This window comes from Antedon mediterranea, chromosome 3 (assembly GCF_964355755.1).
Source record: "Antedon mediterranea chromosome 3, ecAntMedi1.1, whole genome shotgun sequence".
NCBI lineage: Eukaryota > Metazoa > Echinodermata > Crinoidea > Comatulida > Antedonidae > Antedon > Antedon mediterranea.
The window spans coordinates 8,357,381-8,501,559 of NC_092672.1; the positions used below are offsets into that span (position 1 = coordinate 8,357,381).

General features: G+C 31.9%; 7 protein-coding genes and 1 long non-coding RNA gene across 12 annotated transcripts in view; 6 read left to right on the plus strand and 2 right to left on the minus strand.

Moving 5' to 3' along the window:
- Nucleotides 1–3,822: 3,822 nt before the first annotated feature.
- LOC140044762 (TNF receptor-associated factor 4-like) lies at nt 3,823–31,944 on the plus strand. 3 transcript variants are annotated; one of them, XM_072089409.1, is made up of 6 exons: nt 3,823–3,863; nt 11,937–11,991; nt 22,072–22,176; nt 23,765–23,926; nt 27,046–27,366; nt 27,707–31,944. In XM_072089409.1, exons 3-6 carry the CDS (start codon nt 22,090–22,092, stop codon nt 28,319–28,321), a joined length of 1,185 nt encoding a protein of 394 aa, XP_071945510.1. In that variant the 5' UTR covers nt 3,823–3,863; nt 11,937–11,991; nt 22,072–22,089; the 3' UTR covers nt 28,322–31,944. The 3 variants fall into 3 exon arrangements, with proteins under 3 accessions (XP_071945510.1, XP_071945511.1, XP_071945512.1); XM_072089410.1 differs by lacking the exon at nt 3,823–3,863 and adding an exon at nt 6,669–6,905; XM_072089411.1 differs by lacking the exons at nt 3,823–3,863; nt 11,937–11,991 and adding an exon at nt 17,357–17,441.
- LOC140044764 (small ribosomal subunit protein mS23-like) lies at nt 31,545–34,662 on the minus strand. 2 transcript variants are annotated; one of them, XR_011844491.1, is made up of 6 exons: nt 34,549–34,662; nt 33,989–34,150; nt 33,764–33,844; nt 32,897–33,032; nt 32,452–32,578; nt 31,545–31,721 (listed from the first exon to the last, which is right to left on the minus strand). XR_011844491.1 is itself a non-coding variant. In XM_072089412.1 (5 exons), exons 1-5 carry the CDS (start codon nt 34,593–34,595, stop codon nt 32,525–32,527), a joined length of 480 nt encoding a protein of 159 aa, XP_071945513.1. In that variant the 5' UTR covers nt 34,596–34,662; the 3' UTR covers nt 31,766–32,524. The 2 variants fall into 2 exon arrangements, 1 of the variants encoding a protein (XP_071945513.1); XM_072089412.1 differs by lacking the exon at nt 31,545–31,721 and having other exon boundaries at nt 31,766–32,578.
- A 160-nt stretch (nt 34,663–34,822) lies between these two features.
- LOC140044765 (CUE domain-containing protein 1-like) lies at nt 34,823–80,765 on the plus strand. 2 transcript variants are annotated; one of them, XM_072089415.1, is made up of 11 exons: nt 34,823–35,079; nt 37,098–37,424; nt 50,376–50,522; nt 63,884–63,958; nt 67,223–67,396; nt 69,786–69,972; nt 72,997–73,209; nt 73,509–73,581; nt 74,135–74,252; nt 75,051–75,167; nt 76,561–80,765. In XM_072089415.1, exons 2-10 carry the CDS (start codon nt 37,230–37,232, stop codon nt 75,138–75,140), a joined length of 1,272 nt encoding a protein of 423 aa, XP_071945516.1. In that variant the 5' UTR covers nt 34,823–35,079; nt 37,098–37,229; the 3' UTR covers nt 75,141–75,167; nt 76,561–80,765. The 2 variants fall into 2 exon arrangements, with proteins under 2 accessions (XP_071945516.1, XP_071945517.1); XM_072089416.1 differs by lacking the exon at nt 75,051–75,167.
- Nucleotides 80,766–81,432: 667 nt separating this feature from the next.
- Nucleotides 81,433–86,792, plus strand: LOC140044766 (uncharacterized). Its single transcript, XM_072089417.1, has 7 exons — nt 81,433–82,184; nt 83,161–83,395; nt 83,636–84,187; nt 84,395–84,474; nt 85,102–85,337; nt 85,876–85,995; nt 86,531–86,792. Exons 1-7 carry the CDS (start codon nt 81,628–81,630, stop codon nt 86,584–86,586), a joined length of 1,836 nt encoding a protein of 611 aa, XP_071945518.1. The 5' UTR covers nt 81,433–81,627; the 3' UTR covers nt 86,587–86,792.
- A 974-nt stretch (nt 86,793–87,766) lies between these two features.
- On the minus strand, nt 87,767–110,107 carry LOC140044767 (deoxynucleotidyltransferase terminal-interacting protein 1-like). The gene is made up of 13 exons (XM_072089418.1): nt 110,088–110,107; nt 109,479–109,613; nt 101,370–101,417; nt 99,684–99,786; nt 98,032–98,120; nt 97,319–97,424; nt 95,955–96,053; nt 94,874–95,014; nt 93,666–93,731; nt 92,960–93,138; nt 92,753–92,813; nt 92,214–92,338; nt 87,767–91,486 (listed from the first exon to the last, which is right to left on the minus strand). The coding sequence occupies exons 2-13, from the start codon at nt 109,517–109,519 to the stop codon at nt 91,372–91,374; spliced, it is 1,173 nt and encodes a 390-aa protein (XP_071945519.1). The 5' UTR covers nt 109,520–109,613; nt 110,088–110,107; the 3' UTR covers nt 87,767–91,371.
- A 1,997-nt stretch (nt 110,108–112,104) lies between these two features.
- LOC140043953 (uncharacterized) lies at nt 112,105–113,357 on the plus strand. The gene is made up of 3 exons (XR_011844445.1): nt 112,105–112,255; nt 112,619–112,684; nt 113,318–113,357. It is a non-coding gene; the product is annotated as an uncharacterized lncRNA (long non-coding RNA).
- A 3,244-nt stretch (nt 113,358–116,601) lies between these two features.
- LOC140044768 (group 3 secretory phospholipase A2-like) lies at nt 116,602–125,360 on the plus strand. Its single transcript, XM_072089419.1, has 2 exons — nt 116,602–117,666; nt 123,017–125,360. Exons 1-2 carry the CDS (start codon nt 116,852–116,854, stop codon nt 123,213–123,215), a joined length of 1,014 nt encoding a protein of 337 aa, XP_071945520.1. The 5' UTR covers nt 116,602–116,851; the 3' UTR covers nt 123,216–125,360.
- A 17,134-nt stretch (nt 125,361–142,494) lies between these two features.
- The window catches only part of LOC140043520 (uncharacterized), a 17,789-nt gene continuing 16,104 nt past the window's right edge, over nt 142,495–144,179 (plus strand). Inside the window, exon 1 of the mRNA XM_072088045.1 lies at nt 142,495–142,551. Coding sequence (XP_071944146.1) covers nt 142,530–142,551 — 22 coding nt within the window. The 5' untranslated portion in view covers nt 142,495–142,529. The remainder of the gene's footprint in view (nt 142,552–144,179) is intronic.

Sequence of the window (144,179 nt, forward strand, 5' to 3'; positions counted from 1 at the left end):
AAATACACGTATGTATCCAGAGGCGTTATTAAATAAACGCATGTATCCAGAAGCATTAAATAAACGCATGTTTCCAGAGGCGTTATCGGACAAACGCATGTTTCCAGAGGCTTTCTTGGATAAACGCATGTATCCAGAGGCGTTATTGGACAAACGAATGTTTCCAGAGGCGTTATTGGAATTGGATAAACGCATGTTTCCAGAGGCGTTTTTGGATAAACTCATGTATCCAGAGGCATTAACTAAACGCATGTATCCAGAGGCATTATTGGATAAACGCATGTTTCCAGAGGCTTTATTGGATAAACGCATGTATCCAGAGGCGTTATCGGATAAACGCATGTTTCCAGAGGCGTTATCGGACAAACGCATGTTTCCAGAGGCGTTATTAAATAAACGCATGTTTCCAGAGGCGTTATTAGATAAACGCATGTTTCCAGAGGCGTTATTGGACAAACGCATGTTTCCAGAGGCGTTATTAAATAAACGCATGTTTCCAGAGGCGTTATTAGATAAACGCATGTTTCCAGAGGCGTTATTGGACAAACGCATGTTTCCAGAGGCGTTATTGGACAAACGCATGTTTCCAGAGGCGTTATTAAATAAACGCATGTTTCCAGAGGCGTTATTAGATAAACGCATGTTTCCAGAGGCGTTATTGGACAAACGCATGTTTCCAGAGGCGTTATTGGACAAACGCATGTTTCCAGAGGCGTTATTGGACAAACACATATTATTTCCAGAAGCGTCATTGGACAAACGAATGTTTCCAGAGGCCTTAAATAATGAACAATCGTGAATTTTTGTACAATTGTGTTGACTGAACATTCTCATTAGAAGTATTCTTTAATCGTACTTAATTTATTATCTTACCATTTGCTCACTATCGCGTGCCTCTATAATGAAGGTGTAATGTTCAACTAATGAAATGAATAAAAATAAAATCAATAGTTAAGTAACATTTTTATTTCATTTACCGTAATTTTTTATAATTATTTACTTTTATTTTTTGCCCGTGACGACATGCATGACCAATCAAGACACGCGCTAACTATCTGCAATAATACACTACCACCACCACCACTGTAAAAAAATAACTATATAGCGCCACCTATCACACACAAACTTTTTTAAGCAGACGACTTTGTGAAACATGTGTTCATTGTTGGCATTTTGTCTGAGATTCATTCATTTATGTATTAAAACAGGTAATAATCTGACTAGGAAGATTCAGTATTAGTTAAGAAAGTATGTATTCTACAGTAGAATTAAGATCTACAGTACTAGGCTAGGCCTAGGCCTACTAGGCACATGCGTAAATAGGACTAGCCTAGCTAGTAGTAGGCCTACTACTAGAGGCTAGGCCTAGCTAGGCCTACTAGGCTAGGCCTCTAGCTAGCTTGGTCCAGCAGGAGCAGCCTCTAGCTAGGCCTAGTTTATTTTAGGCCTAGCTAGGCCTACGCCTGTGAGTGTCTAACTAACTACTAAGACTAAAAGGCCTAACTAGGCCTAGGCCTACCTCTCTCTAGTAGGCCTCTAACTAGAGAAGAGAGGCCCACCCAGCAGGCCTAGGCCTAGCCGAATACAGCACAGAACTCAGTGGTGGGCCATCATTACGATGACGCCTACCCCGGGCCCTGCTATAGTATAGACCTAACCTACTACTACTACTAGCTAGCTAGGGCCTACCTAGCCTATACAGGCATCTCTTTCTAGGTCTCTACTAGCCTAGCTGCGCCAGGCAGGTTATTAAGGCCAAATATGGTACGAAAAATAGCCTGGATGCAACTGTGTTGTGTTTATCAATCGATTATCATACTAAATTGACTTGTGTCTGAACTTTGAACATTTTTGTTAAAATCATTGCAGAAATACATAGGCCTAGGCCTAGATCAAAATTCATTATTTTTGTAATGTGTGAAAATATCATGAGCATGATGTTAGGCTGGTAGACAAGCCTAAAATATGTGAGTCTCTTGATGCAACTTTAATTCATCATTATTCATGTGATCATGGTAGCTGCTGCAGAGTAAGGATCGTCTCCCAATAATGTGATCATGGTAGTGGGGTGTCACGAAACCTAAGACCACGAAAGCTAAGACCCCCTAAGACCTAAAAGATCACAAAAGCTAAGACCCAACACTAAGATTACAAATATTTATCTTTCGCACCTGCCTTGTATTTTAACTCCAAACATTTATTCTGAATAACACACCTTAGAATTGGCACTTTCATGAAAAAGAATCACATAAAAAGTAACAAATACATTTTTAAATTGATGATTTTACAGACGTTTTTCTCGCACACAAACTGACTAGCCTACAGTACAGGGTGGACCCAGTACAGTAGGCCTACCCCATGTTCAATGTTTTTGTTTCTATGGAACGTCAAAAGAGCAAACATTATATAGAGGGCTGGAAACTCTGTGGAGTCCATCTACAGTGTGGATGGAACAATGTAAAATTAAAATTGTAATGATAATAGTATAATCATGCAAGTACGAAGAAATAAATACTGGCAAATAAATTTTAATTTAAAAATCATAAGTTTTTTTGTTTCGTTTTCTTTCTGTTTTTATACTTGTACTATTATTGTTGCTCTTTTGGCGCTCTATAGAAACAAAAACATTGAGCATGGAGCTCGAGGAGTTACATTACAGTATACAAAGAAACACATCTGTAAAATCATCAATTTAAAGGATTTATTTATTTGTTATTAATAAATTATGTGTTTCTCCTTCTGAAAGTACTTATAAGTCCTAATTTTAAAGTGTGGTGTTCAGGATAAAGTTAGTCAATAAATTTGGAGTCAAAATACAAGAAAGGCAGGTGCGTAAGAAAAACATCCTCTGAACCAACACAATGGAGTAAATATATACCAACAAACAACCCGTCAAGTTTGTTTGTTGTAAAGAAAAAATATACATTTACTCAACGGGCGAAAATAATGTGAGTTTATCTATGTTTTGCGGTAGTATTAAATTATATTTATGGTAATAAATTAAACCTACTGTGTTTAAAATTATGTATGGATAAACAAGTATTCTTTTTAAGCTGTAGCATATCTTAGTATTTGTAATCTTAGGTGTTGGGTCTTAGCTTTCGTGATCTTAGGTCTTAGGGGGTCTTAGCTTTCGTGGTCTTAGGTTTCGTGACACCCCATGGTAGTGGTGCTGCAGAGTAAGGGATTGGGTCTTGGTATAGTGTCCTTCACTACCAAGACGGTTTTTCCACTATAAAGCATTGATGAAGACGCGAACATAATAATATTTTTCCAGCTGTATTTTTAATTTTGAATATGTGCAGAAAATGTCAACATTTTTGTGTGAATGGCAGATGCTTTATCAATTCCAACCAATCGTTTGCTTTGTTTTTCATGATTACAATTTTCCGGTCTTTCTCTGCATATTTTCTCAGCAGATGTGGACAAATTGAACTCGCGTGCCCCTACCCCTCAGGCTCATCAAATTCCAATGATTGTTATTGATTTGTTTCTGAAGCAATGAACCAAAAAATTGGGGGGGATTAAAAAATGCTTGCTTGATAATTCTACTTGTAAAAGCCTGGAGCATTATTTAACCTATAGAGATATCAATGTAATCAGTAGATCACCTTACCTGTAATTGTAGTACAAAGGAGCTTAGTATTATTGAAATGTCACTGCAAGAGCAGCTGCAAGTGGCACAAAACAATTAGTTTATTTCTGGAGGAGGGTTAGTCTACACCTCTGATCTCCATCGTTAAAATTGTTTGTATGGTATAAAACTCTTAATTCATTTAGTTTATTGGGACAAGTGTTGTCACTATCACTATGGATGAATATTTTGAAGCAAGTGAAAGACCGTATATCCATTCATATAGCAGGTAATAATTATTTTGACAGATTACTTTATTTTTTATGGTCCTGTTTCTGCTACGAAAAAATAACTGGTTCTTAACCCGATATGTGAATTAACCATGAATAAGTTAACCCCAATTTCTTTGGGCAGCAGAAACAGGAGAAATTTTCAATAACTGGTTAAATGGTAGCGGTTAAAAACAGTCAATCGATTCGGTGTTAGAACGCCATTTAACCCAGTTGTTTCTATGCAACTTTTAGCTGAATACACAAAATAAATGTTATTTGATTGACAGCTGCTGACCTTGGTTTGAATTGACTGCCAAAACCCATTGCATCTAGCCAAATGCATAGTATTTTGTGAAGTTCCTTGATTAATGTTTACATCTTGACTTGATACATTTTAGTACTTGTGTGTTTTTTTTTATAAATAAAACATTTATAAAGTTTTTACTTTAACAATTTGTATTGATGTAACATTTTAAGTACAATTACTGTATACACAGACAATTGTACTTAATTAATGAAAAAAGAAATAATTGTTGTGAAGAAACGCAATGAAGGTAACACATGTTTCGTTATTGATTTGATTGTAAAACACCTTTGACTGCATGGATCACTGACTTTACCATGAATATACCAAGTCGTTATAGCAGTATCTAATAGTCATTTGTTATGAGTGAGCGAAGCCTGTTGTAACGGATTCGTTGTACACTGTATTGTTGTTAAGTCGGCAGGTTGCCTTATTGTTTATAAACTGATTTATTAATACAGGTATGTTGCTGGATTGTAGTATATCATTTTCAAATTTATTTGTCACAACTGTTCTTTCATTATAATATATTAAATACTAGTAATAGTATATTATTTAATAGTATTACTGTACTGTATTTAATTAATGAAATGAGTTTGGAAATACCAATAATCATCTTGGAAATACCAGGCTATTATGTACTTTGTATACTGATTTTCGTTATTCATTAAATTTAATAATGGATTGCTTGCTTCCCCATTTGAGTAATTTTTATATAGTACAGTAGGTAGGTGCCAAATGTATAGTACGTCTTTAGCAGAAAGTTATCATACAGCCTTCAGTAAATAATGTCCACACTGTACCCGTTTATGTTCATGATTTTATTATTGATTTAAATGAATAATGTGAAACTGCAAAGTACTGTACTGTTATCTTAGATCTTGAATAGAACTTTTACATATCATTATCAAGCAGAAGGTTCCCAGTTGGAATGGCTCTTTCTCATTCTTATAGACTTCCTCATCTTTATGAGTGAGTGAGTGTGGCCGAGCGGTTAAGACAGTTGAACCTTAATCCATAGCCATAACATCGGCAAGGGTTCGAGGCTCACTCGCTCCATGGTTCTGGTGGTAGAACAAGTCTTCTAGGATGAGGACTATAAACCGTAGGTCCAGTGTACATCTGGCTCATGTGCACTTTAAAGAACCTAGTACATCTTTCGAGACGAGTAGGGAGTTACCCCGGTGTACTAGTTCATACATACACACTGTCGTGGACAGACGTAATGGCGCCGTAGTTGGCTGCCGATGACACGATGTGACTCTTAGGGGAGAAGAATGTTGTTGAAAAGAAGTAACAGTCCACAACGCCTTTGATCACTAATTGTTGCTTGAATTGGCGCTTTACAAATTCGTATATATATGTATTATTGTTATTATTTATCACTTCTTTATATTAATTAATTTTCAGTAGTATTGTAGGCCTACAGTATATGAACTAGTGGTTAATAATTTGTTCTGTGCCTGTTATGTTAATTTGGATAGAACTTCTAATAGATTAACTACCTGTATGACTACTCTGTAAAAAGATAGCCAAGTTGGTTTATATTTTATTATAATAATAGCCAATAAGATTAATTGATGTGAATTTGTTCTAATGCTTATTGTGATCAAGCTACGCATGGGTGTATTTGTTCCCTTTGGTCCTTTGTTGTCACATGCCTTTTTAACCTACTGTAATTCCTGTTTTCGAAACCTTAGTTGTGAATGACTTTATAACATTGTCAACTGGCAATGCCATAGTTTATTTTGGTAACTGTCTACTTGACTCCATCTTAAGTTATTGTCATGTAAATAACTCAATATAAAGAAATGTTTGTGAACTTTATAATAAATCATATAATTTTGAAATTTTCCAAATTATTAGATTTAAAAACAAACACAACCACCCCTACCCCAACAAAGTGTGCAAAACCGGGGAAAATTTTCTTTTAAAGAAATTAGCCATAACTAATGCTCAATCTGAATTTGGATTACGTTAGAAAACATACTAGTTTTATAATTGAAATGTTTTTTTCTATATCACCATTCTACATCACAATGAGGTGCAATAAGGTAATATTGTGTAGCATTTGGCTATGCTACACAGGCTAAAACGTTCTTTGTACATTCTTTTCAAAGCATGTTTTCCACTAGACGTGAACATATTCGCGCGAAACAAACATTCCTGAGTTTTTTTTGCGCATTTTTTCACGTCACAAAAATTAGATGAAAAAATATGCATGTACTAAAGTAAGTCAAATTACACTTTTTGATTCGCCTTGTGGACAAAAACTAGTCTTTAGTGAGTTGTGTTGGACTTTCCAGAATGAGTTTTTTTGTTTACCATTCTGATATTATTATTATCCAAATTATTTTGAAAGTACAGTTTTGTCTAACGGTATGTGTTTTAATTTTCTGAAACTAGAAAAACAGCTGATTGTAAATGGTGAATGAATTTGGCATGTGTTTATTGTGTGGGCAACACACAGCTTGACATCTCAACCCCCAGTGGCAACAACCTACCTAGTTCAACTGTTTACATCTGTTTATTGTACAGAGCTTGTTTGTTGAGTGTAAACATGACTCTGTGTTAAAGTCATCATATGCAACAAAGACAAGTTCGTACCTTTTGTTCAACAATGCTTTGATCCTGGTCTCAAATATATTGTAACTTTTTATCAAGTAGGCTTTGTTTGTATGTAACTACAGAAGGAATAAAGGGAATTGCAATAGTGGAACTTTGAGGTTTTAGAGGGGATTTGATCAAGTCAAAGGTAAATGTACTAGGGTATTAGTAATCAGTCAGTATACCTTGCATGGTTATAGTTTGAACTGGATTCCGTTATCGGTATAACTGCATTGGTACTGTTGAGATCAAGATAAGATGTATGTACATTTAATTGAGTTTCATAAGTTGTAAGAAAATATATAGTAAGTCTGTTACAATACTAATTCGAACTTCTCCGTCATCCAGCTAAGTTTCGGGAGACTGTAATTGAGAGCTCTCCCCCATTCATTTACCCACCAAAAAGTTTGAACGTTTAGCAGGTAATCAAATCTTTTTGATATAGCCTAATTTCTGGCTTTTAATTATCTATTTTTCTCTATTTAAATTAGTAGACCTACTGTTAGTTTTTTTTTCTTCTTAATGGAGTTGAGTTTTCTTGTATAAAGTTTTTATTTTTGTTATTTTTTCCTTTGGATGGTGGGGTGAGGGGGAGGGGGAAGATTCGGATGAAAAGAAAGTATGTTTTAATTAAGTATTAAGTATGATCATCTTTCTCAAATCTGTATTATTACTTGGGTATCTTTTTATGATACATAAAAATGTACAATGATAACAAAAATATGCAATAAGGTTTATTGCAGGTAAATGAAAAGAGAGATGCATGATGGGAAGGAAATGGGGAAACATTATTGATTTGTTGATTTCTTCCCATCATGCATTGTGCAACGATGCTTTCTCACGATCGCAAGCTACAGTATCTGTTGTGATAAACCTTATGCTTCTGCTTCTAGACTTTTTGAAATTATGATAACCATTTCTACATTCAATGATGATTTTAAATCTGCAATTATCATCTCAATTTTCATATTTGATATCTGATTACGCGTATCATGAGAGATATTCTGCTTAGACGCTTAGATGCCAATAATAAACAAAAAAATGATCGATAACGACTGAACATGATCCATTGGCCAATCGTATTTGATAGAGCGTATTTATTACAAGCTGCGTAATTGATCTAGCCGCTATTAAATGACTCTTTCAAAGAAATATATTTACTTATGTATGTTGGCTCCATGGCCTAATTTCAGATGCCATATGTTATAGATATGAATTGTATTGTTATTGGAACAAGCTAATTTAATTTATGATATTTCATGCTCTTGGTAAATATTTATAATTCTGCATAATTAATTAACTTTTCTTGGTTAATTGAACATAAACAATTCTCCATGAAATATTTATTATCAAAATATAATTTAATTTCAAATTGTTAATGTTGTTACGGTAAGTAATTATTGGAAACTTCACTTTCATAAACAGTGGCACACTTGCACATTACTTTTGTGCGTACATTGTATTCAAAACAAAATATCAAAAAATATATAGTACTGTTATATTATCCCCATAAACATCAGAAATGAAGATTTATAAAATCATGAGACTTCAATTTTGCAGTTTAATCACTCAAAAATAATGATTTCACTTATAAAAGGACAAAATAAATGGTTAAACAGAACATTTACTTTTTTCGAATTACAGTTTTTTAGGTAAATAATTTTAGTGGATACAGTAACTATTAAACAATGATATCTTTAAGTTTAACAACTTTGTATTTAGTGTAATACCGGTATTCAAAATGACGTAAAATTTCCCAATTCCAATATATTGTACAGTATGTGGGAAATTTTACAGTGACGATTTTTATTGCATAGTACATCAAGCATTGTGTGTAGCTTTTAAAATAAACAATGATTCTAAATTTTTGTAAAATGTACCTTTTTTTCTGAAAGATTCTTCGTGGGCATTCTTTTGAATCAATCCTATTAATATTTTTGTCAATTTTCTGGTCTATTAAGCTAGTATCACTTAGTGACTCAGATCATAATCACCATCATACCAATGATTTGAGAAATACAGAAGGCCATTAGAATTACAATATTAAAACTACTCAATCAGAAGAAAAATTAGTAACTTCACATGAAACTAGTTTATTCAATTTAAAAATTCTTTTACATGTGTTTTCTTTTCAAAGAAAATTTGTTTTCATAAATAATAACCAATTTATTGATGTATCGAACTTAAGTTAAAAACAAGATGCAGTTTAATTAGTAAGGTTTTAAGTATATAATTTTAGTTCAGTATAATTGATTTATAATTTTTATTGCATTAGAAGGAATTTAAAAAAATCATTTTAAGTTGATAAAAATGAATTTATTGAAGCATAGATTTTGTTCTTCTTTGTGGCATATTTTATTTTATATATTTTAGGAGGAAGTTGAATGATAAAACACAATTCATTGAAGATTTTGTAGGATTGTTATATTTTTTTTATATAATGAAAAATGTTTAGGATAGCAAAAATTGTCTTTAAATACAAGTCTATTTAAATACATACAAATGTACACTATTTGTAAAGTGTAGAAGAATAATAGTATTAGAGTGTTGCAATATGGCTTGGCATTTTGAAAATATTGACAGAAATACATTTTTTTTGGCTTGCTTGATATGAAATTTACAAATTAACATAATTACATTCATCCATCTGTTGTTTTTATTAATGTTGTTTCTTTATGTAAAGATCTGTGATTGGCTAGCTGAAAACCTTATTACCATACATTATATGCGCTGTGTTTTAGTTAGACACACTTAAACATACATTGCACGATTTGATAGATACTCGATTGTTATACAATGGAGCTATGAGTAATACTTTAAAGTTAAGTTCTTCGCTGAGTAAATAAAATACACGGTGTGAACAAACATTACACATTTAGAGGAGGTCATTGCACTATTGAACTAATCATTTTAATCATTTATTAATTTAATATAATAATATTAAAATTGAATTGATAGTATTGAAAAATTAATTAATTCAGATAATAACATTTTGCCTAAGTGTGACACTGAACATTGAGGAACACTGAAATACTGTAGGCCCTCTTATTACAAAAGATATATAGCAAATAACGAAAAGAGATTATTAGAGGTGCAAATTCAGTTTATTTAGGAGTTGGTATGTTTGGCTGTGCATTTATTTATTCAGTTCCAACAAATTAAGGTTCCATCCAAAAGATGATATCAATGCGGAAATAAAGCATCTTATCTTACCCAAAGAAATATAACATTGTATGGCAGTCAGGTCTGAATTGAACTCATATGGAGTTTTGACACCATTGCGCCATCTCACTCTCGCACATGTCCAAAAGAACAGTATAGATTAATTTAGCTTCTGTGTATAATCACCACATGTAAAATAATGTTAATTGTTAGTATTGCCTTTGGCGTACATATGTTTAATGAAGATTGAACATTTGATTTTCAGTTTTTTTTTCGATATTTTTTAGCCTGTTTTGTTTATGTTCAATTTGTAGATGTGTCATTCATCTTTCCACACATAGAAAACAGAAAATCAGTTGTTTTGTCAACAGGATTGAGAATAGAGTCAACAATCCCAATACGGACACCCTCGGGCTGGCCTGGTTTTCCAACGTTTTGGATCAAGAAAAGTCTGGTTTTGGGAGAATTTCCGTTTATGAGAGTCTGATATTGAGAGATTCAACTGTATTTGGTTCTCAAAGAAATTTTATAACAGGAAATATTTTAGCGACATTTTGTATTAGATAGAATGTAAAATCATGTATTTTTAGTCAAAAGTGTTCAATACGAGTTATCATAACTTATGTCTTTCATAATACATTAACGTCACTGTACTTTTCTTTCATTATTATCTATATGATATATTTTCTGAGTGCACTTTCACTTCTGTTTGTTTTTTAATTGCCGACATAAACTGATATGCTTGTTTTAAACTCTCACTTCCTCAAGATTTTGTTTGTGTCTAGTACACCTATCAAATTAGTAGAAAAACCTTGTTTTATTTGAATTCACAGGATAGGTTAAGCTACAGAAAATTCCAGAAAAAAAACTATAGTATAATCAAGGCAATCTAACAACAGGATTCTGAGCTCCGGAGATCAAAGGATTGATCTGTGGCTGCAACAAGATGTTCCACACCCCTTAACAGACACCACACTGTGGAAAATATGTTGATAGTATAGTACAGTATTGTTGGTATTTGTCGCAGCCAGACATAAGATCAAAGTGACTGTTAGTTACAAGTTCCTATCTTAGCAAGGCAAGCTCAGTGTCCTGTTGTTAGATTTGCCTTGGTATAATCATCTGTATCAAAATAATAAGTTTTGCATGTGAAACCTTTGCTAAATGAAAAGCAAGATTTTCACGAAAGGTTACTCAGTTAGAGGAAAAATGGCAAAAATCAGCAATGTAGTCATGTTACAAGTATTGTCAAAACAATATAGATTATCTGATAAAAATCCTAGAAAGTAGGAAATCGTTTGCCATTTTTCCCCTGACTGTACTGGAGAATATTAACCCATTTTGAAAATATAAAATACATGCAAGATATCGATGTGTGTGATACAGTTGTGTCTTTGAGTGTTTGTGAATAGCTATTAAATTACTCATTTTGATTATCAAGCTAGTTGCGGTATGCATTGTTGACACTTTTCTATTGCTAGTAGGCCTACTATCTTCTTATCATTTCATATCTTCTTATCATATCATATGGTTCTGAGATATGTATTTGAAAAAGTTGGTTGTTAATTGTTTATCAAGTTCAAGAGGTTTAAAAGTGAAATTTCAATGATGATAACTGATATTCAAAGTGTGTTCTTTATATTCAAAATGTGTTGTTTATAATCAAAATGTTAATTTTTAACCCATGATGTAAATTTGAATTTATCTAAAATAATAAAAATAGTAAGTTAAGGAAATCTGTTAATCAGATTATGATCTCTGATTCTGAATTATGTAAATTTATTTAAATTTGTGTCCATATGAAGTGAACCAATGATATGCCTGCAAGTCAAAGATGAGTCATGCATCACTGGTTTGTGGCTACAGCATGGTAAATAATGATAATAAAAACAAAACATTGCTGCAAGCTACTGTACGTGTATGCATCTCAGAATTGCTTTGGTATTACAGCTATCAGTTGTGATTATTGTTACTCTGTCATTGCTTAATATTTATTCAATATTATCGTCTTTTTCAGTAGTTTGGCGATACATTCTTGTCCCCAAGATCAAGAACTGTTGGATTATGATAAGGTAAGTTATAATATTTTTTTTACAAATTATGTTATTAGTGACATGGGATGGGGGAAAGGAGGAGTGGCCATGATTATTCATTAACTATACTTATATACCCTTAGCCAGACATTTTACTCTTAACGTTATATGGTTCTGCTGCTATGCTGAATATAAGGCAATTTAAGGTTTGCCACTTTACGCTATATTCATAAATTCAACATTTTTTGACAGGAATATTTATCAAATGTATGTAGTTAAAGTGTGCACTTTCTTTACAAACACAGGTTCTGAGAAAAAAAAATGTTCATATACACACGTACGCAACAGCTTGTTTGAATTCATGTCATGTTCAAACATTATTGATTGTGAATGTTTATTGTTTGTATCAAAGTTTTTAAATGCTTGTCCTCTTTACATAAACACAAATTAAATACATTAAAACAGTATTTCATTGCATGCCTTCTCTCTGATAAATTGTCCCCCTACATCTGTAATCAGGGGGAAATGTTTTTCACTTTGTGGATTCCAAATAGACATCCAATTTTACTCTACAGTCAGTGTTTTATCAATAGAAATCAAGTCGGGAAAATTAAGCAAAGTACCAAATTATTGGTATACTATAAGATGTAACTACAGTAATTCTACTTACTATAGTAATAGTATCCAAAAAAGTAAAATAATATTGTACATTTGTTTATTTAATTAACAAAATATAAGCTTTGATTGCTCCTGGTCTATTTAATCAAATAGCTAGGCCTAAAAACCTACCACTCCTGATAAGTGTTTATATTTGATGTATAATATAAATATAATAATATTACACCATTTTTTAATACCGATTGCAGCCAATTTATTCCGACAAATCTTGCTGGTAAAACCTGCTTCGAGAGAACAAAGTATAATTTTATTTTATGCACTTAGTACAGTAGTATAATCCCATGACCGGTAAATGTATTCTACCATACAGAGTTGCTATTAATTAATGCGATTGTGACCGAGCCGTAAGATTCACTTGATATGCCAATACGGTAAGGAGCGGAAAATTAGCGATTAAACCTCAAGGGATAGACGTATTGTAAGCTTTCAAAATTAGCTCTTGGAATCGTGGTCGCCATAGCATGGTGATTGAAATTAGACACATTCTCGAACTTGTAAATTAATGTTAAAGTTAGAGTGAAAGCTGAATAATAAATGAGGAATTTCATGATAATTATACTATCACTCTGCCTAATGTAACCGAGCCATTAACATAATGTTTTAGTTTTCATACTATATGAATAATGAATCCTTGTCGATAGAATTTAAAGTTCTTATTGATGTTCTTGTTTGCAGCCATAATGATCATTTCCTGACGATAACGCAGATTTAAAGTTTTAATGCTACAGGGCTTGTGTTAAGAAATAAAATTGACAATAAGTCTCATTTGTACAATAGAGGGATTTCTGTTAAACGACTTTAATCATTATTGGGTAAAGTTTCTTGTCTCATGCAAGTTGCCAAAGAAAAAGATAACATTATATTAGCAGACTGTAAAGAAGTTCCAATGAGTGTATTTTATTACCACTCTCCTAGCTTAATAATATTTATCATGTGACCCACAATCGTCAAACAATCAATGTTTCTAAGTGCTTTACAAACAAAAGTGATAAAATATCCTAAAATAACCAAAAAATGAAAAAAAGCAAAGGAACCATTTACACAGCTCTGTTCTCCAGCACTTTGAAGCTCATGTATGAGAGAAACACCGAAACAGAAGTGAAAAAGGCATCTCTCTATCCTATCCTACCAAAATATACCACAGCACTACTACTACTACTGTACTACTACTACTGTACTACTACTACTGTACTACTACTACTGTACTACTACTACTGTAGGATAATTTAGAATGCTTTATAGTACACTGTGTACCAAACCATACCATTTTGATACTGAAATCAAAAAGTAGTATTTAAACAAAAGAATGTTTTTTAACATGGGATATTCCTATTTCACAAAGATACAATTAGCATATTTTACGAATAAATTAACTTGACTGTGAATTTGTAGATGTTGTAAACAAGTCAAGGATAGGAAGATTACAGTTAATTGCGATGATGCATTAGTGATGTACACTGTATAGAATTTATCTAATCTCTGCCACTGTTTGATGCTACCTTTCAAATTATGGTAAAACCAGAGTTAATATTATGATTATCGAATGCAGTATAATTTAAATTAACAGAAAGAAAAATGAAATGAATTAATTAAGTCATATTGCTGATTTCAACTAACAATATTCTACATTACAGTACATTTGTATTCATAATGTACATATTTTTTCAAATATGGAATATTCTATTTTGCATTATAATTTATTCAACCTTTTTAATGTTAATTGGTTAATGACTTTAATAAAATAATCAATTTTGAAACGGAAATTGACAAGATTTTCCTTCGATAATGAAGGTAGATGGTTTCTGTCACAATCAAACAGTGTAAATGGAATGTTTATAATTAGGAGGAGTGTTACTGTATTTTCTTCAGGGATGTTACACATCCTGTGTGCTGACTTCTTCATAAGTCAATCATGTTGAAATAATGAGATCTAGCGGTAAGTCTAGAGGAATCCAAACAAACATAGTCACCTTAGCAAATACAGTATTCCTACCTTGTGCATACTAATTGTACACATTGCTAATAAATAGCCGCAAAGGTGAATCACAAACATGATTGACTGAACATTTGGATCATTGACTCTCTCTTGAACTATTATTTACATTTTGTTGGTGGTGAAAGTCATGTACAGAGTTAAATGTGTATTTATGTTGGGTACATGTGAGAGCAATCACTGCATTGTGGTCCTCGTTGATGTGATAGAGATGTTTCTCCGAAGGAGGGATGAAACAAATTACTACCTGCTCCGATCCTCTCTAAATATGCCGGAGGATGCCCCACGGATGTACCCATACCATAGGTCTACTAAAGTTTGTGCTTTCCTATTGAATGGACACAAGATTCTTATAATTGATGTACAGCATGGATACTATCTTTTTATGTTTACAATTAAAACCATGAAAGTATACAATTTAAAAAAACTCTAATTTCATACCTCCATGATTTAAACCATATGGTACGAAATAATACAAAATTGTGAATAGACCTACAGTACAGTACTGTACTGTACAATTTAAATAGATTTGGAGATATAGTATTGTATGTAGAATATAAGAAGAACTGGGCCTAGTGTGAACTCTGCCTATTGTTAAACTAGGTATATTGCGAATTACACATACTGTATTGTGACAGTGACACCAATAACAATGTCCTTTTGGGCATTGCCCTATTTTTTTTCTTAGATGTTAGTCACTTTACATTCACTAGTCGCATACCTTTTATAAATAGTTTGTTGTTGTTTTCTGATTCCCATGTTCCATCTTCATAATAAGAAAAAATAAATTGTTGTAAAATGAAACATGACATGCTCACTATGCAAAAGATAAAAGCCCAGAGGGTGACATTTAAAACATCAAACTTTACCTAACCTCGAATTGACATTCTTTTAAGATCACTTGCAACAATTTGTAGGAAGAAATCTTGATATTATATTGTTTAATATTAAAATCGGAGAAACCAGATGATATCACAAGGTTTATAAATGAATAAATAGAAAATGAATATTATAATAGGTTGTCACAGCAATACTTGTATGTTTTGTACATTATTATTCCTTATGTGACAACTACAGTATAACAATTCAATACAACATTGCAAAATAACATTTAGGTTCTGTAGGTGGTAGAAACACACTAAATTAATATATGTATCTGATATTGTATTTATTGGGTGAAGGTAATATTTTATACATGGTAATTGTAAGCAATATGAAAAGCATAATATTTAAATAAAGCTTTTATAAATAAATTTGCTTTTATATAAAACAAAGTTTGTAAAAATACTGGTATAGATTATAAATCAACAAAAAAAGGAACCCAATTTGTGGTTAAATTACTTTTAATAAATTAAGATAGTTTAGAATAGATTGTATACTATAAAAGCACAAGAAGACTACAATAACATTATGAGAATAATAAATATATTATATAATTAATAAATGTATTTAATAATATTAAAATTAACTAGGATAGGAGTTTAAATCACTTTCTTTTAAGTAATGGATATTCATTTTCTCCCTAGGATATCCATCCACAAAATAATAAATAACTGTAAATCATCCCTAGGAAAGTGTGTCATAATAGCACCTATGAACTTGAACCCCTGGAGGCTTTCTACCAGTTAGCAACAGGATATATTTAATTAGGCTCCTGTGTTTACAGTTGAAGTTACTAATTGATTGGACATGCCTTGGGATGTTGGTTACCACCACACTTGGTGATATGTACTTTAATGTAGAACAAAACATATTGCAAAGAGCTAATAATACTTAATGGTGTGGATGGCTCAATATTCACCCTATATACACTGCAGTATAACAAACTAACATTTTCTATTAGATTTTTCATAATAATTAATATATCCTACAACAAATATAGCTAATTAATGTTTGCTGGTTGTAAATTATAGTTATGGGGTCAATTATATTTTAATAGTTCAACTTTTTGTAAATAGAATTGATTAAATTAAACTGCCATCATTTGCTTGCTTGGGAGTTCTTTTGCTCATTTTGCTAGTTAGACCTTTACAAACTACTTTAAGTTACCAAAGGGTTGATAGTAGATTTTAAAAAGATTATAGCCCAGTAGCTCTTTACGGCAGAGAAGAATTATGTATTATTTCATCTACAATAAAAGCCCATTAAGGACCAACCAAATTCTCCCCTTATGGGATATATCCCCTGAATAATATTATTATAATGTATTGTTTGTATTCCTCTTAAATAGGGATCCCTTTAATAGGGGTGTCCCAAAGGAGGAGTTAAATATTGTATGGGATAGAATCATTAAAGAAGACAAAAAAAGACCAAAAAAATGGTGACTAAGCACAGTGAAATTTAGGCCTTACATGCACAGTAATTTATAAATACTTATCAAATTACATGTGGTTATTAATCAAACAATATTTATAGAAATTGAAATAGTAATTTTAAGAGCCAACAATTATGATTTATTGTAGGATTTGGGAAGGAAACAGTTCAGGTGTTCAAAACGAACGTGATATCTTGAACTACTGTAGACTATAGTGTACAGTATCCTACAGTATGTTATAGGTGAAGGAATCAGAAAAACTGTATTCAACCAATCACAGCACTGATAGTCCATTAGACAATTAAACCAATCATTTCATCTCATTAGAATAGTCTAACATATAACAAGGCTCATGAACTTGTTCTGGACACTAATGTACATAAGATCAGAGATTCAATAGATTTATTTGGTTTTTAGTGTGGAGATCAGTAACTTTAAATCTGCAAAAAAATAGGACTTAAGAACGCAGTCAAGTTTTATTTTAAAAGCTTCTTGTAATTTCAGGTCAGTTGGAATATGTTATACATATTTATGATATATTTAATTGAATTTATGATATTTATTTAATTAGTCACTGCATTTTATTTTATCATATATTAACTTTTTGACCTTAATGGAAAGTAATTTTACGTTTTTCAATTGAAATACCCTATAACTCTATTCAGTGGCGTAAGTCAGTGGGCAAAGGCTGTTGGTTTAGCATTCATAGGGGCCCTGCAACGCTGGGTAGTTGCATTGCACTGCTCATGCTCTGACACCCTGGGCTTAGCCAGTAAGCACTTAGTTATGCCACTGACTGTATTGCATCTACCTGTATACACCTCAATACTGTAATCATACCAAAACACTAACAGTTTGTTAAATGTATGCTCAAACTCTACCTTTAAATTTTAAATGTTACAATACACTTGTTTACACCTGAGTGTTTTATGTGCCATTTATTGTCACTGATGTATATACAATGGTCACACTCCATAAAATTTCTTTCTCATTTCTAACAGCCTGTCTGAACATGACCAGGTACTATAGTAATATTTTATGGCTGCTAAGTATCACCTTATTATTTAACATTCAAGAACAAAAATAAATATTTCCTCATTTAACCTACAATCCAGTGCCTTCTGATGTTTACCTCGTTGCAATTGAACTTTTGAAAATCTGCTGAAAGTTATGCATTATAGGCTTGGTTTCTTCCCTCAAATTGAAAAAAAATTTTGAACATAAAATATACTGATTGAATATAGTTTCTACAACTCAATTGCACAAAGGAGGTACAGTAAATAAAAACAAATTTTAGTTTAAATTAAATAGATAACCTTCTTTAAATAAAGACACTCTATTTTAGGGGTCACCCCTATATAAGAGGCACATTCCCGTCAAATGAGTGATGGGAAAAATATATTTTAACACTAGTGACTCAACCCCTATTCAGGGGACACCCTTTAAAGGGGACACTTGTTGGATACTGAAGGTGTACCCTTAATAGGAGGTTCTACTGCATTTTTAAAAGAAATAAAAAGTAAAAAAGGCATATACTGTAGCTCCAAAATTTGAAACTACCAATTTTTATTTATTGTTTAATATTATCTCCAATATGGTATGGCTGATACTGATCTCCTTTAATCTTGTGTCCAGTTTATCATCAGCAATAACATGTACACTTGGGATTCACATAGGATGTTAACGTTCTCTCATAAATTGAGGAAGAGAACATAAAAATTTGAATTTCTTTGTTTCAGCTTGTATTACCTCGTTACAAGAGACACTGTATTGCTATGCAGTAGGTCAGTAGTCTCTCTGCTCATTATAAATTCATAAATACATTTTCAATAATACACTATATATTTCTTTGTATTGCAATGATGCGTGTTTTTCAATTATTGTAGTACTTCATCAAACATGGCCAACATAAAATAACATTTTATTTAAAACTCAAGAGGCCCCTCTGTAAATGAGTATTTCCAATAAATCACACCAAAAGTAATTTTATTTTAATACTGTCAGACAGAATTTCTTTGTTTAAAAAAGCCTTTTTAATTGGTAATTGTATATAATCTTACAGCAAAAAAAACCAATTTATTTTGGCATCCACATCTCTTTGTTTCATTCCTACATCCTCTTTGGGCACCTGGTCTTACAAGTTAGATAATTACCGATAATTATTATAATAGAAAAGAATGAATGTATGGTGATTAGAAATTAATTTATTATTTATGAAAAAAACACCAAGTGATTTATTCTAAATCCGGGCACATGCTTTTAGCTAAGTACAAGTTAATTAGTAACCCAGATCTGACAAAAGTAACTTAAAAACAGGCTTTAGTGCATTGTTGATGTATTTAAAACAGATTGTATACTTCCAATGATGCCAAAATGACACATCTTGTTCTTTTATCATTGACATAATTTCTGCATGGTGATAGCCTTTCCAAACTGAACCCATCTTCTGCCCTATGAAGCTATACCAGTGATTGCTGCAATCTCTTTAGTCTTTATTGTTCTTAATATATATTTAGGCAAATTTGCCATGGATAACAACCCATCTTCTGCCCTATGAAGCTATTATCCAGGCTATGTTAGCGAATGTCGCAATCTCATCTTTTGTCTTTATCGTTCTGGCAAGGTGTCTTTCCCATCTCTATTTCTTTGTTTGTTTTTTTTTATATATTTAGGCAAATTGCCAAGGATATCCATTAAATTGCCAATCCCGTTCTCAAGACAAAACATATACACAAGATGCTCTACATAAACAAAGTCTCATTAGATTGTCTTTGGTAGTGGAGTTGTAATTTGTCATTAGAAAATATCCATATGACACATGACACATGACACAACTCCACTCAACTTTTCTTGATTTTTATATTAATTATTATATAAATATTTACCTCTAGTTTGGAATTATATGAATACTACTCATCACCTTATGTTATTGTCTGGGTAAATTGACCAATCCCCTTCTCTTTGAGGTAAGAAACGCAATGACAAGAATTTAAAATATACTAGCTCCTACTAATGCATCCGGATACATTTTTTTTTCTCCATAAGCAGGACACATAAACAATCAACGGCACTATTGATTTGTGAATTTTAACCATCATACTAAAACTTAATCCTAACTATTAAAATACAATCCAGTTTATTTCCAGTTACACATTGATTATATATTTTTTCCGGAAATTTTAAATTAAAATGAAGACATAGTACTTTTCTTAACCTTTATTCCACAACTTCACCTGCCCATATTTTTTTGTAACAAATTGCTTTCCTGTGTTTCTCTTTGTCTGGAAGGTAATGAAATTGAAACATCATTTTTATCAGCAACAAATATCATAAATCAGACGTAAATGGACATTACAAAGTTCATCCATTCAAGGGTCAATCAGGATTCATCAGATTACAAATGACACTGCAGACCGACTCTTTCTTCCTATTTCCCTCCTGCTGGCTGAAAACCACATAGGGTTGGTTTAATGATGGAGATATTATTATGCAATTAGATTATGCTCCATGGTACAACATTTACGCATGTGTTAATTTAACAAAATAATGCATTGCACCAAAGTGTACTGTAGGCCTAATTATTGAAGTCATTTTCACCCAGTTTTGTTGAAACAAATACCTTTTTAAATCCTTGGTGGTACCATGCTAATTAAACAATCTAAATTACTTAATTTTGGGATAGTTGTTACTGTAGTTGGGGATTGCACATGCCCATTGTCCTGTCCTGTGTCCCGTTTGTCTTTGTCCCTTCGTTTTGTGTCCCAGGAAGATCCTGTATCTTTCTGGGATCCTGCCTTCTTTCTTTTCTCCCCAGATGATGTATTTTATTTTGAATTGAATTGTGTGTGACTCTGACTCCCCCTCCACCACTTCCCCCTCCATCACACTCCTGTCTTGTCCAGTTAGAGGTTGAAATAGGTGATGGTCAAGAGTATTACTTTACCAGCTTTACTAAAACAGTATACAGTCATTTCAATGGAATTTATTAATTGTCATTAAATAATTGTATGTGTTTTGTATCTTATTCAGGTATTATCATAATTTAGGGATTAACTTAAAATTGCTCTGCCATCAGAAAACTAGAATTGAAATATGATATTAATATATTATATTGATAATATTATTGAAAATAAACTTGAAAAGATCATATCTTCAATAGAAAGTACTATATACTACTACAGTACATCCATACTACAGCAGGAGCCATCACAATCATGCAAATAATTATGGTGCATTTATCTTACAATATTTGTAAAATAATCAGTAAAACTTTTATTTCTATAAATTTTAAATTGAAAGGATTTTGATAAATATTTTTGTTGTAAAGATGTATTGCTTTAATGTCATCTATCTATAGTGAAATATAAAGTTACAACATAAAGTATTAGTAATATCTAATACATTAGAAATACTATATTTGATGGGTGGATGTGAATGTCACAAAATAGTTTTAAGTTACAGAACATTGACTTTAAAGCATTGCCAGTATAAATGTATGACATACATCATCAAAATCATAAACAATTCTTCGACATAAAATTATTAACATTTGAAATTTTATTTAAATACAGTAATAAAATGCATTAAAAAAAAGCAAAAACAAAAAAGGCAAATAAAACAACTTTTTCTTCATTTACTACTGTATTATTTTATAGTAAGAGGATAAATGTTGTTAAATAATTTGATATGATCCCAAAAAACTATTAGTAGAGCTGTAGCTTGGTGGTTTATTGTGCTTGCCTACCAATCTCCAAGGGCCGGGTTCAATCCTAACGTAGTGCCAGGGTGGTAACTCACCACTGCCACTCTCTAAGCATCAAATGAGATTAATTATAAATTAAATATTTGAATTGATGTTTCATTACAGTTCGTCCATTAATCAAAATTTATACATATTATTTATGTTTCAGTTTAAATAAATATTTACATATTATTGTACAGCAGGCATAATTATTCAAATATATTTTATTGATCGAGTTTGAATTTTTGTTTGAAAACCAAGAAGTATTGCCCTTTTAAATTGAGCTTAGGAAATTAGTCTACAAACCACACAGTCTGCTACTTTTAATTTCCAAGCATTTACAACATCTTAAAAGCATTTTACGCTAATGATGTGATATTTTTTGTTTTGCAGATATTACCAAACAAGGTCATGGCAGATGATATACTCTCACTGACAGTAAAGTGCTCATTTTACAAGGAGGGTTGCAAGTGGCATGATAAACTCAGATCATTACAGGTAGTTTATATAGTAGACTAGTCAACTAAAAGACAGTGTTTAGTATTGTATCATCTATAGAGAGTTAAGTGGCTGAGTGATACGGTAGGGGCACACAGTGGAGTTGTGGCTTGGTGGTTATGATGCTTGGCTACCACTCCAAGGGTTCAAGTCCCGTCAGGATTTTTTCTAAGGACACAACATTTTTACAATTCCCCTTCCAAACATAACTTTGTTTATGTAGAGCATCTTGTGTATATGTTTGTCTTGTGAACATCTGAGGGTCCCTAATGATCAGCAATTGCTAGATGGATCACCCTCATTAAATATGGTCAACAACAAAAAAAATACAGCCATAAAATGGGAACAGGTTCAAGACTCTACATGACCATAGTTCTGGTATTTTTGGATAAGGACTTAAAACTGGAGGTCCATTATACAGATCTGCCTTGTGTAAACTTTATAAAAACCAGTGCATCTTTTGGAAGAGAACTGAAAGGTTTCCTATATTGAAAATAAACAAAGTTGCGGCTCCTCAAATTTTACAAAAATGAATACAATAAAGCATTTAATTAACAAATATATGGATCTGTACAGAATGTATTATGTTACTTATTGTTTGCTGTGATTATTTCTTCATTACTACATACTGTACACTATATGTAATATACAGACACGTTCCTGTTACTAATTATGTCCAACTAAACCAGCATAATATACCATCTATCAAAATTGATTAACTGTAAAACGATGTGAGATTTGCGAGATACAAAATGCGTAACTTGCGACAAAACGCATGTAAAATGATTTGATTTGGCAGGTCGTTCGGGAATGTAGTTGATTTGCTAATGCATCATGAGCATTGCGTGTTTATTAATGTGTTGGTACTCAGTTAAAAGTGTCTACTGTACATCTGATGTATTACTAGCTAATGGGAAAATGTAATTTATTATCGCAAGGAATTGATAAGGCATTTAAAAGACAAGATTATACAAATTTCATAGGCTAAGTTAATACATCATTATCTCTAGTTTATATTCTGATATTAGCAAGCCCATAGCAATGCATGATGGCTACAGTTTTTGATCAATGTAGCCAGAGAAGTAGAAGTAGTAGGGCTTGATGTCAAAATGTTAAGGGTTACGTGGTGGGTGAAAAAACCCCAGTTCTTTCAGGAGGTACCCAGTGTTTTGAGGTAGATACTGTGTTATAACATGGAGGAATTAGTTTAGAGTTTCTTCCATGGTTATAAGTAGGCTTGCAATGGAAGATTTTGGCTGGGTGGAAGACTTCCCAGCACAATTAAGCTCTGTAAACTAGAAAATTTTTATTTAAAAAACAAGCTCTGTCTACAGTACACTATCAAACTATTTTTACAAAAAAAGTGTGATGTGCCTAAATATGGTAGTGATAAGCCCAAATATAGCGGTGATATGACATCATCATGTCCATATATGGGCACATCACATTTTTTTCACATAATGTTTGATAGTGTAGAGAGAGCTTTACATTCATGTTTGATGATTTTTGATATATAAATTAATATAGTGCATTATTGTAGAGCTGAGCCTTCTTTCAAGCTTAACTTTTAATTAATTAATTTTTCTAGACTCATCTTGAAACATGTGAATACAACTTAATCCCGTGTACTCACAATTGTGGTGCTATGGTTGCCAGAATGTTAATGAACGAACACTTCCGTTATGATTGTCCCAAGCAACGCTCTAAGTGCGAGTTTTGTGGTGGAGATTTCCCAGGAGATAGGTTACAGGTAAAGTATGGTTTTTATTTTTAAGGAATTCATAGTAAAAAGTAAAAAGTTAAAAAAAAAAAAAATGGAGATGTACTGTACAGTAATCGATCGGATCAGTGCTAACATTCTGAGCAATAAGACTACGATCTGTAGGTTGTAGATTCAATCCCTACCAGACAACTTGAATATATTAAATTGAGTATTTGGTACTAAACATTTATTCTTTTATTCTGCGAAAAAAAAAAAAATAAATAAATTTGTTTATTCAGGTATAAATCCAAAGGCAAATTACTTGGAAAAATTACAATGCTTTATATATAAACACATAAGGCACAGAACATTAATTCTAAACCGCCTGGTGATATACTGAAATTTAATTAAATTAAATTAAAACGATAAAGAAGGGGAAATCTGTATATATTCAGGTATAAATAAATATAAACAATAAAGGTGAAGTTTCAGTGGTATGTCAGTATTAAATTAAAAAGTTTGTTGTAAAAGGTCAATGCAAACTAATAGAAATAACAACAACTTGTTTACACTTGGTGTTGAACCCATAGTACAGTGCAGTATTGTCAATAGCAGTATAATTACTTCTAACAATTAAACATAAACAATTACAATTTTCAAAATATAACGGTTTTCTCAAAAGCTCTCATTTAAAAAACACAATAGAAGTAAAAAGAAATGTCAATATACCTCGATCCTATCATCTGTAAAAAAACCAATCAACATACCTCAGAGCATTATTTTAATGCCGAGTTATTGAACCTGATTTAGAACAATAAGTAATCATTGAAAGGGAAAGATTAAGGCTAATAACCTATTGATTTAAACCAATAGCTGCATAGAAACATGGAGCTCCATGATAGAAACAATAGTTATTGTAATTACACAATGGTTTGATTTTAGTCGGTAGACTGAAAGTAAATGACAATCAATTGTATTGTTTGTAGTAGTGTCATCATCATCATCATCTGTGTTGGGGAGTCAATATCAGTTGTTTCTTTGTTGCTTATGCCTCATTCTGTAGTAAGCCTGCTTTGTAGATAGATGCATTCGATTACAGTATACTGATATTGGATATTCCAATTAGAATTAAGTGTTAATTCTAATTCTGTATAGATCCTATTCATTGGAATTATAGTACGGTATACATCCTAAAATAATGGTTTGTAAGATTTTTAACTGCTTAGATTATGTTGCCTGTTTTTGTAGTTTAAACCATTTACTTACAAAATACTTTGATTAAGCATTTGATTGTGATAGGCTGATAGTGATACTGGATTTCATTAGACTCAAGTGTTTGGATTCAAGTATTTTTATCTTAATTTTTTTTTTCAAATGGAAACAAAAGTTTATCAATCATTCTGTATGTCCATCACTGGGTCACCATGGATTAGACAATATTATTAATGTAGGATATTAAGTGAAAACAAGTGTTTTTATTGTAGATTTACCTTTATAATAGGGTGTATATTTTGCCAGACCTTTTCTAGAATTGTTAGACATTACATACAGTATGTACACTACGCTTATTAATTAAGAATGATGTTTTGTATTCATCTTGGTTTACATACTATACACCTAGTAGTCAGTTTCTTTGTTGTTGAAATTATTCTGTCGAAGACCTGGTTAGACAGACTGGTAATTAGAATTCGCATACTCACAGCCAGCGACATATTTAAATTAGAAATGGTAATGAAGATTTTCATCAGTATTGGTTTATAAATTTGTTTAAAATGTGATTTAAAATGCAACACAAAGTAATTTAATGTCTTCATTGTAGGCATACTGTGCACTTTTTTTTAACATAATGTGATATCTTTGAAGTGGCGATTGAAATTTTGCAACTTTAGTGAATATTGGCCAGAGTCCCCATTTGTTGTTGATTTCATTTTCAATCATTTTTGTACAATTGTTTCAGAATACAGGACGAATTGACCATCATTCACAACAAAATTCCAATTGCGAGGCCTACTGTATATTTTTTTGGATGTATTTTTAAATAATAATATCCTGGATTTATAAAGCTCCTAAAGTTGTGAAACCTCTTAGCGCTGTACACATTATTACTACTGTCATTTTTTTATCAAACAAGTATAGGAACATAACACGCAAATTTGTGTTTTGACCATACCAGGTATCCATTCCATTTGTACATGGGTGGAGAGAGGCAAATTTTTTTGGATAGAATTTATCACTAGTAGTAGTACAGTATATAATGTAGAAATTGAGAATACAGTGTTTGTTAATGTCAATCGGTCTTTTCTTTTTCTTCTACGGTATACAGTAGGTATATTTTTACCTATTCTGAAAGTTACATGTTGAACAATTCAAGTTAAATGCAAACTGAAACCAATATTTTTTGGATGTATTTTCTTTGATAGAATTTCTTCAGTAGTATATGTTTAGACGTTGGAAATAGTGTGTTCATTATTGCCAATCACTCTTTTATCGTTCTGCTATCTGTTTATTATGACCTGTTCTGTAAAAGCTATGATGATTTATTCTTCAAAATTATAGCTTTTGATAATTTCTTATATGGTTGTATATTGTATTATCATATTATAGAGAGTATCTTTTAAGTAACGAATCCTGCTCTTGTGTAGGCAATCAATCATAATTACATAGCATGATATTGCTATTGGAATCAAGTGCTTGTTTATCACAATGTTTTCTGTTGTAGTCAAGAATAATAATAGCTACAGTATTATTGTAAAATGCTCCGAGGTGCATTTTAAATTCTGTAGAAAAACATATATGGTTGACATTTGGATTAAAAAAAATGTAATATGTAGATTTACTCTTTAGACACACAGTATATAATTGACATACTGGAGGATGGTTATGTCTGTAATTAAAATATGTAGCATACGGTACCATTCAGTTTTCGGAAGACATTCCTATTTAATTTATTTAATGTTTTAAAACTATAGCTAACCACAAATCAGCTGAACATTCCTGTAAAGGGGACGCTTTGTCTATCTATACACAATAGTACTTGTTATATGATCAATTTCAATTTTATTTAGTGATGTTTTGTATCTACAACTGTAGCGTATACAGTATCTGAGAAACAATCCATATTCAAAATGCAACACTAACTAAAACAAACACATGTTTTTTTTTTCTAGGCTCATTCAGGAAACTGCCAATATGAGTTAATGTTTTGCGAGAACAAATGTGGTGGAGAGTTACAGCGAAGGTTTCTCAACAAACACATGTTGAATGAATGTCCAAAACGCACCGTGCCATGTAAATATTGCCTCAAAGACTTTGTATGCGACACGCTGCAGAATCATTTGCATCAGTGCCCGCGCTATTTGGTGTCATGTCCAAACAGATGCGAACAAAAAAAGATTGCACGCGAAGATATGGAAAGACATGTTCGAGAAACGTGTTCAACGTCTGTTGCTACGACGTGCCCATTCAGAGAACATGGTTGTAAATTTCGGGTAGGTACCAGTTTTTTCTTTAGCTGACATAAGGTTTTTTCTTATCGTGTGTGAAGTCACATTGTACAGTAATTAATTAACAAATCCAGAATTAGCAGTTTGATCAAGAAAGACTAATGTAACACATGTATTAGATATGCAAATATGCCTATATTAAATTAGGAAAGATTTCTCAATGTATTCATGTTTATTTTGAGTATTGCGTGCCTAGCTTACTTGAATAAACCGACAATAGCCCATACTCTCCTGATATCAGGAAGTTGATTCAAAAACAGTTCTTTACCATCCCTCTATGATAATGGACTGATCATAATTACCCTATGTTGTGTTTAATTTACAGGGCTCCAGATTCAATTTAGAATCACACATAAAGGAAAATACAAGTCAGCATTTAGTTCTTGTCTGCGAAGTAGTTAGAAGACAAAAACGACAAATTGATTCGCTCTCAAACAAATTACACACGCTCAACACAAGCATGAACGGTACTCTCCTCTGGCGAATCACAGATTATGCTTCAAAGTTTGCATCAGCTAAAAGCACACATGGCGTGGAACTGCGAAGCTTACCGTTTTACACAAGTCAATACGGTTATAAATTACAAGCGACTGTTTTTTTGAACGGGAACGGTTCGGGTGAAGGAAATTCTTTTTCGCTTTATATAAAGGTTCTTTGCAGTGAGTACGATTCATTGTTACCGTGGCCTTTCACATTGCCAATAACTTTCACGCTGATGGATCAAAGTGACCCACCGAATAAACGCATGCATATTACCGAGGCGTTCACACCGGATCCTTCCTGGAAAAACTTCCAAAGACCAAGTAAAGATATTGAGTCACTCGGTTACGGCTATCCCACCTTTGTTACGCACAGTTTCTTACAGAGTCGCAAGTACGTGAAAAATGACACTTTATTCATCAAAGTGACGGTAGACAACTCAAACGTTATCGAAATTTAAAAGATTACATTGTATGCCATATTTTAATTTTAAACGTAAATATTTGGAAGGTGTGTTGGAAATACAGTACATTAAAAATGACACTTTATTTATCAAAGTGACGGTAGAAAACTCAAACATCATCGAAATTGAATAGATTTTTTTGTTGTATACCATATTTTCACTTTAAACGTAAATAGACTTCAAATTCTGCCCATCTGGAAGGTATGTTGGAAATACATGAAAAATGACTTTTTTTTAAGCAACAACTCAATTTTTAGCGTATGACACTAATGTAATTCAGCGTTGTATACAATCAGAACGTTTACTAAAAGTTGACTGTGTGAACTACTTCTTATTTTCTGGTTTATAATTTGACCTTGTTATCAGCGTACACTAATACGGCATCAGTGTGAACACAGCATAAGTTACTTTAATTTAATATTTAACACAGAGTGTGTTTGTGGTAGATGCAATCTACATCCCGGCAACTTAAAGTGGCCTGTTGCAATATTCTACTTTTTGTTTCTGTTTTTCTTAATTTCAGGGAAAGGAATACAGGGATTTTTATAGTACATTGGTGGTACTTTTTATGGAATAATATTTCATGAACATTTTTTAAAATAAAACTTTAAAAATGTGATAAAAGCTAGCGATAATGTACATAGAATTGATTAAAAAGCAAAATACTGTTGCTAGTTTATTTTGGTGCTAGAAATGGATATGGATTGAGGGAAATAAGTGCATAACAATTTTTGTGTAGTATATTGTATAAAAATCAATTACCCTGGCAAAGCACTGCGCTAAGCCCCACTTATGTCTAAATCCTGTATCTATCACTGTTTGGCTATGCCATGTTTGGTAAAGTCCATTTTTCGGAATGCATTTATAATAAATAGAAAAGAAATCCATTTGGGACATGGTTTAGCATCAATTCCAGGTTTCTGGGTGAATTTGGTGTTTTGTGAGAGTTTAATATATACATACCAGGGCCGTGGCCACCAGCAAGGTTTATAAGGTTTCAACCTGACCACTTTTTCACAAAGGCCTTTGACAACCTAGTGGCTTGAACAGAGATTGTTTCCTTTTCTTGCGAAAACCGGACCACTTTATTTCTTGTGGCTACAAAACTGCATACCCACCTAAAATTGTTGTTAAACTTTATTAGCGCCCTTAATAATAGTAATCTACCCAATTGTTATCTTGGAACAATATTGACATCTTAAAGATGAAAGGTATCTGTACAATGCTTTGGCAAATGAGTTTTGCTGGTAAATAATATTCATGAGTATAGTTTAATTGCCAACACATATTTTCTTTAGGATTATTGTTCTCAGAACAATGATACATAAAACAAATATTGGCTTTTGAATTAGACATCTTAAAGATGAAAGGTACCTGTACAAAGCTCTGGCAAATGAGTTTTGCTGGTAAAAAATATGAATGAGTAGTTTAATTGGCAAAACAAATGCATATTATTAAATAGAATTATTGTTCTCAGAACAATGGTACAAAAACAAAAATTGGCTTTTGAATTTGACATCTTAAAGATGAAAGGTACCTGTACAAAGCTCTGGCAAATGAGTTTTGCTGGTAAAAAATATGAATGAGTAGATTAATTGGCAACAAATGCATATTTTTAAATAGGATTATTGTTCTCAGAACAATGGTACAAAAACAAAAATTGGCTTTTGAATTTTAAAATGATCACTATTAGAGTAAATTAGTTATTAAAACTATTTTACTGTACATGTATAACTAAAGTGTTTTATTGTCTGGATAATGCTACATTACAAACATTGTCATCTTCTGTAGAATTTTATCTGGTGCTAAAATAAGTGTTATTTAATCTATAACTGGTATGAAATTTGACATTACATGTAGGTATTGAAACAAAACGTTAATATGTATACTTAACACTAATATTACTGTAATACTTTTAAAAAAATGTCTGAAAATTCACTTGTAACAGAAGCATTTCCAGTTTGACTGTCAATTACTGAACATTACTTTTATGAATACCGGCGCTATATATATAAGTCTGATTAATTGTAATGCGAGAATTTCTTTTTCTAATTCTAAAAATTCGCCTTTATGAATTAAGCTCATAATATACAATTAGAGGGAAATGGGGGGAGGGGGAGGGGTGAGTGGAAGGTGGTATGAACAGGATGTTTTAATATACTTTTGCATCCTGTTTTGCATATAATAGCAATTGAAACTAAAGTCTTAATAAATGAGACAGTTTTATCACCAACAGCATTTTTTTTTATTTCAACATTTCACCTCAGTCACATTTGTAATGCTTCATAAAGGGAATAGTAAAACCTATACACATTTACCTTGATATTTTATGGTACTTTTGCCATTTAAGTGTATCACTGTTATTTTTTGTTTTATGTTGATATGTGCAATATTGGTGCTGTTACCAGGAGATCATCTCCCTGCTGTTACTTAACAGCTCTCCTTCCTTAAAGCTCTGTCTACACTATCAAATTTTATGTGACAAAACAATGCCCATATATGGACACGATGATGTCATATCACTACCATATTTGGGCATACCACTACCATATTTGACCACTACCATATTTGGCCACATCACACTTTTTTTTGTCAAACTTGTTTGATAGTGTTTACAGACCTTTAAACCTTTAGAACTTCAGTCCACTTTTAATTCAAATTGTTAGTTTGATTTTTTGAGCTTCTTTCCTTGGTGAATTGATGGGAAGTGTTATGCTTGGGTACGCATACAATTAACCTATGACCTTTTACTCATTGTATATAATACTGTACAGTATCTATATATTTGTCTGAATTTAATTAATTTTTAGATAGTAGAGTGCAGTATATCTTTGTAAATATATTTATTTGTTTGTTGTTTGTATCCATAGCGATATCCACCTATAAATTAAGCAATGTGCTGAAAGTCGGTGTGTAATGCGTATTTTCTGCTTCCACTGTTCAAGACTTATGACTTTAAATTGTATTATGTTACAGCAGGTTACTGTAGATCAGATCCACTATTTTTCATCCAGTCTAGCCACATAATAAATGTTGGGATGACATGTTTTAGTAGGGCTGCTGTCAGTTGGGACCTACTGTTGCTAAATTCATGAAATTGGATGTATTAATGTGATTGTGGAAACCTTGTAAAACATATGAGCATAACTATTCTTAAAGCGCTCTGGCTACACTATCAAACTAGTGTGATGTGCCAATATATGGTAGTGATAGACATTATCATGTTCATATATGGGCACATCACATTTGTCACTAAGTTTGATAGTGTAGACAGAGCTTAATAAAAAAAATATTCAGAATATACAGTATGGTTTAGTTGGTACTGGCCATGGCTTCTTTTGGTCTTTCATGGTTGCATGCAGTGCTTAAAAGATATTTATACACAGTAAGGCACCGTCTGTGTGGTAAAAAATATTATACAAGACAATTTAACTTTGGGACACTTTTTTCTTTATAGAACACATATCTAAACATTGAAAAACTGGTGGTTAATCATCGTATCAATAATCATTAGGTAATTGCATTTATATAACACCTAAATAAATTCCCGTCATTTGATTGGACAATTGTGGATCACATGGCGTGCAATAGTATGCACTATTAAACGATAGTTAAGACAATGTTGGTCACCTCATTTGTTTAAGTCATTCGAAGTTTATGAACTTCATACTATTAATGTATAATTCCAGCCACCTTCAAGAACATTGAATGTAGTTCGTATAATGTGATAAATTTATAATAACCATGTACTGACATTTTTGGTAAACATTAAAATTGTATACATCATAAACTTCGGGCAAAATTGTTTTTATAATCTTGAACAAATATTGTATTGATGCAGCCTTAATCAATGAAATCAATAAACAATAAATATTTCAAAACAGAAAAACAATTTTTTATATTTTTTTATTATCTTCTGTAACTTATTGGTTTGTGAGCAATATAAACCGAATAAGTAATTTTGTTCAAAGGACAATATTAGTACACTCTGGCAGCAGGGAAATTGTTGAATAAAATGAATAATGCTCTGTCTGCACTATCAAACTAGTTTGACAAAAAAAAGTGTGTTGTCACATAAAAGTTTGATAGTGTAGACAGGGCTTTAGATTTTCACATACCCAACATACCTATTATTTGTATATAATGTATTGTGGGAACAAAGTTATTTTTTCCGCTTTTATATTCAAATTTGTCTTGATTTCATGATGGTTCAGATGTTGGATTGGATGGCTCTGTTTCTGAATTCGTCGGTGCCTGTTGATTAAAATAAACAATGATAAATAACTTTATTTTCTATTAGTTTTGATAGAAAGAATATTACTTTTAGTACTGTACACTTTGAATCAAATAGAAGTAGAACCACATTGAACATGTATGTCAGATGGGCTTATACAAGAACACTAAACTGTAGGGAATGTTTGTGGTTGAGGTGGGATGGGGCTATGTTTGGATCATTTTACATTTACTAATTTGCCAATGGGGATACCGACTTGCTATATCCTGTGAAATCTTAAGCCAATAGAGGGCACTATACTGGATTCACACTTACAGATGGTGACTTTCAAAACTTACGGTTGGTTTAGGGTTGTTTTTAAAACGATGCAAGATAACTCCGTCAGAGGTGAGTGCTTCTTCTACGTCAATAAACAGTTCTTTATCAGATTTCCCCTGACTTGATTTACTAAGTTCTTGGTACTTGGTTATAAATCTGTCAGAAAAGATACAAACAAGACGGTTAATTTGCTAGCAGGTTAACTAATATTAAAGACCCCTTCCCTGCAATTTTGGACGAATTTTGGACGTTTTTTGGAAAATAATATATATATATCACTTTAAAAAACATTAAACCATGTTTTATGATAAAAAGTGAGAAACAATGCACTACGTAAGTAGCTCGCGGCGATTGACCTCTCGTGGACGGTCTTAGGCCTAGCCTAGCTAGGCTTAGTTTTGTAGGCCTAGCTGGTAAACATCGGTAACGTACGAACATCGTACGCTAGCTATATACCTAGCCTGACGTTGTATAGTTGCTGCATTAATTGTCTTTCTATTTTTGCCAGACTCCGTTGATAAAAATTGGGGAAAACCCGGTATTTTCGCTGAAAAGTTAGGAGTCTTCCATTTGTTTTGGCCTCACGATCGATCGAAAAGTGGGCGAATTACAGGTGAAAAACAAAAATATTAATCCGCGCGCAGTGCATTTTGGGATTTATAGCGGGCCGCTATAATTATTAGAATCGACTTATTTTTCACATTTTAACCGTTTTAAAGACGAAAAAAGTTATCGCAATAGGACCATATAGTATTACTTTTACATTAAATATAGTTTGTGATCTTAAATTAGATCTAAAAAACGTAGGGAAGGGGGCTTTAAAGTAATTGACAAGCAAACATCAAGAATTAATTGAAGAATAAAAATATAATTTAACCAATACATACTTGTAACATGTTGTTTGTTTGAAGCCATCCTGCCTATTCAAGTCTATTGTATTCTTGTTTCTAAATGTCTTACTGAAATACCTAAAAAAAGAAATAAATTATATGTTTAAACAATGCATTAATAATTGTCTTTATTAATTGGTTAGTGAAGGTGCAGGCAGCAAATTACAGTTTAAATTTTTTCATATTTAGGCATCTATAATAGTAGTAAATACAACGACTTACACTCTGACTTTATCTTCTTCATAAAGAATCTCCCTTGGAAATTCTGTAGATAATTTTCTGTCATACGTAGGTTCTTCCAATGGTGGAAATGCTGCCATTACTTCGTACCATAGTGGCTTGTCTGCATCTTTCATAACTCCAGAACGAATCAAATTTCTAGTTCTTATTTTTTAGTTAAGAGAAAAAAAAATCATTATGATATTTTTGTTTCTTGGTTGTTCAGCTCATACTAATATGTTTGGAAAGATGTAGGCCTGGCCCTAGCTAGGCCTAGGGCCTAGCTAGGCTAAATAAAGCAAAATTTGGTGGGACAATAAAAAAGGATAGATTGCGTACAGGAGGTACGGGGGGAAGGTACGTAGGGCCTAGCTAGGCCCTGGAGAGGCATACATGTCCAGCATGCAAAGGACTCAACCGGCTCGGCTATCTATCTATAGACTATGCTAGCCCACCTAGCTAGGCCTACCTCTCGGTGAGCTCGCTGGCCATGATGCCTAGCTAGGCCTAGGCTAGCTAGCCTAGGCTAGCTAGCATTATAAATAGACAATTTTATTACTCACCTGGTAAATATTGTCCCTACTTTTTGTAAACGACTCAAGCTTGTCATTTCATTAATTTATAGTTGGTTTAGTACTAAAACGGGTGATTAAATGTGGTATCTAGAAACATGTGCAGCGGTATTCAGAAAAAAAAATCACAATAAACATTATACTGCCATCATCGGTGTGAACTATCTAGCTGGCTGGAAAAAACAATCAATAATGAGTTCAGAACAGAGACGCTGTAGGAGGGGGAAGGGGACGGGGGACCCTAACATTTTTTTTGCAACCTAGGCTAGTCATTTCATAATGTTCATAGAAATTTTGCATCTCATATTTTAACTAATAGTTAGTCAGTCTGTGCTGTCGTTATCTTTTAAAAATACACACAAATAATTGTCCATTTTGTAAACTGTCTTGGCTGGAGCTGCTGCGCTCTGTCTGTTGTTGATAACTCAAATGTCAACACCACACACACGACAGTCGTGTGCTGTTTACCAGAAATTCCACAACCAAGGTCGGGTTAAAATCGAATGAAGCAGGAGAATAAAGGTAATATTAGTTAATTTTGAAATGTTTTTAACATATAAATACATGTGTAGTTTTTAAGTTGTTGTTTTTGTACAACTGTCAATAATAAATAGTCAAATTTGAAGATGTTTTCCGTGGTTTACTCATCCCTCTCTCGGACTCATCTGACACTCTGAACATCTGATGATGATGACGATGTTCGATGAGGCTCTTCTGCTGCTGCTGAAATGATGGAAGAGTGACGGGAACTTTAGGCTAGCTAGGCCTAGGGCCTACTAGGCTATATGCTGTTTTGTACAGTAATACGTTTTTTATTTTAGTTTGATCCAACCCCATCCATGTTTTATTGTTCAAAGAATCAATGTATGTTTGAACCATGAAATTATGAATGAATTTGAATATAATTATTAGAAATGTGCCTTTTCCCTTTTTGACATGTGGCTTATAAAATATATATAGACTTAATTAGCCTAATTAGAGGCCTAGCTACAGCCTGGATATGGCACTGTATCAAGTTTCCAAATGATAATGGTGAATGCCATTACGTTACTCCAATGGGAGTGCGAAGCGTAATGTACTACTACAAACCGTCTAAATCTACGAACACTGCAAAATAATAATAAAACTTTCCACTCAACAACAAAATTACATACATAAAAAACACAGAGATACCCACTACGGCATAGCCTACGCAACTCACTGCTCGGAGAAAATATGTCATATTATTTGTTATAAAAATCATGAATAATTTATGTGCTAACATAATGTCTTAACCTTTAATAGTAGTCAGAAGTTTTGATCCTGTAACTGTATCCATTATTTAGCCACAATATTATTATTAAATTTATATTAATATTCAGAAATACTATTGATCTAAAACTACATACTGTATAGAAAAATGATAAAATGTAGTCTATATCGTGCCTAGCTTACCTGGATAAACCAACATAAGCCTCTCTCTCCGACGAGAGGTAAACATTACGAAAAGAAGAACATTAATAACATTAAATAAATAATCCGAAGGAGTAAAATCATCTCAATAGAAAGTCATTTATTCGCTCTGTTGTATCTGTTTTTATGCCAATTCGTTTGGTACCAGAGCCCATAATATTACTAGTAGTGTAGAATAATACTGTACTTCCACTTTCGCTAGACTTAAGTTCTGTCTACTAACACTATCAAACTTTATGTGAAAACAAATGTGATGTGCCCATATATGGACATGATAATGTCATATCACTACCATTATGGGCATCAATACCATATTTGGGTATATAACAGTTAACACTTTTTTTTGTCAGACTTGTTTGATAGTGTAGACAGAGCTTTACTGTACTATAATTCAGTTGCATGTTCATTAATAATTATGGTAATTTCATTTTCAGATTGTTAACTGTAATGTCATTGAAATGTTAGCCCTTAATTAAAAGAATTTGTTGTTTTCTGTCAGTACTGTATGTGTCATTGTCAACATTATTTTAGTATCATGTTAAGCCCTGTTTACACAAAGTGTGGTGTGCCCAAATTTGGTAGTGATATGGTACAGTAGTTTTTTTGTCTACATAAGGTTTGATAGTTATGATGTGTTTTAAATTCTATCTATATATTCTGACAATAATGCTTTAATTTTCAACACAATATTCTTATTCACATATTAACATACACACTCTTTAACAACTTGAACAACTTGACAACATCATCAATGTGTACCGCGCACTCTAGGGTGTACCTGTCAAGTTCCGATTTTGTTTTTAATGAATTTATGCATGCAACAATCGTAATTATAGTATACCATTGCAATGGATAGAATCGTTTAAGCATTGTTTGTATTAAAATGTAATTTGTATATTATTGTACTTACACTACAGTATCTTTGAAATTTCTTGTTAAATTCCGATTTTGTTTATGTATACTATCAGTGTACAGTAATAGCATTGCAAAGCATACTATTAGTAAAATTAAAGTCCTTTAAGCATTATATTAAAATGTAATTTGTAAACTTAATAACAGCAGTATCTTTGAAATTTCTTTCTACACAGGTTTAAAGATACACAGTTTTTATTACTGGTTGTTAGACTTGTTTAAGTTATTGACTGATAATACCACACAATCTTCGATGCGCACTTAGAGTGTAAAAGCCCTTCTGATAGCATCCAGTAGAATCTGTTAATATGGCGTCTGCTCCAGAAACTCAACCTTTGAGTTCAACAAAAACAAAGAAGAAGAAGAACCATCATGGCAGCCATCATCACCACCATCATCAATCAATGGCGGCGGCTGCTGGAGAGCCTGCGAACAATGTCAGGAGATCTCATCGTAAGCCGCCTCGTCAACTTGAGTTTAACCAAGCCATGAGGGATTTTAAGGTAATTTTTATTTTTTAAATGTGTACCACCATTTAAATTATAAATCAGTTGCAGAGCTGCAAAAGGGTAGATATAAAAAATCAAAATCAAACAAAAAATCTGCCTCAATATAAATTTATTAACACAAATTAATAAAGTTATATTGAGGCAGTTTTTAACATTTACTGTAAACTTGGTGGTTTGTTATTGTGAGTACAGTACCTTACCATGCTCAGCACACTGCTGGAATAATTGAGGAACAAACAAGACTACACAGATGGAATGTCAATTGGTAATAAGGTAAAACAATTTATAGGAAAACCATGTTTTTAAATTCAAATACAGTAGGACTAATTTGGTTTGCAGTACAGTAGATTGGCTCTTATATCATATAATTTCTAAATAAAAAGCAGAATAAAATTATTTTTATGTAGACTAAAATACTAAAGCTTTTAAAGTTTAATTTAAAGTTGAAATAGATGTATTGTAGAATGAATTTAGACACAATTGTCATAAAATTGACTGTGCTCAATAAAGACAATTAGGTGAGTCATCGCGATCAACATTTACTTGTTCCCTGATTGTTCCCATTTCCCAGCGACTTTTCCATTAGAGAACTATGGAAATTTTAAAATGAACTCAACTATCAAGTCAAATGCCTTTACAGAACTGTAATGAATGCAGACATTAGTCATTTCAGAAATTATGCATTTGTTTCAGCTTATGTAGAAATGCAAAAAACAACAAAAGGACATTTCTATTATTTAAAACGTATACATTAGCAATTAAATTTAAAATTTAACAGTATAAATATGAAATTAAAGATTTTTAGATGCCAATAAATCTATTCAAATTATAGTGTTACATTGTATGAATGATTCTAGAATATAATATAATTATAGATTTATTGAAAGTAATTTGCTAAAGTAATTTACTAAAATGCCAAGTCAATTTTGATAAATAGCAGTTTTTAAAGTCTTCACTCGCTTTGATGTTACGCTAGGCCTAGGCAGCCAAGCACCACCAAGCAACACGTACCTGCGCTTCGCTCAAATTTACCACAGTCATATTTTGGACGCGCCTCAATATTTCGTTGCCATGCGAAACAGATTTTTTTATGACTTACGAAAACGAATACGTGTGTGTGACGTATCCGTTTTCGTTATCATATTCGTAAGATTGCGAAACCTCTCTATTGTAGACAGAGCTTTAAACAAATCTTTGATCCACCTATGACATTTGAAAAAGCATGGTTTGCAGTGGCGGATCTAGGGGGGGGTGAATAGGGTGGCTAGCCACCCCCCTTAATTCTCAAGAAAAAAAGATGCAACCTAATCGCGATTGACCGTCGCTAGACGTGGATTAATCTTTTAATTAAGAAGAGTAGCTAGCTAGGCCCTACTAGAGCTTGTAGGGTTAGCATTAATAGTTGTGTGTAAATACTGTAGGCCTACACAGCGATAGAGCTATAGAGTTCAATTACTATTATGAATTCAAGAGTTTAAAAAGAAAACACGATTTACAATCTTCGGAAAATACCCATTTTCAAAACACACGCTCTCCTAAAACTACCAGCGTCACGTTGTCAAGCTCGCTCCTCGTGTGAATGCTGACGTCATCACTCTCCAAAATACACCATTTTTCATTGCAGTTAACACTTTGACTGCCAGAGGTTTTTCCAGTTTGAAACTGCCACCGGCAGCGTTTATAGCCCAATTCGATGTTTTTATTAAAGCTGATTGAAACTATGTATGTGATCTGATTTACATGTAATTTAGACTAAAATAATCATATAGATTTTAGCTTTACAATGGTACCAAGAACGATTTTCAAATCGCAATATGTAAATCGTAATAGTAAAATGAAAGTAACCCACTTTTTGAGTTTTTCGTAGTTTCGCGCAAGAAAGTCGAGATATTCGCGATTTTGTGCAAGACATCACAATATGAAAATATTGCCCGGTGAGATCAACAAACAACGAAAAAGTTACTTACACGGCACCGGTAGGCCTAAAAAACAAGTTATCACTATCGAAAAATGTACTACATTTTATAAATCATAAATCTTACATCAATGTTTCGCCAAAATCCACATAGTAAAGACACCAGGCCTAGTTAACTAGGCCTAAAGTTGGTCCGGAACCGTTTTACGACTATGCCTAGGCTATAGCCTAGTACTACTAGCCTAGCTAGTAAACTGGTGATAATATTCATACCATTTCTAAACAAGTTTGTTGCGTGAAACTCGGTCACTTACAGTGAAACACCAAAACAATTAGGGTATACATACAATAATAAAATTAAAGACTTCTTATTGAAAATTCATCCATTATTTTTTATTCAGATAACAAACAAACATGCCAATCCACATAAACCTTTGTAATGCTTCGGCGGCATAGCTAGCGCGCGACCGATACACAATGCGCCAAACCATCGCTGTACGCGCTACTGTGATGCGCGGTGTATGTTATTTCGACAGGTACCATTTTGACAATCGTTCGTAACCAGATTAGTTACTTTCAAAAGGTAAAAAATTCACGGTCCAGACCGAATTTAGTGTCCATATTTATAGTATATACCAATAATTAACCTATCTACCGGATTTTGTAAAAAAACTCGAAAAACGAAGATCTTCGTGTTTGGCAGTCAAGCGTTGTGTTTCCAAAAACGAAGATCTTCGTGTTTGGCAGTCAAAGTGTTAATATCCGCCGCCCTGGTCCGTGTGTGCACAAGCGTTAGCGTGGTATATTTACACCCCTGAGTGGAGTGTAATATCGGGAACTTTTTTCTCGCGCATGAAAATTTTTTGTATAATATTATGGTATGCAGTATAAACGATAAAAATAAACAAGAAACATGGTGTTCTTTTATTATTTTATAGGCATAAAATAAACATGAAATGTCTTGTAGGTACATGGGACGGCCGAAAAAAGTTTTTTTATTTGCGTTATAGACACGGCGATTACTGCGATCATTGTATACCAAATTACATTGAGTTATTTACCCGGCTGTAGGGTATATATCTCTGAGGTTAACAGACCACCAAAACACGGTACACAACACATGCACTCTATCGAGGCATTTTCGGAGTACCGCATTAATGTTCATTTTGTTTGAAGGTTTTTCGATCAAAGTTTATTATTAGTTCGTCGAAAAAGATCCGTACAGTATTTAGGAAGGATATACTGTATTTAAATTTACATTATGTAATATTTGTTATTAAGTGTGATGGAAACAGTTTCTCTAGCCTATTAAACAGTGTGTAAGCATCTATTTTTTTAAAAATTTTCGGAGCCTCGGGAGGGGGACACCCCTCCCAAACCCTCCCCGCTCCGTGCTACGCACCTCGTTTGCCACTTTCGTGGCCACCCCCCCTCGTCAGATCCTAGATCCGCCACTGGGTTTGAATCAACCAGGTTTTAATACAGGCCAACTGTACTCAATGAATTTGTGTTTACACAATCCTAAAAATATAGTACTTGATGAATCAACAATTTTAATAATATACAGGCTGTTATGATATCAACCAAAAGTTGTGTCAAATATTAATAAGAAACCAAATATGATAGACTGTACTATATTTAAAACGCAAGTTTATTTATTAAAACAAATTAATTCATTTCCTTAAAAGTCGGTACTCAACTTTAATCGGACACAAACTCAACGCAAGCTCAGTGGTCTATAGTATAGAGAGTTTGTCAGAGGCAAAATGTTTTCCTACAATCCAATTCTCTATTGTTGAAATTCTATTTTTAAAGTCGCTTTCAAGGTAATATATTGACTACCATGGTGATTGAATGGGTTCAATGAATTTGGACCAAATTTGTTTTGCTTACCATCCTTATGTATACAGTACAGTATTGTATCATTTGTGTACATCATGTCGCGATTACTTTATTATCTTTTTATGAGTACATAGATTAAAAACTAAACACATACTCTTTTTAATATAAGTTTATAACTTGTAACTTTTGTGGTAATCTTTTTTTTTTTTAACAATTGAATGACATGTACCATCATTTTATTGACTCCTTTTTTTTAAATAATGGTCAAAATGTAAAAAAAAACAATGTTACTTGTTAGAATTATGTGATTATATAAAGAAAGGATCCACCCATGACATGCACTATATTTTATTATATTTTCAGTACCTTTGGTTCAAACGATTATTTGATCACAGACGATTAGTTTGGCCATTTAAAAATAAAAAATGTCCCTGTATCCCTTTTTAAAGTCCCACAGAATTGTGTAAACTGCTGTACACTATCAAACTTTATATAACAACAAATTGTATGTGCCCACATGGCCATGATGTCATATCACTACCATATTTAAGCATCACTACCATATTTGAACAAATCACACTTTAAAAAAAAAAAATAGTTTGATAGTGTACTGTAGACTTTAGCTTTAGAAAATGTTTTCTACTTGTTTTTGAAATAAAAATGTTCTCATCTCACAAACTAGTGTCGAGGAGACCATGTAAGTTTTATTTGGAGCCATGGTGTAGCTTTTAAAAATTAAATGATTTTATAAGCCTACACAATATTGTAATTTGATTTAATTCGTTATGAAATCATAATTGTAAGATTAGACATGCAGTAAAAGTCACTTTGTTATTTTCAACAACCTTCCCTATAAGTTCAAATGTGAAAATAACACACCTAGGTACCGGTAATAAAATTGCTTAAGAAACCAATGAGGTGTAAAGTGCCTGTGTCTGCTTTATGAGCCAACTAATCCCAAGACAGTATGTGTTTATCCCAGTAAGTACTTGCGGTTAATGTCTAAAAAGAGAATAATTATTCAAATTTTACAAGTTCGAAAAGGAATATATGATACATTTAGTAAAACAAACCACTTACACCCCGTCCCCCCTTACGAATCATCTTTTCACCCTATTAGAAGGACCTTTTCTTATGAAATGAACGAGGGACACTTAAGAGAGCCTAAAATTATGTTATATAAACTAAACTAAAAATAGGCACAGAAAAATTATTCTAAACCACCCAGTGATATACTGAAAATGTATTAATTAATTTGAAACGATAAGATGAGGAAAGAGAGAGAATGAGAAAAAGTCGCCCCAACCAAGATTTCGAACCTGGAACCATTAGACCACTGGAGCCTTCATGGTATTGTTCAAACTCGATTGGATAGACTCTTTATTAACTCTCGGTGTGTTAAGGCTAAACAGCACTAGTCCCTCAATTGTACGCACACGCACCAGAGATCTAATTGATACGCCCTCATCTTTAAGTAGTTTTATTCACAAAGTGGGTTCTCCGAAGAGATACTTTTATATGCAGTATATAAATAAACACAGCACACAGGTTCAAGATGACCAACAAGTGTTCTTGGATAAAGACTCTAAACTGAGGTTCAGATACAGTATCAGACTCTACACTAAAAGAACACAGATATTTCAAGTACATCTCTCTCCCTAGCTAAAATATGTCTGTAAATTAGGGGTGATGTCAGAGTCATTACAACCATTGTTAGAATGGGTGGAGAGGACAATTTTGGATTGGCTTATTATCTAGCTCAATGATGATAACTTTATTAGCAACTACTATTATTAATTGCATTGTGTTTTTAGTCGCGTGCAACGTGACTCTACAGCTCACTATGTCGGTCGGTCGGTCGGTAAACACTAACTTGAGCATGTGACTGCAGCCATGTATATGGCCTTATTAGAATACACAATACACTGTACATGCCTATAGGTGCTGTACTTGATAAATGTGCTATCTGTTGCCATGGGACATACAACTCAATATGACCATGCACATGAATGTGTCAAGTGTTCTATTTATTCAATATTTACCTGTCTTTGTCTTCAAACTAATTGTCATAATTCATTCTCATGACTTGTATCATTGCAGTGTATTTAATATTATAATGTTCATGTCTGAATTTGTTTATTATTGCAAAAAGAACATGCTGTGTGTTGTACTGTACATTCAAGTATAGCAGTACTGTATAGGAAAAATATTTTGTATAAATATGAATATAATTAATTATAATAAAAAAGAATTATCATGACATAATTATAATGATATTATAATTATAGTAATATATCAAACCAGATACTGTAGATCATCATCTTGATCATCATCATTATCATTATCTTGATCATCATCATTATCATTATCATCATCATTATTATCATCATCATCATTATCATGATCATCATCATTATCATCATCATTATCATCATCATTATCATTATCATCATCATCATTATCATCATCATCATCATCATCATCATCATCATCATCATCATCATAATCATCATCATTATCATCATTATTATTATTATCATCATCATTATCATCATCATCATCATCATCATCATCATCATTATCATCATTATTATCATCATTATCATCATCATTATCATCATCATCATCATCATCATCATCATCATCATCATCATTCATCATTCATCATCATCATCACCATCACCATCACCATCATCATCATCATTAATAATACAATCTTAATGTACCAAAATAAAAAAAACCTGTACAGATTTACCCACTGCTATGAGACTACTCCAGACATCATACTTGTCTTTTTGAAGGGATTCAGTATTATACCTTTATTATTTCATTTTCATCATGATGACATTTTAATATTTCTTATGAAGCATTATGGCATTGAGTTGTATTCTAAAATTCTTTCTAAGAAATACAATACTGTGCTTGTCAATGTCGTGTTTGAGATTCTGTATTTTGATCATTTGTCATTGTCAGCAATATGGCATTGTCACAGCATATCAAAAGTGAAAACATGATATTAACAACCCATAAAGCAAACACGAATAGTGGTTAGGTAGGGGTTTATCAAGTATAAATAATGCATGTACTCCAAGAAATACATTCACTATTTCAAATTTACTTGGTGCATTAAATTGATATTAATATATTTTGATATAATCAAAATCATGGAATGTTAATCTACTGGATGGCATAATAAATGTTGAGATTTGTTTCATTGCGCCGTTCAATTCTTTATTTAATAAAATAGTGCTGTTTTCCATCCCATCAAATGGAACAAGTGTGACTAGCTTTACTCTAGGTTAAGTGGCCAAGAAATTACTTATTCCCCAAAAAATAGTAAAGCTAAAACTATATGGACTGAAGACTAATTATTGTTTTGGGATGATTAGGGAAGAATGGTATATCTAGTAGAAGATTTAAACAACAAGATACAAATTGATATCATTTCAAGATATCAAGTTTTAAATAAATTTTTCTTGAAAAGGAAAATAAATAAACATTAAGGATAAATGATTTTATTTTATTCTTTCGTTTGACTGGATTGCATTTTCAGTAACATAGTACTGCTTTTCAAAATGGTCCATTTACAAGGTTTAAAAGTAGAGAAAGGTTATAAAATATGTACAGAAAAATAAAAGCATAGTACATAATTGTAAAGATACAGAAAAGGTAAAAGCCATACATGCCTATACAAAGTATTAACAAATGATAAATAGAAAGAGAATAGAAAGCCCCAACCAAGGGGTAAATCAACAATGAGCTTGCATTGAGGATAGGGCTTGGTAATGATAGAAATAATTGTAACTGGGCCACAGCCAGAATTACACCAATTCATGCCAAAATTTAATTAAAGTAAAAACAAATGTGCGGTGGTGTTTTTTTTTAAAAGTCAACAGTGCCCTCTATCTATTATCGAGGAGTAAAGAGTGCAGTGTGTGATGTCACAAGTGGTATTATGTGGTGGTGGCTATGTGAGGCGAATCCCCTTTCCGTTGATAAAAAAATTAAAGAATTATGACCATAGATTGATTGAAATATATATTTATACTGGGTAACCTCTTCAGTCAAAGACTGTCTCCCAGAGGGCCCAGTTGGTGATCAGTGGCTGTGATGTACCAATACACCGGGGTAACCCCCTACTCGTCTCGAAAGGTGTACTACTGTAGGTTCTTTAAAGTGCACATGAGCTAGTTGTGTACACTGGACCTACGGTTTATAGTCCTTATCCGAGAAGACTCGTTCTACCACCAGAACCATGGAGTGAGTGAGCCTCGAACCCCTGCCGATGTAATTACGGTTCCACTGTCTTAACCGCTCGGCCACTCACTCACACAGATTCAATCATTCATATCTTTCTTTATTCTGGAAAACTCATTCAATACATAAGTACTGGTCTCCCATGAGGGAACTACAAAATTAAAACAAAATATATACATTAAAAAAAATCGAGTGTACAGTGGCTTTATCGTAAATTTGCTTGTGTTTAAACTGTATTCCATATTTTGATGCAGAAAACCACACATATATACATCAAAATTTAGTTATCTTTGTAATCCAGGAGAAAATGTGGGAAACCAGGAGCACAATGTTAGGCCAGAAGACAAAGTATAAAATATGGGAGTATACCGGCATCAATGCAAACTACTGTACTGTAATACAGTGCCAACCTACAAACACAATACAAATACATTGTTGTAACTTCTGCGTAGCCAGGCCATGGGGTATAGAAAATATGAGAATGCATGACACTAATAATGACATAATTGTTTGCAGGGACTTTCCCTTATTGTTGTTAAATTCTTTTAAAATGTATTTCCTTGTCTTACTTTTATTTTCCTTTTCTTACTTTTATTTTCCTTTTCTATTGATAAACAATAATTGTTGTCTCTGTTAACCTCCCATAGTCTACTACTATACAGTATTTTAATAGTACAGTATTTGAAAATTGACCAACAAAGAGATTACAATTTAAGATCTTGAAGTGTTCCACCTAGAAGCAACTCCGAGCAAATACCCTGTATTTCTAAACCAATTTCCATATGCTAAATTAATTACCAAGCATGCTGTATTCATGCATCCAACAGCAAGAAACTATGATGTAATGTACTTATGAACTGCTGTCTCATTTGAGGCTTAGGGAGTAGAGTAGAATTTGTAAAGCTCTGTCTACACTATCAAACTAGATGACAAAAGTGTGATGTGCTCAAATATGGTAGTGATATACCCAAATATGGTAGTGATATGACATCATCTCCATATATGGGCACATCACATGTTTTGTAAAATAAAGTCTGATAGTGTAGACAGAGCTTTAAGGGAGTGGTGTAGAACGTGTTACATTCCAGGCACTTTGTTAGGATTGAACACTGGACCTTGGAATTGGAAGGCAAGCATGTTAACCACCAAGCAACCAGTATATTAATACCATAGATATCTCGATTCTATACAGCCCTTTGCATTAATACTGTACATATGTTCAAAGGCGCTTCACACAAAGCAATATAAAACTTTACTACAGAATATAAAAATCTTACTCTGATACTATTAATTTATATTCATTTTATCCTCAGAACTGTAGTGAAAATTTTTTTTTATAATAAAAATAATGTTCAATTTATATAGCGCAAAATGCAGGGCACCTCTAATCTAAGCGCTGAACAATCAACAGAATATGTAAAAGCACAAAATTAATTAATGTTGAATAAAGTGCAAATTAAAAAGGTGGGATTTGAGGAGTTGTTTGAATGTGGCGAGTGATTCAGTTTTCCTGATTGAGTTTGGAAGGGTGTTCCAAAGAACAGCAGCTGACCATGAAAAGATGCGTTGTCAATAATATTTTAGTAAATTATAATATGATTTACAAGACTGAAGACCATCTTGTATAACGTACTGTACATCTTCTAATCTATTATTTCTATTACCATTTTACAGTAGTCAAGTATTGTAATCGGCCCTCTAGTATTGTAACTATCTATGGTATGACCTACTAAACAATTGGCACACTTTGTACTCAATTTCCAAATGTTACCAAAATGGAAATTTATATCTTACAATTTGATTACATAGAAACCTGATAGCATCCAACCAAGAAGGCGACTTACAGTTTCATAGAAAGATGAGATTAAATTGTTTTCCATTTCCAAGAATGTGTGTGGCATTTAAAAGTAACAGAAATGCTGATTTGTTACACTATCCCAGAATGCACAGAGGTGCATTGATGGTAACCATATTTGGTAAAACAAAATTAGAGTATTTATTATTTGCTGTGGAGAAGAGATAACGTTTCTGTTTCTTTTTTGTTCATTTTTAGAATATATACTATTCTAGTAAAATTGTAATCTATATTTTATTCAATAAAAAGAGAAAATATAAAACTGTCTGACAGAAAGTAAATTTGCACAATTATAGTTTCTAGGTTATATTATAATACATTTGAATGAATGAGAGTAAAAAATTAATATTGTCGAACAATAATAAAATACAGTAGATTTCTTAAAATCTATTCTGGTCCTCAATCTTAATTACAGTTAATAAGTAATAATTGTTCAGTAAATAAACCATGGTAAACTAAGCCTAAATACTGTACTATAATTATTATTACTAAAATTAAAATATTTAATATAACTTAATTATGTAAATTATTAATATGGTAGTATAGTATAATAAATACACTCCTTAATTTTTTTATTTTAATTTATAAAAACTGTTAATTTATTGCTATCAATTTGAATTTCTCAACACCAATTTACTAAAATCTATTTTGATTACAATATACATGCTATTTTTATTGATAAATTTATGATTATTTATTCAAGCAAAGAAGATAAATTAGATTGCAATTGTAATTATTTTATGATCAATCCTTTTTTCACTTTCTTAACATTTATTAATATTTTAAGCCAATTTCTACCTACGCTGTGATGATTTATGATAAAGTAACATATTATCATTTTATACAGCAGGGAATCAGAACCATGTTTAAATCATCACCACAAAATACTCAATTTCAATTTTAAGTTTTCAGTTTCTGTAGATAAATTTGTCTGGTAAATTATAAATTATCTGTGTTAATAAATAATTTAACATATTGTGTTATATATTTCATTATTTAATCATTACTTGTACTCCATAAACAAATGTTTTAATTTAAGAATATTTCCATTTATATACATATTTCAGGCCCGTAGCCAGGGGGGGTTTTTATGGTTCGGGCGAACCCCCCCCTTTACAGCGAACCCCCCTTAACCGACTGCGAACCCCCATCCCCGACATGCCCAATACCTCACCCTCATCTCCGAAAATCGTCCAAATACGTGCCCCACAGTACAAAAAGTTGTTCGTAAATTAAAAAAATCGTAAACTCGTTCGGAATAACTCATACAGTACCTTCTTCCCTGTATGAGCGTACTTCGAGCGATATAGTCTGTAAAGAGTTGCAAATGAATTGCGGATTTTAACCTGAAAAATAAATGTTTGGTCCCTGCATGTAACATGATATTGACGCGTCTCACAGCGAGCTGGGGGACGAACGATTCGTACAAAGGACACCGCCAGACAACTGCGTACCAATTGTTTAGATCACTGGCAGTCAGGCAGCATGCATAAAGTATATAGCCTTCCGACATACATCAGTATTTATGTGTGGCTATGAAGTATAATGTATCATAGAGGATTATAGTGAATATTAATATTTTACACTATAATATCTATGGTATCATGTACTGTAATTCACATTATGGCATCCGATTATTTTTTTCTAGACCACCAGCCGATACGTACTCAAATGTATCAATATCACCTATTTACATTGGCATATTTAATTTCCTCAACAAATTGCTGTAAATAAATATTATAGATAGAGCTATAATAAGAATTGCATTTGCCTTCACCCAGTGTGCTTTTTTCGGGGCTTCTCCTAGACGTACGTTCGCATTGAACTTGAACGCAAAACAAAATATCGAGTAAATGATCAAACAATCGGCGGTTCCGCACAGAGCACGCGCATCTAACATACGGCAACAAATGTTATCGTTTAAATAGTCCACGAGTCCAAGTACGATCGTTTTGCTCATTGGGAGAATGCTGCATGAGAGTGTCTTTTCCGGCCATCTAGGGGTGTCATTTAACAAAATTTGCTTCGCCTCAGGCCCCACCCCAGGGGGGGGGGGTAGGTATGGGGGTGGGGGATGACCCAAATACTTAGTGTGCGAACCCCCCCTTGACAGATCCTGGCTACGGCCCTGTATTTTATTTTTTTTTGTAATAGGGGCTTCTGAGATTCCCCCTTTCCATTTGTTTTTTTTTCTCTTTGTACTATATGGCTCTTTATGTATATTTATGAATGTGTATGGTATGATGAATGGAAATAAGTAAAGAAAGAATTTTTTTTTTTTCATTAACCTTTAAAGGGCAATTTACACAGACGAGCACGAACGGTAACCGGAAAACCGCGTAGCTTGTCCGACGTAAATCTATATCCTGAGTGGGTTTCCACTCCACTGCCCATCCGCTCCGCTTTTGTGTATGGTCATAAGACACTTGTACATAGATTATATGTGGTTTGTATTACCGCTTACCGTTACCGCTTACCGTTACCGTTACCGCTCGTCTGTGTAAGTTGACCTTTACACTTCGACAAATCTGTTAATGTGTTCACAAGTTGATTCAACTAAAATTTAATATTTAATAGCAAGAGATTCTTCATGCATTTGCTTTGATTTTCAACTCTTAGATAAAACGCTTTAAACATTTTCGCTGTGGTGAACATTTTTAAAAGCTACTCTGATGTAGTAAAGGTGATTTAATTTTACAAGACAATGTACAGTATATATTGAAAACACTGGCACTCCTTCTTGGACCCTTTTTTCTTGGCATTTTTAGTAATGAAAAGGATAATATTATTTATCAATATACAGTAGACTGTACATTGGCCACATTTAAATGCGTCTTCATTTATTACTAGTTCTACTACATATTTTATGCAATTTTACTATTATGCTGTTATTACACTTTACTGTCAGTGTCAATGTCTATAAGCAAACTGGTAATATTTTAATATAAATAATAATAACAAAATCATTATTGTTGCCTATTAATATCAATTTTATTTTAGTTCATTATTATCATTATTTAATTTTTTTTTTATATATAACATTTATTTATTTTTATTCTTATTAATGCTTTTACAGACAATGTTTCCCGAAATGGATATGGACGTGATCGAGGCAGTTCTTCGCGCTAACAATGGCGCTGTTGACGCGACTATTGATCAGTTGCTTAGTATGCAGTCAGATACGCCTGCATCACCTTTTAACTCGTCGTCTCAGGCACCGCATGTAAGTAGTTTGCAGGAACCGTTAGAAATGGCTCACAGAATCTCCTAAGGGTTTTAAATTGCTTAACATGATCTATCTATGCTCATTCAAGTACAGTCTTCACAATAAAATGATATAATTCACATAATGTTTCATATCTGGGTCAAGTGCATAGAATCTACTGCGCTATAAATGATATTATATACAAAAATATTAAAAGTTTCGAAGTTGAATTGGGAGAATATTTGAATGAGTTGAAAGCTTGAGGCAGAAACCGACTTGAATAGGACAGTCGGGTTTTCAACATACAGGTATACAATTATTTATCTATTCAAGAAATACAAAACATTCTTTATTATTTTAAAATGCACACCGAACAGTATTAATTAATTAATCTGCCACTTCCCTCCTGATTGATTATCAAAGGCTATATACTACGCTAAAAGACTGCACACGGAGTAGAGCACAAATACATACAATGATATTTTCAATGATATTATTATTCACTTCGTCTATCACATTGTATTTGTAATTCTCAAACTGTTTACAAAAAATTGGCCATGCAATAGTACCTTTGATTAAAAGTTTTAACAACATAAATATAAACAATGGCATGTGATATGTAAAAAATTAACCAAACAAATGTCAGGGATAATTTTCACTAACAAATATAGTCTATTTCATGCTTACCTGGCTAAAATAACAAATTCCATATTCTCGCTCTTCAAGGAGAATATGGCATTTGTCTGTTTATCCAGGTAAGCTAGCACTTATATAGACTACCAATCCACCATTTCTGGTTTATGTCATTTCTTTTAGTAAATGTAAATACTAATGATATTAATAGCATTTGCCTATTTTGTTCCTGAATTAATACGCCATAATTTTCAAATTATAAGACAATCTAAAATGAGAAAACATTGAATTGAAATATAAAGGAGTACAATTTGCATATTTGAAATATAATTCATGTTTTTCAGTACAGTAGCACACTGAATAGTGATTATAGTTGATTGAATACGAATGTTTTTTTGTATTTGATCTAAATTGCTTTTTACGATCTATCTTCACTCATAACACAATGTGATAGCAAACACATTAATATATGTGTTGTGTACATAGATTCTTTACTATAGAAGGTTTATGTTTTCAAGTGCATATTTCTCCTCTTCTTTCTTCCATATAATATTGCTGGACAGACATAGTTAGAAATCAGTTATTTATTTACCCTTTTTTTAATTTACATATTTTAAAAATAAAATTTATACAATTAGCTTCTTTAAATTTTACATAGAATATCTTAAGCATTAAAACATATTTTCCTCCAAATTTGTACGATATTTGAAAATTTTATTTCTATAGGCAAAAATAATGGCAAGCATACAGTATTTTATATATCTTTTAATTAAAATGTACTTGAATCATAATTCAATCAGTATAAATTTGTTGATCTTTATCATTGTATTATGATACAAAATTTAAACAAAATAATGTATCTCCTTATGTAATAGTACAGTAGTTAAAGAAAGATGCAATCTAATTCAAAAGGTAATACAGGTACTGTACTCAACTAAATACCGTAAATATAATTTAATGAGAGAGAATCAAAAGTAGTTTGCTGCCCTCTATAATGTTATTATGTCAGATTTAATGTAGGGCGGCCATCTACAGTACTGTACATATTTGATAGGAAAGTAGTATTTTGCTTGAATGTATACACTGTAGCTCTTTGTAAAAATAAATGTTATTGTTTTTTATTTGTTTTAATTATTCTGACATCTTTTTGCCTATCAAAGATCTTACTTCTAATTTGTTGAAATTAATTTATTTGTTTTTATTAATTTATTTTAATTCAGATGTTACAGTATTTGAATCTTAAATCTCTTCTGTTTTATTTTTGTTTATTTTCCATACATTTTATTTTGTGGTACCACTGTACATAATAGTAATGTGACAGATCCCAAATGTACGTGCATGGAGTCCAAAAGGTTTACAATTACTAAAAGAGACCACTTGTGAAAAAAATGCCATGACTTGAATCCAATTTGTTTAGCATTTTGTTACAATAACATTACAATCATTTCATTTAAATTTTATTTCTTTAAATTTAAATTTAATAATTGTGTTAATTAGTATAAAGCATAAATACTTCTACTTGATAAACAATATTTAGTTTTGAATTGATTTTAAAAACGCCTATCATATTCTATTAGTATTACCATTAATAATTACAATAAGAATCAATTAATAGATAGCAGTTTACCTTGACATTGCTATATTTTAATAATAGTAAATACTTTTGTTTTGTATTGTTCAGCATCAATAGAAAACACTATAATAGAATCTATTGAAAGTTATCAAAGTACGGTACTTATTGTTTTGAATTAAAAAATGTAGAATTTGATAAATGATAGGTGGTATTGGATTATTAAGTACACTTTTTACACAGAAATGCTGGGAGGGAGTCGAGCAGTCTAAAAAAATCTTGTTCTTAAAAAAAGGTTGCAGTATTTAATTTATATACAGTAGTGAGTTTGCAACAAAAAAATGGTTTTAAATCAATGGTTTTGTTGACTTGAATTGGAAATACATAAAAATCAATTTTTAAATGAAACCTTAAATGTATCAGTTAACAATTAACAAAAATCAGTTACAGTATTTAGTATTACCTTTTAAATTAATTCATTTTGACACCGATTATAATGAAAGTTTTTAATTAGATTGTAATTGTCAAACAGGATCTCAACAATCAATCCAGTTTAATTTTCTGTAATCAAAAACGTGTCTTGCGGATTATCTTTCCCGGATTCTAATAAGAAATAGGTATATTTGTTACACATTATTTATTAATAATTTAATGATAATAAAATTTATAATGCACAAATTATATAAAATATTATATTATATTAACATGTGTTATGCAAATTTCATAGATATTATTATTAAATAAAAAGGTAAAATGACTGGTTAGCAAAATTTATAATTTGTTAAACCTTATTTATTAATAATTTAATGATAATAACATTTATAATGCACAAATTATATATAATATTAAAATTTAACAATAACATCATAAAAAGTTAAAATGACTGATAAAGCAAGAGTTATATAATAATTTAATGTGGACATACCTCTGTAGTAACCTATTTTCTATATGTCTATTTTACACCTTTATTTTTAATGAGTTAGGATGACTATAACGAGGCATTTAATAAAAAAACAAATTGCCTTAAATTAGGCGTCACACTTGCCATATGATTGGTTGTTGCCTACATTCCTTGTTTTATTATGCTAATTACTTACTTATTCACATACAATATGTCCTATTGGTATAAGCACTCTAGGCGTTGTTTACTGTTCTGATGATGAGAATAGTTTCTCGAAACATGTCACATTTTCATTTTAAGGCAATTTGCCTTTTTATTAAATGCCTCGTTATAGTCATCCTGACTCGCAAGTTTGGTGGTATTATTCATGATTTATTTTTAATAATTTAATAATAACATGTGTTATGCTAATTTCATAAAATATTAAATAAAAAGTTTAAATGACTAATTAGCAAGATTTATAAAAATAAAATAATTTGAACCATAGTACATCATTCTGTATTAATCTATTTTCCACTCTACATGATATAGTTTTCTATTAATTCATATAAAAAATTTCATATAATATTAAATAAAAAGTTAAAATGACTAATTAATAGCAAGATTTATAAAATAATTTAATTTGAACCATACACTACATCTGTAGTAATCTATTTTCCATTATGGTAACCGGGTTGTACTAACTCTACATGATATTGTTTTCTATTAATTCATATAAAAAATTTCATAAAATATTAAATAAAAAGTTAAAATGACTAATTAGCAAGATTTATAAAATAATTTAATTTGAACCATATAGTACATCTGTAGTAATCTATTTTCCATTATGGTAACCGGGTTGTACTCATTTTACTCTATTTTCCATTATGGTAACCGGGTTGTACTCATTTTACTCTATTTTCCATTATGGTAACCGGGTTGTACTCATTTTACTCTACATGATATATTGTAGTTCTATTAAATTCATCTAAAAATAAGTTATACTAGTTTTTCTGTGCATATGCCACTGTGTGCTCTACTAGTCTGGTTTGGCCTGGTGGTATGGTACTGTGAATAGCATGACATGTCTGTCAAACTTTACATCAATACCACCTATTACAGAGTTGCGTCATTGGGACCATCTGTGCTTCTGTGTACATATGTCTTTAATACTACAAATTTAATTATTCACTGATGAGGAAAATGGACTATTCTATTCTTAAACGGGAAAGAAATATTGTGTTGATATCACGTGAGATTGGACAAAAAAATGGCTTATTTTATACAATGTAGATTATTAAAATTAATTTATAATATTAATTATATCCTTGACAATATTAATAATATTGTTGATATCTTTTAATCCAGTTACAGGATAAATACTAGGATTCAAATCTGTTTTTGATTTGAACAAAATAAATTCATCGTTTTGATCTCTGTTTTTCCCCTTTTCTTATAATAATATTTAATAAATAGAATGTGTTTGATTCTGCAACTGTATATTTAAATAATAAGAATAGTAACCGGAAGTGATTTTTTATTTCTTTGTTATCAAGCTTCCGTAATACCAGTAGAAATAATTCTGTTTATTTCTGTTAATTATCATCCTAATGTGTTATTGTATGGTATAAATATATTTAGGATACAAAAAAATATAGTAGAGTACTACATATCATTTCTTTCATTCACATTTATTTGAAAAAGTCCAAGAAAGGAAAAGCAAGAATACATTTACAATAAGTTAAAAGGTAACATTAACAATAATAGAAGCTATTTCAGGGATTGGAAATAGAAAAAGTAAAAGAACTTGTCTTACACCAACCCTTAAACTAAACAGAAAAATGGACAAATGAAACTAATGTTAGATATATAAATAATATTCATAACAAATTCAAATGTTTCAGATATTTCATTTAAAAAATACAAATTTAACTACGGCACAATTATGATTATATTTGGGAAAACTTTTTTTTTGTAAACAGATTTATTGAATATTTGAAGGTTTTTACAATATGTCGTTTCTGTAGACAGTTCATTCCATAACTTAGGATCATACTGTAAGTAACCAAAAATTGAGCTTAGTTTATCCCAGAAACTAAATAAAGTCCTTGCCGCGTTCATTCAAAATGATGTTCTATGGGGGACATTTATTCAAAGCGGGGCAAATAAATACTGTAAGTAAATAATGTAAAATACAATTTACGGTAAATTTAGAGAATAGAATGAACATTGATTAATGTTATATAGAAACAAAACAACATAAAAGATAAATACTGAACAGCTGTTTAAAGGTGACATTTAAGCCATATGTTAGTAAGGTGCCATATGATTTATGTTTTTATGAAAATGGGCACAGTATCGATGTATCATGTATGAATAATTGTAGAAACCAATGAAAATTATAATTACCCTGTACAGCTTATAGTTAGCAAATTTAAATATAAGTCATTAATTTGACAGGTCATGTACCAGTGTGATTATCACTTCTTTTATTCTATTAATATTGGCTTTGTTGGATTTTCCTTTATGCTGTGATTCTTTTACAAAACAAACAAAGAATATCGGCTCCTATTCAATAAATGGTAGAGTCCAATCCCAGCTGATTCCTATTTCTTTCAATCGAGATTTACATTAGAAGAAGTGGTAGCACTCACTGTGTTATGAGAAGCAGAGCTGGTTCTTTGTTTCCATCTTATATTATTATTTATATGTACGCCTATAATTCTTCGGAGAAATAAGATTTTTAAAAGAACTAGAGCCATAATATTTCTAATTATTTGGACTGTTTACATCTTCTTCCAACTTTTTACAATGTTGAGTCTTTTAAGTAGACCAAATTTCAGTCGTAAGGTTAGTAATAATATTATTTTTCTTATTTACTATCGTTTACACGATTTATTTTAAATTTAGTACTATAGGTGCTGTTAGAGTTACAGCTTTTTATTTTGTCTATTGTCAAATCACAATTTGAATATTATAATACAGTATTATTTTACATTTTTTACTACAGTATAAAGAAATATCATCATTTTAAATGAGTAATCGTCGTTACACATTGCGCGTCTCACTTCTGTTCGCCACTCTGTACGTCTTTGAGCAAGCATGTGTAGGTCAGCATATGAAAAGTTCTGTTTCCTTTTTTAGTCGCCTGCACGCAACTCTACAGCTCACTATGTTGGTCGGTTGGTTGGTAAACACTAACTCAAATTTGCGCACATGACTGCAGTCATGTATGGTCTTGTTATGTTTGCCATCCATGTTGTTTTTTAAAGAGATACTATACTGATTATTAGAATTCCCTTTTAAATATATTATAATATCATAATGCCAAAGTACTGATACATTCACTCATTCAAATGATACTGTATTAAGACTTTTTTTGTAGAGTATTCTACTGTACTAACTGTCAAAAATACAAGATAGTATCTTTAATGTCTAGTAACTTTAACATTTAGGCACTCTCACTCTTTTGCTTTTGTTTAGGTATGGCTTATTCCTATACAACAATACTGGTTGAGCCAAGAGATGAAACTGGGTCACAAGGGTAACAACAACTATACTACTGTACAAGCCCCATGTAGACTTTCTTCAGAACCACCATATCCTCCCTCCCCCTACACTCAATTCTAATTCTTTATAGAACAATTAAAAATATTTTATGTCATACTGTACAACATACAACTTGTAATAAATATCAAATCAATGTCAAATTTCAGCATCTCATAAATAATATTGTTTTTGGGTCGTTCATCTAATTGTTATAAACTGTAAGAAACATATTACGGTATATAGTAAACCTGCTGGTATGTACTCACCTTCATTTGACTTGCTACATCACATGACATACATCACCACTTGGATTTCAGTACTCTATAGTAGGTTCAGTTTACTATAGTATTAGTTGATAAGTATTTTTTTTAAATGCAATGTCCATGCTTTTTCGCTGTCATTGTTTTGAACTCCATTTTAACACCACTTGTTATAGGCTTGAGTGTCACACAACAGTCCAAATCTTTCTTTTTTTTATGAACTAACTGTACTGTACATTGAACATAAATCTTTTCTTTCTCTAATGTATCACTTGTTCTGTCATTATATTCATAGAGACTGTACTTTTGCCATTCAAAAAGAAAATATAATACATTTTCTCATTGTTTGTTTTCATTTCTTAGTTACATTGTTCTGTTTTGTTTTGATATCAATATCTTAAAATTCAAGTACCAGGTGTACAGTACGGTCCACTAGGGTACTATTATGATAAACACCTTGGAATCATAATTGACAATACTCTAACCTGGAAATCTCACATATCTTCCCTTTGTAAAAAACTCAATTCTATTATCTACTTACTCAAACGTACCTCTAAATTTACAAACATATCTTCTCTTCATCTTCTGTACAATTCACTTTTCCTTTCTAGACTTGACTTATGCTGCTCTGTCTGGGGTTCTAAACCTTCTTCTACCACTAAACTTTAAAAAATCCAGAATAAAGCTATCCGTCAGTCTACTACTCGATCTATCTCCCACTACACATCTCTCTTCTCATCACTTTTCCAGTGCTAAGACTCTCCCCTTCCATGAACGATACCTCTTTCAGCTTGCATGTCTATCTTTCAAAGCTCTACATCACTCTGCTCCACTTACTGTCGGCTTTTAACTAAAGTCACTTCCAACGGCCGTATGAACACTAGGCAAATTACTAAAGGAGATCTTCTTATCCATTGTCCTTACCTTGAAATCTTTAAACTTTCTTTTAGTTTCAATGCTCCTTCTTTCTTTAATTCTCTACCTTTAAGCATTCGTAACTCTTACAATTTCTCCTCCTTTAAATCTCTTTCGAAAAAACACCTGTTTCTCTCGCTCTGATTTTTTTTCTTTTTATCCTTCTTTCATTGTAGGCATACTGTATATTTATATATATATATATTAATTCATCTTTATCGTTTCAAATTAATTAATTAAATTTCAGTATATCACCGGGCGGTTTAGAATTAATGTTCTTTGCCTCTTGTGTTTATATATAAAAGTATCTCTTCGGAGATCCCGCCTCGTGAATAAAAATACTGAAAGATGAGGGCGTATCAATATGATCTCTGTTGCGCGTGCGTACAACTGAGGACTAGTGCTGTTCAGCCGTACCACGCCGAGAATGTTAAAGAGTCCTTATCCAATCGAGTTCGAACAATACCATGAAAGCCCCAGTGGTCTAATGGTTAGGACATCTGCATATCAAGCAGGCGGTCCGAGTTTGAGTCTCGGTTGGGGCGACTTTTTCTCATTCTCACAGATTTCTTTATCGTTTCAAATTAATTAATTAAATTTCAGTATATCACCGGGCGGTTTAGAATTAATGTTCTTTGCCTCTTGTGTTTATATTAATTTGTTATATCTTTGTTAATTTTGTGTTTTTATAGTTTATTTTGTATTTACTGTTTGTATTGTTTGAGGGTCCCTAATGATCATCTGATGCTGGATGGACGACCCTCATAAAATATTGTTGAAATAAAAATAAATAAAATAAAAATGATCTGCACACTTGAGGTACCTTTGTTTTCTACAAAGCTAGGCTAGGTTTGATTTGTATGCTTTCGGTATACTTCAAATTGTTAAATTCAATGATACCATGAGCAGGTACAGGTCAAACTACTTTGATACTTAAAAGAATTTGTGTTAGTAATAATTATACTGTGTACCTCACAAACCACAACAACAAAAAATGTCTTAACATTCAAGTGTACCAATTGTAGGTCAAATTACTTGATGTTTTTGTTTACCAATACAGGACCTTAAATATACTGAACCTCAATATTTTTGTACTGTTTCAGGTACAGGTCAAACTACTTTATAAGCTACTTAAGTTGTTTTTGTTTACTAATGAGTTTTATTGTGGTGTGGTACCATTATACAGTTAGTATTTGTATAGTGGTGAGTACTGTATCAATTTAACATCTATGTTTTAACAATGGAACATGGCACAATGGAACATGGCAGATACTGAAAAGTGATCTTTTTACTGGCCAACATGTTTGAGATACTACTGTACTGTAACAACACCACTTCAAAATGCAAGACATTTGATTAAATAATTATATATCCTATGCAGCTTATTAACTTTCTTAATTGTCTTTAATTAACAAGATCCGCTTTAATAATTGAATTTGATGCCACTTCAATGATATTCAGTTTGTTTTTTCATACTTACAGTAGTATACCAAAACAGGTCGCATCATCAGGAAAAAGTGCCGACAACCATTTCAGTTTTATGTCTTTATGCACAATAATGTTGGCAACATGTAAACACTGTCTTGTTAGATACAGTAGGTGGTAATCCCCTGAACAGGGGCTGTTTTGTAACCAGTTCACCGGGGTAAGCCCCTACTCTGTCTTGAAATGGGTTCTTTAAAGTGCACACAGGTTATAAATGTGTACACTGGACCTACGGTTTATAGTCCTTATCCGAGAAGACTTCCACCACCAGAACTAGGAGCAAGACGGCCTTGGTGAATGGTGCCCCTGCCTTAACAGCTCAGACATTTGACTCAAACCATACACACAATAAAATGATAAAAATAACTTGTATAATTTGTTTTAGTTTCCTGATCCTTGTACACGAATGCAGGGATTGAATTGATTCTTTAAGTTTAAGTAAATATTGTAGCATATGTAGTACTGTAGGTGAGAAGATTATCATAATTCTAAGTTAAAAGACCAGTTTGAATGTTTTAATGTACAGTCTAATAATTCCATAGTCTAAGTGCCTCTTACAGTTTAAGGATATCAGAAGCGGTCTGTAACGTTAACTCGTACAATTTCAATCAATGCAACATACTGAAGAGAATGATATTATTACTACTGTGTCCTTTTAATACAGTAGCACCACTATCAGCCAAATCCTGAATAGGGATTGGCTCCAGTGTTAAAACATTACATTCCCCATGTTAGTTTTACAGAAAAGTGTCCCCTTTTTAGGTATGTCCTCCAAATAGGGATGTCCCAAAGTATTGTTTTTTGTTCTTTCTACTGTCATTTAATATCTAATCTATTCTGTTTAAAGATGTTCCCCTAAAATATGAAAAATTAAGATTAAATCAAATCAGACTTTGAATAGGCCATATTTTGCAATTTTAACAATTTATTCACTTCTGCAAAAGAAAAAAAATGTTTTAACTTATAAAGACAAAAATAAATGGTTAAATTCAACCACACACCAATTTACTTTAAGTAAATTTAACTATTTTTTTTGCTTTAAATTACAATTTTTTCAGGTAAATAATTTTGTTTTTTCAATCCAATTGTTAGTCAAAGTAAATAAAAAAAATTTTATGACATTAAAATGGCATATTCAACATAGAATACAAACACAGTTAGCTTCCTACTAAGCTTCTTATGGATTAGGAATATTGATACTATTACTCATATATCCCATATTAATTATTAATTATTATTTCTTTTACCTGTGTTCTTAAATGAAAAAATTGAGGATAATTAATTTAATAAAACAATCCTGAATGCAAAGATCAAAGCAAGTCATATTATGTAATAATTATAATACAAGTCATATTATCATATCATGAATGAGATAGTATTATACAGTAGTACTGTGAATTGATAATAATTAGTTTTACTGGTGACTCATCATATCCTCATCATCTCCAGTAACAAAACATTCTCTACATCCTTTGAAATTGTATATTTTACTAAATTACTATACAGTATTAGTACAGTAGTTGTTTTTTGTCTTATTCAGATTCAAAAGTACCATTGTGAACAAAAGCGGTGCTTATTCAAATATTAATTTTACACAATAAATATATCATTAATAAAAGTGACATTTTAAATTATTGACAGCAAATAGCTTTGAATATTATAATAACTGTTTCATTTCTGAATTTATTTATACACATTTGCTGTTTTGGCAGATCTTAGGTCCAGACTAAATACCCTAATAAAGGAACATACCTTTTTGGTGGACATCCTAATACTACATTCCATGGGATGTCCAAAAAGTCTTGTTTCCAGAATAAATTATCATTATATTAGTAGATGTTTTTCGAATTTAAATAGAATCTTATATTAGAATTGTAGTAGAATTGTTTTCTATATCATAAAAAACAATAACATTTGAAATGTTATATTTTGTGATACATGTTTTAAGGTAGCCATGAGTTTTATTGACGTAATGTATGTTGACATTCGTGTCTGGTATGCAGACATCATGTGGAGGTGACACAGAACAGTTGCCCTCTATGCATCTGCTCTAACATTTAACAAGGTATAAGGTAACAATTGGCAACCATATAGTACTCCATCTATGATGTCACCAGATCCAGTGCCTCTGTTCTATTATACAACAATATGTAAAACTAGATATAACAGGGAGCATACAGTACGTCTGTAGAGTAGCTATCATGACAGGAGCCAACATAATACACTGTAACTATCACAGAAAGCCAACGTTAGTACTGATAAATGTAACTGTCACATGGAGCAGGGTTCTATTCAATTGGGCCCGAGCCGGCCCGGGCACCCTCTAAATTTTACAAATTTTAATGCAAAAGATAGGACATCAAATTAAGTTCAGCACTTTCTCATTTCTCTGCTTTTAGGTCCTGCTCCCTCTTCCCCCCTCCCACTATTTCAAAAGCTAGGATCCACCACTGGGGAGGCAACATACATAAGTACTGATAGCTATCACAGGGAGGCAACATAAAACTGTAGCTATATCAGTATTGCCAGTAGTTTTATTATTTTTGATGTTTTGGGGGACAATACATCTTTAAACTTTAATTATATGAATAAATTTACCATTTATGAATAGATTATATTTATATGGCTAATAGCTCATTAATATTTTAGCAACACAGTAATTTAAAATAATTATTCAAAGTACTTTAATTAAAATCATGTTGAGATAGATTTAATGAGAAATGCATTTATGTTGAAGTGGACGTCTTGTCTGTTGACATGGTGATTTTCTTTTTTTAATTGTCCATTATTCAATGTAGCAAAAATGGCAATATTTTCACACACATAGACTTAGATTCATTTAACAAGCTAAATTTGTATTTTAAACTGCATCATCAGATAGGTGATATATAGTTAAAAATACTTGGTTCAAAACAAATACATAGTAGTTAGTACCACGACAACATCTATTTTTATGGATAGTTTTGTTATACTGTTGACGTAGATAAAAATTAAGTTGAACATTATTTAACAGGCTTTAGATTAGGTTGACATGAAATTCACCAATTTACACCCAGTAAAACTGAATCCAGTAATATACAGAAATAGTTGTAATATCTTTGTAGAATTTTCTTATTGCTTTCTACAGCTGATTCTCATACGGTATCATGTCTGGCGACGTAAAAAATGTGCAGTATCACGGCATCTGCTGACGGCAATAGGCCCATATCATTATCAAATTACTGTTGTTAAACTAAATCCTCTAAATAATCACTCACTACGCTCAGTATCCCATATAGGATGAAGGTTGCTGTCAGAAGACTCGATACAGCCTAATGTCTCTAGACATGATACCGCTCATGTATTATTTTTTATACTGTACTGTAGTACCATAGGCAAGTTTTAATAATGGATCATCAAGGCATGGAGCCACGCAGCTATTATTTGCATTATCCTAATGAGATCTTTTCCTGTTGGGTATCAATGCAAACAATAACTAAAATTAATTAATTCAGGTCATGTGTTAATACTCTGAATCATTTCATCACAAGCTGCTGTACACTTTAATATTATAAGTTATTATGTTAAGCGAACTATTGCTCCAATACACAATACAAAATGGAGCTGTACTCCACTTATTGTGGGTAGCTTGTTGCTCAAGGTTTGCTCTGTGAAATCTGAATTATTCCAAAAAAATATACCCGTTATCCCCAGAAATTATACTGTTCTATAATGTTTATTCTATGAAAGCGAAGAAGAGAACTAAATGTTACTTTGATCTTGATTTATGTTCTTATAATCTCCCACCATACTGTAGTTTTAATATAGTACTGTTCGAGTGGTTTGTTTGGCAAAAAATTGGTGTTTTTTTTTAGTACAATTCTAAGACTCGCACTATTTACCAAGTTTGTGTGTGGTGACTATACTATTTTAGATGTGTTATACAGTATTGGTTGTTTGCCTATTATATAATTTGTATTAACATATTATGATTGTTTTTTTTTTCCGTAAAATATAGACTTACTATTTTGCTACGTTTCGGCTATTAGCACCTGTAGCCTTGTACACGCAAGTGACGTCTGTAACATATTTTTATTTTTTATTACAGGGCTTTGGTGCAATAAGAAATGAGGAAGAACCTCCGCCATACTCGCCTCCTTCGCCAAATAGTCCTTTCACACAGGTAAGTACCAAAACAGACAGATTAAGAGGCTGTTCAGACATGATGTGTATTGTTTCATGGCTAAAGCTCTGACTACACTATCACACTTTATGTGATAAAAAAAATGTGATGTGCCCATAATATGTACATGATGTATATCACTACCATATTTGGCCATACAACTACTACCATATTTGAGCATATCACTACTATATTTGGGAACATCACACATTTTTTTTGTCTGGAGTAGTTTGATAGTGTAAACAGTACCATGCTTATGGTGAACTCAATTCGGGTTGTCACCAATATAGAACATTTCATCCAACATCTACCTACTGTATTATTAGAATGATTTCAATCAATCAATGGATTTGGCATTCAGTCTGATCTAGATCTACTACTGTATATGATTGAAATTAAAGGGTGGCTCCGGGGAAGACAAGTTTCTAATATTTATTATAAAATATACTTATAGAGCTACAACATTGAAAGAGAACAAGCATCTTGAAATAGAAAATTGGCACTTCAAGACTTTTTCCACAATGTTAAGAAGGTTATTATCAATGTTGTTGCCAAGGTTTTTAGTCGCGTGGACGCGACTCTATAGTTCAGTCTGTCGGTCTGTCTGTCTGTCCGGTATCACTATGCGTTTTAGCACGCGACTTATGGCTGTTGGCCTTGTTCCTAATGAAACAATATAAACTTTATACCCAGAGCTACACTTTAACTTTTATATCTTTGTACATTAACGGTATTACATTACATTATCCCTATTTAAACTTTTATCACTCTTTCTCAATCTATTAACACAAAACTTATTTGTAATATAGTTGGGTAAATATTGTTTGCATTGAATAAAAGTCAAACAATCCCGTCTTCTTAACATAGTGTACAACTACTTCTCTCTTTTAATAAAATCTTCAAAACAAATATAAAGTGCCATGCATCAGCACTATGTCGACATATTAAATAACCGACCCTGGAACTCTTTTGACTTTCTTTAGTAAACAGTAAAGTTACCTCCAACTTTTAAACTTTTTATTTTTACATTTTATTGTGGATCAAATATTTTGACTTTGTTCTATTGTTATTGTACTAGACTATATGATTTATTGTTTCTGTTTTATTGCTGCCAAGGCCTCCTTCGTCATCACATGTACATATTTGTTAACACTGTGGATTAATATTGCTTGAAACGGTGCCCTCAATAACAAACGAGTCTTAAGTCCTGTAAATATTAATCTTAACTCAAGGACCTATAGTAAAGTATACAAGATTTGCAGTCTATTAAATTTGATGGTAAATAAACCAGTTGGTTTTATTAGATCATTCTCATTTCACAAAATAAACAGTTGCTATTTTAGGGCCTGTTTCTGCTGGCAAGAAAACTGGTTTTTGAAAAACATGTTTTTTCCCCTCTGCACTAGAAATGACATACACTGACAAAAAAAACGGTTTTAAAAGCTGACTGAAAAAATTGATTGCACTCTTTGTCATTAAAAAACAGTCTTAAAAAGGGCTTTCTGTTTAGCAATTTTTAGATAAACAAACTCGCACTGAAAACTCTTTCCACATTCCCACTTTCACTAAATGAACTGTAATGTAGGTATAAATACTGTAATGACGTCATTTTGAACGCTACCTGCAGTTTTACTGTATAAGCTGCAACACAATCTTTGGTAGTATGTAATATACGGACTGTATAGAAAATAGAAAAATTTATATATTAAAATAGCAATATGTTAAAAGTAAAATATTTATTTGGGAATGCTCTGTGTGCATGCTCAGTATGTACAGTATACTGTATATTGCTGATAATGATTATTAATTCATAAGACTTTAATTGCGTTGTAAAATGAATTTTTAATCTTATTTCATTGACTCTTTAGATGATTCACCATTTCCGTTGTTATTGCTAGCATAAAATATGATTGTGAAAGGAGATTGTGAAATACTGTATATTTATTACTGCAATTAAAGAAGATCTTGAAATAGAGTTTTATTTCAACGTTTTATGATTGCTCTGACCTTTTCCTGATTCTTGAGTTTTCAAAGTGAAAAATTTTCCCTTTTTAATACCATCATATATTTTTCATCTTTAAATTCAAAATGGTGGAAAATTGAAAAAATACATACATTTTACAGTATTAACTATCGATTGTGGAACCAAAAATTTGATATGGTCACTGAAGTTTATTCTAACATAATAGTATACCTATAGTAGTTGGTCATGTTATTTATTGTGCGCATGCAAGGTAATGGAATATACTTGCTATAGACAACTAGGATGTGATTTTTATCACTGGTGCTGCAATAACAACCTGAAACTAAACATAAAGAAAACAAAAGAAATGCAAATTGATTTTAGGAAAATTAAAGAACCCTTAGAACCTCTGATTATAAATGGAAATGAGATTGAAGTAGTAAATGAGTACAAATATCTGGGTTGTATAATTGACAATAAGCTAAATTGGATAAATAATGTAAATAAAGCCACATGCAAAGCCAACCAAAGTATGTTTATTTTAAGAAAAATGAAGTACCTACAAATTGACAAAACTATACTTACAGTAAATTGTTTTATAACTCTGTAATTCTCAGTGTAATACTTTTTTGTAATGTTTGTTTTTATGGTAATACAATGCAAAAAGATAAAATTAAACTTAATCGAATAGGAAATAGAGCAATTAGACTAGTAGGAGAGCACTTACCTGATGTTGAATCCTTGTATAAAGAAAATGTGTTAAAAAAAGTAAAAAGTATCATTGATGATGAAACACATCCTCTTCACAAACAATTTGCTCTCATGAATTCTGGCATAAGACTACGTGCACTTAATACCAAAACAAAACGGTTTAGGTGCTCGTTTGTACCTAATGCTATACACTTATATAACTCCAGAGTACAAAGGTAAAATGTAACCGATAATTTTTATCTAATTTTAACAATTTTTAGCCTCTTAACTTTTTGTGTGTGTTCTTGTAAATTGTATTTTATATTTTTGTATTTTGCCAGTTTTCAAATCACATTTCTGTTTTTTAAATGGACAATAAAGTATATTATGACTATGACTATGACTATGACTACTTTCATGCTCAATTTCCAATACAGTTTTTGTAGAACAAATGGACAAGATATCCCAGGAATTGGAAGCTCTTTTAATTAATTAATTTGTCAGAAAAACATCCATGTTATAAACAATTTTACTGTTAAATGATGTGATTAGATTCTTAACATATTGTGTAGAGTGAAATAATGTATGTATGTTTTATTTTTGTTTTACAGACAAATTTACCGATTGGAGACAAACCTCTTCCACCAACTCCTTCAAGTTTCATTGTTGGTGGCAAGCCCAACACACACAATGGTGTCACAACAACATACAGACATTGGAACCCACCTTTATTAGGCAAACTTCCCGACGATTTCCTCAGAATCATTCCCGCTAAAAAACAACCAGTAAATATTAACATTTATATAATGTAAATTGATAAAAAGCTTTTATTGTATAAATTTATTATGTCATGTTAGCTCTGTCAGGATAAGCCTGTCATGCTACAACTTAAAAGTAAGAGGGTACGTGGTCAAGAACTTTTATTGAGCAAGAGCTATTGAGCAAGAATTGTCAGGTATTAAAGAGGTTTCATCATACATAGTCTGTCAAATGTGGGTAAGAACTCTCTAACTGTCTGTTCTGACAAGCAAGTTCTGTTATGCCAGTTCTGTCAAGCCAGTTCTATTAAGCATGGTCTGTAAGCAAGAACTGTCAAACATGGTCTTTCAAGCTACTGTAGTCTCTACAAGATCTCTGAAGGAAGTTCTATCAAGTATTGTCTGTCAATCTAGTTCTGTCAAGCATGGTCTGTCAAGCAAGTTCTGTCAAGCATGGTCTGTCAAGCATGGTCTGTCAATCTAGTTCTGTCAAGCATGGTCTGTCAATCTAGTTCTGTCAATCAATGGTCTGTAAGCAAGTAATGTCAAGCATGGTCTGTAAATAAGTATGTCAATCATGGTCTGTCAAGCTAGTTCTGTCAAGCATGATCTGTCAAGCTAGTTCTGCCAAGCATTATCTGTCAAGCTAGTTCTGCCAAGCATGGTCTGTCAAGCATGGTATATCAAACTAGTTCTGTCAAGAATGGTTTGTCAAGCTAGTTCTGTCAAGCATGGTCTGTCAAGCTAGTTCTGTCAGGCATGGTCTATCAAGCTAGTTCTGTCAAGCATGTCCTATCAAGCTAGCTCTGTCAAGCATGGTCTATCAAGCTAGTTCTGTCAAGCATGGTCTATCAAGCTAGTTCTGTCAACTATTGTCTGTCAAGCATCGTCTACCAAGCTGGTTCTGTTAAGCATGTCTTATCAAGCTAGCTCTGTCAAGCATGGTCTATCAAGCTAGTTATGTCAAGCTAGTTCTGTCAAGCTAGTTTATGTCAAGCTACTGTAGCTGTCAACAAGTTCTTTCATGGTCTGTTACCAAGAAATCTCAAGCAAGTTGATTTTTAAAGATTTATAAAATGTGCTGCCAACCAATAAGATTATTCATATTCTTTGTAACTATGGGTTTTTTTTTCTCACACACATAGATAACTTGTGATCTGTCCAAATATTTAATGAGTCACGCTTTTATTATAGCAAGAAAACCATTTATACTGTACAGTATTTATTACACTATATTCATTTTCATTTTAGAAACATTTGTTTTTTTATTAAAAAATTGATACTACATCTGTAGAAAATGTAATATTTTCCACCATATTTTTTGCACAGAATTTCTGTCTTAATGTTAAGATTACTACTTAAATGCCATGCATGCAACTGTCCAATTTGTACATGAAGATCAAAGCAGTTAATTACTAAGTAACATACAGATGTCAAGCTGACATGGTTCTCGGGTCATGTACTGGCAAGTTTTGGCCTACTTTAGCAAAATCTTTGTTTACTTAAAAGTATCATTGTAATTTGATATTTTTATTTTCAGACTATAGATTATAATGCAACATCTAACAGTATCTATACTGTAGTATAGTACCTGCAATGGAAATAGAATATGTTTAAAAAAGTCATATTTAACTTGATATTTTACTTTACATTATTTGTAAATGTAACTTTCACTAATAATATATTATTAATAATATATTATTAATAATATATTATTAATATATAATAATATTATTTATTTTAATTTATGACGGTTTGAAGACAGGTCTCCTGGGGGCCAGATAGCCACATAGTTGTTAAGGCTAGTGGCTAATAAAGCGGCCTCCCCTTAAATATTCACAAAGACAAACATATACACAAGATGCTCTACACAAAAAAAGTCCTATTACAGGTCTTTGGAAGTTGAGTTGTTATGTCATGAGAACAAAATCCATGATACGACACATGATAAGACTTGAACCCAGGACCCTTGGATTGGTAGCCGTGCATCTATTTCTGTCTTTAGATGTATAATATTTTTATACCATAGCATAAAATAGCAAAACTTCTTTGTAAACTATTTTATTCTTTTTGTGAACATTTTGTGAACCCAGGACCCTTGGATTGGTAGCCGTGCATCTATTTCTGTCTTTAGATGTATAATATTTTTATACCATAGCATAAAATAGCAAAACTTCTTTGTAAACTATTTTATTCTTTTTGTGAACATTTTGTGAACCCAGGACCCTTGGATTGGTAGCCGTGCATCTATTTCTGTCTTTAGATGTATAATATTTTTATACCATAGCATAAAATAGCAAAACTTCTTTGTAAACTATTTTATACTTTTTGTGTACATTTCGTTATATTTTTTTTAACAAAGATAAAGTAGAGAATAAATTGATTTAATGGTAATTCACAATTGTTTTAACTTTAGGAATTGGTTTCATCTACTCTAAGGCAAAGATTGGCTCAGAACAAAGAACGACAGAACACAGTAGATAAAGATGACGTTGAGACACAGCAGATGTTAGAGGATGAACGGGTGGCGTTAAGTCTACAAAATCAAGAATTCTTACAAGAACTTCAGAGGAATCCAGAATTTTTGTCAGCTTTAGAAAATGGTATGAAAATGTTAAAAATTGTTATGTGTAGCTTAACATTACTCACAATAAAAATAACTGATGATATGTTAAATTCTTTAAGGCATGGTTGGCAGACTATACCATTTGTTTACAGGGTGTTCCATGCATTATCCATATAGACTGAGCCAAGTGCTTCTAGAATAGAATGTATTGTCATAATTTACAGTTAGAAGATTTGGTATTTTTTTACTATTTACTTTCATATTATAAGTGTACCTTTGGGTTCTGGTCCGGCAAATCTAGTTGAACGTCAATGTTTCGTTTTCACGCGCATATCGGCGTCGGCGTGTGGAGCCTTGTAAAAAGTGAAACATTCACGTCCAATTTGATTTGCTGCCGCCGAATTGGAACCTTGCCGTGCTGAATTATTCAATTGCAATAATATATATTAGTACTACAGTGGTGTAAAATTTAAACAACCTCTATATGGTATTTTTAGTGATACTGTACTGTATAAGAAAATTAATTGTGCAATCTAAATGGAATATAATTACCCATTACTAATTCTCTAATTCTAACAAAGTACGATACGATACGATAATATTTATTGTAGGCTTATTATAAGTAGGCTTATTTTCAATCACTTTACTTTTTTAAGTAACAATTATTAGTTTATCAGACTATAATGTCATAAATTACTCTTAACACTGATTTTATTTTATCGAAGTATTAAGTAACTATTAATTATTAATTTTTACAGACTGACGCTAAACTTCTACTTTAATTCTGCGATTCCACTTTATTTCATTTTAATGATTCAGTTTGTAATATGTACTTCTTAATTTTATGTTCTAAAGCTCTATCTACACTATCAAACTAGTTTGACCAAAAAAAGTGTGATGTACCCAAATATGGTAGTGATATGCCTAAATATGACATCATCATGTCCATATTTGATAGTGTAGACAGAGCTTCAGAAACCGTGCCCTTAAGACTCTTCTAATAAAGATCTGAAATTATTTATTTTAAATGTTCAAACTGCATTCTGAATACCAGAGATATCCGGAAACTAGGCATTTCCGGCCAGCCTAAGGGAGATTAATTGACTGTATGTATTAAAAGAAGAAATGTGTTTAAGGTGCAATATGAAGAGACTTGAACACTCTACCTCAGCGATTATTCATTTATTCTGTGATCTGAATTTACTTAAATCTAGCCTAAGACTGTATGTTCAAAATAAGTGTGCATACTATTTTAATGATATTTATTCGGCCACCAATGAATAATAACTAGCAGTGAGAATAGGCTAAGTCCAAACAGATTCTGCACACACTCCATAATACAATAAAAAAAGAACATTTCACAATTATAACACCAATGCTCTTCTTCATCACCAAGTAGCATCCTAGGGTCCTGGGGGTACAGTTTGGGGAAAATTAGAAGGTGGGTTTATCCTTGGATTTACTAAATAATCTAAATTAAGGGATGCGATTATTAAATATATAGATGGATTTTGCCATGCAAACCTTCAAACAATAAAATTAAAAATTCAGTTTGAAAAATAATTTTAAATCTTAAATATCAGTTTTATTTACAATTTACAGTCAGTGTATAAAATTAATAAAATAAAAATACCTTTTTTAAGGCCCATTTACACTAGGACGATAACGATGGACGATAAATATATAAACATGCATTTTTTTTACATAAAACAAAATAAATTAGAAAGGTTTTCATTCTAGAACTATAAGATAATCATTTAGGCTGTCTTTGATAAAAATAATATTTTTAAAATTCCAATCAAATGACGTCATGATAAATAAAAACAATAAAATCGTTGTATTGTCACGATATTATTGCTCTTACTAATCATGACGTCATTTGATTGGACGTGTGAAAATATAATTTTCATCAAAGGAAGCATAGAAGGTTATTCTATAGTTCTAGAATGAACAGTTTTTATATTTCTTTTGTTTTATGTATGAAAAATGCACATTTGTCTATTTATCGTCAATCGTTATTGTCCTAGTGTAAATGGGCCTTTAATCTTAAAAAAAAATTATTTTTTTGTCCCCTCCTTTATACTACTTGTATAGAATTATTTGACATACATTTGCATATTATTTCATACCTTTATTTCTATAGTAGGACTAATATAAATTTCTTTTGATGGTTGCCAGAAAATCCTTTATTTTCAATAAGACACTCAAACTGACCTTTCAACACTGTAACCATAATCTTTATATGTCTGTTATAAGTGGTTATAAATTTAAACTGATTAAGTCATGATGATAGTTGCTACTCAAAACCGTGACGTTTCTTTGTAATTTCACATTTCTTTGCTTAAAGTTATTGAGAGTTAAAACAGGATCATATTTTACTGGCTTATGTCTGGTTTTCTTCTCTTTTGTTATTATTGGAATACAGTACGTTTAGTTTTAGATTTCCTAGACAACTTTGATGCTGTGGAGTTTATAGTTTAAGGCATCATAATAATGTATGTATTTGTTTTGTTTTAATATTATTTATTAAGCAATATTTAAATACACGGTTTGTTTCTTTTGTTGTGGTAATATTATAGTAAGAAATAACTAACCAATATTTAAGTTGTGGCAATGTTAAATTAAGAAGTAACTAAGTCCAATATTATTAAAAATAACTACATTTTCGCATAAAAACAATTTATACAAACATGTATTGTTTTTGATTGATTTGTTTGTTATTAATTTGCGTTGTTATCCCACAATATGGTTATAGTCTTTGTAGGATTATCATTCAATTATTGTTTTTAATAAGCATATGGAGATGGCCTATTGTACAATATTGTAGGCCATTTTCATATTCAATGAAAACAGGCCTAATTATTGTAATTATTTTAATTAATTAGTTATATTTCTTATTTGTTGTTGTTTTTACTCATTGTTTCATTCCAGCCTCAACGTGTACTGTTTTGCTGATGTTTTTTACCAATTTTCATCTAAAGGGTTCTGTATTATAATATGTTTTACCTTAAAGTGACCAGTATTTAAATAAAACGACATTTAAATGATTTTATTTTCATAGATTATTCAAATGCAATAAGAAGAGGTGCAGTTGAGCCGATTTCACCGTCACTAACACATCAACAATCAGCTATGGGTACACAAACATCACGTCATGTAGAAGGGAATACACATATAGTACAGGATGGAAGTGGGGGCGCTGCAGCTGTTGGAGCAACGGGGAATGCGACTAGGGATCCAGCTTTTGAAGCTAAATTGTCACACATGGGAAAATGTAATTATTACAATTTGTTTTCAACATAAATTCAAGTCATAACCATTTAAATCATAGTCATTACCTTTAATAATAATAATTAATAATTTAACAACAATATATTTCCAATCGTTTCCATTATTTCAAAATAAAGTTATTTTATATTCTTATCCTTCATCCATTGTTAATGTACTTCAAAATTGTGACATCAATTTTAATGTTAGAATCTGATTTCATTCCTGTTGCCATTGTCACCTCCTTGACGGTCCTTATCTGTCTTTTGTTCAATGCATTGCTAATTTGTGTTCTTGTTTTTGCAGCCACAAAAGTAAAATTAGCACAACTTGCCAAGAAATTCAACAAGAAAAAAAAGAAAAGAAATTCAAGATATGGGTATCCTTTAAAATTCAATGTCATACATATTGTTCTGTTGCTCTTAGCACCTCTCTAATAAGAAGTACTGTACAATAGTACCTCTGTTCATTAGTAATGTAAGGTTCTGGTGAGTGAGTGGCCAAGCGGTTAAGACAGTGGAACCTTAATACCTAGGCATAACATCTGCAAGGGTTTGAATCTCACTTACTCCATGATTCTGTTGGTAGAATGAGTCTTCTTGGATAAGGAATATAAACCGTAGGTTCAGTGTACACATCTGGCTCATGTGCACTTTAAAGAACCTAGTACGAGTAGGGGGCTACTCTGGTGTACTAGTATACACATCCACTGTTCACACACAGACATTATCATAATTCATCACGAGGGCCCCTTAATTGTCAGCATATGCTGTTTAGGGTCACCCTCTATAAATTAACTATTAACAATACTGTACTGTGGATGAATCTCTCATTAACAGTCACAGTGGTGGCATAAATGGAAGGTTTACATAGTTTAACTAGTGTCGCAGTGTTTCACTTGTTTGTTTCAATCCTTAATGATATTTTAACAGGCCAACAGAAATCGGTCCATCGTCAGATAGTCTTTTAGATGAGTACGCAGAAGACGATACAAGCCTTTTAACACAACGTAGAGGAAGGGCAGAGGAAAATATATACTCAGACTTACAAGTAAGCATCACTATCTATCCTATTGTTAGTTAACCATCTACTTTGTGATTCATATTCACAATCAAAAACTAATACATAATTTAAACTCCATATCAGTGGCAGATCCTGGGTTTTGAAAATGGTGGTTGTGTTCTATCTCTTGAATTGTATTTTCTAAAATATTGGTGTAGGTGGTGGTAGTTTGGGTTTGGGAGTAGCTGTTGGGGGTGGGGATGTCAGTGTTTTGTGTTATAGCATCCTAACTGATTTCTCCATGGTTATAGTGTGTCACTTTTCCCCTGGATCTGCTATGATAAGATATCATGCTTCATCTTAGTATATTAATCCAACCATTAAATTCTGCACAGTTCAAGACATATAGGCCAGCAGTAGAAAAGGAATTATGATGCTCTCAAATATAATTGTGCTACATTTGTATTGTGCTGCATCTGCATTATTTGTGCTACATATATACTATACAAGGGTGATTCTTTTAACACAATTGTCTCTCAATCTATACTGCTCTTTATCAAATTTTTAATGCTCTATATAAATACTGGTTAACTTTTTTTTTAATGTTGCATTAAATCAACTAAAAGCTAAAAAATACCTTCTAAAAAGAAAGATTCTTCTTAAGCTCTGTCTACTCTATCAAACTTTATGTGATGTGGATATATCACTACCATATTTGGGCATATCACCCTTTTTTTTGTCAAGCTAGTTTGATAGTGTAAACAGAACTTTAGTGTCAGTGCTACTGTATAACACTATACATGCTTTTAACATCTCTGCTTTCGCTTTTTGCTGTGCACTTTTTAGTCCTCATCTATAAGGAAGAAAAGAGGTAATGAAGAGCCTATAGTATACTACAGTGAGGATGATCACTTTCCCTTGCACAGGAACCCATAATCTTGCCTTTACATTGCAGTATTTAAGGTTTGTAGAAAGGTTGTCGATGCATGGTTTTACTGTTTTGTTAAGTGTGTCACATAAAAGGTCACATTACTTCTGAGTAAATTCTAGCACATAATATTCAAAGTGCAACTAAAGGCCAACTGAGACAGCGTTGTACGATGAGGTCCGACGTATGAGTACGTAGTTTTTAGGTCGTCAGGAGTAAAATTAAACATGTTTAATAAAGTTCTCCTGACGACCTAAAAACTATGCCCTACTCTACTCAAGACGACTCGTCTCGATTCAACAAAGACAGCACTGACGAGTCAAGACGTTTCATTGGGCCTTATCGTACAATACTGTCTGAGTTGGCCTTAACAGAGCAGACCAATGATTATAGTTGAAGACCCGTTCCACCACAGGAACAATGACTCATATCATACATTATTTAATGCAAAATGCCAGTTTTCTTAACTGCTTGGCCAATAAATGAAAGTACAAACGTTTTAAAATGGCAAACACAATTTTGCAAAACTTGCAACCAAAATATGTCACTTTTTTTTCCTTTTTCAATTGCGTGCAACTGAATTTACACTCTGTGGCAATCAATCAGATGAGAAGTGGAACACCACAGCTGTGTGTGCATTTTGTCTATTATTTAGAATTCAATCAGCTGTTATTTAACTTTCATAATTTACATTTTTGTATCACTATCAAGTTTAGTTAATTTAGAAATCAATTTTGTTCATTGCACTATTTCAATACTCAATTTTGTCGCTCTGTTGTATTTTAAAAATGTTATTGTCTTCTTCTGTGTTACTAACCTTCAACTAATTTTGAGCAATTGTATGTGAACATGAATTTCATTTTGGAAAAATAAAATGAACTATGAACTATAGTGTAAATTTTAATTGTATTGCCAAAAAATGTACAAGAAAAATGTCACCTTGTGAAACAAAATAAGGTTAACTTCAAATAAAAAAAGAAAGAACACACAGAGTTGCCCTTGTTTTTTTCTGAAATTTGGTATATCTTCTTATGTCATATTTCTTTAAGAAAATAACAGTAAATCCTGTTTTCCACTAGATCATTATATTCTTTTCATTGTATTTTTCCTTACCTTTTTTTTGTCAGAGTTTGTATTAAATACTGTAAATGTTATGAAATTAAAGATGAAAAAAAGATTTGTTCGTCCAAATAGAAAGCATATCAAATTTGCAAACAATCAGAGCTCATAAGCACTCATGCAAATAAAAAATCTCAGCAGTTACACAATGTAAATGAAAATCGCAACTATTTGCTCTTGTGGTGGAAGCATGATTTTGTTCTCTGCAACACTTTAAATTCAAGCGAACTATTAAATTATTAAATTGACTAAATATTAAGTTAGTTTTAAAATTAATTACAATTTATATATTTTGTTCTACTTCAACAGACAGTACGTAAGCAGACAAGTAAACCAGAAGAAGAGCAGTCACTGACATCAGAGGCCTGACATCGTCAAGATTTATAAGTAGAATATCCACAGTTTGTAGAAAAACACCAATGCAAATCAATATTTTCATTACTTATTCGTTATGTTATGGTTTCCCCATTGATAGCACAAATCACAACATTGTGTTTATCTGTACCTAAATTTAGGCAGTACACACTCGATTCTCACAAAAATTTTCTGATATGACTATTCCCTTCTTCAACCGATTCTCGGTACTGTATAGTTTTTCAAGTATCATAGTCAAATTCTATATTACAGTGTCACATATGTATCACATATGATGCCTGTATCATAGGCTATACTTTAACAACAGACATCACGTGTGTGGCACTGTTTGACAGAATTTGTTGATGGTACTGGAACAATAAAAATAGAGTCCTACATGAAATATGTTTTTATTATATTTTGTCTTGTTTTTAATTATTCAAAGTCTATTTTATCAATTACAATGTTTTTAATGTTTGTGATTGGAAATTCATTTTAATATATTTTAAAATTATTTTAATGTATTTTTACACTTTAAAAATAAAAGAAAAAACTAGTTAGAACATTTAAAAATATAATTCAAAATTGTTTAATCACTGAAAATAATATACTTATATATAAGTGTATATATATAAAGTACATAGCTTTCTTTCCAGCATTAATACTTACACTTCAAAAACTAAAAAAAAAAAATCAAAACTTTTTTTAATATTGTTTCCTTATCTGTACTGGTATAAGAATGTATCCCTCTTCCCAAAAAAAAAAAAGGAGTAAAAATGTAGTTTTTTAATTTCCTAATTCTATAAAAACATATAATTGATTGAGTTGTAGGCTTACTATATATTTTTTGTCGTGTTTTATTTATTTTGCAAAACCATTTTTAATTACTGTAATTGTTCTAGTAAAAAGTTCCCAAAGAAAAGTTTTAATATAAATGGGTATTGAAAGCTGGGAAATGAACACTTTTTGTTTTGCCTTTTTGTCTCAATTGTACATGTGATTGAAGGTCAGAGTTAATTTCAATTCAGTTTTTAAAAGTACACCTTGTTATTGTAGATGTTATTATTGTTAATCCTAACATTTTAGTAATAAAGCATTCCAGAATTTGCAAGTATTATAACAAGTTCAATCCATATTTTTCTGTGTAATATTAATGAAATTAGTGCCTTTTATTGCTTCATGAATACAGGGTTCATTATTAGGGACTCTTGATCAAAACTTGTAACCTTGCGTTTAAACTTTGGTTTGTGAATATTTTGTCTTGCTTTGTCTGTTCTAAAGCTCTTGTCCAACTAGTTTGACAACAAAGTATGATGTCACATTTTTTGTCGGAATAAAGTTTGATAGTGTAGACAGAGCTTAAAATCTGGAAGCAATTTCACAAGAGTACTAGGTTTCTTTCTAGAGGCATATTGCAAAGTGTGTCACAATTAAAAATGTCTTCCCTTTATCCCTATATTTCATTCAGTGTGAACTGACTTTTGTTTTAAAGTAGAACCCCCTTTTAGGCACCCCTATTAAGGGGACACTTTCCTGTGATATGAACAATAAAAAATACATGTTTTAACACTGTTTGGGAACACCCCTATTACAAGGTGTTCCCTTAATAGAGGTGTCCATTTCTACTGTATTTAACTAATTAAGAAATCGTAATCAATGCATATTGCTTGTACAAATCTTCAGACTTCATATGTTATATAGACATAGTAATTGCAAGTTACAGTATTTAATATCTCATCTATTTATTAATAATAATCATGTTGTTGAAAGCTGTTGTTTGCATTTTCTAATACAATTACCAAATATAGTCGTATCCTTGTATTTGAGTACAGTCCCGTTTGAGTTTCATGTAAGTAATTATGGCATGGCATTCTGTCTTTATCTCTATTGTATACAAAACAACAGAAACAGAGCTTAAACTATTTACAATTAATATTAAAATAATGTAGGGCTGTTATGATATATTATTCTGTGTTTGCAAAAGAGTTTATTTATGTAGTTTTGAATATATAAGCTGGTGTATATAATAAAATAAAGTTTATTATAATATTAGTGTAATGCTCTATTAAGTAGTAGAGCATTGTGATCTCTAGGATATTAAGAGCTATTAACTTAATGTTCGGATTTAAACTGTTCAGAATTATGACATTGCTACTCATTTGAATAATATTTGAATAATGCATATTCATTTATGTTAATGAATTATAGTATTCTCAAAAAATTTCATCTGGTTTCTAATGGATATTAAAATTCAATTCACCGAACTATGACGAATGACAGAACATCATGTCAACGTCATTTGCGTGACCAAGGCTACTGAAAGTAGCTGAAACGTAGCAAGTAAGTACTTGTCAACTGGTTTAACCAAAAAGTTAACATTTATTTATTAAAGAATTACAGTATGTTTCTAACTCTCAGTGCTCTGAGTAATTGCTATCCATGGGTGGATCTGGGGAAGTACTAAATAATAACATTCTCTAATAATAATATCAAAAAAGTAGTTCTTGATAACATTTTAGATGTCAAAAGAGGAAACGCATGTGCAATGCCCTAGCACTACTCCCTTGACGGTCCGCCCCTGATAAATCACCAAATATAGAGTGTTAATTCAAATATAAAGCTTGGAAACTACCAAATAGATATACAGTAAATTGAAATGTATGTTAATACCATGGAGGTACTTATTTTATACCTCCATGGTTATATAAAAATATAAATTGAAAAGTATGTTATATAGGCTATTTATTGTTTCAGCACCTTGATACAAATCTCTAATTGGAATACAATTGTAATATATGTTATTAAATAATGATAATCATAAAACTGTGATAAAAAATATGAATATAAGAGGTACACTTATTATCCTAAATATTAATACCAAACGAGGTATACTGTAATAATAGAAAATTGATTATTTTAATTTGATTAATATAGATACTGAAAAACTCTGTTAACACTATCAAACTTTATGTAACAAACAAATTTGATGTGCCCATTTAGACATAATGATGACTATCATATTTGGGCATATCCCTACCATATTTGAGCATATCACTACCATATTTGGGCATATCACTACCATATTTGGGCATATCACTACCATATTTGAGCATATCACTACCATATTTGGGCATATCACTACCATATTTGGGCATATCACTACCATATTTGGGCATATCACTACCATATTTGAGCATATCACTACCATATTTGGGCATGTCACTACCATATTTGAGCATATCACTACCATATTTGGGCATATCACTACCATATTTGAGCATATCACTACCATATTTGGGCATATCACTACCATATTTGAGCACATTACACATAGTTTGATAGTGTAGACTGAGCTGTACATTACTCAGGTTATCACCAGTATAGAACATTTCTTTCAAATTCTGTCAAACTAGATAGTGTAGACAGAGCTTTAAACGTACAAAATGGAGAACATAGCCGCTTGCTGGTTGACAAGTTTACTTACTAATTGCAAGGTCCTTTGTCGAAAATGAAAGCTCCTGAATGTGTAACAAACATACAGACATTAGCAGGTAGTAACAACAATAGGAACACTGATTTTGTCATCTGGAATAAATCAGTTGAAGAAGAAGGTGTCTGAACACAGAGGCACTATGTACAAATTGTCATGAAAATAATGACACAAAATGGCTGGTGTGTACCACATGACTTTCACGGAGTTTCATAACAAGATAAATTTTCTCTTTCGTATCTTAATTGGTCATTGTACCCTGTTGAAAAACAATACGCTACATGAGACTGAATTGGTCTCATCAAAGTCTCAAGTTGCAGAATGAAATAAGAATATAGGCTGGTTTAATTGTATTTTGATTTTTTTAAAGAAATATTTCTTGTTTAAGTGAGTATTGCTATGCATGTGTGCATAGAATGTATGAGGGTCTTTAGTACTTCTGCTGAGTTTTCTGCTAACAATCACTCTTCGTATTCTAATAAGCTTCTGCAAAAGTATAAAGTATTTATTAATGATGTACATTGTGTGTAATGTGCATATCCAATTCCATTTATTATTTTTAAGTGTAAATATTATATGCTAAAATCTATTCCAATTCAATGCGTTTTTATATTAGTGTTCACAGTACCGAATGCTAGATTTTATTTATCATGGGAGAAATAAAATTGTGTGGCATAACAATTCTACACTGTTGCTTTATTTAATTGTTTCTTGTGTTCTTTCTTACTACATTACGTTTTGCACTAAATTTTTACAGTTTTGTGGGGCAAGAATGTTTTGTACTAGGTGATGCGATGTTTACTGTATTTATTCAAATAAAAGTCCTACTTCGAAAAAACGCATCCTCGAATAACTACACCCCTCCCCATAGAACATCATTTTAAATATATTCCCCTTCGAATAAACATACCGGGTGTTTATTTATTTCCTCGAATTATCGCTCCACCACATGCATTTTATACACAATATTGTATTCCCTGGTATCGCTTATGCTGGAGGAAATCAAAACATTAATATATCGTTATTATTTCGAAGCATAATTATTAAATCAGTGAGAAACTGATAATAGTGAAGTGAATATTAAGTAAGTAGTGTGGTGTAGGTCTACTTTCAGACTAATCGGTATTAAATTTTAAAAGTTTTAGAAGTATCCGGCGACTGGTGGCGCACTACTCCACCATGTGTTTTAAAAATAAATCAAAACAAACACACGTGGGAAACGGCCTTTTCGTGCCTGACTTTCTGGCAGATCATATCGTCTTATTTTTGGAACGAAGGCCTAGGCGTTTTTTGTTATTATAAGTGACTAGATATAGGTAATAATGTACCGGAAGATTTTAATAGTACCATCATCCTTGTTGGTTCCGAAACTGACACAATCTTTAGGCTGCGTTAGCTTATTGCAGCCCAAATCAAGATGTGTGAATCTGGTTGTTGCTAGTTTTGTCACCAGGCCTAGGAGACCTACCAGACCTACGTCGGCTAGGTTGAGTAGCAGAGTGAGTCCTAGGCCTAGGTTGACATCTCCAGTGATGAAACCAAATCCACAAATCGAGCAGGAAATAGACCAATATGATAGGAGTAATAGCATTCAATCTGATAATTTTCAAAGAATAAAAATGCCTGTCGAAAGAATGAAAATATCTTTTGAAGATAACAATATTTCTGAGGAAAAGTCCAGAAAACATCAGCAGAACCAATTGGAAAGATATGAAAATCAGGACAGTGAAGGTACATCTTCTTGGTCTAGACCGAGATATGAAAATCGGGACAGTGGAGGTACATCTTCTTGGTCTAGGCCTAGATATGAAAATCGGGACAGGGAAGGTAGATCTTCTATGTCTAGACCTAGATATGATAATCGGGACAGTGAAGGTAGATCTTCTATGTCTAGACCTAGATATGATAATCGGGACAGTGAAGGTACATCTTCTTGGTCTAGACCTAGATATGATAATCGGGACAGTGAAGGTACATCTTCTTGGTCTAGACCTCCTAGATATAGTAGCGAGGGAAAAAGTAGATATGGGTACAAGCCTAATCAGAACTGGAAGAACAGAGAAATTCCTAGATATAACTCAGACAAGTTGTAAGTGACTTTTGTAAAATTATAAATAAGCATATTTATTATTATTAATTATAATCCGTGTGTAAACTAAAAGTCTGATAATGTAAATTCATTTTTCAAACTGATTAAGAATGTAAATTGTAATGCATTATTCATGTTCGATAAATATCAAAATTGTGTAAAAATGTATATTAACCAAAAAGAAAATATACTAATCTTAAAGCTACACATTTGCCCTATCTTTCATTAGATAATGTTTAATCCTCTGATATAGTATTAGAAGATACTGCAAATCTTCTAAAATATATAAATCTTTTATAATTTCTGTTTGAAAAAGATGTCATAAGACATCAAATAAAATAGTGTGTAATTTATAAGTGGATAAACGAGAGTACAGCTCCAAATAGAGCTCAGGCTACGTTTTGAAATGTTTTTCATACAAATCATGATGATACAAATCATGATGATACAAATCATGATGATACAAATCATGATGATACAAATCATGATGATACAAATCATGATGATACAAATCGTGATGATTTTTAAAATCTCAGCTGAGTTGAAATGTACAAAATCAAAAAGTAGACAGCCAGTGAGAAATACAAAATGCTTTAAAAAAGTACTCACTTTGCCATAGAAGATTACAACAGGTACTGTACAACTCCATTAGGTTTAATAATACAGTAATATGCTTTACTATGAATTTATATCTAGGAAAGAATATACTAGAGTATTGTGTGCCAGTACAGTATATAGGTTGTAATTAATTAAAAACTTGACTTAAACTTATTATTAGTTGAAAATATCACATCAAATAGATTACTGTACAGAGTAGGCGCTAAGTGTAATCTAGGTCTTACTGTAAGACTGAGGGTTGAGGAAAATTAGTCTAGCACAACTACTTTTTCCATCATAGCTAGGCCTGTCATGATAATAGGGCATTTATCAACAAAGTTGTATACGCAATTATTATATCCACATTTTTCTATTTTAGATTTTATCCAGCGAAAGGAAATGAAATTTTGTTTGGAGTCTCTCCATGCCTTCTTGCTCTTAAGGCAAATCGGAGGGCCGTCTTCAAAGCCTATGTACGCAAAGGCCTATTGGATGCTGAATACAGTCGGCCTAAATTTGACGAAATATTAACAGAGTTGAAAAAAAATGGAATAGAAATAATTGAGTTGTATCGCAGTACCATGAATACAATGACCAAACTTAGACCACATCAGGTGAGATTAATATGTTTTTGTTTATTTAGGTGTAGTGTATATTTATATACAAGCCTATAGACAGTTTTATACCCTAAGAAATAAGTAAAATGTTCTATTAACAAAGCACTGCTGCTTTGAATGCTTAAATAAACAATATCTGTATTGTGTTAACCAAAGAAATTTAAACCAAATTCCTGTACAATATGATAATGCTACAACTGTACTAACATTAAATTATTTACCTTTAACAAAATGTAGGGAATTTGTTTAGAGGTTAGTAAACTTGATTATACTCCATTCATTCAACTATCAAATACAGTGGGTAACAAGATAACACATGACTTGGAGCATCAGAGTGTTGAAGCACCATTCCTGATGGATCAGGAAATTTCCAGGAATATGACACTTCCGCAGGAGCAGGAAAATCACATTTCTGAAATTTCACCTCAAACAGTTGAAGTAACTGATGATGAGGCACCAGTCTATCAGGAGCAAGGAATTGGAATTCCTGATGATGGGACACCAGTCCATCAGGAGCAAAGAATCGGAATTCCTGATGATGGGACACCAATCCATCAGGAGCAAATGATCGGAATTCCTGATCATGGAACACCAGTCCATCAGGAGCAAAGGATTGGAATTCCTGATAATGGGACACCAGTCCATCAGGAACAAGGAATTGAAATTCCTGAGATTGGGAAACCAATTTTTCATGATTCTGATAGTGCAATGCTTCCAGTAACTGGAGAGCAGCTAATTAAAGTATCAAGGAGCAAGACACCAGTTTGGCTTGCACTAGACCATGTCATAGTAAGTTTAAAGTTGTTTGTTTGTCAAAGACGATAGGCCTAGCATTAAAAATCCCACATCCCAGAGTATGGTCAAAGACGGGTTAACCCCTGTGAGTGTCCATTTTGGTGGTAACTTTGTGTATTATTATTATCCTTGATTATAAATACACATACATTCTTTAAAACATTGTAAAATTTAAAGCCTATCTTTATTTTGTACTAACAGGATCCGATGAACCTTGGTGCAGTGTTAAGGTCATCATATTTTCTAGGAGCTGACGGAATTATTGTCAGTAAAAGAAATAGGTAAAATACTAAACAAAACCACCAATAGTACAGCTAGAAAATACCAAGGCAATCAAACAACAGGACACTGAGCTTGCCTTGCTAAGATAGGAACTTGTAACAGTCACTTTGATCTTATGTCTGGCTGCGACAAATGCCAACGGTGTGTGTTGACCAAACATTTGAGGAAGGCAATTGGCCAATCGAAAATCAGTTAAAGTTTAGGAGGCAGCCACAGATAAACCCTTTGATCTCAAGAGCTCATCATCCTGTTGTTAGATTGCCTTGAAACTACGCACACACACCTTCATTTTACATATTTATATAGAATAATAATAGTATTATCCTGGACTAATGTTGTGAAACCTCTAAGCGCTGAACATATTACCCCAGTCAATTTTTTTTGGATCAAACACGTATGGAAACACACTCCCATAATACCAAATTTTAAGCAGAATGAGTAGCACAGTATGAGCCAATACATTTAAGTTTGAAGACAATTTTGTAGACACAATTTGAAAGAGATTTGGAAATAAATTATGATAAAATAAACACAAACAGGTTTGAAAATGCCTTGCAAGGCTGCCATATTAAACGGTTGCACTTATTCATAATTTATTGTTATTAATGTATATATTTTTATGTCAGTTGCTCTTTGACTCCGGTTGTCAGCAAAGCATCTAGTGGCGTGATGGAAGTCCAACCAGTATATGCAGTTGATGATCTTTCTACCTTTCTACAGTCTCTCATTGGCTGGGAGATTGTTGGTTCGTCTAAGTCTACACCTTTTAGTAATGATGACAACACTATTGATAGTGAAGATGTTACAATACAGAAAGAAGGAGAAGATATTGATATGCAAAAACCAGTCATCTTAGTTGTAGGTAAATTATATGACTGATTTCTGATTTTCATTTTCATTTAACTTATTCTGAACAAAAGAAAGTGAGCGTGTATTATTATTCTTTTACATTCCAATTACATTGACTTGTTATGAGTTAAAGCTCTGTCTACACTATCAAACGTTACGTGACAAAAAATGTGATGTGCCCAAATATGGACATGATGATGTCATATCACTACCATATTTGGGCATATCACTACCATATTTGGGCACTACTAGGTTGATAGTGTAGACAGAGCTTAAGAGGATATATGTTTATTTGATATACTGTATTTGCACCATTGTAAACATCTGCATTCAGCTACGTTATTTAGTCTACTATGGCGCGCCAAGCTGTCATTTATTCCAGCAATAGAGATATCTTGGTTTTTAATAGAGATATCTCTATTAATAGAGATATAGATATCTTTATTTCCGAATAAATGACAGCTTGGCGTACCAAAGTCTACAGTTCAGAGTTGTAACTTTTATAAAGTGCCATTAAATATTGTACAGTACTACTCATGTTGTCATTATAGGGAGTGAAGGATTTGGTCTGAAAGAGGAGGTTATCAGCTGTTGTAACAAATTGCTCACAATACAACCAGGCCAAGAGTTGCATCCTGGGATAGATTCTCTCAATTTATCTGTAGCAACGGGTATGTCAAACAGAATATATCTCAATTGAATTTTTAAAATGCTTTATAAAATAATCAAATAACCTTATTAAAGATGTATTGTCCCTTTGACTAATTCCAAAAAAATGCTTAAAAAAAGATTTCGAAAAAAATTTTGAAGTATCATAATAGTAAAAAAATCATTTAACTGAAATACAGACATTTTTTTGTTCAAAAAATAACTGTGACTTCCAGTCAAAGTTTTCGATCAAAACATATCTCATAATGCAACACGCTTGTTTGGCTCATCTGTATGCATAAATCATAACATTTCTTCGCGATCTGTGTGAAAACACCTTCTCAACCGTGACGAGTTGTAAACAATCCTAATTAGCATCATACATAATGCATACTCGTTGTTTGAAATCTTTGTTTACTTTCGCTCGCGAAGATTTTTCAGACGAAATGTAATCAAATTAATTTACCTGTTAATTATGTAAACTTGTTGTTTTTTGCTCTAATAAATGAAAACAATTATAATATAATATAATTTTTCTATAATTTTTTTCCTTATTAGGTATCCTGCTTCATTTGTTACTTTCAAAGAAGAGTTTGCAACAAAAAGTGGAATGAAATATGTATATTATACTGTACAAGTATTTAGCATGATACAATTTTTATAAAACCATGCTAAAGACATGAGAATTTAAGATACATCCTTGGCTATAAGGTCTCATGCTCAGATTACAGGTGTCGTACTGTACTTTGTTGTAAGCTGTATAGCCAGTTGCGTAACGGCCATGAGCAAACAATGACTAAACCCAGCCCCCCCCCCCCCCCCCCCCGGAGCTTACAAGGGCCCCTGAGCAAGGCCCAAAGGAAGAAAACAGGCATTAATATAATTTTGAAAAGGGCCAGAGGCCTCCACCTCTGCTCTCTGCACTACGCCACTGTGTATCTGTACTCTATCTAGCCTTTTGTATCTTCTATGTATGTAAAATTATAAACAATACAATACTCTCCAAAAACAAGTATGCAAGTACATTGGTGCAACTTTGAGGATAGGGACATGTCGTGGGTAAACCACTGTGATCAATTATAGGTCATCTGGTACCAAACAGAAGAATGCGTTCTTTTTTTACCGCCAATTTTCTCATCTTTATTGTTACATATGTACTGTATTTACAAAACTACTTTGAAATAGTAGTAGTATTAAAATAGTCCCTTAATTCAAGTTAATCCTAACAACAATGCATTTTTGTTTTGCTATCTTAAAAGGCAACTCTACATTATGTTGTAGGTTGTAGATTGTATTCTCGTTTAGCGTTTCAATTTTTGTCGGGAGTTTCTTCTGAGCAAGTATTATATGTATGAAACAAAGTATATACAATATATATCTTGTTACTAATATTAAGTAGAAACACAGTCTAAAACCTAGACTAATAAATGGATTTATAAAGTGCCTATTTTTTGTAAAACCTCTATTAGCGCTGTAGATACATTATTACCAGGGGCGGTCGCAGAACTATTTATAAGGGTGTTGCCTCCGTCCGCCCCTGATTACCCCGGTTATACTGCATAATATACAGAAGTGCCTGTAAATCTGCTTGTACTGTAGCACAAGCATGGTGTTATTAAAAAATGAGTATTGATGAATTAATGTGGTTCAATTTTTTGCTTAAATAATGAAATTGAGGATTCTCCTCAAATGCTAAATGACTTGAATATAAATAAGTTGTTTATCTTATGTTCATAAATTGAAATGGAAAATAAACTGAAACTGATAAAGACAGAAGCAAACAAGACAAGCCTTTTAATGGTAAAAACTGCTTTATTTTATTCTTTACATTCATTTATTCTGTACAATACAATTTAACAAATAAATAAATGTGTACATACAAAAAATACACCTAGGCCTGAAATGACAGCAGTGTATGTGTACAAGGAGAGATAGATGGTATGTAGGTTAGGATTGATAAAAAAAACATTTGCTTGAATTAAAAAAAATAAATGAGATCTCCATATTTGTACATACTTGTTGCCAAATGCTTTAAAAAACCTGGTACTAAAGACCATTTAATATGTAACAATTTAATTCTACATATGTAGTGTTATGTGTAATTGATAAGTCCATATTACACTAACATTTATAAAATATTGTTGCTTATTAAAAAAAAAAAAGCCTATTTAACCCATTGAATCAATCCTAACATCTCAAATACTTATCCTAACATCTCAAATACTATTCGTCAATTTAGATCCTGCACAGCAACCAACCATTGGTTAATTTTACACTTTGACCTCAATCTCTGTAACATTTACAGGCCTACTGTAATTGATTCAATTGCAACATTATGATTTTTAGATAAGTACATAGTAGTTTTGGTTATATGCAAGACCAAGCCTGAGAGTAAAAATACAAGCGCTGAAACAATGCATACATTAATGCTTGTTTTAAAAAATGTTATACATATATAAGGCAAATGTGTATAAATTGCAACAGAAAATGGCATAACAATCATAACTGAAAAATAAATAGTGAATTACTAACTATAAATAGTCATGCTAATAATAATACTTAAATGCTCTTGATAACTATAATACAGAGAGGCAAATCAAAATTTTTTTCTTTTTATGGTATAAATAATAAATACCTAGTTGTGGAATACCTGCCAGCATATGAAAAGCATTAGGGTCTACACTCATAAATAATTTTGTTGGGAACTCATTTGCAGAAAGGGACCAAATAGGTAGAGTTGGCAGGTGGAATAACAACATACATGTATACTAAATAGAATAGGAACAAAATACAGTGAATCTTCTAATGTCATGTAATGTTTAAAGCAAGTGTTGTAGAATTCAAGACACAAATACTTACAAACAACCATAACCCTTAAAAAGTCTCAAAAAACTTTGGTAAATCGAAGTTGCCTTACAAAAACCTTAGCAACAGCGCCTTCATATAAAAAAAGAATTTTACTTATCTAAACAAAAACTCCCAAGCTTATATATAAGTTAAGTTTACGAAAATTTTATAAACGTACGTTGATATTATTCACTGTACAGTATTGTAGAAAATTTGCCATTTTATAGGATAAATTACAGTAGTAAATGTGTATCTGAAATTGTACATTATTTTCAATATTTATATACCATACAAACATACAACAACCAACAAGGGGCCAGCCTTATTGGGGAAATATAATACCAAATAATGCCTTCTACAAAGATTAAAGAGACTTTACAGGCAATATATTTTATACAGTATCATTATATCACATTTATAAATGCCTGAATAGTCCCTTTAATCTCTCTCTTAAACTTGTAGGGCAAGTACAATACTAAATATTCTTTCTACAAAAATTAAAGGTACTGTGCATGTATTTTATACTACATCTGTGGCATGCCCAGTACATTTAATTTGACCATCTTATTTTGCACAATGTCTATAAAAAAAAATTAATATAGAGAGAAAACAATTTATAATAGAATATACGTTGTGAAGAAAGTGACTGGAATGTATCAACAATAGAAGTATATTGAATACTAATAATTAATGCATTTAATTATCATTTACTTCAATACTCTATTTAATATTCTAAATAAATAAAACATATCAAACATGTAGAATATTTAATATTGTTCAAAATGTAGCCAAGATTATTTTTTTCATTTCGTTGGTGTGTGTTGGCATCCATCATTCCTATACACCTCATATATTTTTATAAAAAGAAATGAATAAATAATTTCATAAATTCTTTAATAGAATAACAAATCTTTAACTCCAATATGTATATCTTTTTGCTGATGCTGTACAATTTTTAAGGGATTTAAATGTTTTAGTTTTTACACTCCAGTCAGTCACAACAAACATTTAACAGAATTGCATAAAAACGTGTACACTTATTTTAAATTAACTTGCTCATGTTAACAGTATACAAATTAATATCTTTATTTTAGGCAGTATAAAAATATTTGTAGGATTACAAAAAAGCAAGATAATTTAAAAAGTTTCAATAATAATCACTTTATTGTCAATAATGACAAAATAATTATATAGGTTCTTAAAAGACAATACACCAACACATGGTTAGGCAATGCATACTAAATTATATTAACATAGAATATAAAAGAAAAGGCACAAAAATTAAGCTTGGTTCCCATTAAGACACAGCAGTACAAGGATACATATAAAACACAAGGATATACACCCAACACAATGATAGATACCACACATAACATGGACACATATACACCAAGTGATTGATCATGTGAACGGAGCTTAGTATTCCTCAAAGTACATGTGTGTGCATACTTCCTTGCATTTGTGTCCTAGTGGGAACCAACCTTTACAATGCTATAATTGAAAAGTAAATAATAGTACAGTCTAAAACATTTACAATTAAATAATTTTAATACATTGCCAAGAAGTATATAATTAGTATGCAATATAACCACTACAGAAACTTTTCATAATATCAAAATATATTGTTGCATTTTATTTGTTCAAAATTGTCGTAATATTTTAAGAAGCAAAAGTACAAATGGAAATTTGGATATTTACCCGCAGCAAATCATGTTACGACTACCTGGCAACTAAAAAGGCCACCTTATAAGGAAATTTGCATATGCTACATTAGCTGAATAAATTAAAAATGGCGTGTATTATGTAAAGCTCTGTTTACACTATCAAACTAGTTTGACGACAAAAAAATATATGTGCACATCACATTTTGTTGTCACATAAAGTTTGATAGTATAGACAGATCTAAGACAGTGATAGCAATAATATGTGTATTATATATTCATCATGGAGGAATTACTCCATGGTATTCATGTACTGTATAATGCTGTATTTTGATATCTGGTTACAGTATTTCTTTCAGCAAACTTACAACCACTAATATATACAGTACAACCAAAATTGTAAAAACTTGCATAAACTAGTATGTTGGCTGTACCTAATTATCATTCAGCTAATGTAGTAGCTAAAATATCTTATATGCAGGGGCTTCTTGACCACCTTGAATTATGCAAATTATCAAAATCAATTTCTCTGAGCTTAAAACGTCAAAATGTGCAAAACATCACAAAAAGTGAAAAAAATGTCACTATATCCACAAAAAATAAGAGACAGTTACTAAATCCAAAGTCAATGTCCTCTGTTAAGTCGTCTTTACAAAATATGTATAGTGTTATTCACTTTATAAAATATATACTCTAAACAAGCCAATCAAATTTCAAGTTTTCCAGTCCATGTACAAACTACGTTCCTTTTACTTTTATACTATAACTTATGGCAATAAATGTACCTTGCAAACTTCTTAAGCTCATTTCAACTTTTCGTGTTAGCATATTTTAACTTTAAATTGGTTTTGATAATTTGCATAACAGGTGCTATATAGGCATTTGTAACTATCAATCCCCAGGTGTACTGTCTGTACGATGCATCTCCATAAATTTGCGCATCTTCTGTAGTATGTGTTCCGGAACTACAAACGACTTTAGTTCATGTAGTAAAAGACTGGTATTTCTGTAAAAGTATAAAACAGTACTATAAAGCTCTGTCCACACTAGTTTGACAACAAAAGTGTGATATGCCCAAATATGGTCGTGATATGACATCATCATGTCCATATGGGTACATCACATGTTTTTGTCACATAAAGTTGATAGTGTAGACAGAGCTTAATACAATGTGATGATACCCTTCAATCCTAAGTATTTCACTTACGTACTTAAGGATTTCCCTTGAGTCGTATTCACTTAAGGATTTCCCTTGAGTCGTATTCACTTTGATCGGCGACTTTTTACAAACATTTCCTTAGTCTATCAGTGTGAATGGACATTTTATACGGACATATCTCCAATTGTATATTTGCAGGATTAGCCTATTATTTGCTATTAAATTACTATCATTATAATCATGATGTGATCAAGCAATGATAATGCCGTTTTTTGTACGTTATTACGTGCCAACATAATAATGCACCCTGTTCATTGAGAGATTAAATTTCCACCAATCAGCTTGATTTGATTAATATGAATGAGTTCTAATTATATGGTATATACCACTGATTGTTATGTTTAGTTTTCCCACATTATTTTATAATTTGATTTTTTTGGATAAATTTGCTAGTTCATAAGCACCTCACTGATATTGTTGATTATGATCTACTTGGTAATGTTTATCTTTATGTGAAAGTTTTGATATGAGAGCGTTTTAAAAGTTTCAATTGCTATTTATATTGTTATCTTACCTGTAATCTGGTGTTTGTGATAACTCTAGAATGTCTTCTTTAATCATTAAGTAGGCCTTACCACCCGTAGCAGGCATTAATCTATTATCATACAACCATTGTTTGTCATCTTGATCACCGGAATACTGTCAACCAAAATATATCATACAATTTAAGTGAATGAAAAAACCCCTTTAGAGATAGATTGACAAAGAAATGAAAGCACTCAGAAAGTGAGTGAAGTATTTGGCAAAAATATTGCCATAAGAGAGCGCATGTTGATATTTCGGCCCATGTTAAAAGAATGCAAAGTTTTCTTTACTTTTATTTGTGAAGTTATTAATGAACCAAATTTCTTGAATTTCAATAGGCATGTTCTGTAAGTGTATACCTATTTACACCGAAATATTCAGTATAATATCTTGATAATTGTAGGGGCTATCATGCTAACGAACAAAGCAAGTACTATACAAAATTCTTTGTGTTTATAGATCAATACATTTACTAATGTACTTCTATACAATATTATTATATTTAGCAGTATTATTTCAGTTACCAACCTTAAATACATTCGGATGCTTCATATACAACCTGCCCCTTGTTGCACCTAAACCAAGTGCTCTAGATAAGAAGAAAATATGGAAACTTAACTTATACTGTACAAAATACCCAACTACCGCTCGGCTATTTGATTCTTATAGTACAAGTAACTTCACTTTTACTTTATATAGTGTAAATACATAACAGAAAACAAAATTATAACTAACTTATTAGCCTTTGCTCCCATCACAAACTCTGTCTCTGTTGTAAGACGATTTGGGTTCCATTTTGGTCCTTCCCGCTTCACTGGTTCATTCTTGACCTTTGCAGGTCGAGTGGGTCTTGATATATTTATGTCATCTGAATTCTCATAATCTTGATGATGCAAAGGCGGCCTACCTTTTCTCTGAAAAATTTATAATTTCAAAGTAAATTTATTTAACATTTAATAATTGTACAATATTTATAAGATTAAGGTTGGGCAGAAAAAGAAAGCTGTGAGGCAACTACAGATGTATGGCCTTATGGTTGTCATTTTTCATATTATTCTTCAATTTGTCTTCTATCAGTTGATCACTTGGTTGGTTGATCTAGTTTTAGAATTTTAAATTTTCTTATGTGATGGGTACTTTTTGTATAAATCTGTCATCTTCTAATTTCATATAGTCACAGAAATAGTGGGAAATCCACATCCTGCCTGAAGAGACTGTAACAATTGGTGTCTCACCATTCATTGTGAAAACAGGATAGTATTTAATTTTAGTGATTAATATGTTATTTTACACTTTAGGTACCCAATATGCAATTTGCAATCATTTCAATTTTTTGAAATGTTTAACATTAAAACTATAGATATTTTAAAAGTAAAGATCTTATAAAACATTAGATTAAATAAACAAAAAATAAATTAAAAGTTGTTAGTACCTTTCTTACCTTTCTCGTGGTAACTGACGGCGTAGGGCGCATAGAAAATGTTCCACTCTCAATGTTTTCATCTCTCTAAAAAAAAAAATACCAGAAAAAAAAAACAGTTTTAAAACCTAGTTGATATTTCTATGACCATTTTTAATATAGAATTTGATTTTCAATATATAAAGCTCTGTGTACATTATCAAACTTTATGTGATTTTCCCATATATGGACATGACATATCACTACCATATTTGGGTTCATAGAATCTACCATTATCTGGTGTGTAGGGGTGTTTTATAAAGTTTTATATATTCAAGTTGTAGCTCTCTTTTCGGAGAGAATAGGCCAATGTTGGTTTATCCAGGTAAGCTAATAGACTACCAACGCCACTTTTGGTTTATGTAATTTGGGCACATCAGACTTTCTTTGTCACATAAAGTTTGATAGTAGAGAGGTTTCGCAACCATACGATAACGAAAACGATCAGTCATACATTTGTGAAACTTTTGAGCTGATCCCCATTTCATATTCGTAAAGCGTATTCGTGTTGACAAATATCACCAGTCATATTCGTAACTACAGAACGAGTATAGTTTTTGATCTATTTTGCACATTTTGCATTTGAATTAGGAATGATTCATGATTATAATATAATTATAGATTTATTGAAAGTAATTTACTAAAGTAATTTACTAAAATGCCAGGTCAATTTAGATAAATAGCAGTTTTTAAAGTCCTCACTCGCTTTGATGTTACGCTAGGCCTAGGCAGCCAAGCACCAAGCAACACGTACCTGCGCTGTGCTCAAATTTACCGCAGTCATATTTTGGACGCGACTCAATATTTCGTTGCCATGCGAAACAGATTTTTTTTATGGCTTACAAAAACAAATACGTGTTCGCGACGTATCCGTTTTCGTTATCGTATTCGTAAGATTGCAAAACCTCTCTACTATTAAACTTTATGTGACAAAGAAAGTCTGATGTGCCCAAATTACATAAACCAAAAGTGGCGTTGATAGTCTATATGTGCTAGCTTACCTGGATAAACCAACATTGGCCTATTCTCTCCGAAAAGAGAGCTACAACTTGAATATATAAAACTTTATAAAACACCCCTACACATCAGATAATGGTAGATTCTATGAACCCAAATATGGTAGTGATATGTCATGTCCATATATGGGCAAATCACATAAAGTTTGATAATGTAGACAGAGCTTTACAAACCTCATCTGCTCTGTATGAGCTGCATGTCCTTCCAGCATCACTGCCAGCATAGCTAGCTGCAGATCCTGCTATAGCCAGCCAGTCTAATCGAGATTCTTGTGTGAATGCAACGTCTGAGGGAGGGTTGAAAATTTCTTTGGCCTGGTAATACAAGAAAATATTACAAGACAATAGTACAAAATAATGATTTTATGAACTAGCAAGTTTATTGAACGATTTGTTATACTCTTTTATACTATTTCTGGACAAAGTCACACACTGTGTAAACTACCATTTAAAGTTTTGAAATTAATTCAATAACATAAACACAAATTTATCTTAATATTCTCATTAATATTTATTAATAAAACTGACTGATTCATATCGAAAAAATGTTAATTTTCAGATGTCATAGTTATTGTAAGATTAAGTTTTAATATGTTAGTTTCAGTTTCGTTGAAATACATCATAAAATATTATTTTAATACAACTTAAATTATCCCTTTTAAAACTATGTATTATTAATTGTATTGTCAATTGAATTATTGTTAACATCATTTTCCCTCGTTTCAATTTACAAATATTTCTAATTTAATAATCTTTATATTATTAACTCAATTGAATGTAACGGTTTTTGTGATAGAAAAACTGAAGTTATAAAGTACTCTGGTATCACTGTATAGAGATAGTTTGGCCAACTATATTTGAGGCTTAGGGAGTGGAGTAAAAGAGATACAAGTACAAAACTAGCTTCTAGGCCAGGATTGAACCCTGAACCATAACCACCATGCTACAGCTCCTCTACATTATGATTTTATTATGACTTTCAAGTTATTAGCGAAGTTGCTATAGATTCCATTCTGAAGTTCGGTCTATACTATCAAACTAGTTTGACAAAAAAAGTGTGCCCAAATATGGTAGTGATATGCCCAAATATATTATAGTGATATGACGTCATCGTGTCCATATATTGGCACATCAAAGTTTTTGACATCACATAAAGTTTGTTAGTGTAGACAGAGCTTTACATTTTTGTTGTCATCATCACCATCATCAGATATATCTATATTGAAATATTGAAATAAAACATGTTTGAACTCACAGCATCTAAACAATCTTTTAATACAATAACCAAATGCTCATCATTTACAGATTCTTGCCCATAATTATCTCGTATATTCTGAACTGCCAACTGGAAGAACTGTAAAATATCAAGCAATAATTAAATACTACTTCTTATTCCCTATACTCCTGGTCTACAGCATTTATTTATACAGCAAATATACCAGCGGCCCAAAGTACATAAATAATAATTACAAAAATTAGGTGCAAAATGAATTTTATTTTTAATGCACAACAAATAAATTTTAGACATATTTTCAATTAAAATAATATTTCTGAAAGAAAATTAATTTACTTATTTTCAGAAGGGAAATTATAAAAAACAACTTTTAATAAATCCTGACGTAAATTCATTGTAGAATGGGCAAATTAACAGAAAGTATTATAATGTAACTTGAAACATTTTAAATACCAATTATTTCTTCCAATGGTTTTAAATATCCCTTTAATTTACTGTTTGTCTTAAAGATGTATTGTCCTCCTGAAAATAATTTTTTAACATTTTTTTGTTGAATATACCATTTTAATGTTACATAATAGTTATTGACTTCGACCAAAAATTGGATCCAAAAAAAATGTATTTACCTGAAAAAACTGGAATTTAAAGCAAAAAATGGTCAAATTGGCGGCCAGCCAATGAATTTTTGGTTGAATTTAACCATGTTTTTGGGGGACAATACATCTTTAAAGTTTGTGAGAAATTTATAATTCAGAAATGAAGGTGCAAGTGTATTGAATATGTTTGTTTTGTGACAATTCAAGATAGTACATTTTTTTTAATTTTTTTATTTTGTGTTTTATAGAAATAAACTACTAAGTAAAACTTTTTCAAGTTTTCACCACAATCAATTTTCTACAATTTAAAATAAAAGGTTTGACCTTTAGACCTAGATTTGTCTACCCATTACATATCTAAATAAATAATCTAAATTAAAATGTGTATGCTGTGAAGCAGGCCTTAGGTTTTCTGAGCCAACTCATGTAGGGTACTGGCTTAAGCTTGTCATGTTTAACTATGATAGTTGTTATCAGTACAGTGCTAGAATTTGTACAAATGCCAATGTTCTTCCTAATCTCTCACCTACCGTACTCAGGAAATGTTATCAATTAAACCAGTTGATGGAAAAATAAATGATTTCACATTTACTCTAAATCATTTTTTTTTTAAATCATAAACAAGCAAAATTTTAAATTTTATTTATTTTTTCTTTTTTTTTCTTTTTCTGTAAACTAGTAATTAGTATTAATTTGTTTTTTTCAAGGTCAATGTTATGTGTGTGTACAAAGAAAAAATAAAAACAAACGAGGAGAAATGGATCGTACTAATCGTTAACAGCACTGTACCTGAATATAATGTTGAAATACTTTTTCTATATCTTCATTTATCTTCTTCTGAAGAGCTCGTCGTAATAAATTTAAAGTTGTGACTGGATTAAAACTTCCACCAGACCTTCAACGACAATAAATATCTTTGTAATTGGCATACATTAAAAAAATACAGTGTTTATAAAATTAAAACTTTACAGAAACTAAAAGTCGTGGTTTTGTAAGGCCCAACCCACTTGCACAGGAAATTGAGTTGGGGAGTTTTCTTTTCAAAGTTCCCTCAGAAATGTAAAATAAATAGATACAGGAAATCCAAATCAATGGGTTTATCTGTGGCTGCGGCATGATCAAGTCCTCGCCCCTTAACAGACACCACACGATGCAGAGACTATGTACAACATAGTACAATAATGTTGGTATTTGTAGCAGCAAGACATAAGATCAAAAGACTGTTACAAGTTCCTATCTTGGCAAGGCGAGCTCAGTGTCCTGTTGTTAGATTGCCTTAGCAGTGGTGTCCTCCAAAACATACAGTATTTACTCTTGTTTGTTTCACCCCAAAGAACCCTGTTGTTAGATTGCTACCTTAGTAGTGGTGTTCTACTGTATTCAAAATATTCAAAACTCAAATTATCTGTATTATATTTCCAACGAAAAAGCATTCACATTTGTTATTAATTAATTCATATAAATTTGTTAAATTATCATATAAATCATAATGTATTGAATACCTTGTTGTATATGCTTGTCCTGGCTTTCGTACAAGTCTGTGATGTTTATTTGGTGGAAATGTGTTCAACGTCTGAGAAAATGGATTTCGCTGTCAAATAAAATATGTTAATTTTAGAATAATAATTTATTCGTTTCACTCTTTTAGAACAGAGGGACACTCTTCTATAGAAGGGGTTTTACAGCATACAAATATTTACAAGGTAATAATGATTTAAAAGTACTATTTTAAACATGATGAAAAACACAATAATTAAAAGAAATTGTCATAACAAATCACTATCACTTTGTTTAATATATTAATAATGTTTCTGTAGTGGATAGGTGGTGTTTTAGGGTAGAATATATTTGGTATATTATTTGGTCATTTAGGTATACCTCATAACAGATAAGTTTAGTGTAAAACATTTATTAAAATTCACATGGTTAATATGCTTTTTAGGTATAAATAAGGTTTATGTACTTCAGTATTTTAGGTACTGAATATTCAACATCTGTATAGCTAATTTAGGTCTAGCAGTACAGGTTGTGTAAAAACAGTACTTAAAATTTGCATAATGGAATGAATGGACACACTAGTAGAATTCTTTGCAAGCAGAACTTGGTGAGAGACATCTACAGTAGGTAAGCCACATAGAAGTAGTTTAGTCTGAGAACTTGTTTAGGATGTATAATGGTAGTGTTTGTTGGAAGAATTCTGTTATTGCTTTAATAGGCAAAGGATTTATTGTACCAGTTTGTCAACAATATCCAGTTTTAGTACAGTAAATAATGCAGTCCAAATCAGTTCCAAGTTGTTGTGTTCATCCAATGTAAGTCAGCCATTTTATTTTTCATTTAGTGTACACTGTATATCAAGGTACAGTATACAGTACTGTAGTACAGTACAGAACTTAAGCGCATATAATATGGCTAGAAGATTTACTTATGTTTAGATAACTTTAATTTATTATTTCTCTAGGAAATAAGAGACACTTAATAATAAACAAAAACAGACAAACAAAAGCAACATTTTAACTGTCTAGTCAAACATTTTTTAGCTGTGTCCAGTTTACTTGGTGAGAAGTGAGTAGGGCTAAAACTAGCTCTAGTTCACACAGCTCCTGTCGTGAATGAGTACATGGGGAGAAGTTATTAACTTAATTTGTTTGTTTTTTTTTAAATGTTTTCCTAATAATATAGCTTTTGCTGTCTACCATTAACCAATGATTTCCACTTTATTGGCATCAATTTCTTTTTTGATTTTAAATGCTTTAAATAATACTTTTAAGCAATACACACCCATATTTTTTTAAACTGAAATATTACTGGTGAAAGCAAAGGAACACCAAAATACTACACCATGCCCCTTTGGGTTACTGTACATTTCCTTTCAATACAGCTTTACACTCGGTTAAGCAAGTGAGTGGTTAAGACAGTGGAACCATAATTGCATAGCCATAATTTAACATTGGTAAGGATTTGAGATGAGTAGGGGTACTAGTACAGTACATAACAGCCACTGATCATAACTGGGCCCTCTGTGAGACCAGTCTTTGACTGAAGAGATTGCCCAGTATAAATAAATATTAACGAACAAACACTGCATACAGTACATACTATACAAGCATGTATGGGTTTTCCAGGTACTAGACTACTAAACATGGATACGTACTATACTCTCGGTCAGACTAGATCGTTTTTCTTGAAATCTGTCTGCAATATTGCTTATGTTACTGTTTGCTCCACCATTCCGGCAACATGTTGTAGACGCAGGCCTAAAAGAAAAAAAAACAGTTTTACCTTTATTGTATTGTTATCTACAACTTAATATGTTAGCAAGTTACTTTACATTGTCAAATTTTATTAGTATACTGTACTTATCAATTTATCCAGGATATGGTATACAGTATAAAACATATTCTCATTAGTTAGTACTGTAGGTGACAATTGTTGCTCATAAAGAGTTTAACAATTTTCAAATAAATCAATTAAAAATTGATTTAACTTTAGGCATTAAAAAAGTAAATTCATTAGTGCATTGTAAAGTTAATTGTCCAGTGTTGTCCACTTTTCCATGATAACTACAGGTAAGAGTAAGAATGAGCACACTGCATACATGTTTTAACACTGGCACACCAAACGCCTACAGTACAATACCCTATGCAGTGGGACACGCCTACAGTACAGTACCCTATGCAGTGGGACACGCCTACAGTACAATACCCTATGCAGTGGGACACGCCTACAGTACAGTACCCTATGCAGTGGGACACGCCTACAGTACAATACCCTATGCAGTGGGACACGCCTACAGTACAATACCCTATGCAGTGGGACACGCCTACAGTACAATACCCTATGCAGTGGGACACGCCTACAGTACAGTATAATAACTGAGTGTAAGCGGACACTGTATGTTGGGTCCTGACTGAAGATATCCCCATTATACTAAGTAGGTATAATCATGGAGGTTTAATACCTCCATGGTATAATACTGTATAGTACTGTACAACAGCAGTTGACCGAGGGCGCCTAATAATACAATTTAAACAATTGCGATGTAATAAAGAAATAGTAGGACATATTCATTTTGGCAATTGTTTGGCCTTTAACCACCTTCAATTCAAAACTCTGGATCTGTCACTGGCCATCTGAATCTCAAAACAATAGTAGTAGTCTGTGAATTCCCAGAAATCAGTTCAGTACGATAATCATGACAAATCCCTTTATTCAGAAGCCTTTAATCTATCACAAAGCCTTGGCAACCCTCAAAACAGGCCGACCTGGATTTATGCTTATTTGAACAGCAAATTTACCATAGGCATGTGATTCTTGGAAATGGTATGTTTACAACTGAACAGAAAGCCTATCAATAATAGTACAACCATGGACCTATCAATTATAGGTCCATGGTACAACTGTATCAAACTACTTCCGTAGTACTGTACACTATGTACTACTGTACAACCACATTATAAATTTTGGAACAGTGTATTATCAATTGTTTAAAAACGGTAAATAAAAAAAAAATGTAAAAAAAAACCAGTGCATTTACAGTACTGTATTAGGGCACATTACTGTATGTATAGTATAGGAACTTGACGAATTCTGGCAGTAAATATTTGTGCTGTTTTTAATGCAGTGTCAAAAATGAATCAAACCATTTTCCTTCTTTTTTCTTTCACTGTTCAGCATTTTAAAAATTCACTAAACAATTAACTGTATTGTAAATATACAACTTTTAAATTATAACAAACTATGCTGATTCAAAAATGATGAATGAGTTAATTATTAAATATTATCTTTAATTAATATTTAAAAAATCCAAAAATGTTTATGACCAAAAACACAAACTTACCACAAATTTTCCATAGTGGAAATATATCCTGTGTTTTGATCAAGTATACTGCAAAACACAATGGTTACACTTTAGTAATTAAAATGTCTATGGCCTTGACTCCGGAAACAAAATATCATATTATACACATATTTCACCCACACAGCCAAAAAACATAGATTTCTAAGTAAAACTATATTTAACCTACTTTATAATGCCTCCAATGTGGAAGTACTATAGGTCATAACAATAAAACAGGAAAATTGCAAAAGAAAAATTGTTTTGATTGTTATTATTAGTAGCTGTACTGTACTGTACACTCTGTGTTTGTGATACCAAGTAAATAAGTTATCTTATCTTATACCAAATTATTATTAAAACGGTAACAATGATTAATGATAATGAATTTTGCGTGAGGAAGCGGATGAAAAAATTAATTTTCATGATCTTTAAAATATTCAGAATGCACAAATAAAAAGCTCAATCAAACTTTTAAAATTTAAATTTAAAATTAAATCCTTCAAAAGGTTAATTTATTTAAATTAAGTATTCATTGACAAAAACAATTGTGCGACAACTAAAAGCACAAAATAACACTACTAAATTAATTTTCAAATGAAAAAATAATTTAACAATGACATTGTTAACATACTGTAAAGGCATTGAATAATACAGTACATACTGTAATTAACAGTTCAATATGGTCTGTAGTAATCCGGGCTTCACAACTTGCAAAAATGAAATATTGGGCGGTTTTACTATAAAAATACATCAAACATACAATAGACAGTGCTAATTACAAATTTAAAGGTTGGTATTAAAAATACATGCCAACACACAAATTATTATAAATATCTTGAAGACCGATAGGGTTAACATTATTGTTTTTCCTTCTATCTAGAGTAATAGAAAATAGAAATTAATTCTGGAAGATTTGATTGATGTTTCTGTTAGTTTTTTGTTGCAATTGTTATGTGAGGCACCTTGAAGCTGTGCAATATATTGAATAAAAAATTTTAAAAATCAGGATATTTTTTTGTTTCCAAAATATTGGGAGGAAATTGCATTTTATCGGGAGATGGCTCCTGCCATTATCGGGACAGTTGGGAGGTCTGGAGTTAGATTCAAAACACTCGGTCAATGCCAAGGAAACACTGAATACTGTAGTTTATTCAGATTTCCTTAATATTCGTCATTTTCCACCTCCAACGACAAATTAAAAGTGGGGCTAAACGTCAACTATCAAGGTCAAGAAAATCTTGAGTGCGTCATCAATTAATTCAAACTAATATTTCATTCACAAAGTTAATAAGTTTTGTGATTCATTATTACACAAGATCTTTATTTCACTTTGACCTAATTAAAAAGGTCTTTGTTTTAAATAAAGTCTAGCTCCTGCACACATTACTGTGTATTATATATGTCTAATGTTTACTTCAGTACTAACTTAATAAAAAGGTTTTAAATAATTGTGATATTCATTTATTATACAAATAATTGAATGAGAAAAGGATGTAATAATTGAAAACCAACGAATGGCCAAATTGATAGATTAAATTAATACTGTAAATACTGTACATTCACAGTCCACACACACACATTCACTTTGTTATTATTTTTTTGCTTAGTGTCCAGTATTGACTGTATTACAATTTGTTTTTATTTGTCGCTTACAATGTACAGCTGTATTAAGCTCTGTCTACACTATCAAACTAGTTTTATGTGTCTATTTATGGTAGTGATACGCCCAAATATGGTAGTGATAACATGTCTATACTGTATGACCATTTTTTTGTTGCATAAAGGTTGATAGTATAGACAGAGCTTTATATTAAAATCAGTGTATAAAAATGACCTAACGAAAGATTTTTAATGCAGGAAACGCTTAGTCGTTGAGGTTCCTGTCAGAGAATAAATGACGCTTTTGTGAACGGTCACACCTTTAGATTAACATCCCCTACCTGGCTGGAAGTGGAAGTGGACTGGCTTAGAATAGAAGCCATCATTTATCAATTGTTATGCTTATTTAATATAAGATTACTGTAACCTGCAGAATTAAATTCATGTACAGCAGGTAAACTATTTATTTTTGGAAAATTTCTGACATAGAGTACTGTACGGTACATAATAAGAAGACACTGTAACAAGAAGCCACTGAACTTTAAAAACAAATGTTATTGTTACTTTTATTTAAAGAAATTTAAATTTTACCAATAATTGCCAATATACCATAAAATATGATGTTGGCAAATACTCTAAATGCTTTCACAATACAATACAAAGAAATAAATATTGTGTGAACAATCCTACTAAAATGTGGTTGCAATCCTATCTGGCTTTGAGTGCCAGCTCAACTCAAATGCAGGGTCATATTTTGGTCAAATATGCAAGGATTGTAACCATGCCCTACCACCAGCACTTTTGATACTAACAGTCCAGCACTTAATGAATTTATTGGTCAGCTTATAGGAATTTAGCAAATAAAGATTAAAAAGATAAATAGTCAGCAGGTAATATAATCATTGTACATGGTATTCAAAGAAAAATGCTAATGATAGCAATTGTAAATAGTGAGTGGCATATTTCCTATTGTTTGTACCTACAGCACTGTATGTTGATATACCTGTAAAATTGAAGGTCAGACGTTTCCCAGGGTTTGAATAATATTATTGATCCTCCTGTGAAATATGCTGCAGCTTGGCTGAAACATGTTTAATAAAGTACTATACTAAATCCTGAATGTAGTGTGACCAGTATAAATATAGACATTTTTAGCTATGTTTTTTATGTGAATTCAACCAAATCAAGAGAAAGCTTTATTACAGGAACTGTTAGTATGAAACTAATACTGAATAATAATATTAATACACACACATTAGATAATATAAGATAAGAAAGATATACTTTATTGCATGTTTATAGTACAACAAAGATTACAATTTACTGTACATGAAATTTGACATAAAATATAGACACACCACTATCTGCTGTACAGTACTTCATTGTGTTTTATTGTTACAAATAGACAAAATTAACTTTACTGATAATTAACTGAAATAATATAATTGTTTATAATTATATATTATTTAATAATGTTTTTTTTTTATCAAAGATTGTTTTTGTAAAACGTACAGTACTGTATCCAAAGGAATCTAATTCATAAACCAGAATACTAAATAATATTAATAATTAATAACGTAAATCTGGAAGTTAAATTAATTAGTTAAAATTACTAAAGTGAAACAATATAATTGACATTAAATTAAAAGCTAAAAAGTGTGAATTTTTAATTCCAGTAACGAACCCTGTTAACATTAGATTATACAAATTATTACTGTACCAAGAACTATTCATTCTGGCCATATTATTACCATACAATACAGTAGTGTCTGACATACAGCACTCTTGTCTAATAATGTACTACTGTACTAACATTATACAATAGTGTAGACACTATACAAGCTGGTTTTAAATAGAAAGGCATGAAATGAATGACGTCAAAGAGTGTACACTACACTGCACTCCATATGCACAAGTCTACTCATATCCTGATGAGGCCAACTTATCATACACAGCGAGGGAATTTCCTCACTATTTACACATAAGATAGACTAGACTGTCCCTATAAAATATAATTATTCAACTCAACGATCAAAAGCATTTGTCAACAGTAACACACAATTGAGACTGAGAGTTGCCAAATCTAAATATACTGAACAAATGTATAAATAACTCTTCTTTGATTTTTTAATGAATTGCAGTACATTATCATGTCAGTGTTTTATAACTTTCAATTTCTATCTCATACCATAGTATGAATCATCAGTAATAATTAATTTCACTATACATTAGTAGTAGTACAGAAGGTAGAAGTAGTGACACAGTAGTAAGTCTTGTGGTTAGATTTTAGACTTTTATTTAGGCATTTATTTTTATCATAGATTTTGCAAACAAATGATTTATTTAAAGCTTGGTTCCCACTATAGGATGCAACACTAGAAAATTGATCAATCATGATGATGATAAGTTTTATTAGTATTAAATTATCAATAATTTTATTCCAGGTACCCACTTAGAACACCTCTGGACACACCTCCCTTCCCCCCCCCCCCACCCCAAAAAAAAATCTCTAAAACATACTGTTTTTCCACCCATTTTCTAGTGTGATATAAAAACCCTTTTTTTTATACAAATCAAATTTTAATTTGATACAGTACTTGTGCACGGTATTTCCCATAATGGTGAAATACTGTAACAATGCACTCTGACATTTAAATAATTGAGGATTTATTGTAGCATATTTTATGTAAACAGTTCTTTAGTTTGCACATTGTAAAAATGTTTTGAAAAATTGAATCAAATTTCAAGAAACCATGTCTGTTTTTCAAAATGCAATTTTTACTAATAATAATAGCCTATTGGCTACATAGTTTAGAGCAATAACAAATTTAAATCAAAACTAGAGCGACACTGACAGATAAATTATTTTATTTTATTATTTTTTTATATCGGAAACAGATACCTTTTATGCTAATCTTTTATGCTAATGTGAAACTGTTGAATGAAATTGATTTTGTACAATAATTTATGAAATGTATACTGTACATTATACTACTGTAGTAGTATAATGTACAGTATACATTTCATAAATTATTGTACAAAATCAATTTCATTCAACAGTTTCACATTAGCATAAAAGATTAGCATAAAAGGTATCTGTTTCCGATATAAAAAAATAATAAAATAAAATAATTTATCTGTCAGTGTCGCTCTAGTTTTGATTTAAATTTGTTATTGCTCTAAACTATGTAGCCAATAGGCTATTATTATTAGTAAAAATTGCATTTTGAAAAACAGACATGGTTTCTTGAAATTTGATTCAATTTTTCAAAACATTTTTACAATGTGCAAACTAAAGAACTGTTTACATAAAATATGCTACAATAAATCCTCAATTATTTAAATGTCAGAGTGCATTGTTACAGTATTTCACCATTATGGGAAATACCGTGCACAAATCAATTATATAATTATTATGCGAAACTACTGTATGCATTGTCTACCGACCTACAGTTATGTTTGAAGAAAAGTGGGGATTCCCCTAACTAATAATCCAGTTATCATGATTCCAATGATAAGGTTTGTGTAATCTAAACAAACAGTACATTTCAAACAATTGAAAATTGTTGTATTGTAGGTTTATGATTTTATTGTTTGCAGATGGAGGAATTATTTAGATAAAATAAATAATTCCAGCTTCATTTTAACTACTTACAAATACTATAAAACTAATGTAATTTTCTTGACTGTTGTACAGTCAAGAAATGTCTCAATTTGAACATATATTTTTGACAAAATTATATCATCTTTGCGCTTTATAATCGCTAGCGCGTTCTACTATTTCATGCCGTTCATTTCTGTCGTGGGCTGGGTGTGATAATGTAGAATGTTACAAATAATAAATTTAATAAAATAAATCAAAGCCATTGTTTTGTTATTTTAAGCTCTGTCTACACTATCAAATTTTATGTGACAAAAAATGTGATGTGCCCATATACATGGACATGATGAAGTCATATCACCACATATATTTGGGCATATAATCACTTTACCATATTTGGGCACATAACACTTTTTTTGTGAAACTTGTTTAATATAGTGTAGACGGGCTTTTAACATTGGTACTGAATTTGGGGTTAAGGTTAGTAAGTGGGTCAGTCCTAACCCCACATTTACTCTACCATCTATTTTTGGATGGAACCGACAAAGGCAATAGCTCATATCTAATACGGTAAGGTATTTAATAATAGAGCATTGGATTGATTATCATTATATTGTACAACAAACAAAACATTGTCTTGTACAATACAGTACAGGTGTATGCTGCACATATTCTCACAGTTACTGTCTAAGGGCCCGTTTCTGCTGCCAACCCAAAATATACCGTATAAATATACCGTATAAATATACCGTATAAATATACCGTATATGAAATTCGTGCACCGTTTCCGCTGCACATACTTCGTGGGTGGGTTGTAAAAAAGTTGGCTTTCATTACCCAAAATGCATTTCGTGAGACGGAAGTATGGATTGACCTAGAGTCTCGTGTAGTGAGGTTACATGACAGCATTGCTTTCTATTTTAAATCTAATGAGCAGAAGTGGCAACGAATTTACACCGCACATACAAGCACAATCTAGAAATGTCACTATAAATAAACTCTGTTATTCAAATTGAGTTTATATTATGCTATATTATCCTATATTGCCGTTTTAATTTCCATTTTCTATTATACAGTATTTTACCATGATTTTACATCACGTTCTTGTCGTGTAAGAACATTTGATTTATTGTATTTAAAATCTCGGTATCTCTTCTGTTGCCATGCAGTCTCCCCCCCCCCCCCAACCTTCGCTTCCCCCCCACAATTGAATTGCAAAAATAGTGATTTGTTCGGTCCACATTGACATTTTGATCTGTTGCTTGCTTTTACACGTGTGTTTCAACTTTCAATGCAGCAGAAAAACCAAAACAAACGCGTCGCGCTCTGTTAGTTTTTGACCTCGTGTCACGAGTCGGGTCACATTTACGGTATATTTTGAGTGCAGCAGAAATGGGGTACGAAATATACGGTATATTTTGGAATATACCGTATAATATCCACAAACGATGGGGATATTTATACGGTATATATACCGCATATATATACGGTATATTTTTTATGAGACCCATTTCTGCTGCCAAAAAATATACCGTATATAAAATATACCGTATATATACGGTATATTTTTGGCAGCAGAAACGGGGCCTAGGAAACTGTTGCATAGAATATGTACTCCAAGGACATTATTAATTGGATCACAATCACAAACCATAACATTAGGAATAATTACAATGACATTGACCTTGAAGCAGAAATGACCTTCACTGGTCCTTGGCAGAATTAGAACAGTATGAAAAATGCTTAATAAACCAATGAGTTATAAAATGGGGTATGTTCAGATCTATGGAGTAATAATGCTTAAATTGTATTGCACACAATGTCATATTATAATTAGCGTAGTAACATCTTTATGCAGGAATAATTAATTGGTTGAAGGTCAAAATCATTGATGCATGAATTTCGTAACGTTTACTAATCTTGTACCTTCAGCTGATGACCGAAAAATCAGTGTCGTAAGAGGTGGCTTCCAATTCTTTCCTGGTTCACACCTATGGAGTTGTACGTAGCATACGATACGAAATCACAACTCTATAGGTCTGAACATTCCCACAGCACAGTACATCTCTACATCAGATTCGATATTTTTTTGGGTGTAATAATATGGTAACATACCCTTTATATGACAAACACAACGCCTAATCAATTAATTAATACTGTACGACATAGAAATATGCTCTAATACAATATTGTGTTATATGCAAGTATGTACTGTATTTGTGGCGGGCGTTTATTTGAGGAAATAAATGAACGCCCCGGGTTGTTTATTGGGGCCGAGGCGTTTATTGTAAAAACTACGGTATTGCAAATTAATTTTAACAAGAGCATCTAGAACGTTTGAACATATGGTGCATAAATGGTTTTATATAATTCTACAAAGTAACCCATCTCCTCCAAGGCCCTCTACATGACAATGCCAAGGTGGGGTGAAATAATGTATTGTTGAGTAGAGTACTGGATTGGAGGTTAGCCAGGTAAATACGATTACCACCTAAAACAACCTGCACGAAATGTCGGTCACAGGTCGATGAAGATGATAATAATACTTTTTGCATCGTTCTTTAAGCTCCCCAGGCCGATGTGAAATTAGGCTAGATTCTAAATTATGCATCCTTGCTTGGAAAAATACGCTATTGACCCATTGTATTGCTTGGTGATCTACCAGATCTACCCCAACGACAGTAAAAATAATTACTAGGCTAGGTAGGTGACACGAACGACAAACATTCATCAGGAAGAATAGAAATCTACGGTAAATCCGATTTACTTGGACGTAGAAAGCCATAATTAACAAATGCTTTCTAATCCTAATTAAGTTTTGCACTTAGATTATTTATATTACTTGACTTTCAGTGTAAATTTAACAAATAAATATTTGTAATTTGTGGAAATTTAGTCAAAAAACTTACTGCATCGCCTGTGCAATCAAACCATTCGCAGCTTCTGCCATCTTGAATTGCGTTGATGTGATGCATGCAAAGAGCAATCCCAGCACAGTGGGGTTGAAGGTCAATATTTTGTCAGGCCTTGGAAAATAGCGCCCTCTACAAATAATGCGGAAGTAACTCTTTTAACATGAGTACAGTTAATATAAGCCTAATTAACTATATAACTAAATTTAAACATTGCGCTTTAGATAAAACAACTTTTTTCATTACGGAGAAAGAAAGAGTTGGATTGCTATTGTTTTTTCCATGTCCCTGTTATTTGGAAGAACATTTTTGTCGAATATTTAAAATTATGGCCCCCTTATGATTACTTGCTTAATCCAGTAATTATCCGATAGTTTATTTGAAAAGACATTTTATAACTCAGTTTCAGTGACGCCGGGGCGGGTGGAGGAGGGATGGGAGAGGATGAGAACGTAACCAATGTGAAAATACCGGGGTGGGTGGTGGGGAGAGAAGTCTCCCAATTTTATTTTCCTATAACTTTAACGAGTATTTTACGCTCTTTGGAAGATTTCAGGGTTCCTTCCTTTTTTAGAGTAGAAACAGAGAGTGACAATGCATTCTTACACTGTTTCAACCACCGTCGTCTTCTGTTTTCGTCATCTGTTGTCGTCATCTGTTGTAGGAAGATAACTATACTCCCACAATTCCTTATCACCATGTCCTTGTACGGTTATCGAGAGTAGTCACAGCATACGAATAGCGTGCTCAGTGTTATTAACTGAAACCCTACGTCTGAAGAATCACTCATCATCCAAACTCTTATACCAAACTTGCTTGCATGCTTATCTTGAAACGCGATCTTAAACAATTAGATCATCACAAGAAATAAAAAATAAATTAAAAAAATACTTAAAAATCCAAAAAAAGTTACTAAAACTTATGAAATAAATGTAAAAATCAAATTCATACCGGTAGTTCATTACCTAATGTTTTTTTTAAAATGCATAAAATTTACACATTCTTCCTCTTATTTGTCATATAAATTGAGACAATTTGTGTATGGTACATTTATTTATTTTTTATCCCAAAAAAAATACTGATACCTGATTATAAGATATATACAAATTTGACAGTTAACCATTATAAATCATTATGAATTCATTGAAAATAGTGTTTGGATCATGTTTTGTTATAAGCGTGTTACTGTTTATTGGCGTTGACACTTGTACACTTAATGTGGCTATACGAAGTACCGAGCTCACAATAGAAAAGGTGCTGACATTAATTGGAGAACTAGTAAGTAGGCCTACGGCATTGCTTTCATACATTTTACAAAACAATTCTGTCAAAATGTGGGTTGGGATGAGAACTGAAAATAAGTACATTTATTTCGCTGGTTTCTTTTTTTTTTAAAGGAATCTTAAAATACTGTCTCAGATTTTTATTAGACGCTAGCTTTTATTATAAATTGTGTGTCAAACGAAGCCCCCTGTTTAAGGTGTCATGTTGACAAAAGTGTTTTACCCGTATTAATTGTATTCATTATAGTTTTCAACTACAGTATAACATGATCGTATATCAAGCCCCAAGAAGTCTGTATTTATTGTATTTTTAATATTCGTCCAGCAGTCGACGTATTGATTTTTGTCTGAAATTAATAGTAGTATACGTACGGAACGCCATATGTGCCAAAATATTTATCTTTATAAATATTAAAAAGTCAAAAGTCAAAACTCCGTCTGGAACCCAGACTAATCTAGAAGTATACGCCTATACATTTTTGTATCATTATTATCAGTATACGCGTATACGTAACACGTTAAGAAGTATACGCGTATTACGTAACACGTTAAGAAGTATACGCGTATACGTAACACGTCAAGAAGTATACGCGCATACGTAACACGTCAAGAAGTATACGCGTATGCGTAACATGTCAAGAAATATACGCGTACACATAAGAATTATGAAGTAGGCCTATACGCATATACGTAGAAGTACGCGTGTACATCAAGTATACGTACTGTATATTATCATATCAAGAAATATACGCGTATGTTATTAAATCTATTAATTATCGTTTATATGCAGAATGATTGTGCTCATATTGATAAGAACGTAACACTGTTAAACACGGTAGAAGATTGTCTAGAAGATACTCGTGCAGTGCTTTCTCACGTGAGTACACACATTGTAGTAGTTATATTCAGACTACTGTATTTGAAAATTAGTGTTAGGCCTCCACAGTAAACAGTTGGTAATTGTGGGTGGCACACATATTATCGTGTAACATGGTAGTATATAATCTCACATGTTATTGTTTATTATTATCATCTGATCAAGCCGCAAGTTTGTAAATAGACAACTCAATCCGTTTCTGCATGCGCGTGTGTAATGTTTTGGCAAGGGAAGGATGACAACCCGATTTGTGTGACGATATAGAGGGCGCACTTGACATTTACCTAAATTACCAATAATAATTATTATTATTATGTTTACCTATTGTCTAATTACGGATACAACAAGTAGGCTTAGAGAATAAAGAGGCTAAACTTAATTAAGGGAGTCACGGCGGGTTGGTTACGAATTTCGATATTTTAATTATGTGTATGTATTTGAACAAGTATTATTTCAATATTTTGCAGAATCGGGTTACACTAACGTATAGACTACTTCATAACATTAAATATTACGTTGACTGGCTGCAGACAGTGAATCCATCATTATGTGTAGGCGACAATTTCACGTTGTTAATTTATTTAGAGAATCTTCGAAATAACAGTATGGAACGTGTAAGTAGTATAAACTTAAGCCGTTTGTTCAGAGCTGGGAAAAAAATAATAATAATTTTTCAATGGCAAACATCTTTGCGAGAAACCAACATAAAGTTAAAAAGGACCATGCGGTGTGTAGATTAATAAATAGGCCTTGTTTCTTATATTTTTATGCAACACACATATCACCTGAACTACTGTATTTTACGAGATCAAATTGACATTTTTTCAATGCTGATAATTTAAAATAATAAATAAAAAATACGTTGGTTCGTCTAGGTTAAATCATGGAGGAATTATCTAAACAATTCCTCTATGGTTGAAGCATTCTGAATTTTGATCAATGAAGATGGTATTAATTAATTAAAACTTTTATTACAGATGGAGAATAATAGTCAATGCCAGACACAAAGTAACGTTCAAAAAATGAATTGCCTAGAAATAGATGTAAGTGAAATTTATTTAAAATTATTATTATTTAAAATATGATGTTTTTATATTGTAAATGTAAATGGGGGAATAACCTGCGACTTGCAGCCTACTGGGATGAATTTGCGAACATGTGGACGACACATAGCACAACTTTGTTCTCCCCTAAGTTGTGTCGATTACTGCCAGCAAACGGCGCCTGTCTGTTCGTCTGTCCACAACGACAGGGGCTAAATGGACCAGTACACCGAGGTAACCTACTCTTCCCGAAAAATGTACTACAACCATAAAGCAATCTGTCATGAGTTATCGACATTGTTGTGTGTTTTCAATTCAGTTTTGCTTTACTTTCGGATTCACGTCCATTATAAAAGCTACACAAGTTATTTCAGCACAAACAAACAAATTTAAAAGATTTTAAAAAGACAAAACTATGCACAGTATATTATATTAACCGGTATCAGATCATCTCAGGATCATTTTAATGAAGGCTGGATAGAAGAGGAAAGACGTAACACATAACAATAATAACTATTAACATCCATAGAATAATTAAAAAGTATTATTATATTTTCACGTTATACACTATTGTAATTGGTTATATTCGATAGAAACTTGTTATTTTCATTGTTTGTTTATTTGTTTGTTTAGGTCGTCCCTAGCAACCAAGCGACAGAAATGGATTACGTAAATATACTTTGGAATTTACATCATTTCCTCTATCATCTAAAGTACGAAATTCAACAGTTGTAATTAACACATTCTATGGGTTTTATGGCGCATGGCGATATATATACGTTTGAATAAGCTCGTAAACGTGTTTATTTGTATGCTTAGAAGAACATAGTGTGACACATGTATGACCCTCACTTTAGGTACTTAGGAAAACTATAGATCGGATTAAGGGGAAGAGTTAATAATAGTGTTCTTCCTACGAACCTTATCATGATAATACTTTCTCTTACAAGTTGGCCTAGTTTTATTTAGGATTGTTCCTCTTCGTAATTAGAAATTAAGCAAGCAAAAACAAACAAATTTGATTAAATCGCTCTTTTCGTAGATTTTTTATATACAATAGGATTTTTGCATATTCTAGCATATTTTTAAATTTATATTAATTAATTAAGTATACATCAAATACCGATGCTGGTCATCGTTTGATGTGGTATTAAAAATAACATGACGTAATTACAATTGCAATGCAATTTAAAAATGGCATGACAAGTAAGTTCTATGAATTTTGTATTACCGCTTAGTAGGGACTTTTTACGGCACGTGTTATAGCTAATCGGCTAACACGAATGTATACACACAATTTATAAATAACACTCTGATACCAGAATTTGACAGAAGAAGCAAAGACAGTTGGAGCCGCTCATTGGTTTTATAGACATGCACGAACATCGTCGACGTCATGTAATTCAGTAAAGTCCCTTTTTATTATAGCTTCTGCCAAAACATGATCAGGATTCCATATGTATAAACTATTAACATTACTCATTGATGATTGCCACTAGTGTGACACTACTCGTATAATACGAGTGACTGTTGAGTGTCACACTAGTGAAAATAGTGAATGCACCCGAGTTTCACACGCCCACGCATTTAATCTACTCTTTTTGTCACGGTTGTGTCACCTTAGTAAACAATATACCTGGTGTGTGTATTATATTGTATGGATGTCCATTGTCACGATTGTGACACCCGAATGTCACGCAGGCACCCGACAATGCCACGAGTGGCACCCGACAATGTTCGACACAACTCATTTTTATACTCACGAATGTTCGCCGAGTGTCCCTTGTGCTATGATAATTCTAACAGTTAGTTATGAGACTTGTAAATTCTATGAATTGTATAATCATAATATTGTTACAGTTGTTGTTTTTTGATTATGAAACTAATAAAGTGCTTTTATTGTTTAATTTACTCTCGCAAATTGTCTTTTTGTAGTATTCATTTTGACCAATATCTCTTGTTTCTGGTCTGTTGAGAGTTTATTTCTATTTTCTGGATTTCGATCCAAGAAGTGTTTGTCTAGATACCGTAAATCTTCTAATTGTAACCTTGGGTTATTATTCTTTGATTGTTTTTTAGGGTGGGTTACTACTAGAAGGAGAGTTACTATTAGAGTAGTAAGTTACTATTACTAATCTTAAATTAGGCACCTGAAAATAGTAACCCATCCCAAATTTTCCGGTCAGCAACTCATTGCAAAATATTAAAACAGTATGAATAAACAAATTTGTTTGAAAACCTAACTTTATTTCATAAACTCAAAACACTCAATCTTCCCACACCCTCGTATCGAGATCAACATGCATCATCTCCTTATTTCAAAATACGGCTGCATCATAAAAGACCAGTCTTCATAATATCATTTTGTCAATAGTTGTGACTCTAATAGTAACCCCCATTACTCTACATAGAGTAGTGGGTTATTATTATAGATTGACTTATAAAGTGGGTTACTATTAGAAGGAGGGTTACTATTAGAGTTTGGGTTACTATTAGAAGATTTACGGTACGTACACAGATTCAAGGCAGGTCATGACAATCGTACCATCTGGACAAATTGTTGGCCTAATGAAATGACTGCTTTTAAAAATACTAAAGCGTTCCATATTCTAAGACGGTGGACAGATGAGGCTATGTGTTACGCCCTCTGTGTGACGTATCCATATTGAATGAGGAGTTCCATACGTTATTCTACTATACTCCCGACTATACTAATACTGACGACATCTACCAGCGGAGTTTCTGTATAATGTATATCTAAAATTAATCATATTCATTATTTGTACAGTATCTTATAGACGATTTTCACTGTTGAGCACAGTGTATCATGAAAATATAGTTAATTAGGGTAAATATAGAGTCACATGTGACAATGTTCCTATGATACTTTTACAAATTGTAGATAGCCCTAACAGTACCGAATCTACAATTAATGTGCCATTATATTATTTCTCCAGTCAGTGATTAATTATTTATTTAATTATTATTTATTTAATAGTTTGGTAGGCGCACCTGTATATAATACAATTGCCAATTTTCTGTGAAGAATTATCGTTATCCGAACCCTTGAAATACCGGAATGGTGTCCCGACAGGGCTTAGTTTTTTACCAACCCAGAAACCAGTTCTAGAAATATCGGGATGGTGTCCGATGGGCGATAGTTTCACCATGTAGGCCTAGTTATATTTATTTGTTGTTAGCCGAAACCATTCAAATTCATTTCAATGTAAATGTATGTATATGTTTACAAATGACAAATGTAGCCTACTTGACTTCTTTCTGACTATTTTACTTTATCGTTTTGATTTAGCTTTTTGCCTTTTTTTATTCGGATCTTCACTGAGATCCATTTATACCCACAGCATTGTATTTTTTATCAGTAATTGGATTTAGTGAGAATACTTACAAAAAAAGGCTTTAAAATAAATTTGGTTTAGTGCAGTATTAGAGCGAATGTAAATATCGTAAATCATCCTTTGGAATGCTATCCCTTTGACGTAATACAATTTTAGCCTCCCATGTCTTATACTAAATAAATGTACACGGTGTATATTCTATCTACTTAGTATTAATAAGAACATCGTCATTGATATTTCGGCGCGTGACGGTGTATCATCAAAATGTTTGAGCTCACGAGTATTATAGTAATGTTTTCATTACGCTTCTGTGACGTAAGATCCACATGGCGCGTGAATAGTATCAATTACAACTCGTAGTAGTAGTTTAATAACGGTAATAGTAAAACCATTATTTTGATTACCGTGTTGGTATGGCAACTCCTGACGGGAGTCAAGGAGGCGTCGATGTTTGACGCTATCAACCAACCAATGAACGTTATTTGTTGGAAGTTATCCAACCAATAAAAAGTACACGTGCTTAATTCATAAAGCAAGTCTACATAATACCGGCCGGCGACACATTTAAGACAGATACGCTAAGTACAAGGATCAACCTCTAGCAATATATATAATATATTCTGCCAGACGAGTGAAATTATCATACTTGTGAAGATTACTATTTTACAGTGTGTTACCGGATTTTACGATAATAATCGATATTGAACTGCAGTTCTTATAGAGGACCGAACACGTGGCGTTATTGATTATTGACCATCAAGTTATCTTGCTATAGGCCTATCGATTTATTTATATCTTTTGAACATTTTAGATGGAAAAGCTTAGCATTTTGTTATTATTCCTTGCGTCGTATATTGTTGTGTCTCTAGCGAGAAATTTCGCTAGTGTTCAATTCGATACAGAAGAACGAAAAGTTCACATCCAACACAATGGAGTGACTGTTTTGGAGACTAGCACTGGGGAAAGGGATGAAGTCGATTTGGTATTCCGTAGAGCATCAGATGGGCAACATTTTATACAAGTTCTGATGGACGGTGACGGAAATCTGAAAGACTGTGAGATCACTGAAAATAAAAAAGCACTGCGAGAATTTTCATCACAATTTCAAGAACTTGAACTCGTACTCTTGGGACGAAAGGACAATGCACCGTATTTGGAAGCACCAATAAAATCCATAAGTGCGAATGAACTTGTAAATATAGAGGATATTAATTACAAACAAAATGGTAACGGATGGATGCATATATCATTCCAAAATATATCCGAGCTTCCTTCCGAACTAAGTTCCGTCGTTGATGTGCAAAGTTTATTAAAATCTTGCCATATATTTCAAGAAGAAAACAAAGACACTGAAGTAGGCCTAACTGAAGCAGGAATGGACAATAATGAATTAGGCCTAGAGAATCATCATTCAAGATCTAAAAGAGGTATCTCGTTCCCCGGAACGTTGTGGTGTGGTGGTGGCACGAACGCACAGTATTACGAAGAATTAGGCGAGGAGGTTCATGCCGACAGGTGCTGCCGAGAACACGACCATTGCCCACTATACATCAAAAGATGGGAAACTAAGTTCTACGTTAGTAATCGAAGCTTCTATACATATTGCTACTGCAAATGTGATAAAAAGTAAGTAACACATTTATGTTATTGAAAATGTGTATTTTTTAGAAAATTCAGCCTTCCTTTGTAATACTATAGGCGAGACTTAAAAAAACATACAAGGTCCAGTGTACACATCTGGCTCGTCTGCACTTTAAAGCAAAGATACTACGTGGCGCTACACGATCTTTGCTTTAAAGAACCCAGTTCATCTTTCGGAAGAGTAGGGGTCCATTCAGCCCCTGTCGTTGGGGAACAGACGGATGAGCGCCATGGTGGCAGCACTCGACAGGAAGAGACCATTAGGGGAGAACATTTACATTTTATGTAATGTCCAGTCATTTTTACCCTATATATATATATATAGTATTATAATAGGCCTATTAATAAAAAACCCTGAACAATATTGAGTGGTAGAATGTCCATGGAACTTCGGATTCTCTCATTTAAGCCATCCCTTAGCCTCAACTCCAATACAGTAATAATATATTATAGTAATACTCCCCCTCGGCACTTTCACGATCGATTAAATATATGTACACTTGCCGGTAGGTGGTTTAAAGATTAACATTTGAACTTATTAATATTTCTTTTGATAATTCTACAAGTTGCTAAATTAGTCTGGCAAACATTTAATCACCATCCCTAACAACCATGCAGTACCCACTCGCTTGATGAGATAAACTAGTGTGACAACCTGTTTGTTCACAATTGAGGTTTGCCTCTCTTTACTTAGGAGTATAAACCGGTTAAGGATAGGAAGTGGTCTGTTTACAATTCGACTTTTGAATAATAAGATATTTTAGACCTAATACTTAGACACACACATTATTTGGGTAAAGCCAAAGAAGGTCGTAGATTAAACCAAAAACCCATAAATATTGAAAGAGTACCACCCTTTGTAATTTTTAGGCAAACATAGTTATGAAATACGTATATAACCATAATTGCTTGTTTCCGTCACAAGGTTTTGTCTAATGTCAGTAATATTTAAATGTTGTCTTGTTATCTGTTGATTTTTGCTTGTATACATTATATTATATTTTACGACTTTCAACCCTGTTAATAGTGACGTTTGGTCACTGTAGGGTGATGATGAAATAAAAGTTAAAAAAATTATAAAAAAAAATCAATTGAAGACTAGCTAGGATAGGGACGACGTATTGAGGTAAAGATTCAAAGATTCAAACTTTATTCTCATTAGAAATTACAGAACAACAATTGAAATTACATTACAATAAAACGTATTTGATATATATATATATATATATATATATATATATATATATATATATATATATATATATATATATATATATATATATATATATAAACAATAAAATGAAGAACTATTAAATTAGAGTATATTTCAGTTATAATTTTCATCGTTTGTAATTTTTGTAAAACAATTTACGAACTAGAGAGAGGAATAAAACTGCTTCAGTCATGCCTTTATCGACGCACGCATTTTTTTGTACAGTTTCAGATTTAATAACCTCATCAATCAATAAAATATCTTGCTTAACACCTGACAAATCTCATGACGAATTATTACTCAAAACGCTGTGGGATTAGATTTACATAACTTGACATGTATACGATTACCATAGTCGTAAGCTCATGAAGCAATAACAAATAAATTGTAATAATTTGTTTTAAATAACTATATAATAAAGAATAGAACTATCGATATATTTAAAGTCACATACGCTACGTATACATTACAGTAGGCTAAACATTCGGAATACCGTACACAATCAGAATATCGTGTACATTCGGAATACCGTACACAATCAGAATATCGTGTACATTCGGAATACCATACACATTCAGAATATCGTGTACATTCGGAATGCCGTGCACATTCTTAATACCGTGCACATTCTTAATACCGTGCACATTCTTAATACCGTGCACATTCTTAATACCGTACACATTCGTTCACATGCAGAATACAGTTCACATGCAGGATACCGTTCACAAGCGGAATACCGTTCATAAGCGGAATATACATTTGAGAAAACTGTTCACTTTCGAGAAAAACTTTCACATTCGAGAAAACCATTCACGTTCTGAAAACCGTTAACAATTGGAATACCGTTAACAATCCGAATACCGTTCACAATCCGAATACCGTTCACAATCGGAATACCGTTCACATTCGGAATACCGTTAACATTCGGAAAACCGTTCATATTCGGAATACCGTTCCAATTAAAATACTGTTAATTCTCTAGATGTTCTGATTGGTGGAACTTCCTTTAACCGCGACACCGAGTGCCTGGACCACTAACCACCACAGAGAAAACCTATAACTTGACTTCATTTGATAAATATGATTTATAAATAATTAAATTCCAAGTAAAATTAAGCCGAGAGAAATTCTTCGAGTACGGTATGCAAGACATTATTGACCTATATCTTAAAAGTTCATTATTAATATCATCATCATCGTCATTTATTTAATTTTTTTTTTTTTTGGCTGAACGTGCAGTAATTTTGGCATGTACACGCCCAAGGACAACACATTGCATATCACGGAAATCCGAGTTAATTCGCATATAAATTCTTCACATTTGTTCAAAGTACCTAGACCTTGCTAGCTAGGACTATAAATGCAAGTGTCTGAAATGAAGGTGCCTGTACCCACATTTTAATTGTTGCTAAACAAAATTAATTGTTGGTAATATAAACAGAAAACCATGTAGTATTTTTTTTAAACATTTAACTGGTTTTAATTAAGTAAAGGCGCGGGTTCAAATCCCACCGTACTAGGTTTATTTATGTCAGAGTTTCAATTAAGCTGCTTGATTACGAGAGAAAAACTTCTTCAAACAATGCTTATTATAATTACGAAGGCAGTTTTGATTTGAAGACGTGTTTTAACTGGGATTATTGTAGTAATACCAGATTAAAACAATTAACGATTACCTATTATTCACATCGTACGATATCGGTTCTCGAAAATAATTATGGCATAATGGTACCATACCGAATAGTACCACCACCACCTGAACGCACGTGACATGCCTACAGTGTGATTCAATCCTACAGGGTACCATGGGATTATTCAATTAAATGTACATACCTTTCTTTGTTCTTTTAAGAGCTCGTCCAGTTTTCAACACGTAGTTTAGATAATTATACCATAACAACCGTTGCTATTAGCCGAACCTGACTGTATTACTTTTTTATAGGTGATATCGTACGATTTTGGATCGGACTGCCGCTGATTTTATAGCATGCAGAATTTTCATTTTAATCTGAGACAATTTATATACTCTTACGAGAAATTCTTTCTTACAAATTAAATTTTATTTGATTTTATTCGGTTTCAACATGAGATTACAAGACAATATAAATGCAAACAATTTACAAGCAAATATATTAAATAAGAAATCAAGGATAGCCCATAAAGTCGAAAGAAAAATCAATGGGGTCCTTTAAAAACAGCATAGACAATCACAACAAGAAGCATAAACAAAGAAATCAGGCATAACAATAATATATGGCAGAAGATATACAATTTAAAAAATAAAAGACAATAGAAATTGAATGACTTACAGCACGAACCTCGAATAAAGTAGAATGAAATCTTATGCGAGATAAGGCTTAATTAAATCCTTAATAATTATACTGGGTGGATACACATGTTGGGTTGGGTTATACCACCTATTGCATAACAGTATAAATTTTGTTCCTGATTGCTGACATGCCCTTTATTAAGTCCTGTCTACACTATCAAACTTTATGTGATAAAAAAAATGTGATGTGACCATATATGGACACGATGATGTCATGTAACTACCAGGGCACAGCACTAGTATATTTGGGCACATCACACTTTTATTGTCAAACTAGTTTGATAGTGTAGACAGAGCTTAAACATTCTGATGATACTTGGGCGCGACATAAACTATTTATTGGACACTTACACACTCTAGACATGTTATACCCCATGACAGAGCAAACACTACAGTACATAGTTAAATCATATCTGGTTCATGACACGAATCATTTATTGAGACTTATCGTAAAAGCAAACATTTTATCGTCAGCTTAAATTATTTATCTGTGATATACAGGCCTGATATGTTATTGAATTTTATAGTAGGCCTATTGCACAAATATAACATTAATTTGAATCACACGAAACACTTAACAAGAAATAAATTGACGTCTGATTTAAAAAACGAGAAGGGCCGGTGAGATAGGGAATGTGGTCCCCATCGAGCATCTAGTTGATCTAAATATTCTGCAAGATCATTCGTGATTCGGAATTTTAAAATAAACTTGTGCGCGCTTGCTGTACTTTCTTGTTTTTACTGCGGAGTGTGAACAATGGGTCAACAAGAGGTTTATCTATCTTATCACATAAAACACAATTTTAAACAGTTTTAGTAAAAAAAATATTAAGTACATAAAAGTACAGGCCAATATGTCTGCATGATGAAAACGTCTAAATTAAGAACTAGGCCTTTGCACTTTGAATAGAAAAAGCATGTTGAATGTCAACATTGAACTATAGACCTATGTTGCCGGAATGTTTATCCATGGGCCTATACTACCGGATATAAATAGAAAAGGTCGTGTATGGTGCCATAGTGGTGTGGTGTCGTGTGGTACATAGAAGTATGTTTAGCCTATGACATTAACAGTATAGAACATTTACATTGTAAACGTACTACAGTATTTTATTGCATACGGTATTTCATGCAATCGTCACCACAATCATTGATCAAAATCACACGGTATATTGTAGGCAGACAGACGATGGTCAACAACCGCGCCATATTGTATAATATAATATTTATGGAACATACGACATTTACGAGACGAACTGTGGTAACTTGATAAGGTCATGAATTGTACGCGCCGCTGTCCACAAATTTCTGGACAACCGGTGTTATGATATTCTAATAATGCCACGTCGACTGAATGTGACAAGTTCACATATTAAGATCATACTATATACCTGTGTCTGCCATCACGAAAAATATTACCTCTTCGTGAGTCACGGATAGATATCGAACCAATTCCTACACACGAAGGGGATCGGCTAAACCATATTCTCTGTTGACAAAATGATTCAGACGTAACACCTGGAACGGAAATTGGACTGAGACTCACACGTAATGAATGTCTCTTAAAACAAAAAAAATAAGGAATGAAACGAAACGTATGCACAAAAAACTGTGACTTTACACATAAAACAACACGAAACCGTGAATCGAGCATCTCAAATGACCACCACGAACCGTGCGTACAAAAAGCGCGCGTTAAAATGTATGCAACTTTAAATCACTAAGATTATTAGATAAAATAGACCATATAGTGCAGATTACATAATGTATAATGTTTGCTTTTTTCTCCATAGGTTTCGTAGATGTCTCGAACGGGCCAACACCACCACGTCTCGTTCAGTGGGAAAGACTTTCTTCAATACGCTCGAGATCCCGTGTTTTACGATGAAGAAGAAAAAACAATGCGTAAAACGATCATGGTGGGGAAAGTGCGAGAAATATGAGATTAAAGATACGGCTAAGATCCGAGCCGCTAAACGATTCAAGCTGTGATAACATACACTTTTGACATTTAAAATTATATTTAAACTTGGGCAGCTGGAAGATTTTATAATGTATTGCCTAAAAAAGACATTCCACGCGTTACGTCGATTAAGCAGTATGCCGAATGTAACGCAAAAAAATGCGAACGCAAACATCGACATAACGCGATATAAACTTATTGCGAAATCAGTGATCAATACAAATACCGCATTCACGCAATACATGTAAATGTAGGGTTGTTCTGAAAACGCGTTTTCTTCGACGTTTTACACATTGTTGCACACTACAACAACTAAAACGCCTACTTACTGAATTTATTAGTAGCAAACGTGTATCGTTTATATTGGGTAACAACATCGTGTTTTGCATTGATTGGTATTGATTGATTGATTGATATTGATTAATTGATATTGATTGATTGGTATTGATTGATATTGATTGATATTGATTACTTGATTGATATTGCGTGATTGATATTGCGTGATTGATATTGATTGATTGATTGATTGATTGATTGAGTGATATTGATTGAGTAATATTGATTGATTGATTGATTGATATTGATTGATTAATATTGATTGATTGATTGATTGATTGATTGATATTGATTGATTGATTGATTGATATTGATATTGATTGATATTGATATACTGATAGATTAATTGATTGAAATTGATTGATTGATAGCGATTGATATTGATTGATATTGATTGATTTATATTGATGTATGACTGGAATGTCATTTGTACGAATGTAAAAAAAAAGCATTTTAAAGAAAGATTATTTGATGCCAGATAAATTTGTCCGTAACCATTATTTGACTTATAATAAGTTCACAATGTACTACTTTTACCACAAAAAGCTGAATTTAATGCCTGCAGATAAACAATGCAATGATATAATCAATGTTGTTTTAAAATTGTACAGATGTATTATATAATAATGCGTGTATATATACATTATACAATACACTATATTATATCACCTTATATGTGTATCTTTGGTACATTTTGTGTTATCGTGTTTGTAGTAATTAGATCAATTATATTTATGTGACTTAATAATTAATTTTAATATTACATTGGATGATGTCACAATAGATTTAAAGTATGGTTATTAATTATGCCTATTATAGAAATGGTTATATAATAATCAAACATTAAAGAAATATGCATCGATCGGTCGACGTATTCAAAGTTTGAATGGGCTTGGCTTATGAACTTGAATAATGCGATTCGAACGTATACGTATGACCACCCCCCACGGGGACTATCGCATCGTACCATACCGTTACACCACATATACATCGTACTTCACATTACACTAATACAACAAGTGATATTCAAAGCAATATCGATTTGTCGAAACATGGTTAAAATGTAATACAAGTCACGGTGTGTGATGTCATCACATAATTTGATGACGTCATATATCTGATATAATTGGAAGTTAGTTGAGACATTTTAACTATGTACTTAGTATCATAGATTTCTTATTAATAAGTGTAGTATGTTAGAAAAGATTAATATCGATATTAAAATTTGATTTTAATCATTGTAATTTTTGTTTATATTAAACACATTTTTCATTTAAATCTCTACATGTTTTGCAGAATATGTGGTGTAACTGTCCCTTTAATATGTTGGCCAAAATGATATTCGTTTCCTACTATGTACATACATCATCTTCTTTTATATATAAAAAACAGAGTTGATGTGTGACGCCAATGTTGTGTGTATTGTTTATTCATTTCCCATTATATAAAAGGCCTACTGTTTCTTAAATTCTTAATTTACTTACACAGCCCCTTTAAACCCAACAGCACTGGTAACATTAAGGTTGTATATAATAATTGAATGCAATGTTAAACAGGGTTGATGTGTATATTGTTTATTGTCTATATTTTATTTATCTACAATATATAATATTTATATATTTATCAGATTGTATCATAAGAAATGTTATCAAGTATACAAATAGGTAAGATATTATTGATGACGTCACAACGTCGGGTATTATAAAACTATACTTACTGTATATTCGCCGATAAATGTATAAATAAAATAATATAAGGGTTGGAGTAAATAGGGTTTTAGTGTTTACACAATGTCTCTCTGAAAGATATAATTTATTGATGGCTATATCAGGGAAATAAAGATATGTAAATATTACATTATAATACATTACATTGTTTGTTTTTGTACTGATAACAAATATTCTCATCAGCTCCCAGCTGCTGACTCATCCTGCTAATCCACCGTGGCTAATCAGTGCCGAATCGCTCTGGGACGTTCAGGCTTAGAGGCCTACCCGGCTAAGTTGGTTTCATGGGCAAAGTTTATTGCTAACTTTGGTGGGTAGGGAATTAACTTACTCGGGTATATAACTAAAAGCCTGAACGGAAATGTACAGTTATGTCTGAGATGACTGCTGTCTCAGGTTATGTGCTACGAAATCGAAGCCAACTAAAATGTGTAGTAGGCCTATTAGTTAGTAGTAAAAAGAACACACTGCCAAAAATGGCAGTTGAATGTTGTCAGGAAGTAACTGATAATTTGAACTAAAATTTAAAACCATAACATTTAACGCCACGTTGCTTATAGCCAGCCTGGGTGTCTTCTGTTGTATCGTATGATTTTGGTTGAAGATGCATCATATTTAGACAGGTTTTAAGTATTTGACATGCGGAATACTTCAAAGGGATAGTTTCTATGAGTAAGTGTTTCTTTGCTTTGATAGGTCATCAAGTCAAAGAAATAACGTCATTGGTTGACTGTTTGAATGTGACGTTGAATTTTAATTATTGTTTGATTTAATCCCGTACTTCATGTAGACCTACTATCATCTGTATACCAAAAAGCATTTCTTGCTATACTGTATATGACGATTCGCGTTGACATAATACCAGAACTACGCATGTGTCGATGATCGTCGTGTGACGCCCAAAACGTGTCGAGCTGCGAGAATCGAGTGACGATGCATCCACTTTATCTTTGATGCGTGTCCTCGTATGCGCACAACGCAGTCTTAAGCCTCTTTTCCATTAGCAAATATATTTACGTGAATAAAAAAATCCAGAGTTATGATTGGTTGTGCTTTTTTCAACGTCATAGAAAATATTAATACGCATGCGCATTAGTGAACACTTTAGATTCGCGCGAATAATTTTGTGGAATAAAAAGGTTCTAGTCTGGTCGCCTCAAATCAAAAGCTCCTTTTAATACATTTCGGAAACCACTCTGAACTGATTGAAAAAAAAATGTTGAGGTTTTAGAGGTGCTTAATTAGCGATTTTGTAAATGAGGTATTAGGCACTGCTTTACCCACTAAAATTGACCTTTAGCTCCCTGACGCAAAGCTATTTCGTAGCCTAATGTAATATAGAATATCTTAATCTTCATGCCATCTATTTTCGTATTTGTAGGCTGTAGAATTATATAATTGAACTTGCATGATAATAATACACTTTGTAGATCAAGCCATGTGTTATGTAAGTTGTCAAAGACCAAAATGTTTAATAATAGTTACTTCCACTTGAGTGAGGTGTTCAATATGGTACTAATAAAACAATTGATTTCTAAAGTGAGAAGTTCATGACATAGGGCATCACCACTTTCCCCCGTTGTGAATGGATCACAGTGGTCTAGTTTTTAATCCTTTGAAAGTTTAGCAGCAAACAAACTCTGAGATTGAAAAGTTTGCTATTTTAGACTTTGCAGAAGTTTGCACAAGTTAAAGCCTGTAGTCTACACAACTTTAGTTAAACTTGCCCCAAGTCTGTATTTATTGTCTTTTTTATGTAGTCCGCGTTTCGAGTGAATTTCGAGCTCAATCATTATACGTATGAAACGCCATGTGTGCCAAAATATTTATCTTTTTACAAATATTAAGTTGAAATTCAGTCTAGAACCTATACTAAACTTTAGTTTTTAATCGCGCAGTTTGCAAAAAGATTGATAAAGTTTCCTACATCGACTATAGTCTTTTGCAACTACAACCAGATCCACCTGATGTTAAATATGAAATCCGTCCGTAACATTCATTCCAACTACCACTTATCGTGGGAATCTTAGGCGACATTATTAATGTGTTTATGGAATGCGGAAACATTTATAGGCTTAGTACCTATACTGTTCACAGTATTTAACACCTCTTTACCAAGAGCAATGTGGTTATTCTCAGTATGCCTAAAACGTTTGTTTTGAGTTTAAAATATTTGCCTGAAACCCAAATCCAACATAAACCACTTGTGGAATATAATGAGCCGGCACACAAAAGCCTAATTAACACAATTCGTGAGGACATGATTTGAATATATGTTGTAATTCAATAGTTTAGGCTGCCCATTTTGTAATTCAATCATAATGTTACATTATGTTACGTTCGATGAACTTCTCAACTGAACTGGTACTTTCATTACTTTATTACACTCAGTATTGTATGTATATATATAGTCTTTAACTTTTATCTGTCGCACTGTCAAAGAACTTTTGTAGATCTTTAGCGACCATTTGTGATAATTATTATCTTAATATATGTTATTGTCATATCTTAATTGTTCTTAAACGTTTGGACCTTTTGAACCTAACTGTCAAATACGGTACTATCATTTTAGTTGTACTTTGCTATTTCAAATACAGTGAGAAGGGCCTACAATATTGAAATGGATGCTTACATCAGACCTATTAGTATCAATGGGGCTGTGCTTCTGCTGACACAAGCATTGTCTACACTATCAAACTAGTTTGAAAAAAAAGAAGTGTGATGTGCCAATTATAGTAGTGATATGACATCATCATGTCCATATTTGGGCACATCACATTTTTTGTCACATAAAGTTTGATAGTGCAGACAATAATTTAGAATTCTATGGATTATAGAAATAATAATTGGTCAGCATTGTAATCTAAATTTTTATATTTCCAAACATAAAATTTTCGACGAAGCCCAGTGTGGAGCTCATATACTGTAGATCTAGCCTCATACAGTAGACCTGATCCATACATTTAATCAAATATTTTGTCAAGTAAATGGATATAGAATGAACAAACTAGATTTTTTTCAAAATTAATGATAAGATACAGTTTAATACATAGCAGTAATTCTGAGACACGCTTGGAATTGCGGCTTTTTTGAGACACGCGTAAAACTAATTATTAACCGGATTGTCGTCTTTATTTCAAGAATTGACTTATTATCAAGGTTAACTTATTATCTGTATAATAGAGAGTTACCGTAACTAGTACGTGGTATAACATGCTTTTCCTTTTAGCGGTCTATACCGTTATTTATCCTGTGCTTTTTTTTCTTTTTTTTTCTTTTCTACTTAGTACCAACTGGTAACATTGCGTCTCGTTTGGTTACATGCGTAGTAGTAATAAATTACAATTATTATCCTAAAAATATGGTTATTACCTCCGCCCGAATGGCGAGATGTTGATGTGGTCGATCGCGTGTGATTGTGTGTGTTTGTTTTTTTCTATATTTGTTTGTTAGCAGGATTACTCAAAAAGTTATTTGCGCGATTTGTATAAGATGTTAAATGGATGGTTTCATAGTTGTATGGCAACACGTCATTTTCATATGTAGTAACCATATATATTAAGATTCATATGCAAACAAATTGCAAAGAAGCAGATTTCAACGGAGTTGTGTAGGTATGGGTATACAGATATACTAAAAAAAAGTAAGGAAGGATAGGGAGTGGGGAAATTATTTTTTGTAGGGGTGTTAAAGGGGGTGTTAAAGGTCCTTTTAAAATGCTAAAAATGGTATCTTCGAAACAAAATATAATATATGGCTTCCTTACTTTTTGTTGGTATATTTGTATACCTATACCTACACAAATCTGTCGACATGCACTTTATAATGTAATATTTGACTTGATTGTGTATTATATGTTTGTGTTAAACCCAAAAAATGGGTATATTGACCTTTGACCTGATTTTTGAAGGTCAATATAATTATGGACATAAGGGTCCAATTTAATTTTTTTTTCCTGACATAGTTGTGTGTATTTTGACACCAAGCTCAACCATATACCATTTTTTGTTCCGAAGATACTATTTTTAGCATTTTGAAAGGAGGTCAATGACCTTTAACACCCCCAAAAAAAATTTCCCAACCCCCTATCCTTCCTTACTTTTTTTGGTATATCTGTATACCCATACCTACACAAATCCGTTGAAATCAGCTTCTTTGCAATTTATTTGCAGATGTACCATTATTTTGGTTAATATAATGGTTACTAATGTATAGGCGGAGGTATGCGCTCTCTGAGAGCCCTTCTAGTTTATATCATTGGTCAGTCCGTATGTTAGAATTCCAGTATTTTCTCTGTAGGCCTACGTTGACGTTTAACGTTAACGTCTACAAGATCTGATTAACTTTTATTTCTACTTAATAGCTTAAGTCGAGTCGAGTGGCGAAAGAGGAACAACGAAACATATTGGTTAAGTTGAACTAAGTATGTGGAGAGACAAACAAAATGCAACACAGAAAAACGAGGTGAGGTGAGAAATAGACATGATGAATTTGGAAAACATTGACCAAGATAGCCAGGCCTTCTGTGTCCCGGTGCGTAAAATAAGAGAAATTACATAATATTTCGCTGAAATATGATTTTACGGATATTTCACGATATGAGAAACCAATAGGCCTATAGTTCAAACGTTCAAGGGTCGTGAGAATTTGTAACACGGAACCAAAAATCATCCGATGTTCCCAGGAGGTACCTGGTAGCACTGTTTGATGGCGTAGTATATTTAGATGTATGTGAAATCTTAAACTCATGCTGCTGAACTATTGTGTTGAACAATTTTGCTTTTTCAGCTTTCATAAAAAAAAATGGACACAGATCTTTTTTTGAAAAAAATCATTAAATTGAAAAAAGAATTGATAAAAGAAATATTTTGTATAATAAATTCACGTTTCCGAATATAAATACAAATTTGTAAAATCGCATGGTTTAAATTCAGGAAAATTATGAAATATATAGAAAGGTATTGAAATATTATTGAAAATTAACCTAGTGTAGGCCTATATTAAGTGAAGATGAAGTGAATTCTTCTCTGTTGTACCTGTATCGTTGACGTACTTAATGTTCGATTTTTGTTTATAGAGATCCGTGACGGGAACTTCACGTTAAACATTACAAACTCGAGTTAATTAAAATATTCACACCTTGGATTGCTTTCAAGTATTTCATTCGAATACTATGTCAACAAAAAATGAAAGTGGAACTATCCTAACGTTGCCATCTGGGTCAAAACTCTACGAAATTTTGCGAAGTATGTATGGAACGACATAACCGCACATATTGCGCATTTCAAGCACCCCTGCCGCGTCCCGTAAGCGATACTTTTCGGCGCTAAAGACGATGTATCGCGTTTCTGTTACACTTATTCAGCTTGCCAAAAAGACACATTGTAGCTGGGGTAGACGGTGACAGCGGCCAGGACAACCGCTGTGCTAGATTATTAACACACAAATTCGTGTCCGCTCCAGCGAGGACACTCACCGATAGTATCGTACGATTTTTTACGCATATGTTATTGTTTTGATTTTAAAATTATGCGTCAAAGATGACTGCCAGTTCTTCCAATTGTATAGTAGATTATGCCGTAACTGGGTATTTTATAGAACTATTACTAAATACTACAAATTTAACTTGTCTGGAGAGTTAAAAAGAATGAAGATTAGAAATACAAAAGACGAACTGGAGAGTTAAAGAATGGACATTGAAAGAATAGAGGAACAATGCAGAGTAGAAATAATGAAATTTGGGAATAAAGAGAGGAAATGGAAAGTAAATGAATGGACATTTTAAAGAATAGAAGAAAAGAATTTGAAGAATGGAATCGAAACTTTTTTAATTTACATTGTTTTACTTACTAAGAATTCCATTCTTTTTTAATTGTTTATTTAATTTTTGTACTGTCAATTCTTTACTCTTTGTTATTTTACTGTCCATTCTTTTACTCTTTATTATTTTACTGTCCATTCTTTTACTCTTTATTATTTTACTGTCCATTCTTTTACTCTTTATTATTTTACTGTCCATTTTTTACTCTTTATTATTTTACTGTCAATTCTTTTACTCTTTATTATTTTACTGTCCATTCTTTTACTCTTTATTATTTTACTGTCCATTCTTTTACTCTTTATTATTTTACTGTCCATTCTTTACTCTTTATTATTTTACTGTCCATTAATTTACTCTTTATTATTTTACTGTCCATTCTTTTACTCTTTATTATTTTACTGTCAATTCTTTACTCTTTATTATTTTACTGTCCATTCTTTTACTCTTTATTATTTTACTGTCCATTCTTTTACTCTTTATTATTTTACTGTCCATTCTTTACTCTTTATTATTTTACTGTCCATTCTTTTACTCTTTATTATTTTACTGTCAATTCTTTTACTCTTTATTATTTTACTGTCCATTCTTTTACTCTTTATTATTTTACTGTCCATTCTTTTACTCTTTATTATTTTACTGTCCATTCTTTTACTCTTTATTATTTTACTGTCCATTCTTTTACTCTTTATTATTTTACTGTCCATTCTTTTACTCTTTATTATTTTACTGTCCATTCTTTTACTCTTTATTATTTTACTGTCCATTCTTTTACTCTTTATTATTTTACTGTCCATTCTTTTACTTTTTATTATTTTACTGTCCATTCTTTTACTCTTTATTATTTTACTGTCCATTCTTTTACTCTTTATTATTTTACTTTCCATTCTTTTACTCTTTATTATTTTACTGTCCATTCTTTTACTCTTTATTATTTTACTGTCCATTCTTTTACTCTTTATTATTTTACTGTCCATTCTTTTACTTTTTATTATTTTACTGTCCATTCTTTTACTCTTTATTATTTTACTGTCCATTCTTTTACTCTTTATTATTTTACTGTCCATTCTTTTACTCTTTATTATTTTACTGTCAATTCTTTTACTCTTTATTATTTTACTGTCAATTTCTTTACTCTTTATTATTTTATTGTCCATTCTTTTACTCTTTATTATTTTACTGTCCATTCTTTTACTCTTTATTATTTTACTGTCCATTCTTTTACTCTTTATTATTTTACTGTCCATTCTTTTACTCTTTATTATTTTACTGTCCATTCTTTACTCTTTATTATTTGACTGTCCATTCTTTACTCTTTATTATTTTACTGTCCATTCTTTTACTCTTTATTATTTTACTGTCCATTCTTTTACTCTTTATTATTTTACTGTCAATTCTTTTACTCTTTATTATTTTACTGTCCATTCTTTACTCTTTATTATTTTACTGTCCATTCTTTTACTCTTTATTATTTTACTGTCCATTCTTTTACTCTTTATTATTTTACTTTCCATTCTTTTACTCTTTATTATTTTACTGTCCATTCTTTTACTCTTTATTATTTTACTGTCCATTCTTTTACTCTTTATTATTTTACTGTCAATTCTTTACTCTTTATTATTTTACTGTCCATTCTTTACTCTTTATTATTTTACTGTCCATTCTTTTACTCTTTATTATTTTACTGTCGATTCTTTTACTCTTTATTATTTTACTGTCAATTTCTTTACTCTTTTACTGTCAATTTCTTTACTCTTTATTATTTTACTGTCCATTCTTTTACTCTTTATTATTTTACTGTCCATTCTTTACTCTTTATTATTTTACTGTCCATTCTTTTACTCTTTATTATTTTACTTTCCATTCTTTTACTCTTTATTATTTTACTGTCCATTCTTTTACTCTTTATTATTTTACTGTCCATTCTTTACTCTTTATTATTTTACTGTCCATTCTTTTACTCTTTATTATTTTACTTTCCATTCTTTTACTCTTTATTATTTTACTGTCCATTCTTTTACTCTTTATTATTTTACTGTCCATTCTTTTACTCTTTATTATTTTACTGTCCATTCTTTTACTCTTTATTATTTTACTGTCCATTCTTTTACTCTTTATTATTTTACTGTCCATTCTTTTACTCTTTATTATTTTACTGTCAATTCTTTTACTCTTTATTATTTTACTGTCAATTTCTTTACTCTTTATTATTTTACTGTCCATTCTTTTACTCTTTATTATTTTACTGTCCATTCTTTTACTCTTTATTATTTTACTGTCCATTCTTTTACTCTTTATTATTTTACTGTCCATTCTTTTACTCTTTATTATTTTACTGTCCATTCTTTACTCTTTATTATTTGACTGTCCATTCTTTACTCTTTATTATTTTACTGTCCATTCTTTTACTCTTTATTATTTTACTGTCCATTCTTTTACTCTTTATTATTTTACTGTCCATTCTTTTACTCTTTATTATTTTACTGTCCATTCTTTTACTCTTTATTATTTTACTGTCAATTCTTTTACTCTTTATTATTTTACTGTCCATTCTTTACTCTTTATTATTTTACTGTCCATTCTTTTACTCTTTATTATTTTACTGTCCATTCTTTTACTCTTTATTATTTTACTGTCAATTCTTTTACTCTTTATTATTTTACTGTCCATTCTTTACTCTTTATTATTTTACTGTCCATTCTTTTACTCTTTATTATTTTACTGTCCATTCTTTTACTCTTTATTATTTTACTTTCCATTCTTTTACTCTTTATTATTTTACTGTCCATTCTTTTACTCTTTATTATTTTACTGTCCATTCTTTTACTCTTTATTATTTTACTGTCAATTTCTTTACTCTTTTACTGTCAATTTCTTTACTCTTTATTATTTTACTGTCCATTCTTTTACTCTTTATTATTTTACTGTCCATTCTTTACTCTTTATTATCTTACTGTCCATTCTTTTACTCTTTATTATTTTACTTTCCATTCTTTTACTCTTTATTATTTTACTGTCCATTCTTTTACTCTTTATTATTTTACTGTCCATTCTTTACTCTTTATTATTTTACTGTCCATTCTTTTACTCTTTATTATTTTACTTTCCATTCTTTTACTCTTTATTATTTTACTGTCCATTCTTTTACTCTTTATTATTTTACTGTCCATTCTTTTACTCTTTATTATTTTACTGTCCATTCTTTTACTCTTTATTATTTTACTGTCCATTCTTTTACTCTTTATTATTTTACTGTCCATTCTTTTACTCTTTATTATTTTACTGTCCATTCTTTTACTCTTTATTATTTTACTGTCAATTCTTTTACTCTTTATTATTTTACTGTCAATTTCTTTACTCTTTATTATTTTACTATCAATTCTTTACTCTTTATTATTTTACTGTCCATTTCTTTACTCTTTACTCTCATTTTATTATGCTTTTCTTTATTTCACTCTTCCTTCTTTTTCTCTTCCCATTCTTTTACTTTCATTATTTTACTGTCCATTCTTTTACTTTTTATTGTTTACTTTCCATTCATTTTACTCATTATTATTTTACTTCTCTTTATTTCACTCTTCTCTTTTTCTCTTCCCATTCTTTTACTTTTATTATTTTTCTTTCTATTCTTTTTCTTTCTATCTATTTATTTTTCTTCTTCTATTCTTTTTCTCTTCGGTATTTAATCTGTTACATGCATTCCCTTCTCTTCCACTACTTGTTTTTAAATATTTTTTTTCACAATGCGTCATTTTGTCTTAATTTTATTTTCGTTTACTCTTGCTAACTTCCTTTTTCTTCTTGTGTTTCATATTGCAATTTATCTGTGTATAGGAATTTAAGTAAAGTTGTTTTCAATAGAAATGTATAGTTTTAAGTGGAATTCTTTAAAATCTGTAAGTGTTACATTTAGTCACGTTCCATTTTCTTTGTTAGAAAAATTCATCAAACAAAAGAAACCATGATTTCTTGGTTTAGATTATAAGCCACGTGTTATAATGGAAGGTTGGAGTGTCACGTTAGATTTCTGGACAGCAGGGAACTATGTTGGGTGCAGAATAAGTGTAACATTCATTTCAATTTAGTAGTAATAACGTCTCTTTAAATCCCTCCGTTGCGTGTTTTTTAGTGTTTTTTAAACGAAAAGTATAGTTATTTTTGGCAGAATAGGATTCTGGTTTGAGACAAGCTTCTGTTGTAACGATGGTGGGAGAATGGTGTTTAGTTTGATGCTTACTACTTCAATACTACTTCAACAGATGGAGAATGGTGTCATGTGAGGACGAAAGGAGGATGTATGCGACAACGCACGTGATGACCAGCCACTTAAATTAACAGTTTGATGATCCATCGCTTATTTGAGAGATGTAGGCCTATGCCTATCGATTTGCTTCTGAATTAAAGTTATTATGCTAGCCTTCAATTTTCATAAAGCGTAAGTAATGTTTATGTTGTGTTGCTCATAAATCCAGAGTAATTTTACACACGACAACAATTTGTAAAATTGACTACAGTTTTGGCCTGTTGCCAAACCTAATACATCTTAATCAGTCTCCAGCGCTGTTTCCTTTCATTATTTTCAGATAAAATTGGTTTCACTAATTGGTACTCCTCTGTTAAACAAAAGCCGATGCAATTTACAAAGATAAGTTGTGTTTCGCCTCAGTAGGATATTAATGTAGATACATAGGCCTACAGCATGTTAATTTAAAGCTGCAGTTTCACTCCTGACTATAAAACATCACCAAATAAAAATCATTTTTTCAGGTTGGAGAAGTGACAGTGCCACTTTAAGTCATCAATTAATGTTGAATACGTCACGTTGATCTTGTGGAAATTGCTTGAATATTTCTGACATCTTTTTGGAGGTGTGTGGTAGGTGTGACGTGGGTTCGTCTTGGTCACATGATTAAACTGCATAACTTATTAATGAGCAGACGACAACTTGTGACACACTTTCATTTAGAATTTAATTCGATAAAAAATTGTGGGATAGATTAAGGGATAGAAATGTTTGCGTATATCAGGGTCAAACATCTATTTCCATTAGATGAATAGTAAATTTACTTTCATAAGTGATAGGATATTTATTAAGTTTGTATAATAACTAAACTCTGTTTACACTATCAAACTAGTTTGACAAAAAAAATATGTTGGCCCAAATATAGTAGTGATGTGATATATCATAATGTATTTTTTTTTTTTAAACCATATTTAATGAGGGTGATCCATCCAGCATTTAGGGACCCTCAGAGGTTCACAAGACAAACATATACAAAAGATGCTTGACATTAAAACAAAGTCTTATTACAAGTCTTTAGGAGTGGAGTTAGAAAATATCCTGACATGTGACGGGACTTGAACCCAGGACCCTTGAAGTGGTAGCCAAGCATCATAACCACCAATCCACAATTCCGCTACAATATAATATTATAATGACAAGTTATAGGCCTCCAAAGTAAATATTAGAAGAAGAAAAAAATATTGTTGCATAAAAGATTCAAAGTTGGACAAAGGGCTATTTTGGTTTTTTTTACACGAGTGGGCGATGATGGTCGTTGCATCTGGAAAGGTCAAAGTCCAAGTTTGGCGCTAATTTTTAGAATGGTACGATCTGCTGCCACATGAGTAGGCTACACCGGTTGATATTTTAAGGATATTAGCACTTCGGGCGATGTCTGTAGGTTATATATTTTTTTAAAGATCATACGATCGACGACAATTGTTCTATATATCAAGAAATACCGATCATTCTTGTTCCTCGTGATCAGTGATAAGTGCAGTCAATGAATTTACCGCCGGAGTATATGCCAACTAGCGACATGAGGTAGACGCGACCTCAGGCAAATTACTACATTTATTTTGGTCGTTTCCATTTTTAAACGTCTGATATATTAATTGCATGATTTAGAAAACCAAATGATCAATTATTTCAATTGGAATATTCCACTCTACTTTTAGAAAAGAAAGTTATAAGCACGAAAAAGAAGGGTTTCCCCGGATATCGTTAATTATCGTCACTTTCTAAAAATCGCTAGGCTAAAATTTAGTTTAAATCAAATTTAAGATAAGATAGTAGGCCTATACTAACAAAAGGAGAATAGGCCTACGGTTACTAAATACAAAATATAAAATATTAATGCTGCGTTTACGCGTGATTATAGAATGACGTATTCGTAACGGATACGGAACTTAGCAACTATACATTGTTCATTGCTGGTGGTAGGCAATTTGTTGTAAATTAAGTACAAATGAATTTAACTTAATGTTGTAAATTGTTGTACAGTTATACTAAATCACGAAACGGTATAATACAGTTAACAATGTGACTGTGACAATCTAGGCCTATTTACCCCGAGTGACCTTATAGTACAAGCCGTAACTAACTCAATTCGATAAAATTGATCAACAATGCTCACCTATACAAAGCTGGGTCATATCGATGTGAGTTGCTATTAATAATGTTTTGAATTCCTAAAATCAATACATTATTATTCTGCTCACATCACTGAGATGCATCTGGCTACCGTAGCAGCCGATCCACATCGATTTTAATAAAAGGAAGCTGAAGGCTTAAGGAAATGTGGGTCTATGGCAGTACATTAAAACAACATTAGATATAAGACAATGTCAAATTAGATTTTAGAAATTAACATAACAGGTGTTTATTATATAGAAAGACAACAAGTGTCCTCGTAATACCGGTGTCCATGAATAAGAGTTGGCCATAATCTTAATTGACCTTTGTTGTGTCCCCTGAATAATTGTGATGTCCCTGAATAAGTTTGTTCCCTTACTAAGTGTGTCCGCTGAATAAGGTGTCCACTGAATAAGTGTGTCCCTGAATTAGTGTGTCTGCTGAATAAGTGTGTCCGCTGAATAAGAGTGTCTGCTGAACAGGTGTCCCAAAGTATTGGTGACTGAGCCGATACTATTTGTATACTAAATTCAATTGTACAATTTATTCTGATAAATTAAGCACAAAGCAGCCGAGGCGGGAAAGTCATCGGCGGACCGGCAATAAAGTAAGAAGTAAGTAATTTGTTAATTACTCGCTTGTGATTGGTTAAATGTTGGGAACTAGTTTAACCACCCAATTCGATATAATACTTATTTGCGAGTCTTTTGGTCGACTTCCCTCAACGGAAGTAGAGGGAGCTAGACGCATATATTTTCTCGAAAGTGTTATGCTGTAAAGATGAATGTTGATTCCATGGAAATAATAAATAGTCCGATTCCAAAAACCAGCATTCAACAACCGTACTACTATTTCTTTTTTTTACCCTCATACTGTTAACATATATATTTTTTATTATTTATTCTGAAATGTAGGTCTGATTGATTGATTGATAAAATGGGGGAACGACCTCCATCAACAAATCAATGGCTTTAGCCACACCATTGGTGCATACCGACTTCCATCTTTCATACATCCATAAAAAAATTAGAAGAATTATGTCAAACTGAAAAGAAGCCGGTTTAAATTTTGAACTGAAAGTGCGACGGCAACAGTTTGTTGACGACGCCCTCTTTATAAACCAGGAAGTTCAATACAGAGTTTTACTTTTACGGCGCGAAATTTGCTTTGCGAAAAAAAAATATTTTTAGTAATTTTATTGCTTTAAAAAGGTAAAAACACATGATCATATGTTGTTCCAGGGTTCACTACTAGGACTACTTGGCGCTAATGCAGTTTCGTACCCACCCCTTAAAATTACTCAAAATCTTCATCCAACCTACTCACGAGTTGTCTACAACATCCTGCAATCATAAAATTGTAAAAATTCGATATTTTTTTTATTTATAACTATTTTTAATCAATTAATACTGAGCACCCTTCAGAAATACACAGCCAGCTTAGCTTTTCGAAAATCGTCGCTAGGCCTGCCGATAAAAGTACGGAGGCCTCACAGGACATTAACTCTTGATAGAGTAAACAGTTGCGTTCTATAGAGGGCGTAGTTTACTAATGTTTAAAGCACGCACTAAATAATAATTTGCATTATTTCCGACATGAATTTCGTATTTTTAATAAAGAAATAATATACAATTATTGTATTCATCATTGTGGGTATCATCATAATGTTATGTTTTTAATTTGTTGTTCATTTTTAATAGTAGAATTTCACACAGGAAAGAAGATAAATTGTATGGGACTGCTGACTTGAAGATTTAAGTACTACAGACCAATTTTCCTCTGTTTTAGTTTATTTTACATTATGATTTGTAGGTCAAATAAATAAATAAAATGAAATAAAAAGAATTACAGTACTTCGTTCAGTCCTGAGGTACATTGTTATAACACAATAAACAAGGAGCTTATGACAAATTAATTGTTTTAGTAATGTTATCACTATATTAGAAACACTAATGGTTTCCTTGTTTTAAGATTTTATAGAAGTATATAAATTAACATTTGTTATTCACCCATGAAAGACCTCTTCAAATACATGGAAATAAGAAATGCAACAAAAACAGAAAGATATAATTTATTGAAATGTAATGTACAGTAATAAAATGATAATTATAATAAAAATGTTTTCCATCAATTACTAGAATTTATTTTACTTCTGCTGACACTGAAAAATCATTTCATGTCTTTCATTTCTTCCTTTTTATCTTCTTTCCTGTTGTGTTTATTAAAATAAAATAAAAATATAACATTTAATAATGAAGCAACTGTTCCTTTATTTATTTCAACAATATTTTACGAGGGTGGTCCATCCAGCCGAAGCTGATCATTAAAGACCCTCACAAAAATATAATTTGACAAGACAATAACACTCAAATTAAAAAATATAATTTGACAAGACAATAACACTCAAATTAAAAAGAATTTCTAAAAATTAACAACATAATTAAACACAAAATATTTCTTTATGAAAAAACTTAAAAGTTCGTTTCACGAGGAATATTTTTTACGCATTTTTTAAAGACATATAATATGACCATAACAGCGTCCTCTATAGATCGATGCCCTATGAGGCCTCCGTACTTTTATCGGCAGGCCTAGCGATGATTTTCGCAAAGCTAAGCTTGCGATGGATTTCTGAAGGGTGCTCAATTATCAATTGATTAAAAATATTTATAAATAAAAAGTTATCGATATTTTACAATTTTATGCTTGCAGAATGCTGTAGACAACTCGTGAGTAGGTTAGATGAAGTATTGAAACAATTTTGAGTAATTTTAAGGGGTGGGTACGAAACTGCATTAGCGCCGACTTCTTCTAGCCTACACTGTTAGTATTAGTATTAACTACTACTATTCTAGTAAACTAGACGTTACAGTATAGGTACGACTACGGTAGGCTGTTGCTAGGCCTAGCTAGGCCTAGGTAGGTCTTTTTTGTGTAGGCTGCTAGATACTAGCCTAGATAACACAAAAATCGCTCGACCGGGCGCTCTCTATAATATTAATAGGGCCAGGGCAGGCCTACAATATAGGCCTAGCTAGGTAGGTTGTAGGACTATCCATATAGTTCTAGCCTAACACAGGTATCTAGGCTATTAGGCTCTTATTTCACAGACATACTCGCCATCTTCTTTATTAAACATTGTTTTTCTCACCATATGGCATTTGCCCCAAGACAAAGAGAGATGTGTTTTTTATTTAGTTTAGGCTGATTAACTAGGCTAGTAGGCTAGACTAGGCCTAGCTAGTATGTATTGTAGTATGCACCATTGATAATATTTATTTAAATTCTGTATTTTATATAGGCCTAGTTATATATATGTATGTCATTTTTATTTTTCATCTGATTGCCAATAATATTTAATAATGCACTTGTCAATTGTATGACCCACTATACAACCCCCGGGAGAGGTGCGTCATTTGACCAATGTACGTCATACCCGTGATTAAAAAACTGTGACTTACCCTTAGGTGACCATGACGCACTCCATTTTGATGCACTGTGACCATGTTGGTAGTAAAAAGTGATGAACAGTGACACACCTTGTTTATTGATGTGCAGACCATCGATGAAGCCTTGACGCACCTCTCCCGGGGGTCGTATAGTGGGTCATACAATTGACAAAGTGAATAACTGATAGTTATTCATTTACTCATACACACACATACATTTTTTATTGTACTACTAGTCTCTACTTAGACCCCATGGAGGTATTTTATACCTCCATGATGATGCTATACTGAATGATGTTCACAATATAGATAGGAAGATGATGATGAAAAAAAATGTGTTGGCTTTTGCATAATATGCACAATTGATAACATTTATTTATTTCTGTATTTTATCATTTTTATTGTCATTGTTCTGATTTAAAATTGTAAAATAATTCTTCATGGTTTTATATTGTTTCGAAGATTATTATTATTAAATATATATTATCTCCCTGAAAAAATATTTATTTTGTAGAATATGCCATTTTGATTTTCAATATTATTAGTTACTCACTTTGACCAAAAATTGGATGGATTTGTTGTCAAATTGGCTGACGGCCAATGGGGATTTGTTGGATTTTCCCGTTTGTTTTGTCTTTTTATATATTTAGATATACTTACTGTACATATAAATAAACATTAAACAAATATAAATTAATCTTTCTTAAATACAAAATATAAATAAAAGTCAAATGAAGAGAAAGAAACTATAATGTTAATTATTTTGTAAAATAATTCTTCGTGGTTTTAAATTGTTTGGAATTTGTTTTAAAATACCTACTGTGTTGTCCCCCTGAAAAAAAAATTTTTGTATGAAATATGAAAGTTCCATACTAGCTATTAATTTTTACCAAAAGTTGGATGATTGAGACATTTTGTTGTCAAATTGGCTGCCGGCCAATGGGGTTTTAGTTGAATTTGACCGTTTGTTTTGTCGTTTTATATAAGTAAAAACATTGTTTTTGTTCACTTTCTGATTTTATTAATCTTCTTACTAGTCCCACAATAGTAATTGAGAACTTTTAATTAGGTTGCCTTCATTCGTCATGTTCACTCATAATAATTTGGGTGGGGTTTTTGTTCTTGAAAGATTGGACGGTCATATGTTGAAATATTTACATTTTATTATATTTACACATTTACTATCTTTTTATTGTATATCTGATAAATTTTTTATATTTTAATGACTAATGATTTTAACTGTTTTTATGTCGCCTGTGTTAGCAGAAAAAATTAGTACAGCAATTCAGTTTGCTTTGTTTAATCCTGTCACCGTCATGGGTTTTTTGTTTGTTTATTTGTATTGTATGATAATGTTTTTAATTGATGAAATAAATGAAATGAAATAATTATTGTAACTATTTCATTTGTGACGGCAGTATATGAGAAAACCTGTTAGCTTAGTAATAGTAGCAGTGCCAAGTTTATTAGAGGAGGAAGTCATGTGACAGACACTCATCAGTGTACAGTATAACACACTGCATAAGTGCTTAGTTGTTCAATTCAGTATTGGAACTACTATGCTAAGTCAACCGTTAGCTAGGCCTACCTGCCAAATGCAGTCCACATTTGAAAGAGGTATGGTTTTGTTTTTGTTTGTTTTTTTAAGTATCATTAATAATAAAGGGGATATTATAAGTTATGGTTCAGAAAGTGCCCTTTTTCTTTTAACATTTATGTATGATTTGTATTTTATTTTCACAAAATGAAGATTGGAAATCGAAAGGATTTAGTTTAATTTTTTTGTTTAATAAGTTACTTCTTCAATTAGAAATATATGAGCATGTTCATATAAATATTACTCATTTTTTAAAAAATATTCTGAAATATTTTAGAAACCTGACAAATTTTATCCTGTACATAATAAAATTTATTTTTTGCGTTGCATATATGTACTTTAATGATTTTTATTTTTGACCTATAAAATCAATGAATTTTAGATATGTTTGTTGGTAATTTTTGTTGTTTTGTAATAAAAATATGATGAATTAATATTGTATTGCATTAACAACAATGTCCTAATGTGTTTTCAGAGACTCTATACTCTATATGTATAGTGTACAATATTCAATAATGAATATAGTTTTATTAATATTTCAATACCTTCTCTCATAATAATGGTTTTTACATTGCTGTTCTAAGTATAGAGATAAACTGAAGTGCAACCATTTCTTAAGATTAATTCAATGTTGTCCACGTCAGCAATGCATTATGTCACTTTAGATTTTTAAAGCAAATCTTGATGTTGCATTTTAAAAAATTGTAGGCCTATAGGTAAATCTTGCACAGTTTGTTTTCATTTATTCTGTTAAGTGTGATGTGCCCAAAAATGCTAGTGATAATGACATCATCATGTCCATATATGGGCACATCACATTGTTTTTTTTCACATAAGTTTGATAGTGTGAGCTTTAAACATGCCCATGTGAAATTCCCCAAATATTCCCTCCTCCCATTTTGCGTGCAAGGAGTTGGCCTTGTGCCCAAGTTAATAGGGAATGCAATACTGTGCACAGTTTTAGCGTTTCTTTCTAGAACCCCTTTGTTTCTGTAACGTTTTTTCTAGGATGTAAGACAAGACTTCCTTTGCACAATTAATTACATTACAATTCAACATGAATAACAAATTAATTATTGGAAAAATTGAAAAAATTACGATTTGTTGGCGTGCAAATTGCTTTCCTAAGTAAACATGTTGACAAATTCTTATGCAAACATGTTGTTATATTATAGTAAAGAATAAATTAAAGATCTGAAGAACAAGAAAATAATTGCAAAATGTGTATAATGAAAAACAAGACTTCTGAATACTGAAATATTGTACCTCATTGCTGAATAAATAAATAAGTTTTACTGTAATAAACGATTTTTATTATAGTCATAATTATAGGCCCAATAGAATATTGAAATGGGTGAGGGGTTGGGTGGAATTGGAAAAGAAGAAACTTCTACCTGGTTTGATCTGCAGTACTGTATCCTTCTTTGTTTTGAGAGGAGATATTAAGAGAAACTTCTACCTGGTTGGATCTGCAGTACAGGGAATAATTTCACCAGTGTAGCATAGCAAAAAGCTATACAAAACAACCTTATTGCTAATTCTGTTTGATTAGCAACATTGCTAAACAAATTTTTAAGTTGTAATTTTTCCCTGCAGCACTGTATCTCGTTTATTTTGAGAGGAGATATTAAGAGAAACTTAACACCTT

What these genes read in the sequence shown, in the direction of transcription:
- LOC140044762 (XM_072089409.1), top strand. Translation starts at nt 22,090, where the DNA reads ATGGCAGATGATATACTCTCACTGACAGTAAAGTGCTCATTTTACAAG. An exon ending in ATAAACTCAGATCATTACAG is followed by an intron (nt 22,177 to 23,764) that starts GTAGTTTATATA and finishes TAATTTTTCTAG; the next exon opens with ACTCATCTTGAAACATGTGA. An exon ending in AACATGGTTGTAAATTTCGG is followed by an intron (nt 27,367 to 27,706) that starts GTAGGTACCAGT and finishes TTTAATTTACAG; the next exon opens with GGCTCCAGATTCAATTTAGA.
- LOC140044764 (XM_072089412.1), bottom strand. Translation starts at nt 34,595, where the DNA reads ATGACAAGCTTGAGTCGTTTACAAAAAGTAGGGACAATATTTACCAG. An exon ending in GTAGGGACAATATTTACCAG is followed by an intron (nt 34,151 to 34,548) that starts GTGAGTAATAAA and finishes CTAAAAAATAAG; the next exon opens with AACTAGAAATTTGATTCGTT. An exon ending in AAACAAACAACATGTTACAA is followed by an intron (nt 33,033 to 33,763) that starts GTATGTATTGGT and finishes CTTTTCTGACAG; the next exon opens with ATTTATAACCAAGTACCAAG.
- LOC140044765 (XM_072089415.1), top strand. Translation starts at nt 37,230, where the DNA reads ATGGCGTCTGCTCCAGAAACTCAACCTTTGAGTTCAACAAAAACAAAG. An exon ending in AAGCCATGAGGGATTTTAAG is followed by an intron (nt 37,425 to 50,375) that starts GTAATTTTTATT and finishes ATGCTTTTACAG; the next exon opens with ACAATGTTTCCCGAAATGGA. An exon ending in ATTGTCACACATGGGAAAAT is followed by an intron (nt 73,210 to 73,508) that starts GTAATTATTACA and finishes TTGTTTTTGCAG; the next exon opens with CCACAAAAGTAAAATTAGCA.
- LOC140044766 (XM_072089417.1), top strand. Translation starts at nt 81,628, where the DNA reads ATGAAACCAAATCCACAAATCGAGCAGGAAATAGACCAATATGATAGG. An exon ending in AGATATAACTCAGACAAGTT is followed by an intron (nt 82,185 to 83,160) that starts GTAAGTGACTTT and finishes TTTCTATTTTAG; the next exon opens with ATTTTATCCAGCGAAAGGAA. An exon ending in CCAAACTTAGACCACATCAG is followed by an intron (nt 83,396 to 83,635) that starts GTGAGATTAATA and finishes AACAAAATGTAG; the next exon opens with GGAATTTGTTTAGAGGTTAG.
- LOC140044767 (XM_072089418.1), bottom strand. Translation starts at nt 109,519, where the DNA reads ATGGCAGAAGCTGCGAATGGTTTGATTGCACAGGCGATGCA. An exon ending in AGCATCCGAATGTATTTAAG is followed by an intron (nt 92,339 to 92,752) that starts GTTGGTAACTGA and finishes TTTGGTTGACAG; the next exon opens with TATTCCGGTGATCAAGATGA. An exon ending in TCACAAACACCAGATTACAG is followed by an intron (nt 91,487 to 92,213) that starts GTAAGATAACAA and finishes ATACTTTTACAG; the next exon opens with AAATACCAGTCTTTTACTAC.
- LOC140044768 (XM_072089419.1), top strand. Translation starts at nt 116,852, where the DNA reads ATGGAAAAGCTTAGCATTTTGTTATTATTCCTTGCGTCGTATATTGTT. An exon ending in TACTGCAAATGTGATAAAAA is followed by an intron (nt 117,667 to 123,016) that starts GTAAGTAACACA and finishes TTTTCTCCATAG; the next exon opens with GTTTCGTAGATGTCTCGAAC.